General features: G+C 45.3%; 4 protein-coding genes across 5 annotated transcripts in view; 2 read left to right on the top strand and 2 right to left on the bottom strand.

The window, feature by feature from the left end:
* Positions 1–4,820, bottom strand: part of FAAP24 (FA core complex associated protein 24) — a 136,263-nt gene extending 131,443 nt beyond the window's left edge. Inside the window, exon 1 of the mRNA XM_077452659.1 lies at positions 4,694–4,820. The gene's annotated coding sequence lies outside the window, so the exon portion shown is untranslated. The remainder of the gene's footprint in view (positions 1–4,693) is intronic.
* Positions 1–4,834, bottom strand: part of LOC143928040 (E3 ubiquitin-protein ligase RNF182-like) — a 32,636-nt gene extending 27,802 nt beyond the window's left edge. Inside the window, exon 1 of the mRNA XM_077452637.1 lies at positions 4,694–4,834. The gene's annotated coding sequence lies outside the window, so the exon portion shown is untranslated. The remainder of the gene's footprint in view (positions 1–4,693) is intronic.
* CEP89 (centrosomal protein 89) overlaps positions 1–12,928 on the top strand; it is a 133,101-nt gene extending 120,173 nt beyond the window's left edge. For both annotated transcript variants that reach the window (XM_077452608.1, XM_077452617.1), the window contains 2 exons: positions 4,827–4,996; positions 12,684–12,928. In XM_077452608.1, the coding sequence (XP_077308734.1) occupies positions 4,827–4,996; positions 12,684–12,873 (360 nt within the window). In that variant the 3' untranslated portion in view covers positions 12,874–12,928. The remainder of the gene's footprint in view (positions 1–4,826; positions 4,997–12,683) is intronic.
* A 54,095-nt stretch (positions 12,929–67,023) lies between these two features.
* SLC7A9 (solute carrier family 7 member 9) lies at positions 67,024–143,194 on the top strand. Its single transcript, XM_077452595.1, has 13 exons — positions 67,024–67,211; positions 89,038–89,168; positions 104,849–104,996; positions 109,506–109,748; positions 111,598–111,723; positions 112,775–112,874; positions 116,178–116,222; positions 126,637–126,760; positions 129,475–129,578; positions 132,415–132,511; positions 134,020–134,169; positions 138,133–138,307; positions 142,636–143,194. The coding sequence occupies exons 2-13, from the start codon at positions 89,070–89,072 to the stop codon at positions 142,698–142,700; spliced, it is 1,476 nt and encodes a 491-aa protein (XP_077308721.1). The 5' UTR covers positions 67,024–67,211; positions 89,038–89,069; the 3' UTR covers positions 142,701–143,194.
* Positions 143,195–144,179: the final 985 nt, after the last annotated feature.

Below are 144,179 nucleotides of genomic sequence, written 5' to 3'. Positions count from 1 at the left end.
TGTCCGACCGTGTGTACAAGGGCTAAAGCTTCTATCTTTGCACCATCTTAATCCTGCACCTGCCTCCCTTTACCTCACAAGACTGTGTTGGATTGGATACTCACCCTCCTTGTTAAAATATACTGTCGAATGAGGATTTTATCAAAGCATTTGCAAGTGTATTTATCAATACTATATGTATATGCATATGGATAGTATGTTTTACTAAATGTTCCACTGCGACTCTGTTTTTATACTCATCCTCCATAGATGCAGTATTGTGGATGTTGTCACCCTAGAACAGGAAGTGTGTTCCTGGTTGGATCACCAGGTCCAAAAAAAAAAAAAAAGTGAAAACCTAATGCATTAACTACATCTGAGGACCATTCAGTTGCAATATATTATATTTTTGTGCTAGATACACTTTAAGTTGTTCACTTCCCCTTTACTGTTTTTATTTTTAAACAACATTCCAGTTCTCCATTAGAGTGTTTTTGGCCCTTAAACATGGGTGGATCATTTTCGCCGTCGATGAGCTCTCTTCAACTCTAAATTGCTTAATACATCATAGAAAACCTTTTAGTAATGTTCAATTCAATTAGTGAGGCCAAGGGGTGCAGCACATCGGATGAGGCGATGCAACGTTGCCTTAGAAACCAGTTTTTTTATATTTTTTTTTATCAATGAGAAGGATGTTCTGTCCAAGACCATCTCCCATGGACTGTAACACTTTCACAGATGGGGGGGGGGGTCACCATCTTGCCTTGCATTATGCCACCAATCCCCCGTGGCATCAGACGGGTTAAGCAGGCATGACTATTGCTGGTTGGGCTCCTGAGAAAGTACTGTCTCTCTTCTGGATTGCAGCCCGCTAGATCTACCGTCTTCCTATTATCTCCGCTATGGGTAAACCTTAAACGATGCAGTGGTTAATAAAAGCTAGATATGTACTCCAGCCAACTTAAAAGCAGATAGGTGTAGGGGTTTTTTGATGGGTTGAATTATTCAGGAGCCTGCTCTTCATTCTTCTTTTTTCTTTTCTTTTTTTTATATGGATTAGACAATTCATTATGTCTCATAATTAATGTACACATTCACATCCTTATTCCTTAAGTAACCGTTTAGCTTTATGACCTTGAGCCAAAAGCTTGACATTGATTATAGAGCTATTGCTATTCCTGGTCTGCCAGCAGTCTACGGGGGTTCTACCACTGCTAACATGCATGGTTGCAGGCATTAGACTATATTCTGGCAAAGGGGCTTTGATTGGGTTCCCATATGCTTCCAAATGACCACAGTTTTTACAGGTCACTCCATAATATGGCAATCTGACAAGGAAAAACTACACATTAGCCGTGGGTCCCGTCAAAGACAACCATGACTCACGCCATTGCTTTCAAAAGCCAAAGTGGCCATTGAGGACCCCTATATGATATAAAAGGCATCTAAGAACAAGTGACACAAACATGCAGTTGCTGCTCAGTTTGATTGGTTATTTTGTGCTACACCCCCATGCACATTGTACCAGCGGTTACCATTCCTGGTGGGTAACTTGTGTGATAGGGAAAATGCTTAGTATACTCCTCATCCTGGACCTGGGCCTCCTGGACACCAACAGGGCCCTAGGTTTTGTGGCTGATACGGCTCTGAGTGTTGCAGTTGCATGCAGAATTTTTTTTACTTTTGGGTGCAGACTGTGTCGGTTTAGACACCGGTCCTACAGAATTGGGCCCAGGTGGCTGCCTCAATCACTAATATGGTAATCCTCAATCGGTGAAGCCCCTTGGACACCTTTAGGGCTCTAGGTCCTGTTAGAGATGGGGCTCTGACTGGGGCAGTTGCAGTTGCATGCGGAATATACTTTTTTTTTGGTACAGACAGTGGCAGTTAGGCACAGGCCCTACAGAAGTGGGCCTGGGTGACTGCTTGAATCGCTGATACGGTAACCCTCCATTGGTCAAGCCCCCTGGACACCTGCAGGGCCCAGAGTCCTGTGATAGATACAGTTCTGACTGGTGCAGTTGCATGCAGAATATAATTTTATTTTTTGGTGCAGACTGTGGCAGTCAGACATGGGCTCTACAGAACTGGGCCCGGGTGTCTGCCTGAATCACTGATGTGGTAATCCTCAGGTCAAGCCCACTGTACAGCTGCAGTCCCCTAGGTCTTCTGGGTGATCTGGCTCTGGCTGGCACAGGATATTATTTTGTGGCAGCCATGGATCCCCACAGGAGGTCTGGGCCCTGGGCAGCCACCGGAGTTTGTCCATATGGTAATCTGCCACTGTGGGGCAGGGCCAACTGGTCAAAAGGCAGCAGGGTGCCCACTGATGCCCAGCATGACATTACAGCCAGCAACAGCTGTCTATAGACAGCCCCCTTCCCCCCCCCATCAAATGTGATTAAGAGTCCTCATGAAAGCGATGTATGTATAGTCTTCCTGTATCTTTTTATTTATTTATTTTGCCTACAGTAAAATTAATAACCTGTATAGCAACCCATAAATTGGGAGCTGTAGGGGTAACACTACACACCATGTAATCGGGGGCATCAATGCTCTATAATTAAATAGATGATTAGTTATAATGCCAGTTGTAAGACAGTTTCAACACTGCGTTGCAGGCTTTGGGCTCATTCTGTCATATATCTTTGTTACAAAAAATAAAGAAAAAAGGAATATTTAAAAAATGAATGTTTACCAGTGGTTTGTATTTTGGCCCACAGGTTGGCAGTCTACCATTATGGCTCATTTATGGTAGAGGTGCGGTTATATGGCCCTAACATGGCAGGAGGTTTGCTTTAGACTACACACAGTAAGACCCCATACACACTATTCGATTTTCTGCAGATTGTTGTCTTCAGATTTACCAAAACCTTGTAGTGCAAGGGCCTGCCTGATTGCATACAAATTGAAACTCTTATGCCGCGTACACACGACCGGACTTTCCGGCAGAAAAGGTCAGACGGGCTTTCGACGGAGCTACAACGCACTTCCGAGCGAACAGACTTGCCCACACACGAACGGACTAAAGTCTGTTTGAAAGTCCATTCGTTTTGAACGTGATGATGTACGACGGGACTAGAAAAGGAAGTTCAATAGCCAGTAGCCAATAGCTGCCCTTGCGTCGTATTTGGTCAGCATACAGACGAACGTTTTTCCCGAAAGGAATTGAGCCCGTCGGACAGATTTGAAACATGTTCTATTTCTAGGTCCGTCTGATTTTTTTAAGAAAAAAAGTCAGATGAAGCAAACACATGATCGTACTATCCAATGGAATGATTCCGTCTGACCTTTTCTACCATAAAGTCCGATCGTATGTACGCGGCATTAAGGTTCGACCTCATATTATATGGTTTTGGTAAATCCAAAGACGAAAATCTGCAGAAAATCTAATAGCGTGTATGGGGGCTTTACCTGTTAACTCTGCAGTGATTTATATATATAGCTCTATATCTGCAATGGCAGGCTGTTACTACTGATCACATTGGGGTCTATATTTATGTTTGCACTACAGACGCGTACAGACCTGCTTAGGTGCATCCTTTACAAACGTGTATGCATTAGTCGGCTCCTATCTGAGCAATAGAGTTGGCGCTTTTAGTGCGCCTTTGTTGCGTTCATCAATAAAAAAAACTTGTCATAGTAAACCAGCGACCTAAAGATCTGATCGGCCTGTATTTGCTCAATTCACTGGTAGTAAATTGTCTCCTGTATCAATAAACACTGGGCTGGAATACATAAATTGGACATATAATAAGGCTATCAGTCATTTCTATTACAACTTGGCGCCTATACGGGCAAATCTATTGTTATCAATAAACACTGGGCTGGAATATATGAATTGGGCATATAATAAGGCTATCAGTTATTTCTATTATTATTATTATTATTATTATCTATTATTATTATTTCTATTACAACTTGGAGCCTATGCGGGCAAATCTATTGTTATCAATAAACACTGGGCTGGAATATATGAATTGGGCATATAATAAGGCTATCAGTTATTTCTATTATTATTATTATCTATCTATTATTATTATTTCTATTATTTCTATTACAACTTGGCGCCTATGAGGGCAAATCTATTGTATGTGCATCAGACTTCCAGGTCTTCTAATTTCATAAGCCTGCAGAGGCATTACAGCTGACAGGCTGTAGATAGGGGGTCTGTAGCCTATAGCTCTCAAGAACTACAAGTCACATCATTCCCTACCAGATATAAGTGATTGCTGTAAAACAGGCTCATAAACCCCTGTGCTTGCGATTTTGAAAAGGAGCCGCAAGTCCCAGCATCTTTAGCCAGCGTGGGACTACAAGTCTTAGCATATTAGGGTGATTGACAAAGAATGCTGTGAAACAAAATGTATGATATTCAGCACTACTAGTCCCAGCATACCTAAACAGTTATTGCAGCTTTCCATACATGCATGGCTAGCCAGGAACATCTGCTGTCAGCTGAAACTTCCTGTTTTTATTGTGGGGGGGGGGGACTACAAGTCCCAAAAAAGCAACAGTAGCCTTAGAACTGCAACCTGTAGCCATCTAATAATTAAATAACTACAAATTCCAGCATTGCCCTAACAGGACATACTGGGGATTGCAGTCCCTTGACAGCTACAGGGCACTCCTGCAATAGGGGAAGAATGGGGGGAGAGGGTGAGGAGGATGGAAGCTGAATTAGGGGGTTGTAAAAAAGATTTGATAGACATACCTGACTTTTAAGGTGTCAGCGAGACATGCTCAAGCAGCAGCTGGCAGGTAGATTTGAGCGAACATCTGTGCGTTTCTGCAGTCATCCTGAGATCTGTCAGGCGTTTACCCATGTCACTCTTCCCTGCTTACAGGTGTACAAGAATAAAGCAGCCAGTACAGTGCGAGGAATCACTCACACGCTGAAGGAACAGGGGGAAGATTTTGCTGGGAAGGCGGCCCGCTACCAGCGGGAGATGAAGCACCTCCAGTGGCTCCTACAAGACAGGCAGGATGCGTTCGATGAAGTCTTGCAGCAGAAGAGGTAAGTCAAAGGCAAGACACAGCCAAGCAATTAGATGCCGTCGAAGAGAGAGAGAGAGAGGTGGAGGGGGGGGGATGCAGATGCACTGCTGGGGGGCACCGTCCCTTTCATCCCAGTCCCATCTGCCAGGGGGTGGTGGGGCTTTACAAGCTGTGCCTCTATTCACACGGAAAATGGAGGTCTCCTTCTCTCCCCCCCTCCCAGCTCCTTGAAGATGATCATCAACTACTGACTGCAGAGCCTGTGTCTTCCCATTCCCTGATTGTGTGGTCCTTTTCTTGTGATGATACTGCTCTATACACCCCGCTGCACGGAGGCTGTGTGTACATCTTACTTTGTCAATATCACTTATAAAGCCACAGAAGGGGAAGTGACTTCATTTGGTCTCGGGAGCAGATAATTGGCTCATTGATGGTAAGGCTGATAGAGGTGGAAACGGAGAGAAGGATCCTCCTGCCAGTAGAATTAAGGACAGGCTTTCTTCTTGTCATTAGACATCAGCGGAAAGGTGCGTCTGGTAAAAGTTGCACGGCGGCAAAACCTTACAGCCCTCGCCGCTGTTGTTGGCGAAATGCAGGCTTTGTTTGACCATTAGTCGTGCGTGTTCATCTGTGATGAGGGTAGTTCATCTGTGTAAAGGGTAGTTCCTACTAAAACTGCCATTTCTGTTACATGTCGGGTCTGGTGAATCACCCACTGGTTTCTTACATCCCCCCCAGTAGCTGTAACAGAGATCTCCCCTGGGGGGGGGGGGTTCTGAATATGCTTTGCCCCAATACACAGGTTTCTTCTGCCCAATGCCTCCCCAATAAACAATGTAACTAACAGGGAGCCCATTGGTAATTCCTGCAACAGGTGGGTGGAGGTAGGAATTCAGGAACAAAAGATTTGCCTTCCATATTAAAGTAGAACTATAGGCAAAACTTTTTTTTCATTTTGGATAGAGCAAGGGAGGGTTATAACCCCTCCTAATTTTTTTTGTTTTTTTGTTTTTGGCATATGTGTCCCAATACAGAGATTCCCCTTCACTTCCTGTCCCATAGACAAACAGGAAGTGAGAAGAAATCCCTGCAAATTAAAGTGGTTGTATACCCAAATTTTTAACTTTTACCTACAGGAAAGCCTATAATAAGGCTTACCTGTAGGTAAAAAAAATATCTCCTAAACCTGTACGGTTTAGGAGATATTCCCCTCGGTATGCGCCGCTGACTGCAGCGGCGCATGCGCACAAGGGGGTTCTTGCCATGAAAATCCGGCAGCGGCCGACCGGCCGGACTGAAATCTCCCGCGCGCATGCGCGGGAGAGACGATATCGCGGCTCCGCCCACTCACAGCGCCGGAGCCGCGATACCCGGAAGAAACGCCGAGGGAGCATGTCAGCTCCCTCGGCGTGGATCGGGCCAGATGTCGGGGCCTCGTTCTAAGGTAAGTATTTCATAATGAGCTAGTATGCGGTGCATACTAGCTCATTATGCCTTTTGCTTTGCAGGTTTAAAAAAAAAATGTGCGGGTTTACTACCGCTTTAAGGGAATTCCTTGGGGACCCCCCAGATCATCAGAACTAGTGTCCCCATTGGAAGATTTCCCCTCTATTGCTTTTCTAAGGACAACCAAAAATTTGGGATTTTCTTTTAATTTTACTTTCAGTGATAATGGTAAACAGGATAGGTGAATCTCCTTAAAGTTGTTGTAAACCCTTGTGTTTTTTTTCACCTTAATCCTTATAGGACAGTGATGGCGAACCTTGGCACTCCAGATGTTTTGGAACTACATTTCCCATGATGCTCAACTACACTGCAGAGTGCATAAGTATCATGGGAAATGTAGTTCCAAAACATCTGGAGTGCCAAGGTTCGCCATCATTGTTATAGGATATGCATTAAGGTGAAAAAACTACTGGCAGTGACAGCGCCCCCCCCCCCCCTCATTTTACTTATCTGAGCCCCGTATTTCCCTCGGTGGAGACACGCTGTCCCTGCACGGGGTTCTCAGCTCTTGATTGGATAGATTGATAGCAGCGCAGCCATTGGCTCACACTGCTGTCAATCAAATCCAATGACACCGGCGACGGGGGGGGGGGGGGGGGCCGAGTCCGGAATTTGTGTCTATGGACGCCGAATGCTGGTCTCAGGAGCACGCCCGCAAGGTAACCCCCCCCGGGAGAGCGCTTCTCCTAGGGGGTTATTTGATGCGAGGAGGAACCGGGACCCCAGAAGAACAGGTTCGGGGCCACTCTTTGCAAAACAAGCTGCACAGTGGAGGTAAGTATGATATGTTTGTTATTTTAAATTAAATAAAAAAAACAAAGGCTTACAATCACTTTAAAGTGGTTGTATACCCTTTTTTTTTTTATATATATTTTTACCTACAGGTAATCTTATAATAAGGCTTACCTGTAGGTAAAATTAATATCTCCTAAATCTGTACAGTTTAGGAGATATTCGCTTTGCATGCAGCCGCTGACGTCAGCGGCGCATGCGCCGTGAAGGTCCGGCAGACGCTGCCGGAAAGAAGTCTTCCTTGCACATGCATGGGAGTGACGACATCACGGCTCCGGCCACTCACCGCGCCGGAGCCACGAACCCGGAAGACACGTCAAGAGAAAATGTGAGCTTCCTTGGCGGTGACCGGGATCAGCTGCCAACGCCTAGTTCTAAGGTAAGTATTTCATAATGAACTAGTATGCGGTGCATACTAGCTCGTTTTGCCTTTTGCTTTACAGGTTTTCTTTTTTTAAATTTAGATTTGTGCGAGTATACAACCGCTTTAACCCGGGACAGCAATAACCCGGGACAGACAGCAATAAAAACTGACGGGGCTTCTAATCCTTCTCCACTCTATCCATAACTAAAAAAAAAAAGGTTTGCCTTTAGTTACACTTTAAAAGAGAAGTATGGGAATTTTTTTCCCCCCATAATTATACTTACCTAGGTGGATGCAGAATTGGTTTGATGCTGCATCTGTCCCCGCCGCCTCTGCACTGAGAACAGAGTGATTGAGCACGTTGCCGATGGCAACGTTCTCTCAGCTCTCTGAACAGAGAGCTGCTGCCTGTCAGTCAGCATCTCTCCGCTCTGACCTACCTCCCACCCCCCACGCGCTCACTGGAGCGCAGAGCTGTGGAGGGAGCGGGGAGCAGCCGTCTCAGGCTCTCAGTCCAGGCACCTGGTGGATCCAGACTTTATTGTCGGGATGACGTGGTGCCTGGACTGATCTTGGTGACGTCAGCAGAGAGCAGGACTTCAGACTGCTCTCTGCTGAAAATGGGTCACATTAGTACAGTGACAGTGAATATTTTTTTTAGCACTCATCACTAGAGCTGGGCTATTTTCTAAAAGAAAAAAAAAAAAATCAGCTATTTTTAAAATTCGATTCAAGTTTTTTTTCCATTTTTTTTTTCATGGACACCGCTCTGGACTAGGCCGAAGCCGAGGCCTCGCCTAAAAATTCCTGCCCGCAGCGCCTCAGGACTGGCGCGTTGTCTGAAATTTGCTGAAATTTTGAATTGATTTGACCTCTCAACTCAATTCAAGATTTAAATCGATTTTTTTTCCCCAGCCTTACTGATCACTGTAATAATGTCACTGGTCGCTCAAAAGTGTCCATTTAGGTGTCCAAGTTGTCCGCCGCAATATCGCAGTCCCGCTATCAGTCGCCGATCTCCTCCATTACTAGTTAAAATAAAAAAATATCCCATTGTTTGTAGAAGCTGTAACTTTTGCGCAAACCAATCAATATACGCTTATTGGGATTTTTTTTACCAAAAATATGTAGCAGAATACATATTGGTCTGATTATATGAAAAAAAAATAGATTTTTTTTTATTGGGTATGTTTTATAGCAGAAAGTAAAAAATATAGTTTTTTTTTTTTTTTTTTTCAAAATTGTTGCTCTTTTTTTGTTTTTAGCGCCAAAAATAAAAACCGTAGCGGTGATCAAATACCAGCAAAAGAAAGCTCTAAAAAAAAAAGGGGGCATTTATTTGGGTACAGCGTCACAACAACCGCACAAATTGTCAGTTAAATCGACGCAGTGCGGTATCGCAAAAAATGGCCCGGTCAGGAAGAAAAGAGGGGGGATAAATAGTTATGTTGGATGGCCGGGGGGGGTTGGGTCCACATACAGTACTTTTGGCCATATATTAGGTGTGATGGTCCACAGCCAGTTGGTCAGGTATTACAGAAGATCGGTGTATAGATAGTAAACATCCTCATCAGTAATGAGGATACAGAGAGAGATGAGCGCAAATCTGTTTGTTGTTGAAAAGTCCTAATCAGATTATTATTATTTTTTTTATAGCCATTTGCTGGCCAATTATATGGAAAGCCTTCGAGAACATTTATTGCTGTATATTAGCTGCGAGTCGCGTACTTTTCCCCCATCTTTCTAGAACGAGATTAGGAACATTATGGCTATTATCTGTGAGAGCCTGCAGAGGACCTGAGGAATTAAGTGTTATGGACGGAGATAAGAGAAATCCATCACCAAGGACGCAGGCAGAGGCAAACTCCGCATCGTCTCCCCGGCTCCAGCAGCCAATCTCAAGTTGTCAGGTCGGGGACCGGCTCATTTGCAAGCCAGATGAGATGCTCATAGACCGGGTACCTGCAGCGATGAAAGAGAATCATCCTCCTTGTTATTCTTACAGTTAAAGCTTAGTGACCCCATTGTTTTACATTTCCTTTAATATCTGTATAATTTAAACATCGGCGGGCTGGTAATATCTGCTGCCTGGGCTTGTTCACACTAAAAACCATGAACAATGCATGTGTTAGAGTAATATTAAATTCTTCCCCCAATTACCGGTCCAATAACTCCATCTTAGGCAGCGGGCATCGGGCAGGGGCGGACATCAAAGGGCGGCGTGGATCAGGGTATCGGCAGACATCAGGCTGCGGGGGCATTGGGGTAGCGGCTCCTGTGTCTTCTCCACCTTGCTTTTGAAAGTTTTGGAAAAAATATATATACCGTATTTATCGGCGTATAACTATAATAACTATTATAAGGGGGAGGTTTCAGGGAAAAAAAATTTTTTTTAAGTAAGATACTTTGAAGCAAAATGAGGGTCAGTACCCATCTGCAGCCTCACAAGTGCCATTAATGCAGCAGCCTCATCAGTCCACATCAATGCAGCCTCACCAGTGCCATCAATGCAGCAGCCTCACCAGTGCCATCAATGCAGCAGCCTCACCAGTGCCATCAATGCAGCAGCCTCGCCATTGCCATCAATGCAGCAACCTCGGCATTGCCATCCATGCAGCAGCCTCGGCATTGCCATTAGTGCAGCAGCCTCAGCATTGCCATCAATGCAGCAGCCTCGGCATTGCCATCAGTGCAGCAGCCTCAGCATTACCATCAATGCAGCAGCCTCGGCATTGCCATCAGTGCAGCAGCCTCGGCATTGCCATCAGTGCAGCAGCCTCGCCATTGCCATCAGTGCAGCAGCCTCGCCATTGCCATCAGTGCAGCAGCCTCGCCATTGCCATCAGTGCAGCAGCCTCGCCATTGCCATCAGTGCAGGAGCCTCGCCATTGCCATCAATGCAGCAGCCTCGCCATTGCCATCAATGCAGCAGCCTCGCCATTGCCATCAATGCAGCAGCCTCGCCATTGCCATCAATGCAGCAGCCTCGCCATTGCCATCCATGCAGCAGCCTCGCCATTGCCATCCATGCAGCAGCCTCGCCATTGCCATCCATGCAGCAGCCTCGCCATTGCCATCCATGCAGCAGCCTCGCCATTGCCATCAATGCAGCAGCCACACCACCAGTGCAGCCTGATCAATGCCCATCTGCAGGATAGAGGGGACGGGGGGGGACAAACGCCAACAGAATACATACAGTGAGAATCTCCTATGATAGACAGAACAGTGGTCCAGTGGCGGCCCAGGAGACGGAACTTCCTATTACAGAGGCCGCCAAGTAAACAGGAGAATCTCACAGTATGTAATCTGATGGGGCTCGTTCCAACCGCCTACCTGTCCCCTCCGAGGCAGCTAAAATTTAAGTATTGGCGTATAACATGCACACCCTATTTGCACCCGATTTTCAGGGTGAAAAAGTGTTATACGCCAATAAATGCAGTATATATTTTTTACTTTGCTACAAAACATATCCAATAAAAATTTTTAAAAAAGCTATAAATATAAATTTAGGCCAATGTGTACTCTGCTACATATTTTTGGTAAAAAAAACATCCCAATAAGCGTTTACGCAAATGTTATAGCTTCTACAAACTTTGGTATATATACTGGAATTTTTTATTTATTTACTAGTAATGGCGTCAATCAGTGATTTATACCATGAATTTGATATTGCGGTGGTCAATCGGACACTAACTGACACTTTTTGGGGACCAGTGACACTAAAACAGTGATCAGTGCTAAAAAATATACTTTGTCACTGTACTAATGACACTGGCTGGGAAGAGGTTAAACATCTAGAGCAATCAAAGGGTTAAATGTGTGCCTAGCCAGTGTTTTGGTGTACACAGTCTGCTGTTTTTTTTTCTAGGGGAAGAAATGGATTCTAGCCCCTGCTTTGCAGGAACACAGAATCCATGTCAGAACGGCGACCTGCCTTGTTTACATAGGCAGATAGCTGTTCTGTGTTCTTTACTGACGATCGGCGGGTGCCTGAGGACATTGAGTGCCCGGCACCCGCAAATTGGCTTGAATATTCACAGCATAAGTGGCACACGCACACACACTCCCTATAACTAGAGAAGCCAAATAACGTGTGTGTATGTGTATGTATGTATTATATACATATATCTCTATATATATATATATATATATATATGTGTGTGTGTGTGTGTGTGTGTGTGTGTGTGTGTGTGTGTGTGTGTGTATTATATACATATATCTCTATATGTATATATATATGTGTGTGTGTGTGTGTGTGTACATATATATACACACATACACACACACACACACACGTGATCTGGTGCACAGCTGCTGCCCAGTAGCGGCAAAACTGCTATGGGGCGGTCAGCAAGTGGGTAATACTCCCCTGTGACATCACCAAGCCAAATCTTGCAGGGGTAGCTCACTTTCTTTTCACATGGGCATGCCCCCAGAACTACATTTCCCAAGAGCCCTATTCCCAACACACAGTGTGCAGGCAGGCTGTTGGGAGCCTAGGTGCCAACACTGTATTGCTGGGAAATAAATCAATATATGTATGCAGAGAGGGGCACATATAGACAGAGTTCTTGGTCTTGTCCCCACCCCCTCCTATAGGGGCCTGCAGTGGGTGGGGCCTATTTGGCCCCTCCCACAGCTACGCTTTCTGCTCAGGCTATGTACAGCACAGTGATGATGTCACGGCTACTTTTACAAGGTAATATCTGACTTTGCAACGGCATTTGGTGCACACATAGTGGATTTATATCCTATGTGTATATTAAGGAATATATGTCAATGATATTTTTATGCCCGAAGTTCAGCTTTAAAAGTATCGAACGTTTTGTGCCGGGGAGAGAATTCACGCACACATCTATCGTGGCAGCCACTCAGCCCTTGGCAGATAAAAAAAAAATAAAAAATGTTTTTCTAAAATAACCTTCTTCTCAAAAGGCTAAAAATAAACCAAAGCGGAAGGAGCCGATTGTAATTTCAGACTCCTTCTTTTTTTCTTTTTTTTTTTTATCTCTGTGAAACAATTGAACGTCTTTTCTTCTTCCAGACAAGTGGAAGGTGAACTTGAAGTCATCTGGGAGTCGGCGTCCAATGAGAACAGACAACTGAAGACGCTCTTACATGACACCCCGAGGCAGAGCAAGCACAACGTTGGCGACTTCCAGCACAACTCCGCCATTGGCTTCAGTTACTGCGAAGTGAATTCCTTCTCTCACCAGGACGAGCCGGCCGGCTAGAGCCGAAGGCGAGCCGCTTATCTCCATAATAATAAATCTCATGTTACTTTTCTCATTTCCGTGAGTAGTGTGTGCCAGGGCCAGGATTATGCTCTTCTCAGTAGCTGGGCTTGGCGTTCTCATAGATGGCGGGCCAATCTTTTTCAATCAAAATGGTTGCCAATGGCTGAGCGGTTTTGATTGGCTTGTTCAGTTGTGATGCCGTTTTTTTTTTTTTTACTAGCTTTTCTCATTACAAAACTCCAATGGACACAAGGAGGAGTCTCTGCTTCCGAGTGACTCCAAAGCCCACAGCCTGCCCTCTGTGGGCGCAGGTGCCAAGCCAGATGGAGTTCAATATGTGCAATAAAGAGAAGGACCGGCCGAAACTTTATCTGTGTTTGATAAAAATGTATTGCTCTGGTCAAAACACAGAAGGTCCATCCAGACACTCCAAACTGACGCGTTTCACCTAGAAAGGGCCAAAAATGATCTACCAAGGCAATTTTTTACAATTTTCGCACACATTTTAAAATTTGCAGTTTTTTTTTTTTGCTTTGTTTTGTTTTAAATAACTTAACCTTTTTTGCTCCCGGAGCCGTTTTTGTATTTTTTGCACACACACATTTAAAAAATAATTTTAGCCCTAAAGATGATGTGAAACCCCCAAACGTTCTATATTTTCTGAAAGCAGACACCCTAGAGCAGGGTTAGGCCACCTCAGGCCTTCAGCTGTGGGGAAACTACAAATCCCATCATGCCTCTGGCTTTAGGAGTCATGCCTTTGATTGTCGGGGTCTTCCAATGTCTCATGGGACTTGTAGTTTCAAAACAGCTGGAGGGCCGAGGTTGCCTACCCCTGCCCTAGAGAATAAAATAGGGGTAGATCATAATTTTTTATGTCACGCGATATTACCGTAAAGGTCTAGGAAATGCAAAATTTCTGTAAAAAACACACTAAAGTGATCTTAAAGTGGAAGTAAACTCCCCTATCGTTTTCAGCCAAGGAAGCTGCCATCTTTGCCTCTGTCTAATCTTCAACTGCTATGGTGGTGCACATGTGATTCGTTATGACACCAGCCATTGGATGGTTTGATAGTTGGGCTGAGAGCACAGCCAATGTGCAGTTAGCATTGCCGGCATGCCTTTTTTTTTTAACTGTTTAAATCCATGGGATTACTTCCAGTTTAAGGGCAAACTAATGCAATAAACTACACATATTTTTTGGTAAAATTAGGTTGCGCCGAGTAATCAGATACCCAACATGTCAATCCTTAAAATGGCGACAAACTTCAGTACCCTATATTTTCTTTAGACAACGCTTCAAAAGTCCCCTATAGGTCATCAGTTTAGTGTTACGGAGGAAGTGTTAGAATTATTGCTCTCACTCCGGCGATAGGTAACGTGTATCGCAATCAAGGTTTTCACGTGTAGGCACCCATGACGCATTCGTTTACGTTCTTACGTTTGTATATATGAGAGTTGGGAGGTACTACATTTTTTGGGTGGGGATTTTATGTACTTAGATATAGCCTAATTTTTTTGTAAAAAAAAATACATTTTGTTTACTTTTTTTTCTCAACTTCTTGTCCCCTATGTGATGTTTTTTTAGATGACAGGTTCTCTTTAATGAGACATCTCCTAAGGGCTCCACTGAATGTTTTGCAATGCAGATCCTATTGCAATACATCCCTTTCCTGCTATACTAGCGGGGGAAAATGGCAGGGTGACCCGGAAATGACGTAATAGACGCCGCTTTGTGGATCACAGCAAAAAGGGGAGGAGAGCGGATGTGTGTCCGCTCTTCTCGCCCCCACCCCAACTGTCAGCACCCGCCATATCGGTCCTGTACCTAGATGGGCAAGCAAAGGCTGGAAAACATGGCGGGGGGCACTGTACTTTGTACGGACCTGGCAGCAAAAGGTAAGGAGGGCCTGGGTGGACCTTCTGAGTTCTATGTCCAGAACAATAAAGTTTTATCAAGTGCTGATGTCATGGGACTGCAGCTGTTGCTTGTTCCTCTTAGAAAATCGTGGTAAACGTTTTCTTCCTCCTCTAGCAGCACTTAGATAATAGTACATGCCCGCCATTTTGGTAAATATCATAGGTAAGTTCCCATTCTTGGGGAGGAGATTTTCAGATCTTTTGCTGACCAGCACCATTGGGAATTGCAGCTGGTTTCTTCCCATTCAGCCAGTACACAGATCTGACAGCATCGCATCGATCTTTCTTCTGCATGGTAAATTAAATGATTAACATGTACTGGAAAAGCTTTGTAGGCTAAGCAGTGGTTGCTGGTGCTCAATATTTTTTTTGGGGTGGGGGGAGGCAGCAAACAAACCTGCCCCCATCACTCACACCACCTTAACCACCCACCCCCCCTGCATTGGAGACAGACGGGAGGGCAGGGGTTTAGGGGCTTTACCATGAGGGGGAAGAGGACACAGATCCGGGGTAGGGCTGCTGCTCCTCACTCCAGGAGGATCCCGGTCGAACAGGAAGTGGGTCCTAAAACCCGATTGGCCAGAAGTCCTAAGATTCTCTGGCCAATCGGGTCTCAGGACCCGCTTCCTGATTGCCCGGGAGGAGAATCAGGAAGACAGTAGTGAATATTAACTAGCTATTGTCACACAACTGGGTGGTCTCAGGGCACAGTGCTCTGGGCCCCGAGCCCACCCTTTTTTGAAGCCAATTGGAGCCTCTGGCTCTAATCATGTGCTTAAAAAAAAAAAAAAAAAAACATTAAAACCCATGAGTCTGGCGCCCTGCTTGTAGATTAGGGGCCGCGTGGACCGCCACTGATGATAACACCCCTTCCCACCACCGGAGGCAGTTGTCATTATTACTTCAATGTGTGGCCCTATTGTCACAAGTGAAGCATCAGTGGTTTTATATCGGGTCTCTACAGCCAGGCTGATGGTGGCGACTCACATTTCAATATTATCATTCAATGCAACTAAACTGATCAAATTGAATTAGAGCCAAAAGCATTTGACCCAAGTCAGGGGATTGCTGCTTCCATCACAGCCTTTTCGCACAGTTTTTTTGTTTTGTTATAAATCTAATACGAACCACATTAATATTTCAAAGTGTGTGTAAAATGTAAACATTTAAAATGAAGTACGGTACAAATGTTTGGGGGTTGCTTTAGATAAATTGTAGAAATCTGATTTATTGTCACTGGCATCTTGTGGGGTCCCAGGGCTGCCTCCTAGTGGTAGGAAAGGTGACAACAAACAATTCTACTGATATTCCGTTCAGTACTCTCTGTATTGTCACCAGTGTTCTATGAGCTGCACTTGACATGTTCTCTCTAAAAAGGTACATTCTATTTTTATCAATGCATATCATTTATTTTCTTTTACTAAAGCCGCTCTATCTTTAGTAATTATAAAAAATAAAATAAAAACTTTAAGCTTTATATGTATTTTGTAATAATAATAAATGTGTGATCTGATATATTTTGTCTACATTTTTCTGCAGTCTAAAGTCAAAAATACTATTCAAATTGAGTGTATGTACAGTATATACTTGTATCTTTTTTTATTAGCTTTTTGATTTGGAAGGTTTAGATCATCTGCCAAGTTTTTATTTTATTTATTTTTTTCCTAATTTTTTTGTTTTTCTGCTCAACTATGTAAGAAGCTGTATGGGCATCACAGCAAGAGTCCAAACTGGTATTTTATTAGATAATCAGAATAAGAGAGCCAACGTGCTTCAGTGTTTTAACCCCTTCACGCCCAAGGGTAAAACAAATGTTAATGCCTAAGCACAATTTTGCAACTTTGACATGTGTTAGTAAAACTGTACATATCATCACAACTACTTTGTACATCCCAGGTGGATTATACCGTGTTTTTTTTTTTTTTTTTTCAGGACAAATTGGACTTTCATTTGGTGGTAAACGGTAACAGATATCTCCTGATTTAGTTTTTTTCTATTATCATAGGAAAACTGGCCCAAAATAGTAAAAAGTAAAAAATAAATCTTTTTTTTTTTTTTTTAAATGTAGCTGTATATTTCTTGTTACTACCATAACCTACCACCAAAGAACAACACAAAATAAATTGTCCTGCTCCAGGAGATCACAGCGATACCACATATATGTATGTTAGTTTGCTGTTTGTACCCATAGTACAGCCCAGAAACAATAGAGCACATTTTGCTTTTTTTTTTTTTTCTTATCCTAGTTTTTCTGACCACAAAAAACGCAAACCGCTGATAAACGTTGATAAACGCTCAAAAACGTGGCTCACCGGCGTTTAACGTTTTTGATCCATTGAGAAAAAAAAAAACGCTAGTAAACGCTATTGCAAAAACGTTTAAAAAAAAAAAAGTTGAAAGACTCACTGCAAAGCTACTGCCGTTTTTATAAAGTTATTTTAACGTCCAGTGTGCGTGGATGGACTTAATAAGATTTGTATTTATATAGTAAGATCCTGCCACCAGTAGATTGTGCAGTGTGGACTCTTCTGATGTCAGAATCTTCCTATATACAAATATTATACCAATTCATTCGATTCCAGCCATATCTGAGGTTACGTAATACTAAAGCCCTGATGAAGAGAGTCTGAACCCCAGAAATGTGTTGGCTTTCTCATTCTTTGGATTATCTAATAAGACCATCTTGGATTCTGCTGATTTGGTGCTGCACCCCCATACTGCTTCTTACATAGCTCAACTTTTCACAGGATCCCCCTTTCCTTTCGGGGGGGTGCTCTGATATATACAGTATATGTAATTCTCCTTGTTAAAGTGAGGAAGAGAGATTTTATATGATTTTTTTGCACAGCGGATATATTTTATAGTATTGTATCGCTTGTCAAATGTATTTTTGCAAGAATAAAAAAAGGCTTATTTAAAAAAAAAAAATGTCTTCTAATCTTTCTTGCATTTTGTTACTTGTGCTGACTGGGGAGAGTGGAAACAAAGAAAGAGACCAGGGGCAGGTCTTCAATTTGAGGGCAACTTTGTAGCCAATATTAGGATGAGAAGCTGCAATAGATCTGTGTCAAGCATTTGTGTAAACAGCCAATAACTGCAGTGGCACCAGGATGGGCATGATTGTGTCATCTCTGAGTCGGCATCTCAATCCAAGAAGTAGATGGATGACCCTGTGTGATGCCTGAACAAAGATGGCGTCATCCTTCCAGAGAAAAGCTAATGAAGGCATTGGCCAGGGGAGTTCTGTGATGAGAGGTTAGTGTTTTACTGACACATTGCTTAGCAATGCTGCACTTGATCTGATGATAGGTCCACCTTAGGAGTGCTTGGGCTCCTTGAGAACAGGGACTGATGTGAATGTACAATATATATGTAAAGCGCTGCATAAATTGATGGCACTATATACACTCACCGCCCACTTTATTAGGTACACCTCGTTAGTCCCGGGTTGGACCTCCTTTTGCCTTCATTCCTCATGTTATAGATTCAACAAGGTGTTGGAAACAGATTTTGCTACATAGTGATATAACATCACGCAGTTGCTGCAGATTTGTCAGCTGCACATCCATGATGTGAGTTTCCACCACATCCCAAAGGTGCTCTATAGGATTGAGATCTGGTCAGTGTGGAGCTCTATTAGATGAGATCTGGTGAGTGTGGAGCTCTATTGGATGAGATCTGGTGAGTGTGGAGCTCTATTGGATGAGATATGGTGAGTGTGGAGCTCTATTGGATGAGATCTGGTGAGTGTGGCGCTCTATTGGATGAGATCTGGTGAGTGTGGCACTCTATTGGATGAGATCTGGTGAGTGTGGAGCTCTATTAGATGAGATGTGGTGAGTGTGGAGGCCATTGGAGTGCAGTGACCTCATTGTCCAGTGGTGAGATGATTGGAGCTTTGTGACGTGGTGCATTCTCATGCTGGAAGGAGCCGTCCGTCAGCATCAAGATGGGGACACTGTAGTCATAAAGGGATGGACATGGTCAGCAACAATACTCAGGTAGGCTGTTGTGTTTAAACGATGCTCAATTGGTACTAAGGGGCCGAAAGTGTGCCAAGAAAATATCCCCCACACCATTTCACCACCAGCCTGAACCGTTGCTACAAGGCAGGATGGATCCATGCTTTCATGTTGTTTACACCAAATTCTGACCCGACCATCTGAATGTTGGAGCTGAAATCAACTCATCAGACCAGGCAACGTTTTTCCAATCTTCTATTGTCCAATTTTGGTGAGTCTGTTTGAATTCTAGTCTCAGTTTCCTGTTCTTAGCTGACAGGAGTGGCACCCAGTGTGGTCTTCTGCTGCTGTAGCCCACCTGCTTCAAGGTTCCATGTGTTGTGTGTTCAGAGATAGTATTCTGCATACTTTGGGTGTAATGAGTGGTTATTTGAGTTGGTTACACACTTCTAGTTCACGTTAACCATTGGTGCAATTTCCGCCTCTGTGGAAAACACACAATACAGCGGCGGACTCGGATGTTTTTACTGATGCCTGTTTTCTATGGAGTGTATCCTTTCTGTCATAAAGCAACCCCCTTGGAAGAGTTTTTGAGCAACCACCCTACATATCCCAGATCAATAGATCACAGCCTTTTTGACCCCAGACTGCAAAGCTGAGGTTCCATTTTTTATTTTATTTTTTTGCCCCTGCCTTTAACCGCTCTGTGCACCTCGTACAAGTGCTCAGCAAGCACGCCTAATCTGCATGGATGTCTTCAATCCAGGGGGTCAGCATGGCAGCCAGGCATCTGGCGTTTTCAGGAGGGGTCAGCGATGCCAGTCCGTGTTTCACCCGTTGTGCAGGTTTCCTTTAAGAGCGCCCAACAGGTTTTCTTTTTTTTTTTTGCAGGGAAATCTTTATAGCGGTGAGTCACACCGCCAAATTTGTTTTCTGCTGTCAGTTGTGCACAAGGCTGTCCTTTCCTTCACTGTACAGGAGATGAGCAGAGGCTTCTACTGCTGTGTCTGAGTCATCCCCTATCTCTCCCGTCCGCAATAACCCGTCCGCTACCTTGACGCAGGGAGATAAGTGTCAGGCGAGGACTCAGAGGACTATAAAATTGTATGCCGGTGTTCTGTCGAAGTGCCCCCCCCCCCCCATTGAGTAGTGCTCGCGCATGCGCAGGACGGATTTGCCGATCAGCTGGAGTGATGTGACCAGGGATCGTAGGAGGCATCTCTCAATGGGAGATACCATTTCATGGCCACAATTGAAACCTATACAAACAAGGGGGGGGGGGGACCATAGTTCTCACATTCCGCCTCGCTGTTGCGGGCGGCTTTACAGTGTGCTGATGCTCCGGTTTTGTCTGTGTTGCAGGGCGGGTTTGTTGTGTTGAACTGACATTTTTTCATGTGTGAATGGGCGGGTTGCAACACAGACAAAACCAGCTCTTCAACACGGCCACAAGCCGCCCTCCAGCAGCAGCGAGGCACAATCTGAGAACTACGGTTTCCCCCCCCCCCCCCCCCCGCTGTTTGTATAGGTTTAAATTGTGCCTGTGAAATGGTATCTCCCATCGAGAGAGATGCCTCCTACGATGTACGCATGCGCCCTGGTTATGTCAGACCATCTGATCGGCAAATCAGCTGTTGTGCCGTTCCATACGGCGCATGAACAGTACATACCGGCACTATTGGATGGGGACACTAACACTGGAAAACACCGGACTTTATTCCTCCAGCTGGACTTAGGTAATTAGGCAGTCGGGTCCCTGTCCCTATATAAGTCGCCGCGTACCGCGTCCCTGGCATTGCGGCCGGAGAGAGCGTCGAGTCAACATCTCCAGAAGAAGAACGGAAGGCGGCAGGGGCGATGGCGGCGACTGAAGACCGGGCCACCGCTAGTAAAAGAGCTGGAAGAAGAAGCGGTGGCCCGGCAAGAAGAACCGAAGAGGGGGGCAAGACCCCCGAAGTCGGAAGAAGAGGGCGGCGGCGAAGAAGAAAGCCGGGCTCCTCCCCTAGCAAAAGAGCTAGCAGAAGATAGCGGAGGACTCCGGCGAGAAGACCCCCGAAGACGGAAGACCCCCGGAGCTGTGCAATAAACTATTTTAACCCTGTGTTGTGTTTTATTTTTACTTTTTTCCACAGGTGAATGGGTAGAGGTACATTGTACCCCATACTCATTCACATAGGGTGGGGGGCCGGTATCCGGGGGCCCCCTTATTAAAGGGGGCTCCCGGATTCTGATAAGCCCCCCACCCGCAGAACCCGACAACCAACGGTCAGGGTTGTCGGGAAGAGGCCCTTGTCCTCATCAACATGGGGACAAGGTGCTTTGGGGTGGGGGGGCCACGTGACCCCCTCTTCCCCAAGGCACCCCCCATGTTGAGGGCACGCGGCCTGGTACGGCTCAGGAGGGGGGGGGGCGCTCGCTCGTCCCCACCCCCTTTCCTGGCCGGCCAGGTAGCGTGCTCGGATAAGGGTCTGGTATAGATCTGGGGGGGACCCCACGCCGTTTTTTCGGCGTAGGGGGTTCCCCTTAGAATCCATACCAGACCTAAGGGCCTGGTATGCTCTCGGAGGGGGAACCCAGGCCAAATTTTTTTCATAAATTTGGCGTGGAGTTCCCTCTTCAGAGCTGATAATTCTGTCAGAGTCGCCTCCGTATAGACAGAGATCTGACTTGGAGACGACCTCCATTGAAATCAATGGGTACCAGTCGCCTACAAGTCAGATTGAAGTAGTACAGGAACCTTTTCTGAAGTCCGAGCACCTTCAGTAGCGTGCATTAAGACGGCTCTCATTCACTTACATTGATTTTTAAATGTCCGACCTGAGGCGACTAGGGGCGACCTGAAGTCGGATCTGAGTCGCCCCTGTGTGAATCGGCTCTGAGGGCATTTTGCAGGCGCTATAGTGTTAGAAATAGCGCCTGCAATCTGCCCTCAAACTGCTGCACCATTGTCTCCAGTGTGAAAGCCCCGAGGGCTTTCCCGCCGGAGCGGTGCGCTGGCCGGACATCAGGAAAAGTCCTGACAGCAGCTTCTTTGGAGCGGTGTGTTTACCGCTCCTCCACTGCTGTTCCGCATTGAAATCAATGGGGCAGCACGTGACCCCCTCTTCCCCAAGGCACCCCCCATGTTGAGGGCACACGGCCTGGTACGGCTCAGGAGGGGGGGGGGGCGCTCGCTCGTCCCCACCCCCTTTCCTGGCCGGCCGGGTAGCGTGCTCGGATAAGGGTCTGGTATAGATCTGGGGGGGACCCCACGCCGTTTTTTCGGCGTAGGGGGTTCCCCTTAGAATCCATACCAGACCTAAGGGCCTGGTATGCTCTCGGAGGGGGAACCCAGGCCAAATTTTTTTCATAAATTTGGCGTGGAGTTCCCTCTTCAGAGCTGATAATTCTGTCAGAGTCGCCTCCGTATAGACAGAGATCCGACTTGGAGATGACCTCCATTGAAATCAATGGGTACCAGTCGCCTACAAGTCAGATTGAAGTAGTACAGGAACCTTTTCTGAAGTCCGAGCACCTTCAGTAGCGTGCATTAAGACGGCTCTCATTCACTTACATTGATTTTTAAATGTCCGACCTGAGGCGACTAGGGGCGACCTGAAGTCGGATCTGAGTCGCCCCTGTGTGAATCGGCTCTGAGGGCATTTTGCAGGCGCTATAGTGTTAGAAATAGCGCCTGCAATCTGCCCTCAAACTGCTGCACCATTGTCTCCAGTGTGAAAGCCCCGAGGGCTTTCCCGCCGGAGCGGTGCGCTGGCAGGACATCAGGAAAAGTCCTGACAGCAGCTTCTTTGGAGCGGTGTGTTTACCGCTCCTCCACTGCTGTTCCGCATTGAAATCAATGGGGCAGCACAGCAATACCGCCGCTATTGCAGCATATTGTGGGCGGTTTTAACCCTTTCTTGGCTGCTAGTGGGGAAGTAAAAGTGCCCCGCTAGTGGCCAAAATGCGCTGCAAATTCGATGGTAAAACGCCGCCAAAAATAGCAGCGTTTTACCGCCGACGCTATGGGCGGCGCAGTTGAAAGCCCTCTTAGTGTAATTTATGTCTTCACCAAAGATTTCATCAAACTGTATCAGCTCCTTGTAGTCACTTCTGTATCCACCTTTTATATAATCTGCAGGATGGAGCCCAGGTTATAGGATACAGTCATTTCCTCTTGGACTCGGATTATTCCTCTAACAGCGGGATCATTGTCTTCTCTTCCTGCATCAGTCTAATCATTGTCTCCGGGGACATTTATCTGTGGGAGAATTTCTGAGAGTCCGATTCCTGCTCTTGGTGAGCTTCTTTGTTGTATGTCTCGTAGGGGGAGATTTAATAAAACTGGTGTACACAGAATCTGGTGCAGCTGTGCATGGTAACCAGTCAGCTTGTTCAGTTAGAGCCCTTTCACACCGCGCCACCTAGGGCGTCAGCAGTAAAGCGGCGCTATTTTTAGCACTGTTTTAGTGGTGCTATTCGGCCACTAGAGGGGCGGTTTTAACCCCCCCTGTTAGCAGCCGAAAAGGGGTTAAATCTGCCCACAAAACGCCACGGTATCGCAGTGCTGCTCCATTGATTTCAATGGGGAGCAGCGCTCCAAAGAAGCTGCTGGCAGGACTTTTTCTGATGCCCTGCCAGCACACCGCTCCAGTGTGAAAGCCCCAGCTGTTTTAGGGCGTTTTGCAGGCGCTATTTTTAATGCTATAGCACCTGCATAATGCCCTCAGTGTAAAAGGGGTCTTAAAGCATAGTTCCACCCAAAAGTGGAAGCTCCTATTATCATCTGGCACCTTTCGGGGGGGGGGGTGAATTGGTACCTGTTTGTTTTTTGTTTTGTTTTTACAAGTACCCACCCCCACTCCTTGGAGACGACGCCGCCCATTTGGAAGTTTGGCCAGCCCTGCTCCTTCCTCCACCAGTGGGCCAGTGAGAAAGAGAGCAGCGCGCTCTTCGCGCATGTGCAGTAGGGAACCAGCTGTGAAGCCGAAAAAGGCTTCATTGCTGGTTTCCCCCACCACGAATGGCGGCGGCAGCAGCAACTGAGAGCTGATCTGAAAATCGGCTAGGGTGCCGACATCGCGGACTCCCTGGACAGGTAAGTGTTCTAATATTAAATTTTTTTAATTATTTTGTGGAGTGAGGGAGGGGGGCGGAACTCTGCTTTAACCACTTAAGCCCCCCGGAAGACTTGGCTGCTCAATGACCAGGCCATTTTTTGCAATTTGTCACTGTGTCGCTTTAACTGACAATTGCACCCAAGCAAAATTGACGTCCTCTTTCCCCACAAATAGAGCCTTCTTTTGGTGGTATTTGATCACCTCTGGGGTTTTTATTTTTTGTGCTATAAACAAAGAGCGACAATTTTGAAAGAAAAAGCAATATTTTTTTACTTTTTGCTATAATAAATATATAAAAACACAGTTTTTTCCTCAGTGTAGGCCGATATGTATTCTTCTACCTTTTTTTGGTAAAAAAAAATCGCAATAAGCCTATATTGATTGGTTTGTGCAAAAGTTATAGCGTCTACAAAATAGAGGGTAGTTCTTTATGGCATTTTTTTTTTATTATTAGTAATGGCAGCAAACTGCGATTTTTAATTTATCGTGACTGCTACATTATGGCGGACACATCAGACACTTTTGACACTATTTTGGGACCATTGTTATTTATACAGCAATCAGTGCTATAAAAATGCACTGCTTACTGTGTAAATGACACTGGCAGGGAAGGGGTTAACCACTAGGGGGCGATGAAGGCATTAAGTGTGTCCTATGGAGTGATTCTAACTGTGGGGGGGAGGGGCTACCTACGACATTACAGCGATGACTGCTCCCAATCAGGCACTAATAGAAGTCACAAGACTGCTATATACTGTTGAGCAAAAGTATTTAGCAGTTTATATTAATAATGGCATATCCATGTTCTGTGTACTGTGGGAGACCAAATATAGTGAATGCAGGCTCCTGGGTTTAGTAACACGTTAAGCTTTGAATATAAAATCTGGAAGCTGATTGGTTACTATGCAGAGCTGCACAAGTTTTTGGTAAATCATCCTCTAAAAGTAATAGTTACCATGGATCACGGGTGTAAAAAAAACTTTGACCCCTTTCTGCTAGTTCTTTCTGTAGCAGCTAGCCATGTCATGTCAATTGTGACAGTATAAGGTGTATTCATAGCAAATTGCCCAGGGAAAGCGTGTGATGTACATTTGTTCTGTGCAAATGAGGCAAAAAACAAAAAACAAATGTTGTTATAATCTGTGCTGAATGTATGTTTTTCATGAATTTAAAACAGAAAATATCATATTTGTCCACTAGATGGCAGTAAGTACTCTATGAATTCCTATGATCCTTATTGCCATCTAGTGGCAAAAGGAGGCATTTTCTGTTTTATAAAAAGGAAAAATAGGAACATCTTTAATTGATAGTCAGCACAGGAAGGTAACCACAAAGCCATTTCTGGGAGGATCAACAGGTATTTTTTGCACTTCTCGAACAGATCTAATGCAATGCATTCAATAGAATATTTAACAGACCAAAAAGGAGCAAATATGAAAAAAATGATTGCTGGGCTTTTAGAACCTCAGTAAGGTATTTATTGCAGTCTGTGCCCCCACTGGGTGGATTTACCCCTTTATATTGCAGTCTGTGCCCCCACTGGGTGGATTCACCCCTTTATATTGCAGTCTGTGCCCCCACTGGGTAGATTCGACCCTCTATATTGCAGTCTCGGCCCCCACTGGGTAGGTTCACCCCTCTATATTGTAGTCTGTGCCCCCACTGGGTAGGTTCACCCCTCTATATTGTAGTCTGTGCCCACGCTGGATAGATTCACCCCTCTATATTTCAGTCCATGCCCCCACTGGGTAGATCCGACCCTCTATATTGTAGTCTGTGCCTGCGCTGGGTAGATTCACCAATCTATCTAATCTAAACCTATTGAGTGGATCTCTGTTTCCTAATGTGATAACTGTGCTGGTGATATTAGTCTTTAATGTTTTTGGAGCTCACCTTCTCACTATTGGTTCCTGGTGCCAACACACTACATGTATACTGCCGTGGATTGGCGCCAGGAAAGGAAAATTACGCAACAAAGGGCAAGCTGAAAGGAGATTATTTTATGCCTTACACCGAAAACGCGGAAACAACCAGCTGAAGCAGGACCAGGTTGGCAAATACTGTGAAGGCGAAATACCCCGGTGTGGGGTGAATGGTTCCGGTGAGTGCATTTATTATGGGGCACCTCGAAGAAGCACAGAATACAGTTTTTGAAGAGCACCTGTCACTTTTATTATTTTATTAAAGTGGGGTGCCCCTTAAAAAAATAAAAATAAAAGTCAGCAGCTACAAATACTGCAGCTGCTGACTTTTAATAATCGGACTCTTACCTGTCCCAGGGTTCAGCGATGTGGGGGAACAAAGCTCTGCTCGTCCTCCCTTCCGCTCGGCGGAACCGGCATTCTTACTGTGGGCACCCGGCTGTGGCTTCACAGCCGGGCACCCACTGCGCATGCGTCATGATACGCCACGCAGTCATCTGGGGCCTGTCACGTGTTCCAGATGACTGTCTGCCCCGAGGGGAAGTGATGTCAGGTGCCCGGGCACTGAAGGAGGCAGACTACGAGGGACCCCCTAGCAACAGGCATTTAGAGGTGAGTTAAATTTTTTATTTTTTTCAAATTTTATTTTTTATTTTTTTTTGGAATTTTACTCATATTTTTTTTTGGGTGGGGGAAACAAAACTTTAACTTCATGATATATGGACTTTTAGCGCACTAGTACTTTCTCTAGTATCCACTAGAGGGCATCATGAGAGGATATCCGTGTTTTGTGTTTTGTTTATATAATGGCACTGTCCTTTATGCACGATAATTATATCTTTTAATATCACACCACACTGTTGCATTCGAATCGTGATTTTTTTTTTTGCATACAAGGATTGCACTAATTATTGGTTTGGCTGTTTGTACATCTGCATCCCAGCAGTGTTGCACTAGACTGTTGCAATAGTGCCCAGACCATTTGTATATTACCGCTTGCCGACCAGCTGCCGCAATTGTACTGCAGCAACATGGCTCGGCTGCGCGAATCGCCACCATGTTACGTTGGTTCATATTTTGTCCACTAGAGGTGCGCGTGCCCCCTGCCCGTCAACAGAGCCGATGTGAGTGCTCGGCGGTCGCAATCACCACAGGGCTCCCACGAACGCTTGGGGCACACGGAGAACCGGGATCTCTGTGTGTAAACACACAGTTTCCGGTTCTCAGAGGGGAGAAGTGACAGATCGTCTGTTCATACAGAGTATGAACAGCGATCTGTCATCTCCCCTACACTGTCCACTCCCCCCTTCAGTTAGAACACACACTAGGGAACACATTTAACCCCTTGATCGCCTAGTGTTAACCCCTTCACTGCCAGTGACATTTTTTACAGTAATCAGTGTATTTTCATAGCAATGATCGCTGTATTAATGCCAATGGTCCCAAAAATGTGTCAAAACCATCCAACGTGTCCGCCGTAATGTCGCAGTTATGATAAAAATCGCAGATCGCCGCCATTACTAGTAAAAAAAATATATATTTTGTAAAAGCTATAACTTTTGCGCAAACCAATCAATATACGCTTATTGCGATTTTGTTTTTTTTTTTGTTTTTTTTTTACCAAAAATATGTAGAAGAATACATATCCACCTAAAATGAGGAAAACATTTTTTTTTTATATTTTTAGGGCATATTTATTATAGCAAAAAGTAAAAAAAAAAATTTTTCAACACTGTCGCTCTTTTTTTGTTTATAGCACAAAAAAAACAAAAACCACAGAGGTGATCAAATACCACCAAAAGAAAGCTGTATTTGTGGGGGAAAAAAAAGGACGTCAATACTGTTTGGGTGCAACATCGCACGACCGCTCAATTGACGCAGTGCCGAATCGCAAAAAGTGCTCTGGTCAGGAAGGGGGTAAAATCTTCCAGGGCTGAAGCGGTTAAAGCAGAGGTCCACCCTAAAATGGACCTCCGCTCATCGGAATCCCCCCCCCCTCCGGCGCCACAATTGGCACCTTTCAGGGGGGAGGGGGGTGCAGTTACCTGGAAAAAAACAGGTAACTGCACCCACTTCCGGGATAGCTGTCTGCGGAAAGGGGCGTAGATTACGCCCCTTTCCGCAACTGCCCGCCCCTTTGCGCAAGTGCCCCGCTGCCTGCTGGGAAACACACAGTTCCCAGAGGCAGCGGGGACCGTCCAGATTGCGCCGCGCGGCTCGCGCATGCGCAGTAGGGAACCGGGAAATTAAGCCGAAAGGCTCCATTTCCTGAATCCCATACCCAAGATGGCGGCGGCAGCACCCGAGTGTCGATCTAGAGATCGGCTTCGGGTGCCGACATCGCGGGCGCGCTGGACAGGTAAGTGTCACCATTTTAAAAGTCAGCAGCTGCAGTATTTGTAGCTGCTGACTTTTAAAAAAAAAAAAAAAACGCGGACTCCCGGCGGACTCCCGCTTTAAGATTGCATATTTATTGGTTTGGATTTGAATCACTCTGATATCACCAGCACAGTTATCACTAAGGATGAGCTCCGGCGTGTTCGCATGCTCCACGTCCAGAGCCCGCCAGGAAGTTGGCGCAGAGGAAACCGAGATCTACTCAATAGGTTTATCTCAAGTTTAGGGACTCTTCACACGCCAGGGGTGTGAGACAATTCACCCTCACGTGTGGCTTGAACACCGTTTTATATATACGCAACTTGCCTATGCGTTCACTTTTTTGCGCGCGAGCATGGAGGGATGGGGCGCTTTAAATTTTTAGTTATTTATATTTTACACGGTCCCTTTATTTTTTGATCACTTTTATTCCTATTACAAGGGATGTAAACATCCCTTGTAATAGAAATAAGCATAACAGGTCCTTTTTATTGAAAGATCTGGGGTCAAAAAGACCCGAATCTCTCATTTACCTTTAAAAGCAAAATAAAATAAAAACATTTTTTGACACTTTGACTTTACAAAAAAATCTCTTTAAAGCGGAGTTCCGAAGATTTTTTTTTTTTTTTTAAAGTCAGTAGTTACAAATACTGCAGCTGCTGACTTTTAAAATAAGGACACTTACCTGTCCAGAGAGCCTGCGATGTCGGCACCAGAAGCCAATCTGTCCCTCAGCTCTAGGGTGCTGCTGCCGCCATCTTCGATAAGGGAATCAGGAAGTGAAGCTTTGCGGCTTCACTTCCTGTTTCCCTACTGCGCATGCGCGACTCACGCTGCATGATCCCACTAGTCCCCCCTGTCTTCTGGGACCTGTGTCTCCCAGAAAACAGTGGGGGGCGGAGAAGGTGCCGGAAGTGGCGTAGATACCCGCGGGTGGCTTGGGTATCTATGCCTGGAAGTGGGAGCAAAATACCTGTATTAGACAGGTAACATATCTCTTCAGAGAAGCCTACCCCACCCACACCTAACAATATTTTTTTTTTCATTTTCTCCATCAGCCCACCCCTCACAGTTATTACCTTTTGTTTCCACTTGACCCTCCCTTCTAGATGGTAAGCTCTAACGAGCCGGGTCCACTGCTCCCTCCTGTATTGAATTGTATTGTAAGTGTAATGTCTGCCCCATGTTGTAAAGCGCTGCGCAAACTGTTGGCGCTATATAAATCCTGTATAATAATATGCTCTCCCTCCCCCCCTGAAAGGTGCCAAATGTGACTTTGGGGGGGATTCCAAAAATTGGGAAAGTGAATTTTTTGGGTGGAACTCCACTTTAAGCCCGAGGACCGGAAGGGAGGCTGTTCCGGTCTTCCAAGGGCATAGAGGGGCCATTTTGCCCTCACTTGACATTTTGTCCATCCAGCCATCGGATGGCTTCTTAGTTTACCGACAACTGCAGTAAACCTGAAAACGTTGGGGGGGGGGGGGGGGCTTTCACCTCTTGCCACTTCCAAAAGTGGTGAATCCCTCACCGGGATCACTTTTATCTGACGCCGATTCACCCACAAAACCGCTATCTGCTGCCATAACCCCGGTATTAAACGTCAAAATAATTACAGAAATGTGCTGTGGAAATCGGCAGCGCTTAGTTTAACTTTAAAGCCCTGATGTCCAACCTGTGGCCCTTTGGAATATGATGTGTGGCCCTCAGACATCATCAGTTTGTAGTGGGGGCATTTTATTAGGGTAATAGAATTGAGCACTACATCTCATGTGTTCCCAGTTTTGTATTGTCTTCTACAGCCAGCAATGTATCCTGTCCTCACTCCCTGACCCTCATTTCCTCCATTAGGTAGCATTTTCTGACAGTCCTCTCAAGCATTATATATATATATATATATATATATATTCAACAATATGTGCAAGAGCACATCCACCGCTTTAAAGTGAGTGACAAGATTTTTTTTTTTCTTTTTTGGGAACAAGGTCGTTCCTATCTTTGCCACTGGGGGGAGCACTGCGACCTGTTCGTCCCTACAGGGCCAAGGCTGAAAATAGTTGGCCTGCTGTTTTTTTTTTTTTTTTTTTTCTTTTTCCTCTTTTAACCATTTCACAATCCTGGCATGTCTATAAAAAGCACATTCAAAGGTCAAGTTCATTTTCATTTGTCAGTTCAACATTTTTACTTACTGCCTTTCTTTTTTTTTTGCACGTCACTGTAACTCTTTTCCTAAAAAGTTGAAAAATGTGCCAAAATGTGGTCTTAAAGCGGACTTTCAGTCATTTTTTATCTTTCCATCGATTAAATCTTCTGCCCTTGTTGTTTTATCTTTGGATAGTAAAACATTTTTTTTTTCTGCCAGTAAATACCTTATACAGCACATTGAACCTGAGCTTATGATTCCAACCTCTATATCATTAAAGAGGGAGTTCCACCTTTTTTTTTTAAAAGTCAGCAGTTACAAACACTGCAGCTGCTGACTTTTAATATATATGGACACTCACCTGTCCAGCGCGCCCGCCATGTTGGCACCCGAAGCCGATCTGTCGCTCGGCTCTCAGGTGCTGCCGCCGCCATCATCGGTATGGGAATCAGGAAGTGGTTCCCTGGTTCCCTACTGCGCATGCACGAGTCGCGCTGCGCAATATGGACGGTCCCTGCTGTCTCTGGGACCCGTGCGTTTCCCAGCAGACAGCGGGGAAGGGATAGGAAGTGGCGTAAATAGCCGCAGATTCTGCTGCTATCCATGCCTGGAAGTGGGTGCAAATACCTGTATTATACAGGTATCTGCACCCTCCTCCCCCCTGAAAGGTGCCAATTGTGGCACCGGAAGGGGGGGAGGTTTTCCCGATCAGGGGAAGTTTCCACTTTAGGGTGGAGCTCCGCTTTAATAAACAAACTGAACAGCATTGGCTCCAAGAAAGAACCCTGGGGCCCACCAATCACAGCTTTAGACCATTTGGAGAATGAGTCCTTTATGTCTACTCTCTGGAAATAATGTAACCAGTTTCCTATCCATGTACATATAGTTTCATCATCCTCAACAGATCTTATTTTATAGATTAAACATTTGAGATACAGTATCAAATGCCTTCGATAAACTTTGTCTACTGGATTTCCACCACCGAAATTCTCACTTGCTTCCTCAAAGGGAAAGAACAAGCTGGTCTAACAAGATTGGTCCTTCATAATTCCATGCTGTGGTTGTCCCTTATGTTACCTTTTATCACAGACAAACGTCTGTATAGCGTTCTTTATTATTCCCCCAAATGCCTTACATACTATTGATGTTAGGCTGACTAGTTTGTAGTTTCCTAGTATACCATTGAATCATTTTCTGTAACTTGGTCTCACAATTGGTACCATTCCAGTCAGTGTCAAGGCGTCTTTAAAAATTACAAATAGAACCCTATGTAATGTATGAGACCTCATGTCCCTTCCCTTTTTTTTTTTTTTTTTTTTAACATGACTGTTGTTACAATTAGCAGCTTGGCTATAACTGAGCTAGGTTACCTAAAGACTTGCGGGTGTAAGCCACCTAGACAGGGTGATTTGTTTACATTTTGTTTCTCAGGTCTCTTTTTATACCGGGGTTTTCAGTTGACCACAGTGGTACATTGTAACTTGCTACATCAGTTTTTCTAAATGATAACATAACCAGTTAATGCAGTTTTCCAATCTCAGGTTATCAGTTCATCATGAAGCCATAATGCAAGGAAAATTACATTTATAGGATAGCCATAAAAATGTTTTTCTTATCTGGAATGAAGTCAGGGTCGGTGCGTAATAATTGAGTCAAGTTCAGAGGGGAAGAGCAGAAAATTTGTTACATAAAGTTTTAGTAAACCCAGGAGCCTGCATTCACTATATCTGGTCCCACACAGAACATGAAAATGCAATTATTTTAGTAAATATAAACTGCTAAATTGTCAGAAACCATGAAATCAGGCAGAGACAGAAGTACAGTTAAATCACACTTGTTTAATAATAAAAGTAAAAAGAACAAACGTAGTCAAAACATAGCCAAAGTTCAATAACCGGAACGGAGAGTCAGAGAAGCCAAACGTCAGGGATCAATGTAGTGGAACAGCAAGCAGGATCTGGAGCCACAAGGGATGTCTGCAAAGCAAGTCTTGAACAGGATCGCAGGAGAGAGTTTCTGTTTTGTTGACCAAGGCGAAGGCAGAGATCCTCTGGACTGGACGGCTTAAGTAGGCAGGGCTGACGAGCAGGATATCATCAACAGCTGAGTAACTGTGGAGAGAAATAGGAGCTGGCAATTAGCCGACAACTGAGCAGCCAGCTCAGAGAAGGAACGGCTGAGCCCAGCCCTGACATAAATACCTTTTCTCATCAGCAGTATATAGCAGTCTTGTGACTTCTATCAGTGTCTGGTTAAAGTTTTTGTAGAAGGAGTTTTCATTGTCCTCTGACTGTCCTTTTGAGGCTGCAGGACCCCTGACCCTCTGACTGGACAGTGCTGATTAGCCCTCTGCTAATCACATGCACTCTTCCAAGAAAAGAAAAAAAAAAAAAACTCTCTAGCAGTAGGTTCCACAGAGAGTATAACAAGCATGCGCCTGTGTGAATCTATATTCTCTGCAGCTATGGATATTTCTATTTACTTTGACAAACAGGAACTTTACACCCACGTACAGTGGAACCTTGGACCACGAGCATAATCTGTTTCAGGGGAATGCTTGTAATCCAAAGCACTCGCATATCAAAGCGAGTTTCCCTATAGAAGTCAATGGAAACTTCTAAACACCTAAAAAACACCTGTCAGTGACCGGCCCCCCATTCCTCCCCCCCCCCCCCAGTTTTACTTACCTGAACCCTCGAAACTTGTCCAATGGGGAAATGCTGTCTCTCTCTACCCGGGGGTTCTCGGCTCTTGATTGGATAGATTGATAGCATTGGCTACCGCTGCTGTCAATCAAATCCAATGATGCAGCCGCTGAGGGGGCAGGGCCGAGTCCTGCATTCAGTGTCTATGGACGCCAAATGCTGGACTCGGGAGCGCGCCCACAAGCTAACACCCCGGGACATCGCTTCTCCTAGGGGGTTATCTGATGTGGGGAGGAGCAGAGAGAGCCGCCGAGGGACCCCAGAAGACCAGGTTTGGGGCCACTCTGTGCAAAACGAGCTGCACAGTGGAGGTAAGTATGAGATGTTTGTTTTTGTTTTTTTGTTTTTTTAAATGAACCTTTTAGTGTCACTTTAGGCTGATCCACCGGCAGTGTTCTTAAACTGGCGGCCCTCCAGCAGGTGCAAAATGACAAGTTCCATCATGCCTCTGCCTGTGGGAGTCATGCTTGTAGCTGTCAGTCTTGCACCAGTTTGAGACCCCTGCGTGTACAGGCTACACAAAATGAGCTCCAACTCCCGACCCCCCCCCCCCCCCCGGAGTGCTGGAACCCCGGGAGAATTTACCCACATTTTCTGGCACTGCCCAGCTATTACAGGGTTCTGGGAAGAAGTACGGTATTATCATACATTCACTTAGTCAGTAGTATCCCGCTACAGCCTTCCATGTCAGTATGCCCATAGCTCCCAACTGTCCCTGTTAGGACTTGTTAAGCAGTCGATCCCCACTATGGCGGGGCGCACTATGGTGAGTCTACTATTGTTCTATGCCAGAAAAGCCATCACACTTCACTGGAGGAAACAGCCGGTGAATACGAGCCTACCCCTTTACAAGGACACATAAATCAACAGAGGCTTTCCTGAAAAGTACAAGAAAGTGTGGTCCAAATGGTTAGCAGAGCCGTCCACAGCGTAATTCGGGTTTTCTGTGGGTGAATGTGTAGTAAGTAGCCTTTTCCAAATGAACCCCTAATCAGACAATTACTTCCCACAATATACCCTGTTTCCCCCAAAATAAGACCTAGCGTGATTGTTAGTGATAGCTGCAATAAAAGCCCTACCCCCCAAATAAGCCCTACCCTTAAAATAAGACCTACAAGTTCTTTAACTAGGGCTTATTTAGAGGGTAGGGCTTATATTGCAGCCATCACCGACAATCACGCTTGGTCTTTTTTTCGGGGAAACAGGGTAACTCTCTAGGAGGGCTGTTTTCTTCCTTTTTTTTTATTTGTTTTCTACTTTTTTTTTGTTTTTTGTTTTTGTTTTTTTGTTTACAAGCTTTTTATTAGGTACAAATAGTGGTACAAAACATGATATCATATCGAGAGAAATAAAGAGAAAGGGAATCATCATTACAGTAAATTATGTTGATATATATATATATATATATATACATATACACAGTAGGTGATCAAATTATTTTAACCAAGTTACCTAGCTTACTGTCAGGTTGTTATTGCGATACATATCATTCAAATATTCCTGAGTGAGTTTTTGGCTATAAAAATTATTTATTCAGGGTTTAACCTCTCCTGGCGGTTTTCCAGAGTGTGGTTCGGGGGTTAAATTTCAGCACCATTAGCGGTAACCCCGAGCCACACTCGGGATTGCATTGCAGGATCCTGGTGCAGTGTACTTACTTTGTCCCCAGGATCCTGTGATGTACCCCCCCCCCCCTCTGTGTCCGCGGGCTCTGTCCTCCGCCTGATGCCTCTCTATGCCAGGCTCCATTCCCTGTGAGCGTCGCAACGCAGGGGGGCCGGAGCCCATGGCAAATTCAAAAAAGTGAAAAATCATAATACAGTACAGTGTAATCTTACAGATTACATTACTGTATAAAATTATTTCACATCCCTTTTGTCCCCAGCGCTTTGTCCAGTGCCCTGCATGTAGTTTTATATTCTATATATGCTGTTCTTTCTGCCTGGAAACTTGAGATTGTCCATAGCATCTAAAAAGTGTCCCTTTACGTCAAAAGTGGTTTTAGGCCAGCTAGAAAACAGCGATAGTAAATTAGAACACTTGCAGAATTGAGCGATAGGGAATCGTGGGGAAATTAATTGTATTATTATTATATTGTTAATTTTTATATTTATTTATTATATTATTTATTATTATTATTTATTATATATTTATTATTTATTATAATTTATGATTTTGTGTTTCAAACTTCATCATACCCGGGATATCTACTAGACTCTTGTTTGGACAGATTTAAGTGTGTTATTGCTAAGAATTACAGGCCTACAATATAAAACGCCAAATTTCTATGCAAAATAATTGTACCGCTTTGACACGTAAAAATCGGACATAATCATACCGCCAGGCAGGCTACGAGGTTTTCTGCATGAATAAACCAAGGGTCCCATCTTTTGTAAAAAGAAAAAAAAATAGATGTTTTGTATTGTTTAGGGTACCTTTTAACTCAATTAAAAACTAAAATTAACAATATCCTCATGGGAAAAAAAAAAAAAATATTTTTTTGATGGTTTTGTTATTTTATTTTGGCATCAGCCGTTTGGACTCATGTGGGAGGCAGGAATGATAGTAACTCCGCTGACATTCATGGCATTAACCAAGGGAACCTCACCTTCTTTATTCAAAGGTGACACGCACTTTAAGTTTGATTCCTTACCGACATAAACATATGTGACCTTTCTGCTGTCTGTATGTTATATGTCAATCACCTGTAGGTGTTTTCAACACCAATAAAAAAAGATTAAAAAAAAAGTAGTGAGTGTACAGCTTGTAGAACAGTGTAAATTTGCTGTCCCCTCAAAATAACTCAACACACAGCCGTTAATGTCTAAACCGCTGGCAACAAAAGTGAGTACACCCCTAAGTGAAAATGTCCAAATTGGGCCCAATTAGCCATTTTCCCTCCTCGGTGTCATGTGACTCATTAGTGTTACAAGGTCTCAGGTGTGAATGGGGAGCAGGTGTGTTAAATTTGGTGTTATTGCTCTCACTCTCTCATACTGGTCACTGGAAGTTCAACGTGGCAACTCATGGCAAAGAACGCTCTGAGAATCTGAAAAAAAGAATGGATCATTACACGTGTTCAGTGAGTGGTAAAACACAGATATTAATGTGTTATCTAAAGCATAGTATTTACAAGCAGTAACAGGAATACTTTGTGATCTGTGAGCTGGTTTATACATAAGCCAGTAATTTCGTCAAAGTCCTATGTATAAACCAGCTGATCACAAAGTATTCCTGTTACTGCTTGTTGAGGTTGCACTGATACCACTATCGGTGTCGGTGCCGATACCGAGTATTTGCACAAGTATCGGTATTCGTGCAAATGTACCAATACCCGAAACCGATACTTTCAGGCTTGGTTCCTTGAGCTGTCAGTGGGTCTCCCCTGTTGACAGCTGAAGTGTTAAAGACGTCCGGTAATTGGAGCTGACAAAAAACAAACAATAAAAAGGCACCTGGCAATGTTTATTACCAACATTGCTCAGCCACACTAAAATAAAAAGAAACATTTTTTCTTTTTGTATCTTTCTGTTTCTTCATCTGCAGATCAAAGGGATGAGCAAATGTTCCTCTCTTTAACCCCATTCATTTACTCCAATCAGCCTTAATTAACTCCCTATTCTGCTCAATATAATTATTATTTTCCTGCTTTTTTTTTTTATAAACGATAAACATGTAAAACTTTTTTTTATTTGCTATGTTAGTGAATATTTTTTAGACATATATATTAACATATATTTACACATTTACATAAAAAAAAAAGAAAATCAATTCATTTAATTTATAAATAATTTTTCAATGCTTTGTACCATTGCTGACAGCTGAAGTGAAAACAAAACAGTTGCAGTAACAATAACATACCGATAACAATTGGTATTGGCGAGTACTAAAAAAAAAAAGTATCGATACTCATACTTGTAAAAAAAAAAAAAAAAATGTTATCGGTGCGTCCCTACTGCTTGTAAATACTATACTTTAGATAAGACATTAATATCTGTAATGCCACATACACTCGATTGGAAATTCGGCCAGTAAAAGGCAGATGAGAGTTTTTCATCGGAAAATACGACCATGTGTACGCTCCATCGGACTTTTGCTGGCGGAGTTTCGGCCAGCAAAAGTTTGAGAGTAGGTTCTCAATTTTTTCGACTGAAAAAGTTTTGATCGGAAATTCCAATCGCCTGTAGCAATTCCGACATGCACAATTCCTACGCATGCTTGGAACCATTGAAGTTAATTTTCTCGGCTTGTCGTAGTGTTGTACGTCACCGCGTTCTTGACGGTCGGAATTTGGTGTGACCCATGTGTAGGCAACACAAGCTTGAGCAGAATCCAAGGCTTTTCCGACGAGAATTCCGATCGTGTGTACGCGGCATTAGTGTTTTACCACTCGCTGAACACGTGTAATGATCCATTACAGACTCAGGAAGGGGGATGGGAAAGGTTGGTGGTCACCAGCTTGAATATGTAAAAAAGGTGGTGAAAAAGGAAAGAATCAGTCACATCTGAGCTTACAACAGAATCAGCATATATACACTATATTACCAAAAGTATTGGGACGCCTGCCTTTACACGCACATGAACTTTAACGGCATCCCAGTCTTAGTCCGTAGGGTTCAATATTGAGTTGGCTCACCCTTTGCAGCTATAACAGCTTCAACTCTTCTGGGAAGGCCGTCCACAAGGTTTAGGAGTGTGTCTATGGGAATGTTTGACCATTCTTCCAGAAGAGCATTTGTGAGGTCAGGCACTGATGTTGGACGAGAAGACCTGGCATGCAGTCTAATTCATCTCAAAGGTGTTGTATCGGGTTGAAGTTAGCACTCTGTGCAGGCCAGTCAAGTTCCTCCACCCCAAACTCGCTCATCCATGTCTTTATGTACCTTGCTTTGCGCACTGGTCCAAATCATTTGGTGGAGGGGGATTATGGTGTGGGGTAGTTTTTAAGGGGTTGGACTTGGCCCCTTAAAACCGCAGTAAGGGAGCTGGACACTATGGTGTACGGGGTTACTCACGATACACTATATTACCAAAAGTATTGGGACACCTGCCTTTACACGCACATGAACTTTAATGGCATCCCAGTCTTAGTCATTAGGGTTCAATATTGAGTTGGCCCATCCTTTGCTTCAACTCTGCTGGGAAGACTGTCTACAAGGTTTAGGAGTGTATCTATAGGAATGTTTGACCATTCTTCCAGAAGCGCATTTATGCGGTCAGGCACTGATGTGGACGAGAGAGGCCTGGTTCACCGTCCCTGTTCTAATAAATCCCAGAGGTGTTGTATCGGGTTGAGGTCAGGACTCGACCAGTCAAGTTCCTCCACCCCAAACTCGCTCATCCATGTCTTTATGGACTTTGCTTTGTGCAGTGGTGCGCAGTCATGTTGGAATAGGAAGGGGCCATCCCCAAAACTGTTCCCACAAAGTTGGGAGCATGAAATTGTCCAAAATGTCTTGGTATGCTGATGCCCTTCAGATTTCCCTTCACTGAAACTAAGGGGCTAAACCCAACCCCTGAAAAACAACCCCCCACCATAATCCCCCTCCACCAAATGGTTTGGATCAGTGCACCAGTCCCCCCCACCCCCCGAGTCTGTAATGGATCATTACACGTGTTCAGCGAGTGGTAAAACAGATATTAATGTGTTATCTAAAGCATAGTATTTACAAGCAGTAACCGGAATACTTTGTGATCAGCTGGTTTATACATAAGCCAGTAATTTCCACTGCTAAAGTCCTATCTACAGAATGAGATTACCCGCATTCCCCATATCGGGCCGGCATACATTACCAGATATACTGTGTAAGCCAATACGTTTAATACCATTCCAGCAGCCTTTTATGGCTGCTATTTACAAATCGCTACATCTGTTTACATGATAATTCCTGCATAGGAAAGCGGGCATAAAAAGAGAAAAAAAAGCTTCCCATGGGTTGGCACGCCAGGAAAGCCGTAAAAGCAATTATTTTACCGGCTAATTCTGTCCATGAAAAAAAATGCCAATTTGCTAACATAAGAACTTCCTTTTCCATTATGTTCAGATTGTTCTCCCCCACCCCCGGAGCCCTCATCAGTGCTCTCCCCGACCAGGGTAACCTAGGACCAAGGAAGGAACCACGCAAAGCTCTTTTTCAACTTTAAAGGGGTTGTAAAGGTAAATGTTTTTTCACCTTAATGCATTCTATGCATTAAGGTGAAAAAACATCTGACAGTGCCTGCGCCCCCAGCCCCCCCCCCCCCCGTTTTACTTACCTGACCCCTCGAAAGTCCTGCACTCGTCCCCCGACGTCCTTTCCACCGCTCAGCCTGGCCGCTGATTGGCTGGAGTGGATGGATGGAAAGCAGCGCAGCCATTGGCTCGCGCTGCTGTCAATCACATCCACTGACGTGAAGGGGCGGGGCCGTGTGATACAGCGAGCGGCTATAGCCGCCGGCTGTATCACGGGAGCGTGCCCGCAGATGCTTCTCACCATGCGAGGGAGCTCGCATGAACGTGAGAAGCACCTGCGGGAGGAAGTCGAGACAGCCGCCGAGGGACCCCAGAAGAGCAGGTTTGGGGCCACTCTGTGCAAAACGAGCTGCACAGTGGAGGTAAGTATAACATGTTTGTTATTTAAAAAAAAAAAAAAAAAATTTAACAATCCCTTTAGGTTTTTAACCACCCTTGACATAATTAGAGGTGTATTTAAAAATATTGTACAGTAAAACCTTGGGTTGAGAGCGTTTTGCAAGACAAGCAAAATTTTTAAATAAATTTTGACTTGATATACAAGCGATGTCTTGATATACAAGTAGCGTCATGTCACAACTGGGTATAAAAGAGAAGAGAGGCGCCTCTAAGTGTAGCAATATGGTTACATTTAATGATGCAACATTTATCAACTCACATGGTTGATGATTAAAACAGGCACATCTAAGTATGCAGGCATCCGGGGTAGACCGCCCTCCACATCGTCATTGACGTCATCCCTTCCACTCTGCGCTCCACGAGCGGTACAAGCCTCGCTTTCAGATCGCTCTAATGCGGGGTAGTCTTCCCGGTCACGACTGCAGACTGACAGCAGTGAGAGTCTGCGGTGCGGGGGATAGTCTATATCAGTGTTGGCGAACCTTGGCACCCCAGATGTTTTGGAACTACATTTCCCATGATGCTCAACTACACTGCAGAGTGCAGGAGCATCATGGGAAATGTAGTTTCAAAACATCTGGGGTGCCAAGGTTCGCCATCACTGGTCTATATGGACAGCTTTACCCCAGATGCCTTCATACTTAGATGTGCTTCTTTTAACCAACAACCATGTTAGTTACTAAATGTTGTACCTTCATTAAATGTAACCATATTGCTACACTTAGAGGCGCCTCTCTTCTCTTTTATACTCTGGAGCTCCTGCTGGATTTTGCTTCTAATCCCCTTGTGGAGGCTTTCATTTGTGGATGGACATTTTATGGTCACACAACCTGGTCGCATTGCTATAATCTTTTTATATGGACTATAAACTGAAGGACTTATGAATAAATGATTGGGGAATGAATCATTTGAGTTTCCATTATTTCTTATGGGGAAATTCGCTTTGATATAAGAGTGCTTTGGATTACAAGCATGTTTCTGGAACTAATCAGGGTTGCCACCTGTACGGGAATGATGACCCAGACAGTTCGGGCTTTGACAGCTGTGCCCGGGTTTGTGCTCTCCCGACACCCGGACACATTAGCAATGCAGAAGCTCCACTCTCTAGACCAGTCCCAGGCTCCAGTGAGATCACCACCCCGTGTGTCAGTGTGTGAATAGATTTTCTCCCCTGCCCCCCCCCCCTCTCCAGAAGAAGAAGACCCCCCCCGCAGTGTAATCGGGCAGCTGCAGAACTCCTCTCTCTCCCTCCTGGCTTGTCTTCTACAGCCAGCAGCACGGCACCTGCACGGCCCCCCTTCTTCCCCACTCCAGTGGCCAATGTCCTGCAACAGCCGCCCGGGGCACACACTGCACTGACAGTGGCTCTGTGCCTGTGCTCTCTCTCCCACCCGCCGATGCCAGCCATAGACAATGAATGGAACTGTCTGGTCTCCTAGCAACCTGGGACGCGATGAGGGAGAGAGCATGGTGTTAGACTCTGCCCCCACTTCGCATACACATCTTTACAGCGGCTCCTGAAAGGTATGGGGGGGTTTTCTTGCTCTGTGGGGGGTGGAGGTAGGCACTGTATGATAGGATTTTAGAGCTAACAGGGTGGGGGGGGGGGGGAGGAGAAGGTCTGTAATGCTCAGTGGCTCAAAATTTTTGCTTGGGGGGGGGGTCGCAAAAAATGTGAAAAAAAATCATCAAAGACTACCACTGTGCCATCAAATGCTACCTTTGTGCCCATCAAACGCTGCCACTGTGCCATCAAACGCTGCCACTGTGCCATCAAACACTACCACTGTGCCCATCAAACGCTGCCACTGTGCCCATGAAACGCAGCCACTGTGCCCATGAAACGCTGCCACTGTGCCCACGAAATGCAGCCACTGTGCCATCAAATGCTGCCACTGTGCCCATCAAACACAGCCACTGTGCCATCAAATGCTGACATTGTGCCCATGAAACGCAGCCACAGTGCCCACAAAACGCAGCCACTGTGCCCATGAAACGCAGCCACTGTGCCATAAAACATTGCCACTGTGCCCATCAAACACTGCCACTGTGCCATCAATTGCAGCCACTGTGCCCATTAAACGCTGCCACTGTGCCATCAAACAGTGGCAGTGTGCCCATCAGTGTGACCCCCCCACCTACTCGCTGTCTGCCCCTTCTTGGTGGGGCAGCAGGTGACAGCGATGAGCAGGGTCCTGCGTGCGTCTCCTGCTGTCCTCATCTCCCGTCCTCTCCTCCTGATAGGCATCCAATAGCAGCGCCTGTAGTTTCAGGTGACAGGTAACAGACCTGAGCACCTGATTGGCGAAGAGGCAGTTTAGTGTTAGTAAAGCGAATATTCATTCACTTTTCTAACACAGCTGAGTTACCTGCGAGCGCCATGCTTTTTGTGACGCCTATCAGATCCTAAGGCTAGAACAATTGCTTCAAAAACACTCCCCCTGTCGCTGTGATTCAGGCGCCCTGTGCCCGAAAAGGGGCCGGGCATCTGAATAGGGGGTGGCAGCAGCGGCCATGCAATGCATGAATCTATCTATTGGTGATAGAAAGGTGGCGGCGCCCGTGCGCCATTATTGATGCACCGCTACTGATTATGAAGGGGGGGGAGGCAGGCACTGTCTGATATTTAAGGAACTCAGAGCTACAGTAGCAGGGTCTCTAAGGGGGGGGGGGGCTGTCACCAGGGGGAGGTCTATGCTTCTAATATAAAGAGGGGGTGAGTCTATGTTGCTAATATAAAGGGAGGGGGTGAGTCTATCCTGCTAATATAAAGGGACACTAATCTAATGTGGGTCACTCTGTAAGGAGGAGTGCTGATCAATGGCGTCATCACTACAGGGGGGCTCATTCACACTATAGTCGCCACTGGTTCTGATATAAGTTGACTCTAATAAGATGAACTAATGGGGTATGCTGACTGACCTCTACACTATTGTATTCTGCATTCTCGTCTGGCAAAATACGGTGGTTACTGCTAGTGGCTATAGCTGCTTGGCAGTAACTGTATGTAGAAAAATCTGACATGCTGGTTGTACCCAAGTTGATCGATAGGTCAACCTCAGTACAGTCAGCTTGACCTTACATCGATTGAAATTCGGACACAGATTTAATTACATTGCAGACATCCAGCGCTCCGTGGCAAAGATATTGAGCAACATTCTGAAAAGAATTCTGAATTGTCCTACAAGGGGACTACTTTGAACCTATGTTCACACTGGTGTGGTGCAGGAAACTGCGTGTGATTCAGAGGAATCGCGCCACATTCCTGTTCAAAACACATGCAATTCGTTGCAGTGCAATTTGAGCCCATTCATTTTGTATGGCTTAAATCACACCGCACCCACACAAAAAAGGTGCATGCAACTTTCTTTGATGCACTAGAATCAGATTGCGTGGATGTTCACGCCTATGCAATCTGATTCTGACAATTGCACTGCATTTTGTGAACTGTTTTTGGGGTGTTGTTAATATTGACAACCACAACAGTTCACATGGAAAGACTATGATTGTGACGCGGTGCAGAAAACGCACAGGAATCACTGCAAATCCCACCCACCCTGCATCAGTGTGAACCAGGGCTCCAGGTTACATTAGCTGCTTGTGTATAGGTAGGCAAACTTTTTTTCCCCCTACACTCACTAAACACTTTATTATGTACATATGTTCAATCAGCCTAATCTATCTATTTTAGGACTGTGGGAATAAACTTTATTCTAAAGTTTTTCCAGACTCTCAGATTGCCAGTGGGATGTGTTTTAGCAATTCCTGTAAGCAATGCATTTGTGTAGCCAGTCTTTAGCATTATGCAAAACCTTTGGAGTGATGAAATAAATCAGATGTCCCCCAATCTGGTGAATAGGGATGAGCCAAACACCCCCGGTTCGGTTCGCACCAGAACCTTCGAACGGACCAAAAATTCGTACAGACTTTAGAACCCTATTGAAGTCTATGGTACTCAAACGTTCAAAATCAAAAGTGCTAATTTTAAAGGCTAACTAATATGCAAGATATGCAACAGACAACAACAGCAATAAGGGGTATCTTCAGGTGTATACTGTGCTGGAGGCACACAACACCCACTAACTCCTGCAGATGCCTGTATTAGAGAACACCAGCAAAAAGTGTAGATACAGGTGTATACTGTGCTGGAGGCACACAACATCCACTTTTACTCCTGCAGATGCCTGAGAAAAGAAAACTGTCCCTGCCTATCTTTCTCTTTCCCTGCACGCCGCAACACACTATACAAGGCCGCCGCGCTGGCAGCCTTATATAGTGTGGGGCGTGTACTAATCCCCCTGAGCTATTATTGGCCACAGGCATCCTGCCTGTGGCCAATTACGGCTCTCCTCGCTGCCGGCGCTGTGATTGGCCAAACATGCAGGTCACAGTGCATGCTTGGCCAATCATGAGCCAGCAATGCACTGCAATGATGTAGTGCATTGTGGGCCCTTCGTACCACACGAATTTTGTGCGAATGGTCCACAAAGGTCTGAATTCGCCGAACAGAGGAACGGCCGATGTTCGAGTCAAACACCAAGCTCATCCCTACTGTTGAAAGCAGAAATCTGCATAAAATTCAACTTCAAAATGTCTTGTATGGAAATCTATGACTTTGTAGTAAATAACAAACCACTACTAAAAGCTGAAAAGTCTAATGCCGCGTACACACGGTCGGAGAATCTGTCGGAATGCGTCTTATCGGACCGTGTCGTCAGATAATCCGACTGTGGTATGCATCAGACTGATTCCGTCCGAATCTAAGTCCGACCCAATTTTCCAACATGTTGGAAATATTTCCCGACCAACTGGGCCGGTCGGACCTAATCCGATCATGTGTAGAGCATTTTGATCGGACCAAGTGCCACGCATGCTCACATTCAAATTCCGACACGGAAGCGCTCGTTCAGGTAAAACTACTGCTCGTAAGCGATATAGCACATTCGTCACGCTGCAATGTTAAAAAATCATTCATCAAGCGCATTCTCTTGATCTTTAACAATGCTGCAAGAACCAACTTCTTTTGATGCTCATAGTCACACACACTTCTCCCGAACGGATTTCATTACTCTTTTTTAACCATTTCAGCAATACAATTTTAGTTTGCGTCACATCTACACAATGTTTGATTTGTTTTTTTATTTTTTGGATGTTTTTTTGGGGGGGGGGGGGGGGGATTCCCTAAAAATCTCCTTTAAAGACACTTTGCTCATTTCTCCTTTTTTTTTTTTGGGTGTAAACTTACAACAACAACATTATTGTATTTTTTATATTTTCTTTCTTTTTTTTAATCTACAGGAGGTTGTTTAGTGTTGGTACCCCTTGTTCTTTAGTTCACTTTGTATTTTGGAAATGTACCTGCCTGCTCACAAATAAACTGTACTTTTTGAAGGAAAACACATTACACAAGTATTTCGTCAAACAAAAATTAAATTTATTTTGTTTGCTCGAAAATAAAACTAGGAACGCAGCACTGGAGAAACTTCTTAACTTTGGTGCAGCCTTTGGCCCCCAGGGCAGACATGACTAAATGAGATATTAAAAAATTGGTGGCCTGAGGAGTAGATATCTCAACTCAACCCAGGCCATCACTCTCTGGTCTTCCTTTGTGACTTCCCACCAGGCATCCTTCCAGGCTGTGGCTGGGCTCCTGTAGCTGGGGCAGGAGAAGGAGGGCGTTGGTGGACCTCCTGGCTGCCACTTGCCACAGCCTCCCCCCGACTGAGGTCTTCCTGTGTATGAAAAGGGGACATAGTTTTAGTTTTTTGATCATCAATCACATTTTGTGCTCCTGGCTAGTGATGGCCCGAACCTCCGACGGGACGTTTCGCGAAGGCGGACCGCGAACGAGGCCGACCGTTCGCGAAACCGAGCGTTCGCCGCGGGCCCCATTGACTTCAATGGGAGGTGAACGTTTCAAACCTTTAGGTCGAATTTGCAGCCACGAGGTAATTATTAGCAGGGAAAACATAGTCCCACCACCTGGCCAATGACATGATAGAGAGTACTGACATTAAAAGCGTGACATTAAGCACTGACATCAGCACAGTGATATACAGCACTGACAGCAGCACCGTGATAGAGAGTACTGACATCAGAAGCGTGACATAAAGCATTAACACCAGCACCGTGACATACAGCATTGACAGCAACACCGTGATATACAGCACTGACATCAGAAGCGTGACATTAAGCACTGACATCAGCACCGTGATATACAGCACTGACAGCAGCACCGTGATAGAGGGCACTGACATCAGAAGCGTGACATACAGCACTGACATCAGCACCGTGATAGAGGGCACTGACATCAGAAGCGTGACATACAGCACTGACATCAGCACCGTGATATACAGCACTGACAGCAGCACCATGATAGAGAGTACTGACATCAGAAGCGTGACATAAAGCATTAACACCAGCACAGTGATATACAGCACTGACAGCAGCACCGTGGTAGAGAGTACTGACATCAGAAGCGTGACATTAAGCACTGACATCAGCACCGTGATATACAGCACTGACAGCAGCACCGTGATAGAGGGCACTGACATCAGAAGCGTGACATACAGCACTGACATCAGCACCGTGATACACAGCACTGACAGCAGCACCGTGATAGAGAGTACTGACATCAGAAGCGTGACATAAAGCATTAACACCAGCACAGTGATATACAGCACTGACAGCAGCACCGTGGTAGAGAGTACTGACATCAGAAGCGTGACATTAAGCACTGACATCAGCACCGTGATATACAGCACTGACAGCAGCACCGTGATAGAGGGCACTGACATCAGAAGCGTGACATACAGCACTGACATCAGCACAGTGATATACAGCACTGACAGCAGCACCGTGACATTAAGCACTCACACCAGCACAGTGATATACAGCACTGACAGCAGCACCGTAAGCAGCCCCAGGAGTAAGTCAGCACAGCACAGGGATGGTGTGATCCCCTCATAATAAGAACCCCCAGGAGGAAGTCAGCACAGCACAGGGATGGTGTGATCCCCTCATAGTAAGCAGCCCCAGGAGTAAGTCAGCACAGCACAGGGATGGTGTGATCCCCTCATAATAAGAACCCCCAGGAGGAAGTCAGCACAGCACAGGGATGGTGTGATCCCCTCATAGTAAGCAGGCCCAGGAGAAACTCAGCACAGCACAGGGATGGTGTGATCCCCTCATAAGAAGAACCCCCAGGAGGAAGTCAGCACAGCACAGGGATGGTGTGATCCCCTCATAGTAAGCAGGCCCAGGAGAAACTCAGCACAGCACAGGGATGGTGTGATCCCCTCATAATAAGAACCCCCAGGAGGAAGTCAGCACAGCACAGGGTTATCATAAGCAGCCCCAGTAGAAATATGACACCGCTCAACCTCTACAAAGAGGAGGGTAGGGGCATATAGTACGGTGTGCTTTTTTGGGACAAGGAAGTGAGCCAAATGAAGAAAGAAGGTCTGTGTGCTTGATTAAAAAAATAGTTTATAGACATATACATGGTCTACTGGTCACATGTGTTGAATTCCTCCGAGATCCATGCCTCATTCATTTTTATAAATGTGAGGTAGTTAACACTGTCGTGAGCTAGGCGAGTACGCTTATAGGTCACGATCCCCCCTGCTGCGCTGAACGTCCTTTCGGACAGGACACTGGATGAGGGGCAAGCCAACAGTTCGATTGCAAATTGGGCAAGCTCTGGCCAGAGGTCAAGCCTGCCCACCCAGTAGTCCAGGGGTTCATCACTTCTCAGAGTGTCCACATCGGCCATTAACCCAATGTAGTTGGACACCTGATGGTCTAGGCGTTCCCTGATGCTGGATCCGGATGACACCTGTCGATGGGTCGGCTGAAAGAATGACCTCATATCCGAAGTCACCAACACATCTTCGAACCGGCCTCTTCTTGCAGGCGCTGTTGGATTGGTACCTGCAACTCCTTCTCTGGGAGTGGGAATTGCTCCTCTGCCAGCGCACGCAAAAGCAGAATGCAGCATTTCTCGAAGCAAGGCCTGGAAGTGCTGCATTCTGACAGCCCTCTGCGACGGCGGTAACATTTCCACCATTTTGTGTTTGTACCGGGAGTCTAAGTACATTGCCACCCAGTACTGTTCCTTGACCCTTATGCTTTTTATACGGGGGTCCCTATTAAAACACTGGAGCATGAAGGCCCCCATTTGCACTAAAGTGGAAGCGGTGTGGTGGCCTGGCTCCTGCTCATCATCCAGGATAATGTCGTCCTCTTCATTCTCCTCTCCCCATCCACGCACAACAGGGATCCCAGAAAGGTTTAAAGCATGCTCTTCTTGCTCCTCCTCATCCGCCCCGGCACCATCCTCCTCTGACTCCTCTTCAGACTCCTGTTGTTGACTTGTCTCAGATAGAGTAGCCCCCCCTGGGAATTCATCCAGCATTGCGACTTCCTCATCTTCCCGCTCCTGCTCCTCCACAGCCTGATCAATGACACGACGCAATGCACGCTCCATAAAGAAGGCATAAGGTACCATGTCACTGATGGCGCCATGGCTGCGACTGACCAGTTTGGTGATCTCCTAAAATGGCCGCAGAAGTCTGCATGCGTCGCGCATGAGCAGCCACTGGCACGGTGAAAAAAACCCCAGCTCCCCAGAACCGTTTCTGCCGCAGAGTTCATACAGGTAGACGTTAACTGCACGTTTCAGCTGGAGCAGCCTATCAAGCATATAGAAGGTTGAGTTCCATCGCGTCGGGCAATCGCAAATAAAACGTCTGACCGGCAGATGGTGTCGCCGCTAAATGTCAGCAAGGCGAGCCATGGCCGTGTAAGATCTTCTGAAATGGGCCAAGATTTTCCTTGCCTGCCGCAAGATGTCCTGGACCCCAGGGTATTTGACAAGGAATCGCTGCACGACCAAGTTTAAGACGTGTGCCATGCATGGCACGTGCGTGATTTTGCCCTGTTTCAATGCGCTAAGCAGATTGGCACCGTTGTCACACACCACTTTACCAACTGTCAAATTGAGCGGTGTTAGCCACTGATCTGCCTGTGAACGCAAAGCTGAAAGGAGTGCCGGGCCAGTGTGGCTCTTGGCTTCCAGGCACAACAGACACAGCACGGCATGGCAACGTCTCACCTGGCATGTGGAATAGGTTCTGGGGAGCTTGGGCAGGGCAGCGGAAGAGACGCTAGCAGCGGAAAAGGAGGAGGCAGCTGAGGAAGAGAGGGAGGAGGATGGAGTAGGAGGAGGAGGAGAAGAAGAGTCAGGCCTGCATGCAATCCGTGGCGGTAAAACCAAATCTACACGGGTGCCACGGGTTACATGCTTGACGGCCGTCAGAAGGTTCACCCAGTGGGCAGTAAAAGTGATATGCCTTCCCTGCCCGTGTTTGCTAGACCACGTGTCTGTGGTCAGATGTATCTTGGCACCGACACTGTGTGCCAGAGATACATTCACTTGCCGCTGAACATGGCCATATAGCTCTGGGATGCCCTTCTCTGAGAAATACTTCCTTCCTGGGACCTTCCATTGTGGTGTTCCAATGGCCACAAATTTGCGAAAGGCCTCCGAGTCCACCAGTTTATATGGCAGCAGTTGGCGGGCTATCAGTTCTGACAAGCCAGCCGTCAACCGTTGGGCAAGAGGGTTATCCGGCGTCATCATTTTTTTTACGCTCGAACATTAGGCCCACGGAAGCCTGCCTTTTTGCAGAAAAACGTGAGCTTGGCGTGATGGAAGGTGGAGTGGAGGACAATTGTGAGGAGAGAGGAGAAGGAGAAGTAGAAGACGAGGCTGGACGGTGAGAGCCTGCAGTGTGGCTTTGTGTGTTCCGTTGCTCCCACTGGGCTCGGTGATGGCTGCTCATGTGCCTTCTTAAGGCGGTCATCCCTAGGTGAGTGTTGGGCTTACCGCGACTAATGCGTTGACTGCAAAGATTGCAGATGGCAACGCTATTGTCAGCAGCGGACACGTTAAAAAAAGCCCACACTGCGGAGCCATGTGCCGGTGTCCTGGGAGCGCCAGATGTGACCGTACATGGTCGATGACTCGCTCCTGATACATTTGCAGTCTGCTTTGTCCCTCTTGTGCAATGTAAGTTATTCCTGCTTCTCCTCCCTATCTGCTGGTCCATATCTCCCTCTGAACTCCCCTCCTCTTCCTCTCTTGTGGGCACCTACGTGACATCACTAGACATGTCATCATCAACGTCACCTTCATCACCCCTATAAGTAGAGATCTCGGAGTAGGCAGCAACACCGGGGACCAACCTCCTCCTTGGGCTGATCTGGGTACTGTCATCAGACTGCCGAGTAGCGGTTGTTGCTACCTCCTCTTCCTGATCCAATACCAAGAGTGGCTGCGCATCAGAAATGTCCTCTTGATATGGATCGGAAAATAATTCCTGTGACTCAAGCGGAAGGTATGTGGTGGTGGTGGTGTTGTTGGTGGTAGTGGCTTTGGGGGTGCACATAGCAGAGAGTGAAGAAGAGGGTGCAGATCGAGAGGATGAGGAGGGTGCAGAAGAGTAAGGCTGAGTGAGCCACTCAACCAAGTCTGGTGCGTCCTTTAAAGTAATTGAACGCACCTTCTGCAACTTCCCACTTTGGCTCAAGGCTGTTGCTCCTGCCCTACCCCTACCACCCCTGCGGAAGGGCCTGCCTCTTCCTCTGCCTGTCATTTTTTAAATCACCCTGTGACAAAACTCCTAGTCCCTATACCAATGAAGGACTGCTGCAGTATAGGGCAGCAGTCAGCAGTAGTGCACCTCAACCCTATCTATTGTGGACCGATAGCGGTCCTTACAGAACAGCAGACTGTACCGCACTCAACCCTATGTACTGTAGCACCCTAGACCAAGTTACCAGTCCTTATAGGAACTTTTGTGGACCAAGCAGGTTGTGTGTTAGTGATTAGCAGACTGTACGTCAGTCCCTATACTGCTGAAGGACTGCTGCAGTATAGGGCAGCGATCAGCAGTGGTGCACCTCAACCCTATCTATTGTGGACCGATAGCGGTCCTTACAGAACAGCAGACTGTACCGCACTCAACCCTATGTACTGTAGCACCCTAGACCAAGTTACCAGTCCTTATAAGAACTTTTGTGGACCAAGCAGGTTGTGTGTTAGTGATTAGCAGACTGTACGTCAGTCCCTATACCAATGAAGGACTGCTGCAGTATAGGGCAGCAGTCAGCAGTAGTGCACCTCAACCCTATCTATTGTGGACCGATAGCGGTCCTTACAGAACAGCAGACTGTACCGCACTCAACCCTATGTACTGTAGCACCCTAGACCAAGTTACCAGTCCTTATAGGAACTTTTGTGGACCAAGCAGGTTGTGTGTTAGTGATTAGCAGACTGTACGTCAGTCCCTATACTGCTGAAGGACTGCTGCAGTATAGGGCAGCGGTCAGCAGTGGTGCACCTCAACCCTATCTATTGTAGACCGATAGCGGTCCTTACAGAACAGCAGACTGTACTGCACTCAACCCTATGTACTGTAGCACCCTACACAGACCAAGTTACCAGTCCTGATAAAGAGCTTTGTGGAACAAGTGAGTTGTGAATGATTAGCAGACTGCAGCAGAAGGGCAGCAGTCAAGTATAATATTCTTTCTATATTTGGAAGAAAGAATATTATACGTGTACAAGCCTATTACCGTACCACTGATACCAGTCCTGAAAAGAACCTTTGTGGAACTAAGAGTAACAGCAAGTCTTTAAACTGACCCTCACTGCCTGACAACACTGCTTCCTTCCTGTCCCTATACAAAGTGGCAAAAAAGAGTACACTGGAACAATTAGTGGTTACTGGAACAGCTCTTTTGTGGACCTGATAGTAACAGCTAATGATGATGATGATGATGATGATGAAAGACTAATCTGGCTGTCCCTGTAGCATACACCGTCCTTTCCCTTTCTCTAAACTGACAAAAGACACTCAGGCTGCTGCAAGAATCAGTAGCACAGCAAACCTATATACACCTAACACCTATACCAGTCCTGAAAAGAACTTTTGTGTACCAAATAGCTAGCGTTTTATCTGTCCCTACTCCACACAGCAACCTTTCCCTATAGTGACAGAAGAAAGAATGTAAAATGGCCACCGGATCGGGTGTATTTATAGGTTAGGGGGAATGTCCAAGTGTGCATGTGCTGTCATGTCTCAATTGGCTGTCCTGAACCCCATGATAGACGTGTCATCATAGGTCAAAGTTCTTTTACACATTAAACACGTAAGTCCGCCGGGGCGAACGACGGGAAAAGTCGAGCGAACGAGCGGACCGCGAACGACCGAAATTCGCCGCGAAACGACCGCCGGGCGAACCGTTCGGCCATCACTACTCCTGGCTTTTGCTAATTGAATGTTACCAAATAGAACAGACTATCATTCTGAGCCCAGCATTTTTCTTTCCCGTCCCAATCATTTTTGGTCACTACTGTCTATTGAGATGTAAACCACTTGGAGAAATCTCAACTTACTGATCAATAAGAACATCTAGTTAACATCATTAAATGTAACACAAGAAATATGTTCAACAATGCAATACCTGTCTCAAGCTGGGCCCCACCACATGGTGCTGCCTGGAAGGCCCAGGTTGTACATCAGAAGCCTCAGCTGGGGGTGAAGGATGCCTTGGAGGAAGCCTGGAGAGTGGTGGCCTGAATGGTGGCCTGGGTACCCCCTGGTCTACCAGAAAATGCAGCCTGTCAAAGTGCACCATCCTGGGGTAATAAACAGCATCTGGATCTTCTGCTCTCAAGGACTCCAGGTGCTTCTTTCTCTCCCTGAAATATGTAAGCTTCATGGCCACAATTTTGCGATTTAGATAGGTCATGTCTGCCGTGGGGACCCTGATCTGCACCAAAGCAAGCAGTTTCTCCAGTGCTGCGTTCCTCTTTGATCTGTCATTATAAAACTTGTTGTGGAACTGCCACAGGCAGGGCATCTCCATGTAGAGCTCGAGGAATAGCCCCATAAAGTTGGGATTGTTGAATGGGTCCATTTTGTCTGCAAGACACAACACAAGACAAACCCTCAAATACTAATAATGCAATTAAAATCCCTCCTAATCTTGTCCCAAAGTCGGCCTAGATACAAGCAGTCTAGTCTAGTGAAGCACAGTTAAAAATGTTACCTCCGTTTCCACGTTCGCCACGTCCGTGACTCACACTCTCCTCCCAGATCGTACGGACGATACACATGTGTGGCGTTTTATATACAGTGCGCATGCGTGAAACTCTGCCCGCCCCTGACATTCTTTCCAGACTATTCCCCACCCCTTCGCTTCCGCGCAGTGGGGAGAGCACATGGCGGAGAGAACGCAGGTGCGCACTAATAGTTCCACTAACGAGGAGGAGGGTGAGGAAAGCCCGAAGCCTGAAACGTCCCGATCCAGGAAGACAAGATTTAAGGCCTCAAATATGTCTTTTGGAGAGATGTTGGAGATGGTCGACATATTGAACAGGACCGACTATGATGGGAAGTATGGACCTTACCCAAACCCAAATATCAGAAAGGCCAAGATCATGAATAAAGTTGTGAAGAGTCTTCTGAAGAATTTTGGGGTACGCCGATCCAAGGATCAACTGAGAAAACGCTGGTCAGACCTGAAACTGAGGGAGCACGAGCAGTACCTAAGGATCAAGCGTGTTCTTAAAAAAAGTAAGTAGTTGTCGTGTGTTCATATGATTATTCTTGCTTGCATACATGCTCCATGTGCTTTGATTTCATGTTGTGCATTTTAAAATGGCCACTTTCAAGGTCATGGTTTTGTTCGTTCGTAGGAAACATCGTTCTGCAGGGAAGTATTCCAGCTTAACAAAGTGGCCCCAATAATGTTCTCACCTTGTAACTCGGCCCAAAAACACAATTGTACAACACTTCCAAGCAATGTTTCAGATTCCTATTTCTGCCCTCTGTGTGCTAATTAATCTTTGTTTACATTCTCATAGGGGAGAGAAGACTCGGCAAGTATGAGGACACCAGGGACCATGAGGACACCAGGGACCACACCCCTCCCAAAGAAGGGCAACTTCCAAAAGAAGAAACAGAGGAGCAGGAGCAGGAGGAGGAGGAGGAAGAAGGAGAGATCGTGGAGGTTGGCCAAATTGTCACCACAACAGGTGAGTGTCGGAGAACACAGCTTCCGGTAAGCTCATCAAGATATATCACCATATTTGGATTACATGGTGTGTTTTTTTTTCTAGGTGATGTGGAGGAAGATTCCCGTTTTACCAGTGAAAGTGCCCAGATCTTGATCAGGGAGATAATGGGGTGCAATAGGGATTTGGAAATTGTACAACAAAACATCAATGATGTTAAAAATAAAATGAAGAACATCATTGATGTTTTGGGGAGAGTGAAAACTAAAAAACTAGATAGGGTTTTATTTTTGCTTTTTAACATAAAAATTTTGTATTTTGCATAATTAAAAATTTGGAAGATGCACAGAGTGTGTAAACATGCGCTATCTCCCATCATGGGGGATCAATGTACGTGTTTTGTGGAAAGTGTCTGAGATGAAGGGGTTGCAGCCCCAAAGCATGTACATTGATCCCCCATGATGGGAGTTAGCACATGTTGGCACACTGTGTGCATCTTCTAAATTTGGATTTTTCAGGGGTCACACCCCATGTGATGAAGGCAATATCAGCCCAGTTTGTACATACTCATGTCTGATATTGTCTTCACTTTTCCAAGTTGAACTTTTTAAGTTCCTGTGTTCTGTATTTTACGCTTTGATACATGCCTGTTTACACAAAAAAACAAGTAAAAAATAAATATGATTAAACTCGGTTTTGGATACCAAAAATATCTTGGTTTGTTGTAAAAACCTTTACTAAACGCACATATGAATGTGTTGTATTAAAAAGTTGAATTCTCAACAATGTGTGGCTTCCTTTTTCGTTGGGCTTAAAATGTATTTGTAGTGAAATTTGAGTTTGTGCTGAGAAGGAGTGCAATTTACTAAAGGCAACTCCACTTTGCACTCCAAGTGCAGTTTCAGGTGTACTTTTGCAGTGCACTTGTAGTGCATAGTGGATGTGCCTTTAGTAAAAAGCACCCACAGTGATGTGTTAATTTGGACAATCATGCCATTTTCCTGCCATGGTGCTGAAAATGAGCATGATTTAGATCAGTAATGCACTACACATTAGTTAACAAAAAGATGGTGTGTGTGTAGCAGACCCACAACATAATAAGATTATCTGAAGAAGAGACTGTCCCCTCATCTCACTCTGAACTTGGGTTTGCACTGTTGGTGAAAAAGGCCCAACTTTAATAAAAATGGCAAAGTGGGAGGCCACAGTCTGCCATTCCTGTGGCGTTGAAGGACACTGTGTAGAGGCACAAGAAAAAACTATTAATTTGACAAATCAACAACAGTAACAGTTGGGGAGAGGGGGGTTCCTAATGAGTTTGGCACAACTCCAAAAAAACAAAAAAAGGTCACTTTGCATGAATTGAAGCACACACATCACATTTGTAGAGATTTTAGGGGGTGTTTAGGGGAAAGCAATACGATGGAGCTGCCAAAAGACATTGTTAAGTGACTAGACTATAGTTTTAGGGGCCAAGAAGAGCATGGTGGGGAAGTTAGTGAGGCAAATCTGCATGAGGACAAAGGGGCAGAGCATATGAATTAGAGCATATTACGATGATGGTAATTAGGGAATGAGGAAAGCAATGCAAGACATTAGCAATCATAAAATACATAGAATGTGATGTTTAAGGATAAAAATTAGCATAATATAGTCCTCCTGCAGGAGCTGAATGATGGCAGAACAGGTCTCTGGAATAATGGGCCCCAGAGCCTGGGGGGAGATGCCTGTAGAGAACTTGAGGTCCTGAAGGCTTCTCCCTGTCGCCAAGTAGCGCAACGTGGCGATGAGCCTCTGCTCCGGAGTGATGGCATGCCGCATGCAGGTATCCTGCCTGGTGATATAAGGGGTGAGCAAAGCCAGCAGACAGTGAAAAACGGGGTCCGTCATCCTGAGAATAATCCAGAAATGATCAGGATTATTCACGCGGATCTCACGTAGCAAAGGCATGTGGAAGAACTGGTGACGCTGGCGCAACCAATTCTTGGTCCACAAGCGCCTCCCCTCCCTGTTCATGGACTGGGCTTGTGTCAAAGTCAAAGTAATAACCCCTGCACAGCACAAAACTGTACGACGAGTACGTAGACGAAACATGTTTGGAAAACGGTCGGCTGGTCAGAACGGACATCAGAAAGCACCGATAAACAGCAAGGCCTGAAAGGACGACCTAAATAGCAGAAGCAAGCAGACAATAAAAAATGCCTTTCAAGGGTACTATACCAAGATAGAGTGCACAATGAGAAGCAAATACTTAATGACTGGACGCACTGATTATCAGATACGCAAAGACAAGCACAAACTGAAGAGCGGTAGCGATCTGAATCACTAATCTGAAAAGCGTGAATCGTCTCTCACCAAACTTCTACTAAAACACGAGATCAGCAGAAGGAGCCCAAAGGGTGCCGGACGTGGTGCTGAACTTCCTTTTTCTAGTCCCGCCTTACACGGCTTACGTCACCGCGTTCTTGGCAACCGCTAAATCAGACAACTTGGCCCGACCGTGTGTATGCAACAGTTTCGGACACACTCCGTCGGACTAAATCCGACAGGCAAAATCCGACAGATTTGGTTGCCAAAATCTCCGACCGTGTGTACGTGGGCTAATACAAAGTACATATGGAAAAAAAAATAACGTGTAGTTATTTTTAGTTTGATCTTGATGTGAAATTTGCATTGTTTGATGTACACTTTATTTTTTACTTGATCTAAAAAAAAAAATTTTTTAAAGCAATGTCGTATTTAGGTTTGGGTTCTAAAAATCTGTATTTTATTTATCAACATAGGATGGGTTGTCATTTGTTATTTATATTTGAAAAGCACTTTTTGGGGGGTTTATTTGTTAGGCCCCTTTCACACATGCGGATGATATGTCCGTATTTCATCCATCCGTTTGCGGATGAAATACGGGCATACATTCATCCCTATGGGATAGCGGGTGTCTGCGGATGAACATCCGCAGACACCCGATTTCCTCCGCCTCCACAGCAGTCTGATTCTGCAGGCGGAGGAAAATCCTATTTTTCTATCCGTCTGCAGAGCGGATCGGATGAACACGGACAGACGGTCCGTGCTCATCCGATCCCCATAGAGGAGAGCGGAGAGCTGACTGGGCGGTCCCTGCACAGTGTGCGGAGACCGCCATGTCCGCAGCCGGCTCAGCGGGGACAACGGAGCGATCCCCGCTGAGCGAGCGGATCATCACGGGGCGGGTCATTACTGATCCGCCCCGTGTGAAAGAGGCCTTATTACTACTGGATGTAGTACGTATTTTTGTATTGGTCATTGTTATGTATCAAGTGCACTTTGTTTCCTAAAAGTTAAAATATTTTATTTATGTAGCCAAGTTGGGTCATTGTTATGTTTATAATGTATAAGTTATGTTGTTGCATAACAAGGTTAAGAAATAAAATAAATATGTTACTAATTTGTTTTGTTTCTTTCTGTTACTATTTGACTAAACTACAGAAGATAACATTGTATGTAATTAGACTCTTTCCTTGTAAGGTGAAAAAGCTTACTGAATCTCTACTTTTTACAAGCAATATATTTGATTTCTTAGGCCTCTTTCACACGGGGCGGATCAGTAAAGATCCGCCCCGTGATGATCCGCTCGCTCAGCGGGGATCGCTCCGTTGTCCCCGCTGAGCCGGCTGCGGACAGGGCGGTCTCCGCACACTGTGCGGGGACCGCCCTGTCAGCTCTCCGCTCTCCTCTATGGGGATTGGACGAGCACGGACCGTGTGTCTGTGTTCATCCGATCCGCTCTGCAGACGGATAGAAAAATAGGATTTTCCTCCGTCTGCAGAATCGGACAATTGCGGAGGCGGACAATAGCGGGTGTCTGCGGATGCTCATCCGCAGACACCCGCTATCCCATAGGGATGAATGTATGGCCCGTATTTCATCCGCAAACGGATGGATGAAATACGGACATACCATCCGCATGTGTGAAAGGGGCCTTATAGGTAATAATATTTTTTATACACGGGTCGTCTTCCAATGCATAAATAGTGTTTATAAAGTTTATTTCATCACAAAATATATGTATAGTTTATACTACAAAAAAAATAAATAATGCTGTGTGCCGCTAAAGTGTTCTGGTTTGGCTTGAAGAAAAGGTGGCAACTCTACTCGTAATCCAAGATTTTGCTGTACAGTGGTGTGAAAAAGTGTTTGCCCCCTTCCTCATTTCCTGTTCCTTTGCATGTTTGTCACACTTAAGTGTTTCGGAACATCAAACCAATTTAAACAATAGTCAAGGACAACACAAGTAAACACAAAATGCAATTTGTAAATGAAGGTGTTTATTATTAAAGGTGAAAAAAAATCCAAACCATCATGGCCCTGTGTGAAAAAGTGATTGCCCCCCTTGTTAAAACATACTATAACTGTGGTTGTCCACACCTGAGTTCAATTTCTCTAGCCACACCCAGGCCTGATTATTGCCACACCTGTTCACAATCAAGGCATCACTTAAATAGGAGCTGCTTGACACAGTAAGGTCCACCAGAAGATCCTTAAAAGCTACACATCATGCCGAGACCCAAAGAAATTCAGGAACAATTGAGAAAGAAAGTAATTGAGATCTATCAGTCTGGAAAGGGTTATAAAGCCATTTCCAAAGCTTTGGGAATCCAGCGAACCACAGTGAGAGCCATTATCCACAAATGGCGAAGACATGGAACAGTGGTGAACCTTCCCAGGAGTGGCCGGCCGCCCAAAATTACCCCAAGAGCGCAGCGACGACTCATCCAAGAGGTCACAAAAGACCCCACAACAACGTCCAAGGAACTGCAGGCCTCACTTGCCTCAGTTAAGGTCAGCGTTCATGCCTCCACCATCAGGAAAAGACTGGGCAAAAATGGCATGCATGGCAGAGTTCCAAGGAGAAAACCACTGCTGAGCAAAAAGAACATCAAAGCTCGTCTCAATTTCTCCACAACACATCTTGATGATCCCAAGACTTTTGGGACAACATTCTGTGGACCGATGAGACAAAAGTGGAACTCTTTGGAAGGTGTGTGTCCAAGTATATCTGGCGTAGAAGGAACACTGCATTTCATAAAAAGAACATTATACCAACAGTAAAATATGGTGGTGGTAGTGTGATGGTCTGGGGCTGTTTTGCTGCTTCAGGACCTGGAAGACGTGCCGTGATAAAAGGAACTATGAATTCTGCTGTCTACCAAGAGATCCTGAAGGAGAATGTCCGACCATCTGTTCGTGTACTCAAGCTGAAACGAACTTGGGTTCTGCAGCAGGACAATGATCCTAAACACACCAGCAAGTTCACCACCGAATGGCTGAAGAAAAACAAAATGAAGACTTTGGAGTGGCCTAGCCAAAGTCCTGACCTGAATCCTATTGAGATGTTGTGGTATGACCTTAAAAAGGCCGTTCATGCTCGAAAACCCTCTAATGTAACTGAATTAGGACAATTCTGCAAAGATGAGTGGGCCAAAATTCCTCCAGGACGCTGTAAAAGCCTCATTGCACGTTATCGCAAACGCTTGGTTTCAGTTGTTGCTGCTAAGGGTGGCCCAACCAGTTATTAGGTTTAGGGGGCAATCACTTTTTCACACAGGGCCATGATGGTTTGGATTTTTTTTCACCTTTAATAATAAACACCTTCATTTACAAATTGCATTTTGTGTTTACTTGTGTTGTCCTTGACTATTGTTTAAATTGGTTTGATGTTCCGAAACACTTAAGTGTGACAAACATGCAAAGGAACAGGAAATGAGGAAGGGGGCAAACACTTTTTCACACCACTGTATAGCTGTTTGTCCATTAAAACTGCATGTAAATGTGTTCAGGGTCTCGGGAGGGGCACTGCCAAAAAATAAGGCTACTTTCACACTGGGGCGGACGGGCCTCGGCGGTAAAGCGGCGCTATTTTTAGCTCTGTTTTAGCAGCGCTATTCGGCCGCTAGCGGAGCGGTTTTAACCCCAGCTATCGGCTGAAAAAGGGTTAAAACCACCCGAATAGCGCCGCTGCAGCGGCGCAATGTTCATGGTTTGGCGGAGTTGTCCCATTGTTTTCAATGGGCACGGGCACTTAAGGAGCTTGTCTTTACAATCACGTAAAACAGGAGCTGCCTACCAGTGGCGGCGCGTCCATAAAGGGCGCAGGAGCGCTGCCCCCTCTCTCCTGGCACCGCTCTATCACCATAGATAGATTCACCTGTGACCCCCCTATTCAGGTGTCCGGTCCCTTTTCGGGCACCTGAATTACAGCACAGGGGGTGTTTTTTGGAAGCACCTGATTAGAGCCGCAGGCTCTAATAGGCGCCCAAAAAGTTGAACAGTGGGCCCGATGCTGTGCAATTCACTTTGCTAACACTGAACCGCCTCTCAGCCAATCAGGTGCTTGGGTCTGTTACCTGTCACCTGACTGGCTGAAACGTCAGGCGCTGTGATTAGATGCCTGATAGAGAGGACGGAAGAAGACATCGATGAGCGTGCAGGACACCACCGCTGACCCACTGCGAGACAGGTAAGTGCCAGGCAATGCACACTGGCAGCATTTGATGGGGCAAAGTAGTGGCAATTGATGGGCACACTAGCAGCATTTGATGGGGCACACTGGCGGCAATTGATGTCCACACTGGCAGCATTTGATGGGGCATACTGCTGGCAATTGATGGGCACAGTGGCTGCATTTGACGGGCACAGTGGCTGCATTTGATGGCACAGTGGCTCTGTCTGTTGGGCACAGTGGCTGCGTTTGATGGCACAGTGGCTCTGTCTGTTGGGCACATTGGCTGCGTTTGGTGGCACAGTGGCGGCAATTGATGTTTTTTTTTTCAGTTTGTTTGCATCCCCCAAAAATTTTGTGCACCAGCCGCCACTGCTGTCTACCATAGATTCATTCATTCAGGCACTGACAACTCTCCTGTGTGTAGGCTCCTTTTGGTTGGCAGTGAATGTAGACGCAAAGTTTGACATGAGGGCATGAGCGAGTGCACAAAACCGAACTCCCGTGGTCTGCGTTCGGATCTGTGTACACGCTCCTGCCCACATGTCAGATTTTCACACACAGCAATATCTGTACAGCCACTGCATCTGCATCCACCTCTATAGGCTGCCTGCACAGAGCCTGGGAGGATGAAGGTGAAATAACAAGGAGAGCCTGCATGCCAGACGGGTGTCAGCGCCCGTCTGAATAAACTCTTATGTGTAACATTGTTTGTTTGTTTTTTCTGCCACGGTGGAATGTTGCCATGTTAGAACCTTAAAGTGTATACTTAGGTGCATTCCAATTTTTATAGCCTCATTATTGCCCTGTTATATTTATGGTTTTCTCTTAGGCCGCGTACACACGCGGGGACTGTTCGCCCAACTTTGTCCGCTGAACAGTGTTTCAGCGGACAGTCCGCCCGTGTGTGGGCTTTCAGCGGACAGTTTCAGCGAACAGTTTGCTGAACAAGGTTTTTCGGAATTTCCGAAAAACTGTCCGCTGAAACTTGGTTTCAGCGAACAGTCCCCTCGTGTGTAGGCTTGTTCGTCAAACTAAGTTCCGCGCATGCTCAGAAAGGATTTACACGCCGAAAGTTGTAATGCAATGTATAGGACGTCGTATTTTGCGTCCCGTCGTACGTGCCGTTCACGTCATCGCGCACGGTTTCAGCAAACTGTTCGTTCGTCGTGTGTGGGCAAGTCCGTCCATGCTAATTTTGAGCGGACTGTTTGCTGAAACTGTTTGACGGACAAAGTTGAGCGAACAGTCCCCGCGTGTGTACGCGGCCTCAGTCATTATGTTCCCAGTTATTCTAACTCTAAAGAGATGTAATGTGTTTTCTTGTTTGCATAGACCAAAAGTCAGTATAGCTCGTTTACAATAAACCCATGTTATTCAAGATAATCTTCATTATAATAACAAAGGATGTAGAGATGTAACTAGATCTTTCAGGGCCCTGGGTGCAAGAAACCATGTGCCGTCCCAACGAGGCATAGAATTTATAAGACTGTTTTCTTTCTATTTTCTATGGACGTTTATATTTAGTTCACATGCTGCCAACTAGTGACCCTTTGTGGTAATGCACTTGTTTTCTCAAGTTTATTTTCCTTTATGTTATGACACACTTCCCTTATATGTAATGCTCCACCCTTCTTCCTGTGATTGTACTTCCTGTGTCATGTTTTTTTCTTTTAGGACCCCCGTTAGGGAGCTTTGGTGAAATATCAGGGGTCTAAACATGAACTTTAATGGCATCCCAGTTTTAGTCCGTAGGGTTCAATATTGAGTTGACCCACCCTTCGCTTCAACTCTTCTGGGAAGACTGTCCATAAGGTTTAGGAGTGCATAGTTGCCAAATGTCCCGAATTTCCCGGGACATTCCCGGGATTAGGACCCTTGTCCAGATTTAATTTTGTCCCGGGAAATGTCCCGGGAAATTCGGTTTGTCCCGGACAAAGTCTCCGCCGCCCGCCATTTTAAAGAAGACCAGAAGCTGGTCTACAATAGAGATACTGCGACGCCGCCCACCCCCGCTACCAGTGTCTATGAAAGGTGGGCAGCGCCGCAGTTCAAACTCTTTCCATGTGGCAACGACGGAGGATCTGTCGGGGGCCAGTCTCAGTCTGGAGGATCTGTCGGGGGCCAGTCTCAGTCTGGAGGATGTCAGAGGGGGCCAGTCTCAGTCTGGAGGATGTCAGAGGGGGCCAGTCTCAGTCTGGAGGATGTCAGAGGGGGCCAGTCTCAGTCTGGAGGATGTCAGAGGGGGCCAGTCTCAGTCTGGAGGATGTCAGAGGGGGCCAGTCTCAGTCTGGAGGATGTCAGAGGGGGCCAGTCTCAGTCTGGAGGATGTCAGTGGGGGCCAGTCTCAGTCTGGAGGATGTCAGTGGGGGCCAGTCTGGAGGATGCCAGAGGGGGCCAGTCTGGAGGATGTCAGTGGGGGCCAGTCTGGAGGATGTCAGAGGGGGCCAGTCTGGAGGATGTCAGAGGGGGCCAGTCTGGATGTCAGAGGGGCACCAGATAAGGAGGACTGATGGGGACACCAGATGTAAGGAGGACTGATGGGGACACCAGATGTAAGGAGGACTGATGGGGACACCAGATGTAAGGAGGGGCTCCGCTGATGGAGACACAGATGTGAGGAAGGCTGCTCTGATGGGGCACCTGATGTAAGGAGGGACTCTGCTGGGGGCACCTGATGGCATCTGATGGCAGGCAACGTGGCTAGTGATGCGCTCATGGCTCCCACTGATTCTGCATTATGGTGAGTTGAATGATTTCATTCTATATTACAATGTAATAATAGAAATAATGCGCTTCAATCATCCTGACACCATTACAATCATGGCGCCGGGATGATTGAAGCGCAAACTTAAGGTATTTGGAGTATCTTTATCTGCTGATTGTCAAACTCTGGAAAACACATATTGCTATTGTGGTGTAGGATAGGGGGCTGCTGTCTCTCCATCCCTCCTCCTTTCCCTCTCCATCCCGCATTCATCTCAGACTCTAACCACACCCCTTCGAGCCATACCCATGCAAGCCACACCCGCTATTTTACATAAACCACGCCCATATTTTCACCTTTCCCTATGTCACGCCTATATCTGCATTCCCCGCCCCCCTAATTATAATACAACTCCACCTACTGCCAAAAAAATTTCCCAAATTTTTTTTCTACAATGTTGGCAGCTATGGGAATGTTTGACCATTCCTCCAGAAGCACATTATTGGACAAGAAGGCCTGGCTCGCAGTCTCTGTTCTAATTCATCCCAGAGGTGTTGTATCGGGTTGAGGTCAGGACTCTGTGCAGATCAGTCAAGTTCCTCCACTCCAAACTCGCTCATCCATGTCTTTATGGACCTTGCTTTGTGCAATGGTCTAAATCATTTGGTGGAGGAGGGGATTAAGGTGTGGAGGTTGTTTTTCAGGGGGTTGGGCTTGGTCCCTTAGTTCCAGTGAAGGGAAATCTTAAGGCATCAGCATACCAAGACATTTTGGACAATTTCATGCTCCCAACTTTGTGGGAACAGTTTGGGGAAGGCCCTTTCCTGTTCCAACATGGACACGCACCAGTGTACAAAGAAAGGTCCATAAAGACATGGATGAGCGAGTTTGGGGTGGAGGAACTTGACTGGCCTGCACAGAGTTCTGACCTCAACCCTGTAGAATTCTTTGGGATGAATTTGAGCGGAGACTGCGAGCCAGGCCTTCTCGTCCATCAGTACCTGACCTCAAATGCTCTTCTGGAAGAATGGTCAAACAATCCTATAGACACACTCTTAAACCTTGTGGACGGCCTTCCCAGAAGAGTTGAAGTTGTACTAGCTGCAAAGGGTGGGCCAACTCAATATTGAACCCTACGGACTAAGGCTGGATTCACACCTATGCATTTTTAGTGCTTTTTGCATTTTGCAGATTTGGACTACAGTCCATTTACCATGGTTTCCTATGGAACACGTTCTGTAGTGCAAATCTGGAAAATGCAAAAAGCACTAAAAATGGCATAGGTGTGAATCCAGCCTAAGACTGGGATGCCATTAAAGTTTATGTGTGTGTAATGTATTTTGGACAATAAATTGAAGATACTGAAGTCTGTTTCCGTCGGTGAGTGTTTGGGTGTAGCTACAGGGCAGATTAATATTGAGAGTATCTTTTTGGAAAATTAATTTTTTTTTATAGAACCTTGAAACAATAGGAGGATGAAATTAAATCTACTCCATTGTAGAGTGGAAAGGTGAGGAAGAGGCCTGAGGCCGCGTACACACGCGGGGACTGTTCGGCCAACTTTGTCCGCTGAACAGTGTTTCGGCGGACAGTCCGCTCGTGTGTGGGCTTTCAGCGGACAGTTTCAGCGAACAGTTTGCTGAACAAGGTTTTTCGGAATTTCCGAAAAACTGTCCGCTGAAACTTGGTTTCAGCGAACAGTCCCCTCGTGTGTAGGCTTGTTCGTCAAACTAAGTTCCTACGCATGCTCAGAAAGGATTTACACGCCGAAAGTTGTAATGCAATGTATAGGACGTCGTATTTTGCGTCCCGTCGTACGTGCCGTTCACGTCATCGCGCACGGTTTCAGCAAACTGTTCGTTCGTCGTGTGTGGGCAAGTCCGTCCATGCTAATTTTGAGCGGACTGTTTGCTGAAACTGTTTGACGGACAAAGTTGAGCGAACAGTCCCCGCGTGTGTACGCGGCCTTACAGTTCCACACGAACATGATGGTTAGATGAGCAATTCTAATGCCCCGTACACACGATCGGACTTTGTGCCAACAAAACCGTGGAATTTTGTTTGAAGGGTGTTGGCTCAAACTTGTCTTGCATACACACGGTCACACAAATGTAGGCCAACAATTCCGAACATGAGAATGTGGTGACGTACAACACGTACGACAGGCCGATAAAAAGGAAGTTCAATAGTCATGTGATATCTCCATTACGAACGTGAGTTTTACAAGACCGAGCGCTTCCGGCTCGTACTATATTCTGAGCATGCGTGAACTTTTGTGCGTGGACTTGTGTACACATGATCGGACTTTTGAGAACCTGCTATCAAACATTTGTGGGTTGGAAAGTCCGACAGAAAATGTCTGTTGGAGCATACACACGGACTTTCCAACAACAAGTTCCCATCCAACATTTCCCGTTGGAAAATCAGAGCGTGTGTACGCGGCATAACACTTACACTAGGACAGGCCTACTAGACTTTGCTCTGAGATTTTACTTAACGTTGGTATTTTGGCATGCCTTTGAAGGCCTCATGCTACCCCACAATCGCAAACATATTGGCAAATTCTTGGCATGTAAGCACCCCTGTCCTTGTCATACGATTTGACAGTTCGAAATCGCTTAACAAGTCACACCCCATTGCTGGCAATGGAATGATTCATATCGCCATGTTGCAGTGATTATGAAAAAGGTTCCTGCACACACTTTTACCAGTTTCATTGCCACTTGCCTAGACTTCTGTTAAATGAAATCGTAAGCCACAATTAAATCAGCAGTGAAAATTACACTAATGTGCGGCTTTGAAATCACGCTGCAGTAGCACAATTTTAAAGCCGCGCCGGTTTGAACCAAGGGTGGGCTAAGACTTTAAAATCTGGCGCCCGGGACAGAGGAGCTCAGGCGTCCTCCAATCTCATCTCTAGCCAAACCCAAAACTTGCACTTTTTTTTTATTTTACTCAAACGAGCTCCAGCTCATGTAAACAAAGCTGCAAGCTGTGGGAATGACGCAACACGGCATGCGTTTTGGCATTCAGCTAGAGATGAGTTTGGAGAAGGCCAGAGTTTATCTCTACTCTTTTTTTTAGTAGTGGCACAGATGGCAATAAAAACCTGGCAGAGGTATTAATGCTGAAAGCGATTCTCCATACCTCCCAACATTTTGAGATGGGAATGAGGGACACCTACTTGCAAACGTATGTAGGCATAGGACACCCGCCCCCTCCCCCGACACACACCCTTAAAGGAGAATTAACCAAAAAAAGGTTTATTAAATCCACAAAGACTTTTTTTTTAACACTCCTATTCCTTTATATTGGCTTTTAAATTTACAAACGCAGCAAGAAAAATTGTATGAAAGGTTTAGCACTGGGAAAAAAATTTGAAAGATAAAAAGTGCATTTTAGATGAAACTATATAGATCAGACCAAAATGAGGGACAAATGAGGGGCAAAGAGGGACAGAGGGACATTGCTCCAAATCAGGGACAGTTGGGAGTTATGTGATTCTCTCTGGTGGTATATTTGCATTTATCGTATACAATCCCCTCATGATGAAGTTCGCTGCCGTCTCCCTGATTAATACAAAGTTATCAGGGTGGAGGCAGGGTCAGAAAATGGCCGCCTCATACAGCACATTAATGTTTACATCTGACGTTTAGGAATAATAATAGGCTGCTGTGTGGGTAGGACTTGTGTTGAGTGATGCAGAATCTATACTGGAAGGTTCAAATTTCTCCTGTTTGTGGGAATAGAAGTATCACATGAGGTATTCCCCCAGTTCTCCAGAAAAGTCCTGCTCTCCCTTCTGGGAAGTGGAAGCAGTCTCCTCCAGCTGGTCTCTTATCGTGATCAGCCTGTCAGCACTGTGTGTAGGTTCTGCAGAACAAGGAGACTTTGTATGGGCTGCCAGGCAGCCATTGTTGGGGCAGTGACTGGGCTGCTGTGTGACACAATGGTAGATATTAATCCAGGCGGAGTGTGAGAGGCAGCGTCTGTCTTCCTGCACTGTGATTAGGGGCAGGTTTAATTATTACTGACAATGACCTCTGCACTGCCATCCTCCTGGCTGCCTACAGGCTGATGGAAATACCTGCGCTCCATAAAACTCTTCGGGACTGCCAGCATCAGTCATAGAGATCACCACGGACTGTGAGAGACGCACATCAATACCCAGGTACCACTAAACTCTGATACTACCAGTACTCGGGTACCCCTGGCATTCAGATAATACCAGCATTCCAGTACCACCGACTGCTAAGTACTACCGACGTTCAGGTACCACCAACACCAAGGGACTACCTCTGATACGCAGGTAACACCGACATCCATATAATACTAGCACTTAGGTACCACCAACACCCAGGGACCACCAACAGACACTGGCCCAGAGACTGCCAACATTCAGGTACTACTGACATCGAGAGACTACCAACAGTCTGTTTCCCCCAATACCTAGAGACCAGCAACACTCAGATACCACTGACCCAGGGACTACCAACACTCTGATACCACCAACATCCAGGGACTACCAACAGTCAGGTACCACCAATAAGTAGAGACCATCAACCCTCAGATACCACTGACCCATAAACTACCAACATTTAGGAACCACTGACATGCAGAGACTACCACCACTCAGGTACTACTAACACCCAGGTATTACTGATAGCCACAGACTATTAATACTCAAGTAGCACTGACACCCAGAGACTACCAATATTCCATTACCACTGATACACAGGTGGCACCAACACTCTGGTACCACTGTCACCCAGGGACTGCCAACACTCGGGAACTACGACACCCAAGGACTAATAACATTCAGGTACTACCGACACCCAGGAACTACCAACACTTGGGTACCACCAACACCTAGGGACTACGATCACTGACAGCCCAGGACTACCATTATTAACTGGGATGCCACGACACCTGGTTGACTAGCAACACTGTGGTACAACCGACGCCCAGGGACTGTCAACACTTGGGTACCACGGCCATATACTACTGACATCCCATGAACATGATGTGGAGGGAAGGTTCTGTCCAGTAGTGGATAAAGTTCTGTATATTATTACGGCTGTCACATTTGTATTTACAATTTGTATGTTCAATAAGCAAATCCTTCCAAATATATTTGAAAAATAGTGGTGTCACACTCATATGTTTTTATTTTCAGTCAGTAGTCTTGTCATTGCTATAAGATATATATGTTAGATTTGAAAGGTTTGGAACTAGGACATTTAAGGTGACCATACACTATACCTCACCTCTGATTGTACAATCTTCTTTAGATCTACCATCAGCTATGTAGTGCAAGGGCTTACCTGATGGATAACAATGCAATAGATTGTATAGGTTTGCCCTCATATGTCCCCAGTAGGTGATTGTACAATCTGGTTGTATAGATTTTTGTTGCTGCAGTGACACCATAACAAAACATCTTTGGGAAATTTGGCCGCCATCTCCTATAATTGGAAAGTTTTTACACAATCTGACCCTGTGACATTCTCAACACTTTTGTTGCAAAACACAGAAGAAGTTCTGGATGTCAGCCCAAAAGACACGCTTCATGCTTCCCAGCTTAGGAAAAAAATGTTATTTATTTAAGCCTGCGTTTCAGAAACAAACAAGTGCAACAACCGATATTGCATCAATGTACACTTGGGTGGCTGGCTCTGAATTTGCACGGGGTGTACCTAATCTGGGACATTCTGCAGATAATAGATCTCTATTTTGTATGTGGGTGCAGCCTGTATTACCAGAACATTGCACAAGCTGCTTCAAAGACAAGTTAAAGAGTCACTCTACCTAGAAGTGATGTTGAGGCTCAGTGCCATAATTCCCAACTCTTTTCTTGTCCACTGGGAAGTTGTGTCAAGCTGTCAAATTGGAGCTCAGAGAAGGGAACAAAGAGAAGAAGCGCCACGTAAGTAAAGCTGTATAGTTTTAATAAACAAGATGCATTAAAACACTCACATGGAGGAGTAAGGACGCGGCATGCCTGAGCTCCGTCCGGTCCGCAGCAATAACAGCAGCTAAAGGGGTGAAGATTCCCCCGTTTCTCACCCAGGCAGGGGAGGGCTGGCAGCCTTAGGCCTGGGGGGCAAGTCCAGTCAAGTGGCCCATAGAACCGGTGGTGGCAAAATGGTGGATCGGGAAAACAGTCTCTAAGGTTTTTCATGATCGCAAAGGTGGGGGGTGCAGGGAGGACAATGTGGCCCTCCAGGGCCTGTGGGGGACTTGTACTACCATGGCCTCTAGGAACTAAACCGCAAGCAAGTCCCTGTATGAATCCCTCAGAGCTGAGGACCTGCCCCCCACCCGCAACTAGACAAACTACAAGTCCCAGCATTAACCCCTGAGATCTAAGGATGTGTCCCCTTAGATCCCACGGGTTCATGCTGTGCCCTGTAGTCCTTCACTTTTGGGGTGTTACATCCCAAAAAGTAAAGTACTACAAGTTCCAGCATGAACCCTGGCTGAGATTTAAGGATGTGATCTCCTCCTCTGCTGCTGGCTCATGCTTCCATGACACACGTATGTTCTAATTCATTCACTTCTCCCAACCTCACCTCAGGCAGCTTGACCATAGGGTCTAATATGCTTCAAAATAGGGTGGACTCAGAGCGCAGATCATTGTGCTCAGAGCCCACCCAGGCGTGTTAGAAAAGCAAATTAATATTTGCTTTTCTAACACTGAACTGCCTCTCTGCCAATCAGGAAGAGAGGGTCTGATATCCGTCACCTGATTGGCTGAAAGGACAGGCGCTCCTATTGGATGTCTAGCAGGAGGAAAAGCATGGCGTAAGCATAGAGAACACAGGAGCCGCTGCCTGTCCCACAGCTCCCAGCCATCACTCGCTGCCTGACCTGCCACCCAGATGAGGTAAGTGCCGGTCAGACAGCGGGCGAGGTGGGGTGCTGGTTAAATGCCGATGGGGGGTAACATTGGCTACATTTGATGGGGCACAGCGAGGCTGTATTTGATGGGGCATAGCGAGGCTGCATTTAATAGCAGAGTGAGGCTATTTTTCAGTATTTTTTAGTTTGCACCAGACAGAGAGAGACATCGCTCCAAATTGTCCGCACAGAGAGACCACTCCTCAAGAAAATTGCTTGATTCCTTTATCAACATAGTAAAGCCTTGTACACACCACTATTGTTTTTTTTCTCAATCCAGTGAGTTGAACAAAAAAAAAAAAAAGCTGACAGCTCTGGTTGGAGCTGCTGAGCATTAGCAAAAGTGACCTGGGCATTGATCACTTTTCAGTGGAGTGGCAGTGCCTGCTGCAAGTGTGTACAAGCCTTTCATCGCACACTGGTGTGCTGCAGTTTAGGCTGCAGTGCTTATGCACACAGTTTTCCTTAGCCGCAGTCCCATAGGCTTATTTTAGGTTGTGCGTTTTTGCTGCAGTTTTTTTATAGCACACCAAAGATGCAGCCGTTTTTGTGCACTTTCAGAAAATGCAGCAAAAATGTGCAAACTAATAGAAGTCTATGGGACATGCAGGAAGACCATGAGATGACCAACACTGCAGCAGACCAGTGTGAGCTCACATTATAGTACATAGGAGCAGGTACTGCACATGCTGCTGAAAGAAACCTTATCTGCAGAGAGAGAGGGGGAGAGGAATTAGGGAGAGGCCGGTCACTGCTCACTCACTTGGAAGGACTCAGCAGGCAGAAGGCTCGGTTATCAGCTTCCAGAGCTTCCCATACAGATCACCGAGGGATCTCAGTTTGAATGTTCCCGCCCACACGTCCGATTCAAAGACGCAGCACACAGGCTGCCCGGAGTGTGGGCGGGCACAGTGAGAGAGGGGGCTGGAGGAGGCGGAGCGGATCCACCCTCTTCTATTCGGCTGTGCTTAGTCTGAATGGAATGGACACAGACCGTCAGCTCAGAAGCAGGGAACAGCACTGTGACATGACAGATGTCCAATCACAGCGCTAACATTCCTGCATGCTTCTGGGCTGTTATCCAGCCCTGCCAGCCTCCCTCAGTAGTAACACTCTGCCAACTGCACATGCTCAGTTCTCAGCTGGCAGCACATCGGCTTTTTTACGGGGATTTAGAGAGCAGCCTGGGGGGAAAATGCATCCCTGCCCCCTGGCCCAGCCCGCCCCTGCACCCAGGGTACGCCACAACGCCGCCGTACATCCTTACAGCCCCGGAAAATGTCCCAGCACTGGCAGGTCTCTCTGGATTCGTTCCTTGCTGATACTCCCCGCCAGCAGAGAGGGAAATCCAAGATGGCGCCGGAACGAACGGCCTCGCAGCAGCAGCACGAGGCACAGCTCACACCGCCAACGCTGTCTCCTATTCCCTCTCCCAGGGAGGTAAGCAAATCCATCCCTCCTGCATCCCCTCACTCCATCTCCTCTCAGGATCAGGGTGCGGAGATAGCGGACCTGGCTAGGGATAGGGATATAAGGAAGCATTTGTGGTCCCTCCCCACTAAGGAAGACTTGGAACATTTTACCAGCAGGATTGAAAGGGCTTTCAAGCAGGACATTGAGCAGTTAAAGACAGACACCCCTGAGCTGGGACACAGGGTGGAGACCCTAGAGCAGAAATTTGATGACACTGTGCCCGCTATCGCTCAGCTCAGAGAGCAGTCCCTGACCCACGGCCATCAAATTGAAGCCCTTCTCTGCCAATTAGACGACATGGAAAACCGCAGCAGACGGGCGAACATTCGCATACGCGGCTTACCTGAGGCCATGGCGCCCAAAGACATTATACCAACGCTGCAGGGGGTGTTCAGAGAAATTCTAAGCCTTCCACCCTCAACACCGATTGAAATAGACAGGGCCCACAGTGCTCTTAAACCTCGATCTGAGGACCCAGGCAACCCCAGGGACATCATTTGCAAACTCCATAAATATACTCTGAAGGAGCGAATTATGCAAAATATGCGCAACAGACCGGTCTTTGACTTCGATGGAGCCCAGCTGTCCTTTTACCAGGACCTCTCCAGGCGCACTCTTATGCAACGGCGAGCTGTTCGCCCACTCCTGGCGGCAATTCAAGCAGCAGGCCTCACTTATCGCTGAGGCTTCCCGTTTAGCCTCCAGGCGTCCAAAAATGGCCGCTGGGCCATGCTGCGCACCAAGAATGACCTCCCCCGCTTCCTTCACATCTTGGAGCTTGGCCCTGTGGAATTCCCGGATTGGCGCAACATCCCAGATATCCCACTCCCACAGCTGCCGCGACCATGGATCCAGGCGGCAGGTGGACATTGCCCCCGGGGGCGCAAAAGGCAGATGGAGGGACCTTCCCCGGGCACCTCTGCCCTTGGAGACTGACTATAGTGTCACAGAACTCATGGGCGGCCTGTAGCCTTTTAAAAGGACCGAGCTTGCCTACTTTTTTCTAACGGTCACCTGAACCATGCGAAGGGGCCCAGAGGCACAAAGCTGTAAGCTTGGACTTATCTCAGGGTTGACATTGCATCTGACTACCTTTGTGTTCCTATCCAGCATTAAGTCGGGATTCCCGCCGAGCGTTGGACTGGAGGCCCACTTTGTCACCCACTGCTTGGATGCTGTTTCCCTTTGCCGCCACCCCCCCCCCCCCTTTTTATTCCTAGCCATCAGTTTTTTGCACTATTGGGGAGCACAAGTTATAGTACTCTGTTTTCACACCCTGTTCATTTGGACTCATGGACCGGACAGGGCGCTGGACCCTGTGTCCCCTTGGTGGTTGTCTACATTCCCCACTTAGGCCCCACCTAACTTGGTGTTTGTCCCGACTGGGACTTCTAGCTAACGCCCAGGAGGTGGATGCTCCCCCTCTCTCCCTGGGCGGGCTGTTTAGTTTATTTACTGTACCGTGTTCCAGGCCTGCTAGACAGGGTCTGGCCATTATCTACCCCCCCTGCCCCTTCTCTCTCCCCTTCCCCATTCCCCTTCCCCTCCTCTCCTTTCTCCTCACCCTCCATCCTGTCCCCCCTGCTTCCCCTACCTACATCAGTATCTCTTACACCGCTTCTGCCAACTAACGGTTTGACGCTTTGTTCTTCAGGTTACTTTTCTCACGTTCGAAAAAGTACAGGGGAACTTGGAGAGGAACAGACAGATTGATCATCAGCGACTTCAGGTATCTCGTCACTAAAAATACTGTCCTATAATGTTAGGGGGCTCTGCTCTCCACAAAAGCGCAACAAACTATGGCTCGAACTGAAACGTCTCGGGGCCCAGGTGGTGTTTTTGCTAGAGACTCACTTTAGACAGCTAGCACCTCCTAAGGTCCCCATGCATCTTTACAACCAGTGGTTCTTTAGCAACTCCCCGGTAGCGAAATCGCGAGACACTGCCATCGCATTCCACAAATCCTGCCCTTTCCTGGCCAATACAAAATTCACGTTTGCAACTCTCTACGCACCCAATACCCAGCAAATTTCCTTCATAGATGTGGTATTAGATAAACTGACGGAGTTTAGGGAGGGCCACCTAATACTTGGAGGCGACTTTAATGTTAGCCCGGACCCGCTACTAGATACATCTCATAGCCGGCCTACGCACTCCCAAGCCTTCCTCAGGCATTTTCGTAGATCATTACAAAATAGTTTCCTTATAGACACATGGAGGGCACTGCACGCATCAGACAGGGACTATAGCTACTACTCGGGGGTGCACGATGTATACACACGCATTGATCTCATGTGTGTAGATCATGGTACCCTGGAATTGTAGCAGTCAGCTGAAATAGGGAATATCACCATATCGGATCATGCCCCCATCCTGGCCGTGATCCGGGTCCCCGATGGGTTGCCGGTGGCCTGGTCCTGGCGTCTCAACGAAAATCTTCTGGACGATGCCTCAGTGGTGGCCAAGGTGTCCGAAACTATCACACACTACTTTGCGAAGAATGTATCTGAGGAAGTGGCAAAGGGAGCAGTGTGGGAGGGTCATAAGGCAGTACTTAGGGGGGAATTTATCTCACTGGGCTCTAGACTCAAAAGGGAAAGACAGATTGATTTTCAAAGGGTCCTGTCAGCTCTACAACAGGAAGAACTTAGACATAAACGCCAGGGGGATGTTGAGGCTCGTAAGCGACTAACAGAGCTGAGGGAATTATTCTCACGCCTCCTTGACCGCCGCGCCCCCCACAGACAACTACGTTACTTATCCCATAAATACTATGAGCATGGCAACAAGTGCGGCAGAATGCTGGCCAGGGCCCTTAGGCAGAGTAGATTAGCCTCCCATGTACACAAGCTTTGTTCCCCGGACGGTACGATCTCCCTACACTCTTCGAAGATTGCATCTATTTTTAGAGACTATTATGCAGACTTGTACCACCTGGACGGGGGCATTTCCCAGACGGCACAGACCGCTAAACAAAGACTCATTGGCGACTATCTTGCCTCGGCAGGGCTCCCCTCCCTGACGCTAGAGCAGCAGACGGAACTTGAATTACCCATTTCCCCGCAGGAGGTTATAGGGACGGTGAAGGCCTTGCCTAGTGGGAAGAGTCCTGGCCCAGATGGATACACTAAAGCGTATTATGCCAAATTTCTTCCTCTGCTACAGAATCACATGTGCAGGTACTTCAATTCCTTTGCTACAGGCCACACAATCCCACCTGAAGCCTTGTTGGCTCACATCACTGTGCTGCCCAAGGAAGGCAAGGACCTTACCCTCCCACAAAGCCACTGCCCTATATCGCTACTTAATGTAGATATAAAAATGTTCTCAAAAATTATGGCAAACCGACTTAAGTATATCATTCCCTCTATCATCCACCCCGATCAGACAGGGTTTATATCAGGTAGGGAGGCCAGAGATAATTCCATTCGGGCCGTACAACTCATTCACTGGGCACGTCTCCACAATGCCTCCACTCCCTACCTCATTCTGTCCACAGATGCCGAAAAGGCCTTTGACAGAATAGATTGGTCTTACCTAAAGGTGGTTCTAGAAGCCTTAGGACTGGGCACCCGTATGCTACACTGGATCATGGCCCTTTACACGTCCCCCAGCGCGCAAGTTAAGGTTAACGGCCATCTGTCTCCGGGATTCCCTATTTGGAACGGCACTAGGGAGGGGTGCCCGCTATCTCCCCTCCTGTTCGCTCTGGCTATGGAGCCCCTGCTCAGAACAGTGAGGGCGAGAAGGGATATCAACGGGGTGTGGGTGGGGTCCACGGAGCACAAACTCTCAGCGTATGCTGATGACGTGCTTTTCCACCTGACCAACCCCCTCATCTCGCTCCCTAACCTTATGAAGGAACTTGACATTTTTGGTCAAATATCCAACTTAAAGATTAACTATACTAAATCTGAAGTCCTACCCGTCACTATACCCGAGACGATGGGCGTTGGCTTACAGCAAGCTTTCCCATTCCAATGGGCCAAGGCATCCATTAAAGGAGAACACAGTGCTGTAAAGAGCTAGGAGGGTGCTGCTCACCCCAAGTAGATACAAATAGAACTAGTTCCCCCACAAAACCCCGTTTGTGGGGGAACTAGTTCTATAGGCATCCATTAAATACCTAGGGATCCAGCTCACAGACCAATTCGGTACACTATACTCCGCTAACTTCCTTTCCCTGTTGAGCACGGTGCGTAGAGACTTGCAGAATTGGAACAAAACCTCCTTCACATGGCTAGGCAAAGTAAATATACTTAAAATGAATATCCTCCCCAGAGTACCTTTCTTTTTGCAGATGTTACCTATTCCCCTCCCCAAAAGCTTTTTCTCGCAACTCCAAAGCCTCATGATCGGGTTCATATGGCATAACAAAAAACCTAGGCTCGCCATGTCCGTGCTGCAGAGATCTCTCTCCCTCGTCGCTACTACAGGGCCATTGCGCTTCAACATATACTAAACTGGCGCCACCACTCTGCCACCAAACTGTGGGCCCCCCTGGAAAAAAGCCTAGCTGGTCGCGACCTAGCATATGCCCCTTGGCTTCTGCGGGAACATAGGGGACTTTCGCAGACAACTTCCCCGCTGACCACCCATGCCCTCAGGGTATGGGATCGATCCAATGCTCTGTATGCCCTGGCGCCCCCGGGATCTCCATTGGCTCCTCTGGGAGGGTTCAGGTGGTCCCCCCCCCCCTAGCCTTTTTTGGGACATGGGCCACTGATGGTAACTATAGCTGTGGAAACTTTATAGATAAGGGTAAGCTGATATCCCTAGATACCTTGAGGGATGGATACGGACGCTTTCCAATGGACTGGTGGAGATACAAGCAGCTTCACCACTTCATTGCGAACCTAGGAGCTACTTTAAGAGACATAGAGTCTCTTACTTCGCTTGAAAAAGTGTTCATAGAAGAGGAACCCATTCCCCACTTAGTTTCTGAACTTTACCGGCTCCTAGGGGCAGTCTCTGGCACCCACGACCAGTCTTTATGAGGGAATGGGAACGTGATCTGGGGGTCGAATTCTCACCAAGCCAACGATCGCAAGTGTATCGACTGGCGCACTCCAGCTCCATTGATTCCCGGACACAGGAAACCAACTACAAACTTTTGACTCATTGGTATCGGGTGCCGGCAGCGCTGGCCCGCATCTACCCCTCGGTCACGAAGTGTGTACTCCTCCACCTTTTAAATGCCGCTAAGCATCTAGTACCTATCTACTGGAAACGCTTACAGATTCCTACCATTACTGAGTGGCTCAAGAAGGTGGAAGATATTAGGGAGGCGGAGGAGTGGGTGGCGCGGTGCAGGGACAGGAGTGACTGTTTCAGTAGGATCTGGGCCCAGTGGCGGCAGCATACTGCCGACACGGACCCTATGTCACCTAGCCTGGATGTTGCGCTGTTGGAGCTAGCAGAGCCCTCACTGAAGCTGAAGAGGCCAGTGAATGGTGACGTACATACCTGATCATGGCGTTTTGCCGACCTAATCGCAGTGAGATGACCTGTACCCTCCCTTCCTCTTTAAGATTCTCAGGGCCCTGGGGGAGGAATTACCCCTAGGGGCGGCACAGCCTTTGTAACCTGTCGCTGGGGCACACACCTTTGGCTGCTGTCTCCTGGGCGTTCTGATAGTTGACCGGTGCACTGGGGGGCTGTGGCTGGGTTCCGGAGGATACTTCCCCCCAGATGGAGTTATGCTGGAGGCTTTTGGCCCCACTCCGGGTACCGACAGCTGTTGGGGGGGCATGGGCCTTGTGCTAGGCCTCTGGAGGGGGTCTCCCCCCCGTCATGTAAACCGCGTCGGTAGGACCCTATTTCCCCTTCTCCCTCAAATGTTTTATCCAGTTGTATGGTTACTGTTTCTACCCTTTTGCCTTGATTTTACTTAGGTGTTCTGCACAATGTTAGATCTCCTTGACAAGGTCAATTGCTCAGGATAGTGATACATTGTCGACTGTATTGTGCACTGTATGTTTTGATATGTTTTACGAAACTAAAATAAAGATTATACAAAAAAAAAAACACTCACATGGAGGTATCTTTATAACGACATAATGAAGTCCGGTGGAACGTCAGTCTCCTGTACTAGCTGGCAACATCAGAATCTTCCTGTGGGGCTGTGGAAAGCAGAGCCGTTGTTCTGCCAAAAACTGTCCCCCCATCATATAGTGTCCGCCCGTACTGCGCAGGTGGACACTATATGATGGGGGGACAGTTTTTGGCAGAACTCCGGCTCTGCTTCAGAGAGGACAAGGAGACTCCGAAAGTCTCCAAAGATGAACGGCGCCTGCGCACTGAGACCAGGTTGAAGCCCCACCATCCAAGTGGACATATGGTAGCACTTAGTAAGAGGGCCCCTCGCAGGCTCGCTTCGCTTGGCTATTTTTTAACTTTTTCTAACTCTATGTCCACTTGGATGGTGGGGCTTGAACCTGGACTCAGTGCGCAGGCGCCGTTCATCTTCAGGCACTTTCTGCAAGCGCAGTACAGGGCGGACACTATCCAACGGGGCACAGTATTCGACACATCACTGGTGTCCTATTCACCAGGTTACTTCAATCTTTCAGGAGGGAACCAAAGCGAGGTCTGGAGAGCAGTCAGCAGGCCTAGGAAGAGGGCTGGAACGCAGCGTAGGACGGGATGACGATGTTTCAGAGTGATGAGATGGGACGACGCGTTTCAGAGCGTGCGCAGTGGTGAGATGGAAGCACTGCTCGCTCCTTTTTCGAGCTTCGCTGCGCACGCTCTGAAACGCATTGCATCACGTCCGTGCCGTCATCCCGCCGTACGCTGTGTTCCAGGCTCTTCATAGGCCTGCTGACTGCGCTCCAGACCTCGCTTTGGTTCCTGCCCAAAATACAGAAGTAACATGGTGAACAGGACGCCGGCTCTGCTTCAGGAAGATTCCGATGTTGCCAGCTAGTACAGGAGACTGACGTTCCACTGGACTTCATTATGCCGTTATAAAGATACCTCCATGTGAGTGTTTTAATGCATCTTGTTTATTAAAACTATACAGATTTACTTAAGTGGCGCGTGTTCTCTTTGTTCCCTTCTCTACATGTTTTGGCGTTTGCTTCAACTCTCTTTGCAAATTAGCCCTGAGTACAAAAGACTGTTTTCTCATACCAAAGCAATACAGCTCAAAGGACTCTGGTTTGACTTACATTTACATTGTATGCCACAGTTTTTGCCCCACTACCCCTTGTACATTGGAGCTCACACAGGGCTATGCACTCTAATCTGATCAGCTTTGAACTTTCTTAAATCTTTCTCTCCCCTCCTCTGGGAGAATAGAGAAGGGGGGACACAGCTTTATTTTCATGATTTTCAACATCATGGATCTCCTTAATAGTCTCCAATAGGGTCTCTGATGCTCTCTCTGTATGGCTCGGTCTCTGACACTTTCTTCTATGGCTTGGTCTTTCTCTGTATAGGTCAGTCTCTGTCTCTCTCTCTGTATGGCTCGGTCTCTGGCCCTCTCTCTCTCTGAATGGCCCGGTCTCTGTGTGTGTGTGTCTCTCTCTCTCTCTGTATAGCCCAGTCTCTGGCTTTCTCACTCTCTTTATGGCCCGGTCTCTGGCTCTCTCTCTGTATGGCCAGGTCTCTGGTTCTCTCTCTCTCTATGGCCTGGCCTCTTGCTCTCTCTCTCTGTATGGCTTGGTCTCTGGTACTCTCTCTGTATGGCTTGGTCTCTGGCGCTCTCTCTCTGTATGGCCCAGTCTCTGTCTCTCTCTCTCTGTATGGCCCGGCCTCTGGCTCTCTCTCTCTGTATGGCTTGGTCTCTGGCTTACTCTCTCTGTATGGCTCAGTCTCTGTCTCTCTCTCTCTGTATGGCTCAGTCTCTGTCTCTCTCTCTCTATGGCTTGGTCTCTGGCTCTCTCTATATATGGCTTGGTCTCTGTCGTTCTCTCTGTATGGCTTGGTCTCTGGCTCTCTCTCTGTATGGCTCGGTCTCTGGCTCTCTCTCTGTATGGCTCGGTCTCTGGCTCTCTCTCTGTATGGCTCGGTCTCTGGCTCTCTCTCTGTATGGCTCGGTCTCTGGCTCTCTCTCTGTATGGCTCGGTCTCTGGCTCTCTCTCTGTATGGCTCGGTCTCTGGCTCTCTCTCTGTATGGCTCGGTCTCTGGCGCTCTCTCTCTGTATGGCTCGGTCTCTGGCTCTCTCTCTGTATGGCTCGGTCTCTGGCTCTCTCTCTGTATGGCTCGGTCTCTGGCTCTCTCTCTGTATGGCTCGGTCTCTGGCTCTCTCTCTGTATGGCTCGGTCTCTGGCTCTCTCTGTGTATGGCTCGGTCTCTGGTTCTCTCTCTGTATGGCTCGGTCTCTGGCTCTCTCTGTGTATGGCTCGGTCTCTGGCTCTCTCTCTGTATGGCTCGGTCTCTGGTTCTTTCTCTGTATGGCTCGGTCTCTGGCTCTCTCTCTGTATGGCTCGGTCTCTGGCTCTCTCTCTGTATGGCTCGGTCTCTGGCTCTCTCTCTGTATGGCTCGGTCTCTGGCTCTCTCTGTGTATGGCTCGGTCTCTGGCTCTCTCTCTGTATGGCTCGGTCTCTGGCTCTCTCTCTGTATGGCTCGGTCTCTGGCTCTCTCTCTGTATGGCTCGGTCTCTGGCTCTCTCTCTGTATGGCTCGGTCTCTGGCTCTCTCTCTGTATGGCTCGGTCTCTGGCTCTCTCTCTGTATGGCTCGGTCTCTGGCTCTCTCTCTCTGTATGGCTCGGTCTCTGGCGCTCTCTCTCTGTATGGCTCGGTCTCTGGCGCTCTCTCTCTGTATGGCTCGGTCTCTGGCTCTCTCTCTGTATGGCTCGGTCTCTGGCTCTCTCTCTGTATGGCTCGGTCTCTGGCTCTCTCTCTGTATGGCTCGGTCTCTGGCTCTCTCTGTGTATGGCTCGGTCTCTGGTTCTCTCTCTGTATGGCTCGGTCTCTGGTTCTTTCTCTGTATGGCTCGGTCTCTGGTTCTCTCTCTGTATGGCTCGGTCTCTGGCACTTTCTCTGTATGGCTCGGTCTCTGGCTCTCTCTCTGTATGGCTCGGTCTCTGGCTCTCTCTGTGTATGGCTCGGTCTCTGGCTCTCTCTGTGTATGGCTTGGTCTCTGGCACTCTCTCTGTATGGCTCATTTTGCTAAAGTTTTTTTTGGCATGAAGATGTTTCAAAATAACAACGCACCACTATACTTACCTGTGTAATCTTTTAGCATAATTACCAGTGTTATGTAATTGTGGACATGAGCGTCTACAATTATTGAGCAAGCGCTCTGGAGCACTGGCAGGGAATAATCTCTTTAACCAAGCCTGCCCCCTCAGATCCGTTCAGTGGTGTGTGTGTTGTGAATGATGAATAGCCCTGAGTAGCAGGATATCAAATTGCACTGGCTATTCACAGCATAGTCGTAAACCACTGTGCTGCCTCACACCCCCTGCTGTGCCTTTGTCCTGAACATAATTAGGAAACTATTTAGGAAAATATCAAACATTCGTCATAACCCTCAATAAATGATAAGAGAGAGAATAACTTAGGCCATCTCCAGTAATGTTAATTTCAACATGAACGTTGCCCCTCCCATGCAGAAAGTTCTTTGTGACTAAACCGATTGGAACCCCGATTAGGTGCTTCCGCCAAACAGTGCCTCATGCCCTCCAAACCCTTCCGAGTAGACAGAGAGCTAATACCAGCCCTTTTTACCCCAAAGATCGTACACAGACAAGATGTGAGGTACAATCCAAAAGAATGACTTTTTTGAAACTCATACACATACTTTATACCCCTCAGGAGGACATTCCCCTCCTGATCACATTTTTCCTAACAATACAAAGTGTAAAAAGGAATATAATTGCCATAGCTACACAACAGCCTACATATACGATAATGATTAAAGCGGGAGTCCACCGGGACTCCGCGTTTTTTTTTTTTTTTTTAAAAGCCAGCAGCTACAAATACTGCAGCTGCTGACTTTTAAATAGTGACACTTACCTGTCCAGCGCGCCCGCGATGTCGGCACCCGAAGCCGATCGCTCGCTCGGCTGCCGGGTCCCGCCGCCATCTTGGGTATGGGAATCAGGAAATGGAGCCTTTCGGCTTCATTACCCGGTTCCCTACTGCGCATGCGCGAGCCGCGCGGCGCAATCCGGACGGTCCCCGCTGCCTCTGGGAGCTGTGTGTTTCCCAGCAGGCAGCGGGGCACTTGCTGAAGGGGGCGGGCGCTTGCGGAACGGGGGCGTAACGTACGCCCCGTTCCGCAGAGAGCTAGCCCGGAAGTGGGTGCAGTTACCTGGATTATCCAGGTAACTGCACCCCCCTCCCCCCTGAAAGGTGCCGATTGTGGCGCCGGAGGGGGGGGGGATTCCGATGAGCGGAGGTCCATTTTAGGGTGGACCTCCGCTTTAAGTTAATTTAACACCTAGCCACTCAGACAATGTTGTTATTAATCAGAGATCTCACTCCAGGTTAGACTGCCCGACCCCAAGGTAACAACAAAGTACATTATACATTATCATAAGTATAAACAATAGGTGGGTTAATTAGCACAATTAACAGTGGGTGAAAGACACTTAGGAGGCACACTATGGGACAGACCTACTTACAATAAACACATTTTAGCAGGAGACTCCAGACAGGTGGCTTGAACTGAAGATTCTAAAGTGAAGTTCCATCCAAAAGTGGAATTTGGCACCTTTTCGGGGGAAGGAGGGGGGGCGGGTACCTGTTTTTGACAGGTACCTTGTCCCCACTTCCATCGGACCTTGCCGCTGCAAGGTATGTCAGAAGTTTGGGCCCCCCTCCTGCTCCTTCCCCTGCTGCCGGGCCAGCTTTCCACAGTAGGGACTCGCCTGTGAAGCCAAATGGCTTCACTCAAGCGGTTCCCGTGCCGGCAATGATGGCGGCAGCACCTGACAGCCAATGGTAACATCGGCTGAGGTGTCGATATTGCTGGATTCCAGGAGAGGTAAGTCTCCTAATAATAAAAGTCAGTAGCTACAGTATGTGTAGCTGCTGACTTTACATTTTTGGAGGGGTGGGCGGAACTCCACTTTAACATCTGCTATGAGTCACAGTGTGAAGCAATAATTCTTGGTAATGGGGCATCTAGGCCATAAACATGGATCCCGGGCCTAGATTCCAAGGGTCTGTGTGTTTTGGGAAGACATGGACTTGAATCCAAAGGAATATTATTCCAAGGGTCCCCTAGGCACACACCTCCCAAGGAGCAGTGCTCCCTTTAAAGCCAGGGCTCACAGTCAGTACGCATGAGTCTAGCCTACAGACCCCTCCAAAAACCTCTGTCCTGGGTGAGTCTGCTTTAGTCTTATATTCCTGAAGGATGTTCTTCTGTGTTCTACTGATCAATTTTCCAAGATTGATTGGAGCCAGTATCCACCTGTAGACTGCATAGAGCATCATCAGTAAAATGGAATCCTATACCTGTGGGGATGTGCTCACTCTAGGTTAGTAGTTTTGTACTACTTATTACTAATGTCCAGATAAAGGAACACCTGGGTAGCAGTGATCATAACATGATTTCCTTTGATGTTAGCGCTAAACAAGAAATACATACGGGTAAGATAAAAACACTTAACTTCAAGAGAGCAAATTTTCCAAGGATGAGGGCTGCTCTCCAGGTCTTAGACTGGGAGAGAATATTTGCTTCAATGGGCACAGAACAGAAATGTGAATTCTTCAAAAAGACTGTTTGGGACCTCACTGCAAAGTATATTCCCATGGGCAATAAGTTTAAAAGGCTAAAAACAAAACCTATGTGGCTCACAGCCAAAGTTAAAAAAGCTATAAACTATAAGAGAAGAGCTTTTAAAAAATATAAAAATGAAGGATCACTAGTGTCATTTAAATGTTACAAAGAATTTAACAGAATATGTAAAAAGGAAATCAAGGATGCAAAAATTCAAAACGAACGATAGATTGCAAAAGATAGTAGGACAAACCCCAAAAAATTCTTCAAATATATTAATAGTAAAAAGGTCAATTCTGAGCATGTAGGCCCTTTACAAAATAATCTAGAGTGGGTGACTGGGGACAAAGAGAAGGCTAATTTATTAAATACTTTCTTCAGCTCTGTGTACACAAAAGAGAATGGGGGAGCGCATGTCCATAATGGGGGTGATAGTGACACAGCCCCAAATCCACAATGGCTCAAAAGTGATATGGTCCAGAAATATTTGGACAGAATAAAGGTGGTGAAAGCACCTGGCCCTGATGGCATCCACCCACGGATCCTAAAAGAATTGAGCTCTGTAATTTCAGAGCCATTGTATCTAATTTTTAGGGACTCATTAATGACGGGAATAGTCCCACTGGATTGGCGCAGGGCGAACGTGGTGCCTATATTTAAAAAGGGATCAAAGTCTTTACCAAGTAACTATAGACCTGTTAGCTTAACTTCTATAGCTGGGAAGATACTGGAGCATTTAATAAAAGACCACATCGACGAGTTCTTGCTGAACAAAAACACTTTAAGCAACAGACAACATGGATTCATGAAAGACAGAAGTTGTCAGACAAATCTGATTTCTTTTTATGAGGAGGTAAGTAAAACCTTGGACAGAGGGGTGGCAGTGGACGTGGTATACTTGGATTTTGCAAAAGCGTTCGATACAGTTCCCCACACACGGCTCATGTGTAAGGTAAAGTCTACAGGTTTGGAAATATCAGTTTGTAAATGGATAGAAAATTGGCTAAAAGACAGAATTCAGAGAGTCGTGGTTAATGATTCTTACTCTGAATGGTCTAAGGTTGGGTGTACCCCAAGGTTCAGTGCTGGACCCTTACTTTTTAACATCTTTATAAATGATATTGGGTCTGGGATCAAAAGTAACATTTCTGTCTTTGCAGATGACACCAAAATATGCAGTGGAATAACGTCCTTACAGGATGTCTCCAATTTACAAGCCGACCTCAATACACTGTCTAATTGGGCGACTATGTGGCAGATGAGGTTTAATGTTGATAAATGTAAAGTTATGCACTTGGGGGCTAAGAATATGCATGCATCATACATGCTAGGGGATGTACAACTGGGGGGATCCATAGTGGAGAAGGATCTGGGGGTTTTGGTAGATCATAAGCTCAATAATAGCATGCAATGCCAAGCTGCTGTTTCCAAAGCCAGCAAAGTCCTTTCTTGTATTAAGAGAGGTATGGACTCCAGAGAGAGAGATATCATTTTGCCCCTGTTCAAATCATTAGTAAGACCTCACCTGGAATATGCAGTTCAGTTTTGGGCACCAGTTCTCAAAAAGGATATCAGGGAACTGGAGAAAGTGCAGAGAAGGGCAACTAAACTGATAAGAGGCATGAAGGAACTCAGCTATGAGGAAAGATTAGAGGAACTGAATTTATTCAGTCTTGAGAAGAGGAGAATAAGGGGGGATATGATCAACATGTTCAAATATATTAGGGGTCCATATAGTGAACTTGGTGTTGAGTTGTTCTCTGTACGGTCAACCCAGAGGACAAGGGGGCACTCTTTACGTCTAGAGGAAAAGAGATTTCATCTTCAAGTACGGAAAGGTTTCTTCACAGTTAGAGCTGTGAAAATGTGAATAGACTCCCGCCAGAGGTGGTTCTGGCCAGCTCAGTAGATTGCTTTAAGAAAGGCCTGGATACTTTCCTGAATGTACATAATATAACTGGGTACTAACATAGGTAAAGTTGATCCAGGGAAAATCCGATTGCCTCTTGGGGGATCAGGAAGGAATTTTTTTTCCCTGCTGTAGCAAATTGGAGCATGCTCTGCTGGGGTTTTTTTTTTGCCTTCCTCTGGATCAATTGTGGGCAGAAAATTGGGTATTTGGATTGTACAATTATTTTTTATTTTATTTATTTGTTTTTAAGGTTGAACTGGATGGACTTGCGTCTTTTTTCAACCTGACTAACTATGTAACTATGTATATTGGGTAGGTTAAAGTCAGGGTTTAGGTTGCGTTATGTGCAAAAAAATGAAAAATATAGAAGGGTTCAACTGCAGTGAAAATAGTATGTCAATGATTGGTAGAACCAGAGATACTATACAGGCAGCTGAAGTTGTATACAAATTCTGACAATTCATGTAAAAGTCAAGTTTGGTTCTGCCCCTCCGGAGCCTTCCCAATGGTTAGTGAGGTTGCCAGGGTTGGTCCTGACCCTCCGAAGCCTTCACAGTCTTAAGTGAGGCTGTCCTTTCTATTAAAGTGAATTTAAGGTGACCAGATTTCCAAATGAAATCTAAGGGGCCACTACTGACCATGCCTGCTTTTATTGGGGGGGGGGGGGGGGATAATAAGGCTTGCAAAGCACGCCCCAATATTTGGTGTGGCTGAAGTGAATGTGAGGGGCTTAAATGGATTTGGTGTAATAACAGCCTGAGCCTGCTTTTGTCTGGGTCAAGACAAGGTAGCAAATAATCCATATATTTACCTCCTGCAATAACATATGCAAAAGCTGAGGGGGGGAGGGGACTGGGAGGGGAAGACCACATAATATCAGCATCTGACATAATTAGTAACCCTGAACGCAGCTCGGAGTAGGCTACTAGGAAAATTTAGTTGGCATCTCTGTAAACAGTGGAGTAGGGGTTGATTGGTTAGGGCTGTTCAGTGTTTCACAGGCTGCTGTCCTGCTCCCCCCCTGTCTTCTAAAAGTAGGGATAGCAAGACAGGCAGTCTGAATATTTATGGAACTCTAACCAATCACTGGGGAGGTGTGCCCAGAAGATGGAGGTATAGCCCATAAGTAGTCTGAGGCCTAGGAGCAGAGAGCAGAGTCAGACCACTAGTCTGCCAACTGGCAGTGGCAAAGGGGCACCGTTTGTCCCATTGACACCAACTACGAGGCACTATTATTCCCAATGATACCAAAGATAGGGCACTATTCCTCCACCTAATACCAAATTTGATGTTTACTCCCGATGGCCACAGTCTGGTGCCCCTAAAGTCTGAAAGACAAAAAAACTGGCCCTCTGTTTAGAAAGTTTGGAGACCCCTGCCCTAGACTGATCTTTGGAGCCAGATGAAGAGTGCCAAAAATGATGTGTGCCTGGCTGTGTTTGCTTTGAGAGGGGGAAAATAGGACCAAACTACCAGCGGATCCTGAGAGGGTAGCGCTACACATTTATATATTATTTTTTATGTATATAGTGCTGTCATATTAAGTAGCACTGTACAGAGCACGTAAGGATATATTCGAGCCAGCCTGAATACCGAGCTCAGATAACATTGTATTCCAAAGGCTCCACTTGACACAAGTAGGTATTTGCTGGAGGACAGTATGTCACTAATTAGGGAACCCCATAATCCCATTATGAATAGAGCTTTGTCCCCTACGGTTTATTTTTGGCAAATATTTTTGGCAAACTCCATCTTGGACGTGCTGTAGCTGTAGGCATGAGTGTACTAATTACTACCTAGGTACTTAAGGCTATATTGGATTATCAATGTTTTATTTTTAAGATTACTGGACCCTTATGCATTGTCCATCAGCTATGTAATTATAGATAATAGTCCTCAACGGACAGCATGCTAATGGCGCACCAATTCAAGACTGGCTTCACGTGTGCCTGTCACTCTGCAGCTATTTTGTTCCCTGGTCTAGCACTCGGCCATAGCCGTAGCACTTTTAGATATTAACACAGCCTAACCAGTCTAGTTAAAGCCCAGCTCCTGACAAAACTTTTGAAATGAAATAGAAAATGCACCACATTTACATTTTTGTTGTGTTTTTTGAGTTACATGTCCATTTCTCACAGGTGCAGGCAACCAGAAAAGCACCTAAATGCGGCAAAAAAAGTACATGTGCTTTAACCTTGATTTTGCTACTGATTTTGCCCCTTCATTTTCTTGCACGGGTGTCACCAGGACAGGAAGTCAAGTAATACTAATTCAATCAAAGAGTTGCTTCTCTTAATATGATTCTCTAACCATCTAGTTTAGGAGTATGCCTGGATTGGGATATTCTTTAAATAGGGGTAGGTTCCATCATCATCCATGTTATTGTATAGAAAAGGAGAGCCTGGAGCTGCCCCAAGCATGCCCCTGGCAGAAAAATTGAAGAATTTTGGACTATCTCGGTACCCAAGGATTTGAGCAAGAATATAATTAAAATAAAAATTATTAGTAGAAAAACATGGTTAAAAACAAAGTGAATTACATATTCCCAAATAAACTTGTATGCAATCAATAGTTACAGCCATGCATAATGTATGGAAGTTGCAGAAGAGTGAACCCTGATATTATTATGGGGTACCAGATATAGTGAGTCTTAGCAACAGTCCTCTACATGTTTTGCAGCGTAGGCCGCTTCTTCAGGAGGAGCCAGTCATTTTTATCTGGAAAAACCACGGCAGCGGAGCAGCACAACATATGCACCCGAAGGTAATTCCCCCTATGGCAGATACGGGAGACACTAAGGAATGCTGGGTTCTAGTGTGTCTAGGTATCCACTATAGCACCCCAGGGATCAGGGATATGAGGCTCAGGATGCATTCATCTGCTTGGCATTAGGGCAGCACAACAGATGCATTTGAAGGAAATTCCCCCCCATGGCGGACACGGGAGACACTAAGGAACGCTGGGTTCTATTGTGTCTAGGTATCCAGTATAGCACCCCAGGAATCAGGGATATGAGGCTAAGGATGGGTTCATCTGTTTGGTATTAGGGAATACATTCTCAAGATGTTGCTTGCTGGTAAAGGTTGTAATATAAGTATTTCCACAAGGTCTATCTCGACAGGATCAGAACCTCATATGCTGCCTCAAAGCTCATGTATCCCTGATCTCTGGGGTGCTGTACTGGATACCTAGACACACTAGAACCCAGCGTTCCTTAGTGCCTCTGTTGTGCTGCTCCGCTGCCATAGTTTTTCTGTATAATAATGACTGGCTCCTCCTGAAAAAGCGGCCTACTCTGCGAAACATGTAGAGGACCGTTTCCAAGACTCACTATATCCAGTACACCATATTAATATCGGGGTTCACTAACATATCTTCTGCAACTTTCAAACATTATGCACGGCATATAAGTTTATTTGTGAATATGTCATTCACTTTATTGTTTTTAACCATGTTTTTCTACTAATATATTTTATTTTAATTATATTCTTGCTCAAATCTTTGGGAGAGAGGGTACAGAGAGAGTCCAAAATTCTTCAATTTTTCTGCCAGAGGTATGCTTGGGGCAGCCCCAGGCTCTCCTTTTCTATTTTCTAACCATCTAGTCAGAATACAGACATGGCTTCCTTTTTCAGTGTTTAATTTTCAGCCCAACCCTGTTTCCTTTCCAGGAGGAAATAAAGACCTGCCCCTTTCCCAATATATGCAAATCAATGTTTTTTTTTTGCTTTAATTTAAATTAAATCTAGCAACACCACTGTAATACGAGCACTGAACACATCATCTGGGTCACTGTGTCGTATGGAAACAGATTCTGTGAATATGCCATGTTAGAGGTTCTTTATTGTCGGCCATACTGGTATAAAAGTTGTCACAACTCACGGTTGCCTGTTTAATGTTTGTCAAACAGGCACCCATGAGGTGCAGGCTATAAATCACTGTGCACGTGTCTTAATATTTACTACACGAAAGCTCCATGCGAGCCATAAAATAATACATTGCTCAATAAATTGATCAGATCACCTATCTCCACATCTCTAGGCTGTGCCAAGTGACGGCAATTAAAGACAGATTGGTGTTTCATCAGTGCACTCCCTTGTGGGTGGGTTGTCGATTCACTGTAGCTGCACTATTAGAACATAATGATGTTTGTTTTGTGTAATAAAAGGCCCAGAAGCTGGCAAGAGGACCAATCGCACGATGGGTGAGGCCAGGAAGCGAAAAGAGGTCAAGGATGATGGAGTTGATAGCCAATCAGTGAAGAGCGTGGAGTCGGACACTTTGCAGCTGAAGAAACGGGCAAGTATATGTTTTGTCATTTGCATGCTTATTAGTGGATGAACAAGTTTTATTCTGAGTGATGTCACTGATCACTGCTGTGACTATTGAGTGATATCACTGGTCTGTAGAGAATGGATAGGCTACATTCTTAGTGATGTCACCAGTCTCTAGTGAATGGATAGGCTACATTCTCAGTGATGTCACCAGTCTCTAGTGAATGGATAGGCTGCATCCTCAGTGATGTTCCAGGTCTCTAGTGAATGTATAGGCTGCATCCTCAGTGATGTCATCAGGCTCTAATGTATAGATAGTGTGTAGCGTTCACCCTTGATGGAAATAACCCAGGTCTCCCTCAACGTTTCAGGGGCTGCCTGCACAGGTACCAGCTCCAGAGCACACTGACAAAAATTCAGGCTCAGTCTAGGGGTGTATTTTTGAAGATCTGTTTCAGTACTTGAACACAGGAAGTAGAGGGACGAGGATACAGGAAAAAGTTCTGAAATTATTTACCTTCGTAATTTTTTTTACATAACAGAAACCTGACAACATTTGAACAGGGGTGTGTAGACTTTTTATATCCACTGGGTGGATTGGGTGAACTGGGTGAACGAAACCATCTAAATTAATTTGAAGTGTAAGAGGCGAGCTTCAGCTTTAACCACTTCCCGACCAGCGCGCGACGATGTACGTCGACAGCATGGCACGGGCAGGCATATTGGCGTACATGTACGTCCAATATTCGTTGCCGCCGTGCCATCGGGAGCGCGCCGCCGGCGGCGCGCTCCCGCGCTGGTCGGGACCCCCGTGAGTCCGGTCGCGGGACCCGCGGACTCGATCGCCGCGGGCATCCCCGCGATCGTCTCACGGAGCGGCCGAATGGAGGAAATGCTGTATAAACAACATTTTTCCATTCTGCCTAGCAACTAGTGACGCTGATCTCTGCTCCATGTGATTGGAGCAGAGATCAGTGTACACTAAATGAAAGCCCAACCCCCCCACAGTTAGTAACACACCCCTAGGAACACTTAACCCCTACACTGCCACCCACTGGTTAACCCTTTCACTGCCAGTGTCATTTACACAGGAATCACTGCATTTATATAGCAGTGATTACTGTATAAATGACAATGGTCCCAAAAATGTGTCAAAAATGTCCGATGGGTCCCCGACAATGTCGCAGTCACAATAAAAATCGCAGATCGCCGCCATTACTAGTAAAAAAAATAATAATAAAAAATTATTAATAAAAATGCTATAAAACTATCCCTATTTTGTAAACGCTATAACTTTTGCGCAAACCAATCAATAATCGCTTATTGAGATTTTTTTTACCAAAAATATGTAGAAGAATACGTATCGGCCTAAATTGAGGGAAAAAAATGTTTTTTTATATATTTTTGGGGGATATTTATTATAACAAAAAGTAAAAAATAATGCGTTTTTTTCAAAATTGTCGCTCTATTTTTGTTTATAGCGCAAAAAATAAAAACCGCAGGGGTGATCAAATACCACCAAAAGAAAGCTCTATTTGTGGGAAAAAAAGGACGTCAATTTTGTTTGGGAGCCACGTCGCTCGACCGCGCAATTGTCAGTTAAAGCGACGCAGTGCCGAATCGCAAAAAGTGGTCTGGTCTTTGACCAGCAAATTGGTCCGGTCTGAAAGTGGTTAATTCAAGGGGTTGAACATAAATATCAAGTAAAAATTGTAGGAACTGCAACCATTTTTATACACAGTCCCCCCATTTTCATGGGCTCAAATGTAATTGGACAAATGAATATAATCATAAATAAAATGCTCATTTAAAATATTTTGTAGAGAATCCTTTACTGGAAATGGCTGCTTGAAGTCGGGAACCCATGAACATTACCAACGACTGGGTTTCCTCCTTTCTGATGCTTTTCCAGGCTTTAACTGCAGCTCTCTTCAGTTGTTCTTTGTGGGTCTTTCTGCCTTTAGTTTTGCCTTCAGAAAGTGAAAATGCATTGTCAGTTGGGTTGAAATCAGGTGATTGACTCAGCCATTGCAGAATATTCCACTTCTTTTCCTTCAAAAGCTCCTGGGTTTCCTTCAAAAGCTCAAGTGTGTTTTGGATCATTGTCCATCTGCACTGTAAAGCACTGTTCAATCAACTTTGCTGCATTTGGTTGAATCCGGGCTGACAGTATATCTCTAAACACTGCAGAATTCATCCGGCTGCGTCTGTCTTCTGTCACATCATCAATAAACACCAATGACTCAGTGCCACTGGAAGCCATGCATGCCCATGCCATCACACTGCCTCCACCATGTTTTACAGATAACGTTCTGTGCTGTGGATCATGAGCTGTTCCAAACCTTCTCCACAGTTTCTTCTTTCCATCATTCTGGTACAGATTAATCTTAGTTTCATCTGTCCAAAGGATGCTTTTCCAGAACTGGTCTGACTTTTTTTTAGATGTTTTTTGGCAAAGTCTAATCTAGCTGTTCTATTCCTCAGGCTTATGAATGATTTGCATCCTGTGGTGAACCTCCTGGAGAGTGTCCTACACTTGTCTGGATGTTGTGAATGGGTTTTTCTTTACCACAGAGAGGATCCTGCCAGTATCTACCACTGTTGTCTTCTGTGGACGCCCAGGCCTTTTTACGTTTCTGAGCTCACCAGTGCGTTCTTCTTTCCTCAGAATGTACCAAATTGTTGATTTGGCCACTCCTAATGTTGCTACTATCTCTCTGATGGATTTGTTTAGTTTTTTAAGCATTACAATGGCCTGTTTCACTTGCATGAACAGTAGGATGTAGGTGCACATCAATATATTCCAAATGCAAGTACCACACTTAGAATCAAGCCCACACCTGGCCATGAAACATCTTTTGATTCAATTGTCCAATTACTTTTGGCCCCTTGAAAAGGGAGGGACGGGGGTGGCTATCACAGAGACAGAGGAGGGAGCTCTGAGCAGGCCCTCTCACATACCTTCCAACTTTTTGAGATGGGAATGAGGGATACCTATTAGTAAGCAAAAGTATATAGGCATAGGACACACCCCCTTAAATGAGAGTTATACAAAAAAATATTAGTTAAACCCAGTATCACTACTATTCCTTTATATTGGCTTTTCAAATTTACAAATGCAGCAATTTAGAAATTGGATGAAAGGTTTAGCACTGGGAAACACTTTCTGAGAGATAAATTGTGCTTTTTATATACAGATCAGACCAAAATGAGGGACAAATTAGGAGGAAAGAGAAACAGAGGGAGTTTGTTCCAAATCAGGGACAGTCCCCTGAAATCAGGGACAGTTGGGAGCTATGCTCTCAAACATTTATCTTCTCCCCTACTTTTAAGTATAAACGGTGTAAGTACCTGAATCTGCTTTGGCCTCTTGCAGCCCCTGTACAGCAGGGCTGGAGTATGAGAGAAAGAAGCAGCTCAAGTAGCCAAAAAGTTAATGTGTGGTCATGAAGCATGCTGATAAGAGGGGAGCATGGTTTTAGCATTTTTAGCTTTGTAGTTTGGCTGGAGTTCTGCCTAAAGAGTCAACTTGGACATAAGTTGCTATTTGCATGTAGCTGTTTCATTTGCCCCTGGCTCCATTTAAAGTTTGTATTAGGAAGGAGATGGCATTGGTAACCATAAACTGTATTACTGCAGGTGAGAATTCCCTAGTGCGTGGCTGTAATTGGCCAACTATGACTGTAAAGAGTTTACCAACTCCCCAAAAGGTACTTTGACGCTTTCTTAGGAAAGGGACACAGAAGCTGTCTAATTACTGCTACAAAACACCTGTAACAGTTTACGTAAATACTGCAATAAAACTAAAGGTCAATTTTGCAGAAGTGTTATACCATGGAGCAAAGCCCTGGGATCTTAAGACGAAAATCAACCCTGCTTTGTAGTTGGGTCCCTCACTTTTCCCTTGGGTAATGAGGGTGACTCTAATCAGGACGTACCTGATCAGTGGAACCCCCGCACCCAAACCTTCAGGGATGTCTAACGGGCCGGACTGGGAATAAAAAAACAGCCCTGGAAATAGAAAAACAAATAAATAAATATAAATATAAATATATATATATATATATATATATATATATATATATATATATATATATATATATATATATATATATATACCGTATAGAGGAAGAGGAGAGCAAATAACAGGAGGTGGTCGGAGGCTGTGGAGGGGTCCGTTCTTACCGGGCCATGATGAGAGGCGCGTGCTACTGCCAAGACCTCACAGAGACAAGTGCCACTGCTGCATTACATTTAAAAATGGTGCCATCCAGCACCATTATGTCACTGCACATGCGCCCCCACCTGGCCAAAAATGGCTGAAGAGTGTACAGGCTTTCCCATGCAGCGGAGACGCATGCGCAGTTGACATGTAGGCCCGGGCCCGCAAGCTTATTTTTTACAGATGCGCCTGCCCTCAAAGCAGCCCCACGGCAGGTGGCCTTGCCGGCCTACCTGGAATTTTCCCTGTACCCCTGTAGGCCAGTCTGGCCCTGGGTGTCTAGCACAGGGTCACTGGCTCCACAATATGATGGCAGCTCATTTAGAAAAGGCAGTCCAGATGGCTAAGAATGGGCTGAGCTCAGCATTCCTTGCATATGGGGCCAGGTGTAACCACTTATAGAGCTCTGATTGCCACCGCCAACCGCACGTGAAGTGTTGGCACCAATTGGGTGCAAGAATTGGCTTCTGTGCTCAGAGAAGTTTCTCCTGGGCCAGCTTCATACTTAGTTGCATAAGGCCTCCTCTACATTGCTACTTCGACCCCCTTAGCATCAAATCCATGTATTTGTGGGTGCCTTGGAGGCACAAGTGCAGCATTTAGCCCCCCTGAAAACAGCCTGTCAAAATCTGGACGAGTACCGAGCCTCTCTAATATTTAATATTTAGGCCCTATTCACATTTGCAAATGGGACCAATAGCGATTCCATGTAGGAGACTCGGCAAGGGTTCCCGGCGAATAGTTGAGGATGGCAGTCCCATTGAAATCTCCTGGAGAGATTAGCTGTGAACAAATGGTCCTGGAAACAAACACCTGCATCCAGGGCCAATCACTCACAGATAATTGGAGCGATTACATGTGAGTGGCCATGATTAGTTGCTTGAGCTGTCAGACTCCTGTTACTTTCAATGACGCTGCCTTTCGCAGCTAATCTATGGGAACCCCTGTTGTGTTTTTGGCAAGTAGTCGCTAATGGTCCCATTCGCAAGTGTGACTGGGGCCCTAGAGCCGCATGCATTCGTTGACGTATTCCCCGAAAGCAGGTAGGTGGGGTGGGCTTTAAGAGATGTGAATAATGAAGGTAACATACAGATTAAGGTGATATCATCTCATAGGGGAGGAGGAGGCTGGGGGGGTGCAGCATGTAGGCGTCCAGGAATAGACTAATAACTCAACCCATAGACAGTTCATATTGATCAGCCTTCTGTGCTTTAAATATAGCTGACTCCGATCTGTGCGAAGACGGGATATTTCCATCCGATGACTCAGTCTCCAGCTGCTATATATCAACCAATATCTTCCATTGCATCCTGTGGGGAAACAAAACACTCAATTCACAAAGCTAACACACCAGGAAATGTGTCTTTGTTTTTAAAAGAGTAACAGCTGTTTTCAGCAGATTTCAATGGCGGTCAGTAAGGAGCCCTTTTATTGGTGGTCAGTAGTAGAAGTGCCCCCTTAGAATGGTGGTCAGCAAGATTGGTACATTGATAGAATGCCTCCCAACTTTTTGAAATGGGAATGAGGGACACCTATCAGCAAAAGTATACGGGATAGGCCACACCCCTGGCCACACCCCCTTAAAGAAGAATTGTACAAAAAAAACAAGATTGGTTAAACCCACTAGTGCTTTTTTTACCACCACTATTCCTCTATATTGGCTTTTGAAGTTTACAAATGCAGCAATTTAGAAATCAGATGAAAGGTTTAGCGCTGGAAAACACTTTTGGATAGATAAAAAGTGCATTTTATATACAGCTATATAGATCAGACCGAAATGAGGGACAAATGAGATGGAATGAGGGACAGAGGGACATTGCTCCCTTATAATGGTAGTCAATAAGATAGGTACTCCCTTACATTTGTGGTCAGTTGGGGGCACAGTTATAGATGTGCCCCCTTATACTGCTGGTCAGTGGTAAATGTGCCCTCTTATAATGGTCAGTAAGATAGGTGCTCCCTTACATTGGTGGTCAGTTATAGATGTGTCCCCTTATACTGATGGTCGGTGTTTAATGTGCTTCCTTATAACGGTGGTCAGTAAGATAGGTGCTCCCTTACATTGGTGGTCAATTGTAGATGTGCCCCCTATACATTGATGTTCAATAGTAAGTGTGCCCTCCTACACGGCTTGTCAGTGGGAGATGTGCCCCCCTACATTGATTGACAGTGGAAGGAATGCCCTATTACATTGCCTAGCCCTAGCAATCTCTGAAGGAAAACCCAGGGTTCAATGGAACAATTGTTGAGAGAAACTGCTCTAGGGGGCATTTTTTCAGGTTCAGGGGCTACAACTTTTTCAGAGAAGGTCAACCCCAAAATGATCTGTCCCAGCTGAAGTTTAGTAAGCTTATTAATCCACTGGAAATTTTGTCCACCTTGGGGTATTTCCACTCTCCCTGCTACATTTCTACATATCATATACAATAGCGGGACGTCTTTGTAATAGCCACAGCATCTGATATCTAATCTGCCCATTTCTTGAGAGATATAGTAATTATGCACCGAGGTCCCAAATTCAGCTCTCACCAGGGATATACAATCTTTTTAGTGTGTGTACACTCTGTTCCCAGATGTTTATGGATATCTGACGGTGACACCTACCCATATAGCTGAAAGTTTGTGGACCTCTTCAAAATAATTGAACTAATGGTGCTGATACTACAACATTGTGCAATGATATGACAAGCAATTGTGCTCTTCCAACCTCGTGGTAACAGATTGGGGAAGACCCCTTTCTGTTCCAGTACGATGTAGCACCAAGCACAGCTCCATAAAGACAGGGTTTGAGCAGTTTGGAATGGTCTGGCCAGGGCCCTGACCTCAAAACCTTTGGGATAAATTCAATGTCTAGGATCCAGGTCTTCTCATCCAATATCAGTACTAGACTTCACAGATGGGCACAAATCCCCACAGACACCCTCCAACATCAAGTGGAAAGTAGGGCTGCTACTGATTAAAATGTTTGTGTTCGATTAATCAATTTTTTTTAAATCGATTAATCGTCTAATTTCAATTAATTATTAGTGATGGACGAACTTCCGACGGGACGTTTCGCGAAAGCGAAATGCGAACGGACCCAAACGTTCGCGAAACCGAACGTTCGCCGCGGGCCCCATTGACTTCAATGGGAGGCGAACTTTGCAAACCTTCATGTCGAATTTGCGGCCACGTGGTAATTATTAGGGGGTAAAACGTAGTCCCACCATCTGGACAATGACATAATACATGTATGAGGTGAATTTGGGATCGATAACTACAAGCATTTTTATTTTATTTGGGAAATTGTTCTAACAATTCAGGACTATGGAGCTAATGAAGGCAATGGAGGAGAGGGAAGGTCAGGGACCAGGGTAGGCAAAGAAGAGGGTGCAGGAGATGATCACCAGCAGCGTGACATACCGGAATGACACATGCACCGTGATAGAGGCATCTGACAGCAGCACCGTAATACAGAGCACTGACAGCAGCACCGTGACATACAGCGCTGACAGCAGCACCGTGACATACAGCGCTGACAGCAGCACCGTGACATACAGCGCTGACAGCAGCACCGTGACATACAGCGCTGACAGCAGCACCGTGACATACAGCGCTGACAGCAGCACCGTGACATACAGCGCTGACAGCAGCACCGTGACATACAGCGCTGACAGCAGCACCGTGACATACAGCACTGACAGCAGCACCGTAAGCAGCCCCAGGAGGAAGTCAGCACAGCACAGGGATGGTGTGATCCCCTCATAATAAGAACCCCCAGGAGGAAGTCAGCACAGCACAGGGATAGTGTGATCCCTTCATAATAAGAACCCCCAGGAGGAAGTCAGCACAGCACAGGGATATCATAAGCAGCCCCAGTAGAAATATGACACCGCTCAACCTCTTCAAAGAGGAGGGTAGGGGCATATAGTACGGTGTGCTTTTTTGGGTCAAGGAAGTGAGCAGACTGTACGTCAGTCCCTATACCGCTGAAGGACTGCTGCAGTATAGGGCAGCGGTCAGCAGTGGTGCACGTCAACCCTATCTATTGTGGACCTATAGCGGTCCTTACAGAACAGCAGACTGTACCGCACTCAAGCCTATGTACCGTAGCACCCTATACCAAGTTACCAGTCCTTATAAGAACTTTTGTGGACCAAGCAGGTTGTGTATTAGTGTTTAGCAGACTGTACGTCAGTCCCTATACCGCTGAAGGACTGCTGCAGTATAGGGCAGCGGTCAGCAGTGGTGCACGTCAACCCTATCTATTGTGGACCGATAGCGGTCCTTACAGAACAGCAGACTGTACCGCACTCAAGCCTATGTACCGTAGCACCCTATACCAAGTTACCAGTCCTTATAAGAACTTTTGTGGACCAAGCAGGTTGTGTATTAGTGTTTAGCAGACTGTACGTCAGTCCCTATACCGCTGAAGGACTGCTGCAGTATAGGGCAGCGGTCAGCAGTGGTGCACGTCAACCCTATCTATTGTGGACCGATAGCGGTCCTTACAGAACAGCAGACTGTACCGCACTCAAGCCTATGTACCGTAGCACCCTATACCAAGTTACCAGTCCTTATAAGAACTTTTGTGGACCAAGCAGGTTGTGTATTAGTGTTTAGCAGACTGTACGTCAGTCCCTATACCGCTGAAGGACTGCTGCAGTATAGGGCAGCGGTCAGCAGTGGTGCACGTCAACCCTATCTATTGTGGACCGATAGCGGTCCTTACAGAACAGCAGACTGTACCGCACTCAAGCCTATGTACCGTAGCACCCTATACCAAGTTACCAGTCCTTATAAGAACTTTTGTGGACCAAGCAGGTTGTGTATTAGTGTTTAGCAGACTGTACGTCAGTCCCTATACCGCTGAAGGACTGCTGCAGTATAGGGCAGCGGTCAGCAGTGGTGCACGTCAACCCTATCTATTGTGGACCGATAGCGGTCCTTACAGAACAGCAGACTGTACCGCACTCAAGCCTATGTACCGTAGCACCCTATACCAAGTTACCAGTCCTTATAAGAACTTTTGTGGAACAAGCAGGTTGTGTGTTAGTGATTAGCAGACTGTACGTCAGTCCCTATACCGCTGAAGGACTGCTGCAGTATAGGGCAGCGGTCAGCAGTGGTGCACGTCAACCCTATCTATTGTGGACCGATAGCGGTCCTTACAGAACAGCAGACTGTACCGCACTCAAGCCTATGTACCGTAGCACCCTATACCAAGTTACCAGTCCTTATAAGAACTTTTGTGGAACAAGTGAGTTGTGAATGTTTAGCAGACTGCAGCAGAAGGGCAGCAGTCAAGTATAATATCCTTTCTATATTTGGAAGAAAGAATATTATACATGTACAAGCCTATTACTGTACCACTGATACCAGTCCTGAAAAGAACCTTTGTGGAACTAATAATAACAGCAAGTCTTTAAAATTACCCTCACTGCCTGACAACACTGCTTCCTTCCTGTCCCTATACAAATTGGCAAAAAAAGAGAACGATTAGTGGTTACTGGAACAGCTCTTTTGTGGACCTTGATAGTAACAGCTAATGATGATGATGATGATGATGATGATGAAAGACTAATCTGGCTGTCCCTGTAGCATACACCGTCCTTTCCCTTTCTCTAAACTAACAAAAGACACTCAGGCTGCTGCAAGAATCAGCAGCACAGCAAACCTATCAACACCTAACACCTATACCAGTCCTGAAAAGAACTTTTGTGTACCAAATAGCTAGTGGTTTATCTCTCCCTACTCCACACAGGAACCTGTCCCTATCGTAACAGAAGAAAGAATGTAAAATGGCCACCGGATCGGGTGTATTTATAGGTTAGGGGGAATGTCCAAGTGTCCATGTGCTGTCATGTCTCAATTGGCTGTCCTGTATCACATGATAAACGTGTCACCAAAGGTTAAAGTTCTTGTATACATTAAACACGTAAGTCCGCCGCGGCGAACGACGGAAAAAGGCGTTCGAACGTGCGGACCGCGAATGTCGGAAATTCGCCGCGAAACGACCGCCGGGCGAAACGTTCGTCCATCACTATTAATTATAAGGCACATACAGATCCAACTAATTTTAGCTGATCTCCTTGCATTGCAGCTCTGCATTAGTCAGTGGTAAATGTGGTATACACTATATACAATCACCTGACACTCGTTAATTTCCACAATCCATGACTTAACTACACAGTTCACACAAATACGTTTTAAATTCAAACTGTAGCACTGACGTAAGTCATTTTTTTTTCCATAGTAGCGTGACAATCCCTCCACCTCCGGTCTAACTATTCACTCTCACCTTATGGCATGGCAGGTGGTCATGCAAGCGGGTATCAAAAGGGTGAACACGGACCATAAACTTCTCTCACGTCTCCTTAGAGCTCAGCAAGCACGGCAGGTCATGGGTAGAAAAAAAAAGATCTAAGTGCTCACCGCTTAAGTATAAGACTTAATTTTTGTGTTCAAACACAAACTACTCACATAAAGATGATAAAAACACAGCATGTAAAGCCGACAATCCTGTTAGTTCCGTAGGGCAGCAGTGGGTGACGTCATGCGTAGCTCCTCCCCCCATATGCGTTACGTTAAATCAGAACTTCAATGTCACTGGACTCCTCCCCCCTTCCCTTCGTTAGCAGACGGAGGTACTTGGGGAAGGGGGGAGGAGTCTGGTGACGTTGATGTCCGTGACGTCACCGAATCCGACGGAACTCCCTGAAGACTCGGAAGCCGGTGGAGAGGTGAGTACCGATCAAGAGAATTTTGATCGTTTAAAAAAAATGAATCGAGGAATTAATCTTTAATTTCCACAGCCCTAGTGGAAAGCCTTCTTGGAAGAGTGGAGGATGTTGTAGCCACGAGGGGGGGGGGGGGGCACTCTATATTAACGGCCATGGTTTTGGAATGGGATGTCCAACTAGTTTATGTAGGTGTGATGGTGAGTTACACACAAACCTTTGTCCTTCGTGTGTATGATCCGTGTTTGTACAGAGTACATAGAACCACAGCCCTACACACAGGCCGCTTTGAATATAAGCCACTTAACCTACCAGTTTGTGTTTGGAGGAGAAAACTGGAGCACCCAGAAAAGTCCTAGTGTAGCGCCAGGCAGATAGTGTCTCCGGTGGAATCTGAACCCAGAGCTCCAGATCTGCTAAACCACAGTCAGTGCTGCTCCTGCTTCACACCTGAAGTGCATGCTCTACAAATTCAGAGTTGTAATTTACTCCGTTGTAGCTTCGTTCAGCACAAATTGTACAGGTTAATGTATACTCTGTGCAGTTAATATCTCTGAGGTTCTTGCTATTTATCTCCATTGCGCTGTCATGAAAAAGTGGTTGAATTCAGATAAAGATAAAGTAATTATCCACATCTTGTCAGTTATCTCACTGCACTGTCAGGAAAATAAGACAACATTTAGATTTAGATAAGATAACAGTGTGTAATGTCAACATGCTGCTTTATTTTTGTCACTTGGCTAAAAAAAAGTGTCACCTTTTCAACTGGTTACCAGAAAAAATAACATGCACTAATGGAAGGGGCATCAGACCAAAGTATAAAAGTTCAAATGCATTTAGTATGTTATAAAAACAAAACGGCCAACGCATTTTGAGGGTCAGAAAACACCCCCTTTTATCAGGGCTTCAGATGAAATGAGAATCTTTCTTCTGGAACTCCTTCCATTAGTGCTTTCTTATTTATGGTACCCTTCTGGGGGGTAGTCCTTTTCTTCTGTGACCAGCCTAACCTGAGCCAATGAAAAAAACAATGTAGGATGCACTAAAACTGGCATCATTATAAAACCATTGTCTTGTCTTACTGATACTTCATCAAAAGGATAGAGCCCAGTGCAGCTGCCAACTCCTGAAGGGAAGTAAATAGCAAATGGACAAACATGCAGCGCTCGATGGGTGCCAGCAATAAAGGATTGTTGTAGATAATGTCAACAATCAAGTTCATTTATTGGATGCACATCAAAATTAAAATTCAATTTTTATTATTTTTATTTTTTATTTTTATTTTATTTATTTTTTTTTTTACTTTTTTAATTTACATTTTTAAATTTTCAATTAAAATTACATTTTTATTATTTTTATTTTTTATTTTTATTTTTTACTTTTTATATTTTGATGTGCATCCAATAAATTAACTTGATTGTTTACATTATCTACAACAATCCTTTATTGCTGGCACCCATTGAGCGCTGCATATTTGTCCATTAACCTGTGCCAATGAGCTCTCAGATTATTTCTGCCCTCTCGTTAATATGTATAAACTTACATCAAAGCCCCAGCTCCTCTTAGATGTTTTTAACTTCAAATTGGTGGCTTTGCCATTGTGTAAGCTACAAGATGCAAAACTTGGCCAGCGTAGGTGTGGGCATGGGGTGTACCTGGGCACACCTTAATCTAGGGGTTGGCAACTCATCGATCGCGGTACCGATCACTCACTGTATTTATTCAGAATTGAAGCAAAGTAAACTATGTTTACTATGCTTCCATTTGCGAATGAACAGGAAGCCGCTCAGCACAGAACACCTTCCATTTAGTCGCTGTCCAGTGCTGAGGCTGCAGAGAAAGAGACTGGGGAATCAATCAGTCCTCAATCCTTTTCTCTGTCTCAAAAGTGAGACATTGGGGGCGGATTAGACCCCTGATATCTTACCAATGCCCCCAACAGGGCTTCTAAAAAAAATAAAAAAAATAATATATATATATATATATATATATATATATATATATATATATATATATATATATATATATATATATATATATATATATAAATTAATATAAAAATACAATAATAAAAACAAAAAGACTACTGATGCTGTCCTCTGCCCTACTGACTGACACCATCTACTGTCCTGCTGACGCCAACCTCTGCCCTACTGACTGACACATCCACTGCCCTACTGACACACAGGGCTGCTGATGAGGCAGTACAGCCAGTCCTCATGTACTGGGCCTGGGCCCCATCAGTTCAAAAGGGGAGCTCGGGCAGGAGGTCTGGCTGTACTGTCTTATTGCAGACACTGATCCCCTTCTGCCTCCCCCTTTAGTGCTGCCAGCTTCTTCATCTCTTCTTGTCCCCTCCGGCTGCACTTTAGGGGTATTGGTTCTAGCACACGCGGCCCTTCCATCTGCTGTCCATGCCCCCCTGTGTGCCCCTTTCCTCTGCAGAACTACCAGCTTCCCTCCTCTCCTCTCCCACTGGAAGCTGCTGTGGGCACATAGGAGGATGTTTCAGGATGGAGAGCAGGAAAAGAGGTCAGTAAATATGTCATTTATGGGCCCTTCCTTTCCCGAATGAACACAATGAGAGATCAGTACAAATCAATCCTGTGTCCATTCATCACTGAAGCATAGTAAACTATGTTTACTATGCTTCAGTTTGTGGATGAGCACGAAGCCTCAGAGTACTTCCTATTCATTCAACTGTGCAGCTGAGGATACAGAGAAAGGGACTGATAAATGTACGTCCTCATTTACTCTCGGGTGAGGAAAGGTGGCCCTGTGCAGTAGGCTGTATGGCAGTGGCCATCAACCCTGTATTCGGGGCCCACTAACAGGCCAGATTTTATGTTTTAGCATGGGGAGATGCAGACTAGAATACTGCAATCACTGCGCAGCAAATGATATCACCTTTGATGTATTTCAGTTATCTTGCAAACCTGGCCTGTTAGTGGGTCCTGAGGACAGGGTTGATCACCACTGCTGTATTGGGCCTCGTGATTTCTAATAGCAGCCCTACTAATACCATCCACTGTTTTACTGACACCATGTGGTTGAGCTTTGAGGTGCACACCCTAATAGAACAGACTGCACACACCTATGTTGGCCGGTAGATTTTATGTATTTGCACAATCATTGAGCTTTTTTAAAAGGAAAATCCAGTCATTTTGGTGATTTTTGGATAAATTTTACCAAACTGTGTGAAAAAAACATATTTCATAAAGTAGAGAACGGTAAAAAAAAACAAATGGCTTTAAAGTTTTGTCTGGAGTCCCACTTTAAATAGCTCTGTATGTTTTGACTGCTCTTTTGTTTTAATCCTTTAAATTTTATAATTAATCAAAGTTCTATCCTGTGAATTTTTATATTCCCTGGAGGATTAGACGGAAAAATGTCTGGCATCTTGTTATGTATTCTTATGACGTAAAAGCCTTTAAATGGCATTGAGTGTCCACGTGGAACACTATGGGACTGAGCTTTAACCTCTTTATCAAGGTATGCTGTACCTTGATGTATGATGCAACATGATGTAGGTATGATGTAACAAATGGGGAGATATAAACTCCGCTGAGGTCACAGTGTTAACATTTTATTATGCATGATAAATTACAGGAATTTCTTATGATGGGTCATAAAAGGGATTTCAAAATTGGGCAACTGATGAAACAGAGTCATTTATTGTTGGGTGCAAAGTCTATGAGGCGAACTGAGAATCGGTTTCTAAGAATTTTACGACATGCCGGCTTGGTAATGATGCAGAGAGCCAGAGAGGGGGTTTTAACTCAACCATATCATATACACCATACAAAGATTGTCTATGCAGTCTTAACAGGGAAAGCCCAGCAAGGTAGGGACTCGGAGTATGTAAATGCCAAGCCTCTCCAATTTAGTTAACCAATGGCTGGCCTATGAATCTATGCAGATCGCTGACATGGCTGTTTCTATGGAAGTCTTAGACCGGGACAAATTGCACCTTTGAGGGTATCCAACATTTTCGCTTTTTTTTTTTCAAATTGTCAAGATGTTGTATAGAGGCAAAATTCTGTGCACTCTGTAAAGTGTTGCCTATAAGTCCCATATTGTATAACCATCATGATAATTAGGCTTTATGCTCCTCATGGGCAGGGCTTAATACAACATTAGCCCTAATTGTCTAGTCCTGGTAAAGATAGTAAGCTTTAAGCTCATCATGGGTGGGGCTAAATGTAAAGTGCTGCACACTATATCAGCCCTAAAGCTAGCCATCGAATCTCAGCTGGTTCAGTAGGAACAAACCAAGATTCGAACCATGTATGGGCAGGCTAAATGTACCCAAGTTGATAGATTGATCGGCTTTGGTACAACCAGCCTGTTGGATTTTACATGCGATTATTGCTTGTGGCTGTTATAGCCACTAGCAATAATCACTGTGTTCTCCTGGTGGTTACGACTTCCCCCGCGCGCCCCGCCAGGAGAACACAATGGCTCAGCGGGAGGGATTCTCCCATCAACACGCATTCCCCCATCAACACTTTTTTTCCTGCGACCCGTAATTGCAGGAAAGAAAATCACTCCATCTATGGCTGGCCTAAATCTGTAATGCTGTGGTAGAGTTATTAGGCTGTAGGCTCCCCAGGGGCATAGAATAATTAAATAGTTATATGAACTCTACAAAGTGCATCTCTCTATCAATATATTGAAAAAATAATCATGTTACCTCTAACAATCCCTTCACCTTATTAAATAACTTTAATGATGAATTGGACTTTTTCTGTCTCCTATCTGCAGGTCGGTCTCTTTAGTGGAATCAGTCTTATTGTCGGAACAATCATCGGATCGGGCATCTTTATTTCCCCCAAATCTGTCCTCCGTTACACAGGCGCTGTGGGACCATGTCTCGTTGTCTGGGCCGGCTGTGGAGTAATTGGCATTTTAGGTAAATTATTACGGGGCTTAAAGAACATGATTGAAAGAGCCTATGAGCACTTGGCTACTTCCTGTCCTATCAGGCTGCTTTGCAAAAAAGTTACGCAATGGCATACACTACAGACCCGTGCTTGTAGATCAGCAGGAGGGTCGCACTTTTGATATCGCCTAGAAAAGATAATTTAGATTAACAACGAGCAGATAGAAACCAGACATAGATTCTAGATTCTGTGTTGTCTTTCTTGTTCAAACAATGAAGAGACCACCAAAGATAATGGAGCGCAATGTTTTCATATGAGGATAAAACAGTCAATGCGTTTCAGAGCTCAGGTACTCCCTTCGTCAGGGCTTTAGAACTGTGCAGGATTTAAATAGTAGGACTCGATTGAAGGATAATAGGGGTTCTGGTGTATCTGGCCAGAACATCAGCTCAGCAGTTGGTGGCACCCTCTTTTAGAGTGCCTTATTTCGATAAGAGTCAGAGCCAGTGAGCTCTAAAATCTCAAGTATCTCTCTACCATACAGGACTTAAATATCTCCGAGATCTAAGCCCTCACATATCTTCTTCTTTTTTTTGTGTCCCATTGCTTTTGCTTCCTGTCCCAGAGACACAACAGGAAATAAGAGGAAATCACTCTATAGTGACATGAATTGGAAGATTTCCCTTCATTGACTGCTTTGGTGATAATGGTCACCAGGACAAATAGAGAGGGTGATATTCCCCCACAGGGTCACAACTAGCCTAGTTCTACCTTTTAGTTCTACTTTTGACTTAAGATGCACTTGAACCAATAACAAGTAAAATTTAATTTTGTTTTAAGCTAAGCTGGTGGAAATGTTTGTGATGGACATTTTAGGTTAAAAAAAACGATGGTCTTGAGATACTATGAGGTTGATTCACTAAAACTGGAAAGTGCAAAATCTGGTGCAGCTCTGAAACCCAATCAGCTTCCAGTTTTTTTTGCGAAAGCTTAATTAAACAAGCTGAAGTTAAGTTTCCATCTTGCCCTTCATAGGCATCTGTAGCCTGGGAGGCATTCTTTTACAACCGAGATGGTATATTGGCAAATTGTTGGATATTTACTGCAAACCATGCTATGGGATTTTACACGTGACAACCCTGTACAGTTATTTGTCTATTTTTCCCTTCTTCTTTGTTTTTGCTGAAGTTAGAAGCCAATTGACTACCATGTACAGCTGTACCAGATTTAGCACTGTCCAATTGGCCCCCATATGTCCTCCCTTCCCATCTTAGAAGTTGGCCTTGGCGGTGATGGACAATCCATTCCTCCCAACTTTCTGAGATGGTGAAGAGGGCATCTTCTGGCACAAAGTATGAAGTTATAGTACAAACAGCTACACCTCCCATGTACACAGACCATAAAGAATGACCAATATACCCACTGTATCTTTTGACCACCATGTTTTTAGTGTTTGAAATTAGTAAATGCATCTACAGTGGATATAAAAAGTCTACACACCTCTGTTAACATGTCAGGTTTATGTGATGTAAAAAATGAGACAAAGGCCTCGTACACACGGGCGGACTGTTCGCCCAACTTTGTCCGCTGAACAGTGTTTCAGCGGACAGTCCGCTCGTGTGTGGGCTTCAGCGGACAGTTTCAGCGGACAGTCTGACGAACAAAGTTTTTCGGAATTTCCGTAAAACTGTCCGCTGAAACTTGGTTTGAGCGGACAGTCCGCTCGTGTGTAGGCTTGTTCGTCAAACTAAGTTCTGCGCATGCTCAGAAAGGATTTACACGCCGAAGGTTGCATTGCAGTGTATAGGACGTCGTTTTCTAGTCCCGTCGTACGTGCCGTTCACGTCATCGCGCACGGTTTCAGCGGACTGTTCGTTCGTCGTGTGTGGTCAAGTCCGTTCATGCAAATTTTGAGCGGACTGTTTGTCGGATTGTTTGACGAACAAAGTTGGGCGAACAGTCCGCCCGTGTGTACGTGGCCAAAGATAAATAATTTCAGAAGTTTTTCCCTTTAATGTGACCTATAAACTGTACAACTCAGTTGAACAACAAACTGAAATCTTTTAGGTGGAGGGAAGAAAAACAAAAAATGAAAATATGGTTGCATAAGTGTGCACACCCTTAAACTAGTTAAAGTACCTTTTGATTTTATTACCTTGTTAAAGTACCTTTTGATTTTATTCCAGCACTCAGTCATTTTGGATATGAGTCTATCAGCATGGCAGATCTTGACTTGGCAATATCTGCCCACTCTTCTTTGCAAAAACACTCCAAATCCGTCAGATTGTGAGGGCATCTCCTGTGCACAGTCCTCTTCAGATCACTCCACAGATTTTCAATCAGATTCAAGTCTGGGCTCAGACTGGGCCGTTCCAAAACTTAAATCTTCTTCTGGTGAAGCCGTTCCTTTGTTGATTTGGATGTAAGCTTTGGGTCGTTCCTCTTTATGTTCAGCTTTCTAGCAGAAGCTTGGAGGTTTTGTGCCAATATTGACTGGTATTTGGAACTGTTTATAATTCCCTCTACCTTGACTAAGGCCCCTGTTCCAGCTGAAGAAAAACAGCCCCAAAGCATGATGCTGCCACCACCATGCTTCACGGTGGATATGGTGTTCTTTTGGTGATGTGCAGGGTTGTTTATGCGCCAAACATATCTTTTGAAATTATGGCCAAATAGTTCAACATTAGTTTCCTCAGACCAGAACACATTTTCCTACATGCTTTTGGGAGACTTCAGATGTATTTTTGCAAAATTTATTCGGGCTTGGAATTTTATCTTGGTAAGAAAAGGCTTCTGTCTTGTCACTCTACCCCATAGCCCAGATATATGAAGAATACGGGAGATTGTTGTCACATGTACCACACAGCCAGTACTTGCCAGATATTCCTGCAGCACCTTTATTATTGCTGTAGGCCTTTTGACAGCCTCCCTGACCAGGTTCTTCTCGTCTTTTCATCAATTTTGGAGGGACGCCCAGTTCTTGGTAATGTCACTGCTGTGCCATATTTTCTCCACTTGATGATGACTGTCTTCACCGTGTTCCATGATATATCTAATGCCTTGGATATTCTTTTGTACCCTTCTTCTGACTGAAACCTTTTAACAATGAGATCCCTCTGATTCATTGGAAGTTCTCTGCAGACCATGGCCTTTGCTGTAGAATGCGACTAAGAAAATGTCAGGAAAGACCTACTAGAGCAGCTGAACTTTATTTGGGGTTAATCAGAGGCACTCTAAATGATGGCAGGTGTGTACTGACTCCTATTTAACATGAGTTTGAATGTGATTGCTTAATTCCGAACACGGCTACATCCCCAGTTATAAGAGGGTGTGTACACTTATGCAACCACATTATTTTAGTTTTAGTTTTTTATTTTTCCTTCCCTCCACCTAAAAGATTTTAGTTTGTTTTTCAATTGAGCTGTACAGTTTATAGGTCACATTAAAGGTAGGTCCTTAAATGATTTATCTTACCGTATATACTCGAGTATAGGCCGACCCGAATATAAGCCGAAGCCCCCAATTTACCACAAAAAAACTGGGAAACGTATTGACTCGTGTATAAGCCAAGGGTGAGACATCCCTGTGTCCATCCCTGTGTCCCGTCAATCCCTGTGTCCATTCCTGTGTCCCGTCCATCCCTGTGTCCATCCCTGTGTCCCGTCCGTCCCTGTGTCCATCCCTGTGTCCCGTCCGTCCCTGTGTCCATCCCTGTGTCCCGTCCGTCCCTGTGTCCCGTCCGTCTCGGTGTCCCGTCCGTCTCGGTGTCCCGTCCGTTGCTGTGTCCCGTCCGTTGCTGTGTCCCGTCCGTCGCTGTGTCCCGTCCATCCCCGCCTACCTGTGCCGATTTGCAGCCTCTGTGTGCCATGCTCTCCTCGTCCTCGGCGGCCATTCCTCTGTTTAAAAGCCGCGCCTCCCTGTCTGTGATAGGCGGAACACTCAATTTCCCAGCAGTCAGTGTTCCGCCTATCACGGACATCCGCTCATTCTCATACTACGGACGAGGATGAGAGGATGTCCGTGATAGGCGGAACACTGACTGCTGGGAAATTGAGTGTTCCGCCTATCACAGACAGGGAGGCGCGGCTTTTGAATAGTAGAATGGCCGCCGTCTGTCTGCTCGACGCGCTGATCGGGCAGGCAGACGGCGATGACTCGAGTATAAGCCGAGGGGGGCACTTTCAGCCTCAAAAAAGAGGCTGAAAATCTCGGCTTATACTCGAGTATATACGGTAGTTTCATTTTTTTACTTCACAAAAACCTGACATTTTAACCGGGGTATGTAGACCATTTATATCCACTGTATTTAGAGATTGAGTGATAAGTTTGACAATATAAGGCTTTTGAAAGTTACACTGTACATTTATTTATGAGGGTTTATATTTTAGGCCACAAAAGGGGTACAGTTCAAGACTAGTACCAGTACAAAGGGATTTGACTCTAAAAGAGGGACCATCCCTCCAGAGGAGATACATTTTGGATCCATTTTGGAAATTACAGTTGAAGTAACACTGTCTGCGGTTTTGTGTTTTACGCAGGTGCTCTGTGCTTTGCAGAACTGGGTACGATGATCACAAAATCTGGTGGGGAGTACCCCTACCTCATGGAGGCTTTTGGTCCCATCCCAGCGTTCCTCTTCTCCTGGGCCAGTGTCATCGTCACTAAACCCTCGTCATTTGCCATCATCTGCTTGAGCTTTGCTGAATACGCATCTGCACCATTTTATCCTGGCTGTGAGCCCCCGCAAGTGGTCATCAAATGTCTGGCAGCAGCAGCCATAAGTACGTATATTTTGTGTGTCCAAAAGCAGGCGATTGGGTTCCGCCTTCTACGATTCGGAGATCTGACCAAATAAGGACTTGTAAAGATGAATTTATTGTCTAAATGTGTTTTTTTTTTTTGTTCATAAATTGTTTTCTAAATTTGAAAAACATTTTTTAATTTTTTATTTTTTTTTAATTTGTAAATTCTTTTTATTTAAAACTTGAAAGTGCATTAAACACAGTTGCTGTAACACAACCAATGCCATCTAGCAAAAGGCCATGCAGGACCAACACAATACTTACATTTAACACCATGTGAAGGTGACTATGCCTCCAACTAAACCACGGAAATCATATAAACAAGAGGGGGATTTGGGACTTTAAATGAAGCACATCATGGTGCTTCCATCCCAGTAATAAAATTAAAAGATAAAGGATAGTTGGGACTTTAAATGAAGCAATTGTATAGTGGAGATAAGTTGTAAATAAATAATATTTAATTAATGACATTATTCTAAAAACATAAAAAGTATTCATTTAATTCATATATATACATAATGCACATGAGGCATAAACATGATGAGATATAATCATATCGGCACATGATCAAAAGAAATAGAATAAATAAATAACTATAAGGAATTAATATAATTGCCATAGCACATAAATGCCCCAACAGCACACCAAACACACTCACCATCCCAGATAGCGCATGCAGTGCATGGTGACCAGCGCAGGGTAGGCCACGGATATAGACCCCACCGCGGGAGGTGCAACATCAGGTAAGCAGGAGATGTATAAAGTGTAGACAGACAATTTCCATATAACCAAAATTGATGATAAGTGATCAGTGGAGCATGAATATCTGGGAACAAAATATTATATTAAGAGTGTGTATGGTTCATAACAAAGGTATATTATAAATAAATGAATTTGAATAGTGAACTCAGTGTAGCTTCACAGAAGGTAATTACCGTGATATATAAACAGAAATCAACTATTCTTAAAAAAAATAAAAGACACCACCCCCCCGAACCCTCTCTTCAGCTCTACTCCCTAACCCCTAGGGTCACCTGAAGACAGGATAACTGAGTGTACCTACAATAAAGTGTCATTGTGTATCATGATTACCTAGTATTGATAGAAGTACTGTAGTACTATAAAGAAACTGAGAGGCATGTACAGTTTACCTGGCACAGGAAAAAAACAAATATAATATGGCCTCAACTAGAAAGAAAGGCTAGTTCTAGATATAGGCAATCCGATTCCCAACCACCAAAGCCCTTAAAAGCACATCAGCAACAGCATAGGTCTACTAAATCATTGTTACCAAGGGGCCTTCCTAGTTATTTCATCACATAGTGGAGGACGAGGCCAACAAGTCTTGCCACACTTTTTTGGAACAACCCGAGAGAGATATGTGGCTCTATGACAGTGATGGCGAACCTTGGCACCCCAGATGTTTTGGAACTACATTTCCCATGATGTTCATGCACTCTGCAGTATAGTTGAGCATCATGGAAAATGTAGTTCTAAAACATCTGGGGTGCCAAGGTTCGCCAATACTGCTCTATGATATGGGATCATAGAATTCAACAGACCTTTCCAGAAGGACCCTGTCGGGGCATTAAACTTTTTCCAGTGCAAAAGAATAGTCTTATGAGCGTAGAATAGCAGGATATTAGGTAAAGTTCTATGTCTGTTACCCTGTGCTTTCCTATGAGGCCTAAGGTGGGAAAATGTCCATGCCTCCTCCTTCATATTATAGGAGAATGGAGGGAAGGCTCTTAATGTTGCTGCTACGAGTGACAGAGACACTTTATTTTGTACACAAATTCAACAACTTCTATTACTATCTCTCTGGCAGTGGCGATCACAGTGGTGAACTGTCTGAGTGTGAAGTGGGCCAGCTACCTCCAGAACTTTCTCACGGTGGCCAAAATGATCATTGTCATCATCATCATCGTTAGCGGCATTGTGCTGCTGATTCAAGGTGGGTACCACACAAAAAAGTTTCATCACCACCATGGCTCCAAGTATGTGAATGCCCTGGTGCCATGGGGTCAGGTTCCCACAAGGTACCTTCACTCACCAAAGCTATTTTGTCTCTCTTGACTGTTATCTTAGAATGGCTGCAGCTACGGCATCATTGCCATTATTTACTGTGGCATTATCAGAAACCAGTTGACCCAACCATGTACCTTAGCCAGCTATATTGAACCTGTCAAGAAAAAGACGTATCCTTCTAATGAGTAGTAGACCCCATGTACAGTGCCTTGAAAAAGTATTCACACCCCTTGACATTTTTCACACTTTGTCACATTACAACCAAAAATGTAAAGGTATTTTATGTGATATCCAACACAAAGTGGCACATAATTGTGAAGTGGAAGGAAAATGATAAATGGTTTTCAAAACAAAATAAAAAATCTGAAAAGTGTTGTGTGCATTTGTATTCAGCCCCCTTTACTCCGATACCCCTAACTAAAATCTAGTGGAACCAACTGCCTTCAGAAGTCACCTATATAGTAAATAGAGCCCACCTGTATGTAATTTAATCTCTGTATAAATACAGCTGTTATTTGAACCCCTCAGAGGTGTGTTAGTGAACCTTTGTGAACAAACATCACCACAAAGGCCAAGGAACACACCAGACAGGTCAGGGATAAGTTGTGGAGAAGTTTAAAGCAGGGTTAGGATATAAAAAAATATCACAAGCTTTAAACATCGACTGGAGCACTGTTCAATCCATCATCCGAAAATGTAGAGAGTATGGCACAACTGCAAACCTACCAAGACAAGGCCATCCACCTAAACTGACCAGCCGGGCAAGGAGAGCATTCATCAGAGAAGCGGCCAAAAGGCCTATGGGAACTCTGGAGGAGCTGATGTTGTATCACTTTGTTGGGTCCTTACCAATAGTACAACTGCATGGTCCATATGCCCACCCTTTCTTCCTGCCCAATGCCATTATATTTAGGTTAGACAGGACGTAACAGACAGAAAATGATAAGCGCAAACTGACAAAGTTTCTGCTCCTCCAGGAAACACACAGAACTTTGAGAACAGCTTTGAAGGTTCTTCCATCACAGCAGGAGGCATCGGCCTGGCACTGTACAATGGTCTGTGGGCATACGATGGATGGTAGGTAGACAATTAAATAGACAGTTGTCCACATTACCAAACACTTTTATTGTGAATGCAAAAAAATAAGTACTTTTCTCATGCTGTAAAAATGATGTCACACCATAGGTAAAGGTGACACCATCCTTGGTTACAGGTGCACTGTAGTGCTTGACATCTATATCTATCTATCTGTCTATCTATCTATCTATCTGTCTATCTATCTGTCTGTCTGTCTGTCTGTCTGTCTGTCTATCTGTCTATTAAAACAAAAGTATATTTCAGGTTTTTAAACCAGTAAGGTAATATTCACACTGTGGCTGGTCTTTTTCATGTGTATATTTAAAACATTGTAGGTTATGGTAGAAACATAAGAGTTAAGAACAAATTTACCTTCAGAACAAAGGCAACCCCCATGTTGTGGGTTCACCAAAGAGTTTTTAAGAGTGGGATGCCTGCTTTGTACTTAAAACTGGGTTCAGATTAAACCAGCAGGGCTCTCTACAGGCGTGCCCTGGAGGTGGCATCATGGTCCTTCTATACCTTCCAATGGCATCATAAACCTTTTATACCTTCCAAAGGCTCCATGCTTCAAATGACATATACATTGTAGCAAAATCCCGGGCCCCTTAAGGCCTAATGGTGACCTCAAGCATCAGGGACAGCTGACATCCTTCTGTATAGAGTGGGATACAGGGCATGGGGAGTGTAATACAAGATGAAAAGTGTGGGCGTCGGACACTTTTTGATTGCAAACAGATTTATTGTCTCCTAAACGGAACTGTGAGAAAGAGGGTTAGGGCCAGGACGCCTTTAGGCAGATGCAAGGTTAATTGGCAGACTACGAGACTTCTATAGACAGACAGCCATACAGGTGAAGGCCTCCAGCCGGACACCACTTCTGTATAGGTAGGACGCTGTCTCATATGGCAACAATCTTTAGAAGTTACTAACTGTAATTGTCTCCAACTATTTGCAACACGAACAGTTCTTGGCTTACTCCACAATCACTCACTATGGGTCTTCAATCAATGAGCTTCCAGTCTCTCTCACTAGACTTCAGATCCAATAGCCACTGGATCCCCTGAGCTCTTCCACTTTTAGCACTCCTCAAGCATCACCCCCGCTTCCCTGCTGGGTCCCTGGCTTGGCACTCACAGATACACTTCAAGTGTCACCCCCGCTGACCCGCTAGGTCCCTGGCTTGGCACTCACTGATGCTCCACAAGCGTTAACTCTGATATCCCGCTGGGTCCCTGACTTGGCACGTGCTATGGTTTTCCCAGTTCTTCACCATTGCCGGCTGGTGAGAATACTGCTCTGGTACTGGCCTCAGCTTACTCACAGTGGTCTACAGTAACAAGGTGGATGGTCCCTTAGTGGCGAAAGCTTCCCCTGTACCTACACAACTGGTTCCCTGGCCGGCGGAACCATTGCTTCTGGTTGGACAACAAGCGCACAGTCCCAACCCTATGCTGCTCTCCTGCTGCTGGCCCTCAGACAGCATAGCAGCCAGATGTCCCCAGAAAAGGCCTCAGACTTACAGACTAGCAGCCTGGGGCAGCATGACACACGTCCACCCAAACAGCCATCCAGGTGGCACAGAACCCAGATCACCTGACTCCACCCAAATAAATAGGCTCTCCCAGCAGGCCAAGGGACCCAATAAAATCCCTGCCCATTGGCTGAGACACCCCATTCATTCCTAATCTGCCCTTGCTATATGCCCTTGTCTTATCCAAGGTCACCAGCTACGGTGCCACCTAGTGACAGAAGAGAGAAGTGCAGCAAGTATATAAATAGGGGGAAATCAATTGATCTCCTAACAATTGGCCAATACAACTATCGCCTGGCAACTAAATTTAATAGCAGCCCCGCTTAAACATCAGGGTGCTACAACAGCATAGTAACAGATCGATGAATGGAAGTCTTTGTAAAGAGCTGTGTTGAATTCTTCTTCTATTTCCCATCAACTTTATTTACTTAAAGAGAATCCATAGTCCTCTTAATGGTTTTCAGATATACATGTGAATGAGATAAGTCACATATAAATATACTTATTGATGTGAAATAATGCATTATAAATATTTCTTCTAGGTATCTAGCTATGTTGCTGATCATTTTCATATATATATTTAAAAATCAATAAAAGATTGTGGATCCTTTTAAAGTGATCATGATAGAAACGTGAGAGCTGCCATTGTTGGTGCCAGGCCCCAGGCCTATCCATCTTATTCTGGCTTCTCTTATTTAATTAGCCTCTGTCCCTGGCTGCCTGCTTTTTCTGGATCAGTGATCACATCCCCAAAGTCTGAATTTTTACCATTACTGGTACTTGCAGGTATGGGGGGGAGAGCATGTGACCTCCCACCTGACAATGCTAGTTTCTAGCAGCTGCCAGTAACTTCTCAGCACCCCTCAGTGAGTCATCGTGGCTCTTTCCAATCACAGCGCCAGGTCTGCGATACCCAGAAGGAAGATGGACGTTTTGTGGAAGAGGGGATAGCGGTGACTTCGCTGGCTCCTGTGTCAGGTAAGTGACACATAATGGGCTACTATGCAATTCATAGTAGCCCATTATGCTTTACCTTTGCAGGGAAACAAAGAGGAAGTAAAACCCTTCAGGGTTTACTTCCTCTTTAAGTCTCTTGAGGAAGCTCACCTGGGTGAAACATGTAGAGCAGAAGTGGCTGCACTGTTGTATGAATTGCATGTTGATATTGAATAAAATAATACGTATCATGTCATTACATTGTAAACTCATTTTTTGGGTCCTGATCTTTGTATACCTATATTTGTAACCATGTAAAAATTGCCATAGCTGTAATTCAGCAAAATCATTTTGGATAGGGAGGAAAAGTGATGCAAGGCAGAAGTGCTAACTACTAAGCCGCTGTGCTAAGATCCCCCCTAGCTGCAGCGAATGAAGTAGAGACACCACATAAAAATGAAAAAAAAACTTCTTATCTCTACTTTATCCAAATCTAAAAGAAAAAGTTTTGGTTTTAGATTTATTTTTTATTTTAGGAGGAAATTGAGTTCTTCAAAGGTGTAAGAGAGGTCCTTCCCACCAGATTCCCCAACAATATAAAAAATGACGGGTGACACCCATTGTGTTGGCCTAATTTACCAACAAATAAAAGAAAACATTTTTTTTAAATCTTTATTACATCCTTTTCTAACTTATTGTGCCTCTAAATATAATTAATTTTCCATCGCTGGTGTCCAGGTCCCACACTTCCTGAACAGTCAATCTGCACCGCTCTGATAATTTGCTCACAATGGGATCAATTTGTCATGTGTGAATTATTTTCCTCCCTTTAGGAACCAGCTCAATTATATTACAGAGGAGCTTAAAAATCCATACAGGTAAGACGTGTGCGCACTAAACGCCATTGATTTATTACTTGTAATTTGTAGAAGTACAGAATAGATTTAGAATTCGACCCACGGGAATATATCAGGGCGTTTAACTCCTCGTCTGCCAGCTGTGGGAAATTTAATGTTGAGGCCATATTGGAGGGCACAAACTGGGTTTTTGTGGCGAGGACAGGGCCGTCTTTAAGGCAGGGCAAAAGGGGCAGCTGCCCATGGCCCTGTCATTGTTGTGGGGCCCAAAGCAGCTGCCTCATACTTGCCAACTATCCCAGTTTACATTCCCTTGTCCCTTGAAGTTTTAGTCCTGTGCTGCTACTAATGTTGCCCAGCTCTGCCCTACTGTTGTGTACAGATGACTCACCTGCAGACCTGTGTTTACATGTAAATACTGGCATTCATATGTAAATAGCAGTCACATGCATATGTAAATAGCTAAGGCCAACGGCATTGATATGTAAATAAAGGCAGCATTCATAGGTATATCAATATTACTGTACAGTAATCTCTAGCAGCCAATCAACAAGCAGAAATGTGCTGTAACCTCTAGCAACTAATCAGTGAGCCTTAAGGAGTGCTGTAACCTCTAGCAACCAGTCAGTAAGCAGTAATGATATGCTGTAACCTCTGGCAACCAATCGCAATCGCTGCCTGATCTGATACAGTAAACTGATTTTAAGTCTAGCTGCTATTTATTGTATGTCTCAGAGAAGGCTGAGAGCGAAATTGCACAGGGGGGGGTCTAAGAAAATTTTTGCCCAGGGTCCAATCAATATTAAAGATGGCCCTGGGCGAGGATGTCGTGTTGACCCTGGTTAATGGTGAGAGCAATATCAGGGGTTCTAGACATTGATTTGGCCATAAATATCAGGCTCACTTGGCTTCAGCTGCATTGTGATAAGAACTTAACAGACTGCTAGCACTGTAGGCCATAGTATGCACACTGGGGTCTACTAGCCTCCGGGGCTGCTCATGGGAGGAGACAGCAACATCCATTAGGAGGTGGGCAAAATGATCAGGCCAGCCCTGGAAGTGCTTTAAATTTGGAATTTCTTCTGGAGCTTGAGTAGGGCTACAGAACTGGAAGTGTCCAAACGATGACCGGAGCATCTCTTGTGTCTCTAAGCAGCCGGTGAGACTCTCCCTTCCTTAGGTTTATCACACTTCCCATGTCTCCTGCCAAATTAAATACCTATTGATTCACAGTGGCCTGTTTGGTTACAGTGTATAATTACCACTCACTGACTAGTTGCTAGAGGTTACAGCACACATTACATCTCACTGATTAGTTGCTAGAGGTTACAGCACATGATTTCTGCTTGTTGAGATTACTGTACAGTAATACTGCTCACTAATTCGTTGCTAGAGGTTACAGCACATCATCTCCTCACTCCAGGGGTCATGCTATACGTATGGATCCTGCCTTTATTTACATATCTATGCATCTATTTACATATGAATGCTGCTTCTATTTACATATGAATGCTGGTTATTTACACAGGGTCTGCAGGTGAGTCATCTGTACACAACAATAGGGCAGAGCTGGGCAGCATTAGTAGCAGCACTTCACACTGAAATATCAGGACACAGCATGAGACAAGGAAATTTAAACTGGGATAGTTGGCAAGTATGAGGCAGCTGCTTTGGGCCCCACAACAATGACAGTGCCCAGGGCAGCTGCCCCTTTTGCCCTGCCTTAAAAACGGCCCTGTCAGTAACAAAAAAAGCTACCCCAGAGGAAGAAATGGAATGTTCAGCCTGATAATACTACAGGCCCTAAATGTCGCCTCTGATGGCTTTCAGAAAAGGCTCAGAGCAGCTCCTCCTAAAATAATGACCAAACCGTGAACTGGTTGGGGCTCTTATAGGCGATCGCAAGGTAAAGTATGGAAAACGGAGATGAATCTTTAATTGCAACTTTTAGTGCTTTGCATAGTGTAGGAAGTGTTAGACCTTGTATTTATTGTTGTCATTTAGGCTACTTTGACACTGAGGCGCTTTACCGGCGATATAGTGCTAAAAATAGCGGCTACAAAGCGCCTCTCCTCTCATTCCAGTGTGAAAGCCCAAGGGAGCGGTGCGCCTGCAGGATGCTTAAAGTCCTGCAAGCAGCATCTTTGAGCAGCTTTAGGAGTGGTGTATACACTGCTCCTAATGTGCCCCTGCCAATGGGCAATGGGCAGTGGCGCCAAAGCAGCTGCTCTTTGCGGGCGCTTTTAAACATTTTTCGCCCGCTAGTGGGGGTTAAAAGTCCAGCTAGAATGACGGTAAATGACGGTAAAGCACCACCTCAGTGTGAAAGTGCCCTTAAGCTAGAAAAAATGTGGCTGGAGTTATGTTTTATTTCAGACACACTGTTACCTGTTATAAGCTGTGCTGTACTCAGAAGTTGCAGTGGTATATCACAAACCTATACCATAAAGGTGTACAGTTTAAGAAGCTGTACCAACACAGTATTGAACAATTGAGAGGGAGAGGAAAGGGGTAATTGGAGTTGCACCCTGCAAAACTGAATGTATTCTTTGAAGCAGCGGTCACCAGCCAGTGGCCTGTGGACCACTGATGGTCCACGCAAACATTTTGATGATCCCCCGGGGTTCTGCCATAAATCAACTTTGTGGTGGCTGTATACCACCCAATGTTGTTTCCAGCGTTGCTCTCAATGCTCGCTGACAGTCAATACTGTCAGCACACATTGATACCCAATCCCCCCTCTGTAGTTACGACTCCTGTGAACTCAGAGGGAGGCACCGAGCGTAGCGCAGAGAGTGGAAGGTAAAAAAGAAAGGGACTTCCAATGGCAGCGCTGATCACAGACTGTGGGAGGGAGCACGGAGCTTGAGCACATGGCTGGATAAGGAGGTGAGATGCAATGATGGGTCTGTGTAAAGCAGCAGTGTGATTGGGAGAATTTGGCAGATGACCAGAGCAATGTGTGCATAAGGCAGCAGTGTGATGCAAAGTGCTGGGGGGGGGGGGGGGGGGAGCAGAGAGCCGGAGCATTGTGTCTGTATAAGCAGCAGTGTGATTGGGGGAGGGGGGGGAGCTGGGGTGGCCCATCCATTAAGAGCGCACAGGGTCTGGCCCCTTTCAGGACACTCCCACATGGATTCCAATGCGGAGGGGCTGTTTTTTTGATGCACCGATTAGACCAAGAGGCTCTAATAGGCTTCAATATAGGGTTTTCTCACGTCACAGAGAGTGCTCTCCAAGCCCACCCAGCTGTGTTACAACACCAAATCAATATTTGCTGTGGTAACACTGGTCCTCCTCCTGTCCAATCAGAAAGTGGGTTTTGACACCAGTCACCCGATTGGCTGAAAGGACAGGTGATCCTACTGGACGCCTAGGAGGAGGAGGGGAGCTGAGCCGCTGCACCACGCTGCCTGCCACCCGCCACGATGGGGTAAGTGCAGGAACGACCGTCAAACAGCGTGGTGGGTGATGCTGGGGGGGCAGAGAACCAGAGCCACTGGTTGGCAGAGAACCAGAGCAATGTGTGTATAAGGCAGCAGTGTGATGCAGAGTGTGGGGGGGGAGCAGAGAGCTGGATTATTGTGTGTGTATAAGGCAGCAGTGTGATGCAGAGTGTGGGGGGGCGGGGGAGCAGAGAGCTGGATTATTGTGTGTGTATAAGGCAGCAGTGTGATCCAGGGGGAGGGGGCAGAGAGCCAGAGCATTGTGTATGTATGAGGCATTTAAAACTCATGTTAGTGCCCCGCGGGACTCAAAATTGGGAGTTTAGTGGTCCATGAGGTCTGAAGGGTTGAGGACCACTGCTTTAAAGCATACCCTGTTTCCCCGAAAATAAGACCTTGCATGATTGTCGGTGATGGCTGAAATATAAGCCCTACCCCCCAAATAAGCCTTAGTTAAAGTCATTGTAGGTCTTCTTTTCAGGGTAGGGCTTATTTTTGGGGAAAGAGGGTAGGGCTTATTTGGGGAGAAGGGCTTATATTGCAGCCATCACCGACAATCACGCTAGGTCTTATTTTCAGGGAAACAGGGTATGTATAGCCACAACTTGTCTTTTTTTATTTTATTTTATTTTTTTACATTGAGATAGTTTGGAAGGGAAAAGCCCCATACACACTATCAGTTTTTCTGCTGAGTTTTTCCTTCAGATTTACCAAAACCATATAATATGAGGCCGAACCTTAGGCGTTTCAATTTGCATGCAATGCCTCAGTGCTTTAGAACACTTTTAATCCTCAATTGGCACCATGAAATGATTTGAGAAACATCTCCCAGAGACAGAATACCAAATGTTCAGAAAGTACACAAGGTCCTGGATAGCAGTCATCTAATATATAATAGATTCTGGATAGTAGATTGTCTAGTCTAGTAGCACTTGTGTGATTTATTGCACCCAAAAAAGTGTTTGTTCCTGCAGATATTCACTCCAAATGACCAAAAAAAATAAAAAATCGTGCAAAATACATACAGTGCCTTGAAAAAGTATTCATACCTCTTGACATTTTCCACATTTTGTCATGTTACAACTAAAAACGTAAATGTATTTTATTGGGATTTTATGTGATCGACCAACATAAAGTGGTGCATAATTGTGAAGTGGAATAAAAATGATAAATGGTTTTCTAATATATATGAGAAAAGTGTGGGGTACATTTGTATTCAGCTCCCTTTACTCTGATACCCCTAACTAAAATCTAGTGGAACCAATTGCCTTCATAAATAACCCTAATTTGTAAATAGAGTCCACCTGTTTGTAATTTAATCTCGGTATAAAAACAGCTGTTCTGTGAAGCCCTCGGAGGTTTGTTAGAGAACCTTAGTGAACAAACAGCATCATGAAGGCCAAAGAACACATCAGGAGTGACAGGTCAGGGGTAAAGTTGTGGAGAAGTATAAAGCAGGGTTAGGTTATAAAAAAAATATCCCAAGCTTTGAACATCTCACGGAGCTCTGTTCAATCCATCATCTGAAAATGGAAAGAGTATGGCACAACCGCAAACCTACCAAGACATGGCCGTCCACCTAAACTGACCGGCCGGGCAAGGAGAGCATTCATCAGAGAAGCAGCCGAGAGGCCCATGGGAACTCTGGAGGAGCTGCAGAGATCCACAGCTCAGGTGGGAGAATCTGTCCACAGGACAACTATTAGTCGTCTCTCCACAAATCTGGCCTTTATAGAAGAGTGACAAGAAGAAAGACATTGGTGAAAGAAAGTCATAAGAAGTCCTGATTGCAGTTTGCGAGAAGCCATGTGGGGGACACAGCAAATGTGTGGTAGAAGGTGGTCTGGTCAGATGAGACCAAAATTAAATGTTTTGTCCTAAATGAAAAACACTATGTGTGGCGGAAAACCAACACTGCCCATCACCCTGAACACACCATCCCCACCGTGAAACATGGTGGTGGCAGCTTCATGTTGTGGGGATACTTTTCTTCAGCAGGGACAGGGAAGCTGGTCAGAGTTGATGGGAAGATGGATGGAGCCAAATAAAGGGAAATCTTAGAAGAAAACCTGTTATGCCCTGTACACACGTTCGGAATTCTTGTCGGAAAAAGCTCTGATGGTTTTCTCGAAGGAATTCTGCTCAAGCTGTCTTGCCTACACACAGTCACACCAAATTCCGATCGTTTAGAACGCGGTGACGTACAACACGTACAATGGAAATAGAAAACGGAAGTTCAATAGCCAGTAGCCAATAGCTTCCGTCCCGTAGTTGAATCTGAGCATGTGTGATTTTTGTCGTGTCGGAATTGCATACACACGATCGATAAAAAGTTTTTCCGTTGGGAAAATTGAGAACATGCTATAAATTTTTGGCTGGCAGAAATTCAGACAGATAAATTCCGATGGAGCGTACACACGGTCCCATTTTCTGATTAAAAGCTCTCATCGGTCTTTTTCTGGCCGGAATTCCGGTCGTGTGTACGCGGCGTTAGAGTCTGCAAAAGACTTGAGACTGGGGCGGAGGTTCACCTTCCAGCAGGACAACGACCCGAAACATCCAGCCAGAGCTACAATGGAATGGTTTACATCAAAGCATATTCATGTGTTAGAATGGCCCAGTCAAAGTCCAGACCTAAATCCAATTGAGAATCTGTGGCAAGACTTGAAAATTGCTGATCACAGACGCTCTCCATCCAATCTGACAGAGCTTGAGATATTTTGCAAAGAAAAATGGGCAAAAATGTCCCTCTCTAGATGTGCAAAGCTGGTAGAGACATCCCCAAAAAGACTTGCAGCTGTAATTGCAGAGAAAGGCGGTTCTACAAAGTATTGACTGCGGGGGGCGCCATACAAATGCCCCCCCCCACACTTTTCACATATTTATTTGGAAAACAATTTATCATTTTCCTTCCACTTCACAATTATGTGCCACTTTGTGTTGGTCTATCACATAAAATCCCAATAAAATACATTTACGTTTTTGGTTGTAACATGACAAAATGTGAAAAACCCCCATTTAAGAGCGCAGCGTTCTGTGTTTGCAACTCCTTAGATGAATGCGGCAAACTGTAATTTGTTTAAAGTACGTTTTAAACCCTTTCTTCGGCCGCTAATGGGGGTTAAAAGCACCCCGCTAGTGGCCGAAAAGCACCACTAAAACTCAGGGCGCTTTACTACTGTGATAACGGCACTTTTTTGGCCACTTGTGGGGCACTTTTAACCCGCCATCGGCTGAATAAAGGGTTAAAAGTGTCCTTTTCTTTCTCCTGTCCTGCAAGTGCACCGTCCCAGTGTGAGAGCACTCAGGTGGCTTGAGAGGCGCTTTTCAGGCGCTATTTTTATTGCTAAAACTCCTCAAAAGTGCCCCCCCCAGTGTGAAAGGGGTCTTATAAATGTTTAGCAGGTCATGCAGTGCACAGTACAGGTGGGGTGTGAATGTGCTGCCACCTAGTGGTAATTTATTATTACATTCTTGTAAAGCTGCAGTGTAATGAGCCTTAGGTCACAAAAATCAGTGTCTGCTCTTTGCTCAGCCTAAACCTGAATGGGGCCACTGTTCCGGCCACACCTATCAGTAATTGGGGTTAATTGGTGTTGGTGATTAGAGGTTTAAAGTCCCTAGCCATAGGTGGATAAGTCGTTTTTAGATTGATTTGGAAATCAAAGACCAATCAATTAAAGCCCAACTCCAGCTATACCCTTGTAAGCAGTTATAGCAACAGTTACTGCTTTCATTCCCAACCCCTAACCCTCTTTCGTTGCGCCAGAAAGCAAGAAGTGCAGCACTAATCGACACTACATTATGCAGATAATAGTAAAACCTTTTCCCCGTTTTTGTAAGAGGGGGGAGGACCAAAAAAAAAGGATGCTGAAATGCGTAAGTTTCCACTTTAAGGCCTCTGTTGCTGTAACTGCTTAACTCATTTACACCTAAGGCCGCGTACACACGGGCGGACTGTTCGCCCAACTTTGTCCGCTGAACAGTGTTTCAGCGGACAGTCCGCTCGTGTGTGGGCTTCAGCGGACAGTTTCAGCGGACAGTCTGACGAACAAAGTTTTTCGGAATTTCCGTAAGACAGTCCGCTGAAACTTGGTTTTGTCCGTCCAAACTTGGTTTCAGCGGACAGTCCGCTCGTGTGTAGGCAAGTTGGACGGACTAAGTATGGCGCATGCTCAGAAAGGGTTTACACGGCCGAAGGTTGCATTGCAGTGTATAGGACGTCGTTTTTCTAGTCCCGTCGTACGTGCCGTTCACGTCATCGCGCACGCTTTCAGCGGACTGTTCGTTCATCGTGTGTGGTCAAGTCCGTTCATGCAAATTTTGAGCGGACTGTTCGCCCAACTTTGTTCGTCAAACAATCCGACAAACAGTCCGCCCGTGTGTACGCGGCCTTACTCCAGCTATCACTTCTTGTCTTTAAAGCAGTAATAAACTGCAAAAAATTAATTAAAAAATTAATAAATCTTCTCCCTGAAAATGAATGTCATAATGTGCTAGTATGCACCGCATACTAGCACATTATTGAAGACTTACCTGAAAACGAACCCCTTCAGCGGCACGCTGTCACTGCTGACATCTTCACCCGCTCTTCCTTACAGAAAGCCGCCCTTTGACTGGCGGAGCCACGATGACCTTACTCCTGCATGCGGGAGTCATGGCCGCGGCACAACTCTCTCTGTAGACGGCCATCCATTGAGAGCGCAGTGTGCATGAGTCAGTGACATCACCGGCCCTGCTAAAGTAAATATCTCCTAAAACGTGCAAGTTTAGGAGAGATTTACTGTACCTACATAGGCTTACCTGTAGGTATGAATCAAAGAAATCCTTTACCACCACTTCAACCCCTCGGCGCCGGCCGTACCAAAAATATGGGGCCTCTTGGCACCTGGTCCTTAATGTGAGGGAGGAATCAGATAAGCGGAAGTTCCACTTTTGGGTGGAACTCTGCTTTAAATTCCACGTCCATCTAAGACTCTCCTGTCCACAGTTACAAATGCCGCGTTATGCATTGACATTACCCACTAATGCCGCGTACACACGGTCGGACTTCCCGACTAAAAATGTGCGATCGGAGCTTGTTGTCGGAAATTCCAACCGTCTGTAGGCTCCATCGGACAGTTTCCATCAGAATCAGATTCGGTTCTCAAATTTTCCGACAACAAAATTAGTTTGCATAAATTTTGATCACGTGTACACAATTCTGATGCACAAAGTTCCTCGGAATCAAGCGGTAGAGCCGCACTGGCTATTGAACTTCATTTTTCTCGGCTCGTCGTACGTGTTGTGCATCACCGCGTTCTTGGCGTTCGGAAATTCCGACAACTTTGTGCGACCGTGCGTATGCAAGACAAATTTGAGCCAACATCCGTCGGAAAAAAATCTCATGGATTTTGTTTTCGGAATGTGGGATTGCGTGTACGCGGCATTAGACCAAGTCTGTTCAGATAGTGTGGGTCCCCTGCTGACTTGGCACCATCCACAGGCAGCTGTACTCATTAGTAAGGGCTCCTTTACACGGACGGGTCTGTGTACGGAGCCCGCTCTGCTCAGCGGGGGATCGCTCCGTCGATCCCCACTGAGCAGGAGGATGACGGACCTGTCAGAGCGCCACTCTCCCCTATGGGGGATTGGATGAGGACGGACCGTAGAGTCTGTCGCCACCCAATCTGATCCACAGATGGATGGAAAAATAGGTTTTTCCTCCGTCACACTTTTTCGGATCGGAGTGGGTCGGATGTCAGCAGACATGTCACCGTTGACATCCGTCCCTCCATAGACCTCTATGGAATGTCCATTCAGGTCCGCCTAAAAAACTGACAGGCCGACCTGAATGGATCGTCCGTGTGAAAGACTCAGAAGCTGAATGCAACTTTTACTTCAGATAATTGCACTACAGAGAATGTTTTTTCCTGTCTTTTGAAGTGAAGACAATGACTTTCCTGGGTCCTATCTCTGCAAAGTACTAAAATTGACTGAAGGAACATGGAAGAAACAGAGAGGTTCTAGCCAGAACTGAACTAACAAGCACAACACAGCAGGGGGGAGACAGAGTTAGAAACAAGATGCAGTGGTTTAAAATGGGCACTAGATGTCAGCGTACATCAAACAAAGGCAACCCGATACAGTTCAATACAACACAGAAATACATATAAATGGGATAGAACATCCACAGGGTGACAATGCTGCACTTTCAGGATGGGTGTTGTCACCTTGTTACAGGATGTGGAAAAATTCTGGTAGGATCAACTACCAATATTATGGGGGTAGAGCAACCTGATCCAGTCCAACTTAAATACTGAAATGAAAATCTACTGTCTTCATTGTGTTATTATCCAAAAACAAATAAAAAAATAAATAATATATATTTTACGCTATATATAACAATATAACATGGAGAGGACAGATGGTGGGACTCCAGCTTCTATGGTAGGGTTTAGGATGGGTATTGGGTCTCCAGCTTCTATGGTAGGGTTTAGGATGGGATTGGGACTCCAGCTTCTATGGTAGGGTTTAGGATGGGATTGGGACTCCAGCTTCTATGGTAGGGTTTAGGATGGGATTGGGACTCCAGCTTCTATGGTAGGGTTTAGGATGGGATTGGGACTCCAGCTTCTATGGTAGGGTTTAGGATGGGATTGGGACTCCAGCTTCTATGGTAGGGTTTAGGATGGGATTGGGACTCCAGCTTCTATGGTAGGGTTTAGGATGGGATTGGGACTCCAGCTTCTATGGTAGGGTTTAGGATGGGATTGGGACTCCAGCTTCTATGGTAGGGTTTAGGATGGGATTGGGACTCCAGCTTCTATGGTAGGGTTTAGGATGGGATTGGGACTCCAGCTTCTATGGTAGGGTTTAGGATGGGATTGGGACTCCAGCTTCTATGGTAGGGTTTAGGATGGGATTGGGACTCCAGCTTCTATGGTAGGGTTTAGGATGGGATTGGGACTCGGGAGTTGCGGTTGTGCCAATCTGTGTCTTTGTTCCAGAAACCTCCCCTTGGCCATCATACTTGGGATCCCCTTGGTCATGGCCTGTTACCTGCTGATCAACATTGCCTATTTCACTGTGATGACCCCAACAGAGCTCCTTCAGTCCCCGGCTGTGGCTGTGGTGAGTTTTCTCTCTTTTCATTATGTTGAGCTGCTCAGACATTTCCACGTTGTGGATGTGGGTGTGGGGTTTGCTGGAAATCTGATTGTTACTCATATTTTGTAATGCCAAGCATTTATGCTCATCTGACCACCTATAATACAGTGGTCCATTTTCTCTGGTAAGGGGCGTGGTGTGTTGGTGTTCGGTGGCGGATACTTTTGGCTCACCCTAATTCTGTCCTGTATGCACCATAGGTGGTTCCAGTCTCCTCTGAATAACGGACTCTTTATGTTATAATACAGTGGACTCTTCGTTTCGTGCATTTTTTCATGTTTTTCGCGCTGCTTCCCATTATTTTTTTAATATTATAATGTTACCAACTATTTATGCTAGCTGCTTTTCAATCATCATAGCGCAGATTAATTTTTATTTATTGATCTATGAAAAACAATACTTTTTTTTTTTTTTTTTTTTTACCTTTCTGCATCTTCCTTCTCATATCCTTTTTTAAAAAAACATTTTAAATGACCCTTTAAGGCTGGATTCACACCTATGCAGTTTTTGTGCTTTTTGCATATTTGCTCTACAGAACATGTTCCATAGGAAACCATGTTAAATGGACTGTAGTGAAAATCTACAAAATGCAAAAAGCACTAAAAATGCATAGGTGTGAATCAAGCCATAAAGCCTGGTTCACACCTATGCATTTTTTTGTGCGTTTTCAGTTTTTCAGAAACACACTACAGTCCCTTTAACATGGTTTTCGATTTGTTATGTTCACATCTGTGCATTGTATGGAAAAGGGCCAGGGACTTTTTTCTGGTTTTTGGTTCCATAGACTTCAATGGCTCAAAAGCGTGTATTGGAATATGCAAACTGTAACCTGCATAGGTGTGAACTAGGCCTTAAGCTAAAGTTTAATTATGTATTAAAAGTCACTGGGAGAATTTGCCAAAAACTGGACCAGTCACTAGAAGACGTGTGCATGGCAACCAATCAGTTTCTCTTTTCAGCTTGTTCAAAACAAAAGATCAAAGCGCATTAGTAGGCGTGCACAGGTCCTTCAGTTTTGATAAATGAATCTCATCTTTGTAACTTGCATAAGTTCTTGAATTAGCTTTGGTATCAGTTTCCTGTCATACCCTACATAGACGCAGTCAGAGTGGATGGGGCATCTATAGAAGCCAATCAGGACCCTCCTGCATTAGACTTGTCTTCCTTCTTGAATTTGCTTATGGAACGTTAAACAGGAGGGATAACCTTATCAGTATGCTGCTGATCCTTACTGCCCTATCAGCATGGTGATTGGTGGTCTGTAATGCTTAGCGGTCATATGCAAAGAAACAGCGGTCCCCAATCTGGCCGAACTGTCTGGTGGGGGGGAGGGGAGTCTGAACTGAATTACAGAAATTCTGGAAGGTAAGAGAGCTCTCATAGTTGTATTTCAACTACAAATTTGGTTATTTACCTGCATCAGTTTTAATCAAACACAGGCTGCAGTATTCCTTTTTTGCAGTGTTTACTTTTTTTTTCTTTTATAAAATCTTTTTTATTGAGTTTTTCATTGGCATACAGACTGCTCCATGTGAGTGTTTACTTTTTTTAACTTAAAAGTTACAAACAACACTGCATTGAACTTTATGCATGACATCGCATTCTACCACATTGGGTTTTGCAAAAACAGCAAGTCTGCATTTTTATGTATTACATCACATCAACCTACCAATAGAGCACATAGAGATTAGAGAACAGTTGGAGACTCTGCCGCCAGCAGCACCTTGCCAGTGGTAGAATCACCAATAGGAAACAGCCATCCCAATGGTTGTAGCTCAAATGTTGTACTACAAAAGCAAGAGGGTGCCCCAACCTAGCACATTACTTTTAATAAACCATTTATTGATAAAAAAAAATAGGTGTATACTCACAAACAACTGTGAACCGCAAGCTCATCAAAATCATCAAAGACAATATTGCTTGATCAACTACAACTACGTGCTCCTTGGCTTGGGAAGACACCACTAGGATCTATTCAGTTTACGCGTTTGGATGGGCATCCTCTCTTCACCAGTGCCAAAAGATTCCAGAACACTGCCAAACTTCACTCATTAGAGAGGGCTGAGTGACATTATGACACCTTACTCATTCAGCCAGTAAGAGTACGACACCAAAACAAGAGGAAATTGGTCTCTTAGTGATCCTGTTGGTGGTGTCTCTCCAAAAACAGCAGTGGACCATGGTCCTACTGTTCCATGCCAGTCTGCCAAACTTTGCTCCCCTGGCGCACAGTGGTTGAATTCATCACTGTTGCAGGTCACTTTATTATGATAGTGATGGTTACGGTAATGTTATAGCAAAAAGTTACCTAAAAGTGACAGCTGTCCAGAACATTAAACACCTTGGTTGACAAACCTGAACTATTTCAGAAAGACTTGTTTCCCACTGAAATGGTTGTCTATATTTCAAAAACAGCACCGGGTAAGACTGACCCTGAGGAAGCGCCGACTTACAGCATGAAATAGGTTACAGCTTTACTTATTTTTTGGGGGAAATAAATGGCAAGATTTTTTTTCGGGTATAGTTGTATGGAAAGTCTGGGAATGAACCTGTCCTATCACCTGTATTATGATCAATTGGCTGGTAAGGTGTGGACCAACCTGGAGCAGGTGGTAAATGACATATGTTGTAGAAAACCTGGTGTCCGTCCTAAAAGCTGTTTACCCGTCTCATTTCAGACCTTCGGGGATCGTGTTCTGCATCCAGCGGCCTGGTTAGTACCTCTGTTTGTGGCCTTTTCAACCATCGGATCAGCCAACGGATCCTGCTTTACTGCTGGCAGGTTAGTTCATAGCCTGACTTTGACCCAGAGCCAATCCTATCCTTCCTTATTGAGCTGACAAGCTTTTATTAAATCTATGTACAGTGCAAAGCAAATTGTTAAAGAAGAATTCCAGGTATTGTTACATAATGGTCCAGTTGGAGCCAATGTAATTATGTATATACCATACCTGTGGGATCTCTTTAGAACAAGGGTGCTCAACCTTTCGAAGAGCGAGGGCCACTTAAGTGATTTGGTAACCAGCCACGGGCCAGAATGAAATATGGGGTATTACCGCCAGCTCCCCCCAGGTGTAGTGCACACTCTTTGAAAGTGCACCAAACCTGCAAGACATAATAGAAGTGTATAGCTATATCATATCCGCGGATCGATGTGAAAGCAGCCTAATAACCCTTTTTTGTGGTAATATGCCCACTGAAAAAGTGCAGTTTATGTGGTGTTTAATACACTGAGGTCTACCAGCTTCTGCTGTCATCGCTCTCCAGGCTGCTAGAAAGGTCCCAGATGAAGAGCATCGGCTTACGCGGGTCCTGCTTCCTCTACTACCAGTGCCAATTCCAATGCTCTGGGATGGAGGGTCTGCAACCCATTGATCGCAATCTGGGCTTGCTGACCCCACCACTCCTGAGCATGGACATGCACGTCCCTAGTTTGAGGTTATGGGCCACATCAGAGGGCTCCGCTGGCCACAGATTGAGCACCCCTGCTCAAAAATCTGGAAATCACTATATAATCACCAGTACTCCAGTCATCTCCACTAGCTTCTGGCACTTGGGCCACGCAGCTGCCTTGCTTTAAGTCTCAACTCAGGAGTTTGGCCACTTAGCAATGGTGGCATTCAGAGGCGGCTTTGCATTTTCTCCACCTTGTCCATAAAATGCTTTGTAGTCATTGGGAAAATTCAAAGTGTTTGCTGGATGGTGCCACACCCACCGTCCAACCTACTGTGTTCAGAATTCAGCAGAGCAGGCAATGAGTAAGGGACCTGGAAGCAATTGATCACTGTATTATTGGTGCCTACTACAGTGATTTCCAGCTTCCACAAGTATGGTATATGCATTGGACCCAATCGGGATCAATGTAACTATGTAAATCTGTTCTTACCTGGAATTCTTAATTAAAAATGAAAATATTTAAAGTTCCATTTAATCTTTTTAAAATTTTTCATTAGAATGTGGAAGAGCCATAACTGCTGGGACTTTGGAATATTTCAGTTTCTGGCTATTAGGGAGATTTAATCTCACTTCCTGTCTGACACTCAGCGAATAGGAACACAGTAACAATTTTTCTAGCAGAGTTTGGAAGGATTGCCTTTGTTTCCTGCCCAAGTGATGGGTGTGAGGAAAGAACAGGAAGAAAGGGAAAGAGCATTTATTAAAACATGACATGAGTTTCCTACCCTTCCTCACGCCATACCATAAAAAATTTTTTCGGAATGTTTTAAATAAAAAAAAAAAAAGGAACAAATGATTAGATCTAAAGTCGTTCTAAATGCAGGACATGTTTTGCCTTAATGCATATATCCCAGTTTTTGCCTTGTCCCCTCACCTCCCTAAATACTCACCTGAGTCCTAAATTAAAGGGGTTGTAAAATTTTGAGGTTTTTCACCTTAATGCATTAAGGTGAAAAATCATCTTCTGTGCCCCCCCCCTAGAGCCCCTCTTTTACTTACCTGAACCCTATGGTTCCAGCGACGAGAATGAGCCCAGCAGCTCCAGCCGCTATCTCGGATCCCCATTGGATAGATTGATAGCAGCGGGAGCCATTGACTTGGAAGCAGCAGCAGCAGGATTCGGGAGTGCTCCTGCATGAGTGCCCCTATGGAAAGTGGCTCTCTGTAGGGGCGATGCAGGGGCGATGCGGAGGAGGAGCCAGGAGCGTCGCCGGGGGACCCCAGAAAAGGAGGATCGGGGGGTTCTCTGTGCAAAACCCATGTACAGAACAGGTAAGTATAATATGTTTGTTATTTGAAAAAAAAAAAAAAAAACCTTTACAATCACATTAATCCAGTGCTGTGCTCAAGTGTAGGGCCACGCCGCACTGTGTGTGTCTATAGAAAAATAAATTCCATAAAAATATCCCATAATTTGTAGACGCTATAACTTTTGCACAAACCAATCAATATACGCTTATTGGCATTTTTTTTTACCAAAAATATGTAGCAGAATGAATCTTGGTCTAATTTTTTTAAGAAATGTGACTTCTTTACATTTTTTTTTTATTAGATATGTTTCTAAAGCAGAAAGTAAAAAATATATATATTTTTTTTTTTTAATTGTCAGCTTTTTTTTTTTTTTTGAGAGGTTATCAAATACCACCCAAAAAAAGGCTCTGTTTGTGGGGGAAAAAAAGGACATAAATTTTATTTGGGTACAGCGTTGCACAAAGGCGCAGTTGTCAGTTAAAGTAACGCAGTGCCGTATCACAAAAAATGGCCTGGTCATTAAGGGGGAGGGGGTAAATCTTCTAGAGCTGAAGTGGTTAAACATGCCAGCTAATAGAAAAAAACAATACACTTACCTTACCTGTGGCCCTTGTTTTAAAATGCTGCTGCACATATTTCATTAGTTGGACAGTCCGAATGTGCCTGCTGTTGGTTCCTGTAACGTATGAGCCAGCAACAGGAAGACAGCAGGTACTCTGCACACACCAAAAATGTGGAATACTTGCAGGGGATGGGGATCAGTGGAGCAGTGGTGCTTCAAAACTCTGGCTTTTCTTATAGAAAGGACCCTCTGGTATAAATTTGCATTTCAGTTATCCCTGCATCATTGAACAAAATTTTTGAATTACACTTAGTTGTATCATAAACATGATTTTTTTTTTCCTCCACAGGCTTACATATGTCGCCGGCCGTGAAGGTCACATGTTGAAGTTTTTATCTTACATCAGTGTCAAGCGCCTGACCCCGCTACCGGCCATTGTGTCTTATGTACGTTCACACCTCCCGTGCCTGGTGATTGATCAGAATGCTGCACCGCAGATCTGTGCTGAGGTCCCACTCAAATTGCGGCAACACGCCTGCTGTTTATGGTGCATTGCAGCGCTATTCATTGCTAATGGTGTCCCAAAGCGCACTGTACAGTAATGGGTAATGCCCCACAATGAGTATACTACTGTCATAGCTCCCAACTGTCCCTGATTTCGGGGGACTGTCCCTGATTTGGAGCAATGTCCCTCATCTTGGTCTGATCTATATAGTTGTATATAAAATGCACTTTTTATCTATCAAAAGGTGTTTTCCAGAGCTAAACCTTTCATCTGATTTCTAAATTGCTGCATTTGAAAAATTCCAAAAGCCAATATAAAGGAATAGTAGTGGTAAAAAAAGCACTTGTGGGTTTAACCAATCTTGTTTTTTGTGCAATTCCCCTTTAAGGGGGCATGGCAATGGGTGTGTCAAATGTCTATATACTTTTGCTGATAGGTGTCCCTCATTCCCATCTCAAAAATTTTGGGAGGTATGTCCTGTGCATGGTGGTGTGTTGTTTAAAAAAAAAAAGATAATGAGTGTTTTTTGGTCTGTTGTGATTAGGGTTGCCCTTTTTTCTTCAAGCCAAACCCAAACACATCAGCGGCGCACAGTAAATCATTTTTTTTAAGTTTACACCAGGGGTTTTCAAACTTTCTAAGCAAGAGGCTGGTTTACAGTCCTTCAGAGGGGCCGGAGTGTGGCCATTGGGAGTAGAACATGCCTCAGCATCAGTAAACCATCATTGGTTTTAATAGGAGGAATATGGCCCCATTGATGGTGTGAGTAGGAGGAATGAATACAGGTGCGTAAGCACTTCCACCTTCTTACATCCCAGTAGGGGGAATGGTGCCCCATCAATGGTGTCAGTTGGTGGAATAGTGCCCCAAGGGCCAGATAAAGGCAAGTGAATGGCCACAGTTTGGAGACCACTGGTAGGCAACCTGGGGCCCTCCAGCTATTGTGGAACTACATTTCCCATGAGGCATTGCAAGGCTAACAGTTACAATTACTCACAGAGACATGAGGGGACTTCTGCAACAGCTGGAGGGCTCCCAGGTTGCCTACCCCTTGTAACAGATCCGCGACACCTCTGGGCACTCCAAATAAAATAGTAACACATAATGCTCCTTCACCCTGCCAAGCCCTGTTCCAAGCCACATTCCTTTTTGAATAATGGGTCCAGGTTTCAGGTAGACTGAAACCCAGACACATGATTCAAAATCCGGACTGTCTGGGTAAATCCCAGAACAGGTGACAACCCTAGTTGTGATGCAGTGGTCTGAATCCAGCCTAAAACATCATTTGACTGGAATACAGCTTTACCCCCAGTTTTGCTGAACGTGGTTGCATCCAATGCACCAAGATTATTGAAGAAAAGGTCTAGGCTGGAGTTCCACTTCTGATGGTAACATGGAAGTTCAGGGTATGTAGAGTGTTCATTATCATCACTCTTCCTTTCTCTCCAGGGTATCATCGGAATGATATATATCATCCCAGCGGATATCAACACCCTCATCAACTACTTCAGCTTTGCCGTCTGGATATTTTATGGTCTAACTATCGCTGGCCTTATCGTAATGAGATTCACCAAGAAAGACATGAAAAGGCCAATCAAGGTAAATTTTCTGGCAGTGGTGCACAAACTGGCAGGTTTTCTGAACACAGTCCTAGGCGTTGACCTATACCAACCACAAGGGAGTGACTGGATGTAACAGACCATGTGATTGCTAGGGTCCCCAGTGCCCTATGGATATATAGTAATAAGGCTACCACCTTTTACAATAACTGGCCCATGCAGACGAAGGGTCCCAGTAATTTAAAATCCACTGTGCCGTTTGTAAAAATATTGTTTAATACAAAAACCGTACCTGGTAGGCATTTTCTGTAGAAATACTCCCAAATCTTTACATTTCTACATCCTGGATCATTTCCAGGACATGGCAGTCATTGAGCACTCACCCTCAGCATTGCAGGAACAAGTGTGCTCCATGATTTTAAAGGTGTGCGTGCGCAATGCACTCTTACCTGTGTCAGCTAAGACTACCAGTTGCCCGTCCCCACCAGGATTTTCATACTGCTGTAGTCCTTTTCCATCTCATACATTGGGCTACAACAAAATGACCACCAGGCCTCTTTCTTTGAGAACTAAAGAGATTATCACTTTAGTTGTCCTCAAAGATATCGGCCCAGTGGCCATTTTGTTGTAGCTCATGTCCTGGAAATAAGCCAGGACATAGGGAGGTAAACATTGGCAGTATTTCTGTCAGACTTCATGGATGATAGAAAAGGCCTAAAGGTATGGCATTTGCAGTAAATGGTACTTTTACAAATGGCGGTGTATTTTTAACCCATGAGGCCCCTTGTCTGCATGGGCCAGTTTATGTAAAAGATGATCTTGGCCTAATTGATGGATCTCCCCCATCCCTTTACCAGTTTTCAACCCCCATTTAGTGTCATCTATCCCAGTTGGCTCAATTGACCAGAGTAAGCTTATGAAGATTGTTGTAATGACACCAAATCAGTCCAGTCTGTAGATGTGGGATGCTATGGTGCACACTAAACTCACTGTAATTAAATAATTATAGCTCTTTTATCTGTTGTGCATTTTAAAGTCTTAATGATCTCTGTTAATTTCCAAATCCCCCCCCCCCTTTTTTTTTTCCTTTGGTTTTTGACCCCATGATTCACACAGCCCTACACATGCAGAGCCTGCATACTGACCTTCCTGGGACCCGTCGCCGCCGCCCATTAGAGGAGGCAACTGTACACAGCCGTGTGTCCGGGGTTGTGTAAAGCAGTGGTTTTCATACCTGTCCTCAAGTACCCCCAACAGGTTGTGTTTTTCCAGGTTTTCCTTTATCTTGCACAGGTGCACTCAGAGTCAATGGCTTGGTATTTTGGACAGCTAATTTATCGAAGAGAAATTCCCAAAACATGGCCTGCTGGGGGCACTTGAGGAGAGGGTTGAGAACCACTGGTGTAAAGCACCCGTATGTGCACTGACGAATGCTCTGAATGCAGATTGCGTGATAGATTAAGCATTGATGGTGAACCTTGGCACCCCAGATGTTTTGGAACTACATTTCCCATGATGCTCAACTACACTGCAGAGTGCATGAGCATCATGGGAAATGTAGTTCCAAAACATCTGGGGTGCCAAGGTTCGCCATCACTGGATTAGAGTATACATTAATGCGCATGCTGGTGCTTCACGCAAAATCCAGAGCATGACCAGGTATGTGGTGGCAGGAACGTCAGTATGAAGGCTGTACAGCTCTGTGCATTAAAGCGGTAGTAAACCCGCAATTTATTTTTATTTTTTTTAAAACCTGCAAAGCAAAAGGCATAATGAGCTAGTATGCACCGCATACTAGCTCATTATGAAATACTTACCTTAGAACGAGGCCCCGACATCTCGCCCGATCCACGCCGAGGGAGCCGACATGCTCCCTTGGCGTCTCTTCCGGGTATCGCGGCTCCGGCGCTGAGTGGCCGGAGCCGCGATATCGTCACTCCCGCGCATGCGCGCGGGAGATTTAAATCCGGCCGGACGAGCGCTGCCGGATTTTCACGGAGAGAACCCCCTTGTGCGCATGCGCCGCTGCAGTCAGCGGCGCATACCGAGGGGAATATCTCCTAAACCGTAGAGGTTTAGGAGATATTTTTTTTACCTACAGGTAAGCCTTATTATAGGCTTTCCTGTAGGTAAAAGTTAAAAAAGTGGGTATACAACCACTTTAAGCCTTTTCCTTGTCTGAAAATGCTAATTGGTAATCAACAAGCAATTTTGACTGGCAAGTGCTGGATCTCTAAGCGTACCAGCTAAAAATTGCTATCTTGAATTAGGTTCAGCCCGTGAGCATAGAACAGTGATGGCGAACCTTGGCACCCCAGATGTTTTGGAACTACATTTCCCATGATGCTCAACTACACTGCAGAGCGCATGAGCATCATGGGAAATGTAGTTCCAAAACGTCTGGGGTGCCAAGGTTCGCCATCACTGGCATAGAAGAACACAGAGGGCCCATAGGCCTAGCGCATTATACTCAATACATGTTTTTATTTAATAAAATAGAGGTGAATATACTCACAAACCAGTACTTGTGTCATAGCATTATCATAAAATCATCCGCTTAAATCATTATGCGAAAATTCATAACACTTGTAGACACATCGGTTAACGCATTTCAAGGTTTCCATCTTCTTCAGAGCCTACAGAACATGTCCATTTCACATACTTATATATGGTGTACTGACTCAAATGGTAGTAACCCCTTTATGGGTCAATCTCATCATTTCATAATGCCCAGTGCGATCAAATGGTAGGTAGATAGGTTAAGTGAAATAAAATAACATAACATACAGTTAGGTCCATATACATATATATGGACACAGGCACCACTTTAGTTTTTTTTTTCAGGTATTTACCAAAACATATTCAAGCTATAGTTATAAAATGGATATGGACTGCAAGTGCACACACTCGGGTTTAATTTAAGGGTATGCACATCAGAATTGGAGGAATGGTTTAGGAATTACAGCTCTTAAGGTGAGTCACCCCATCTTTTTCAAGAGGGAGCAAACGTAACAATTGAATTAAAAGCTGTTTCGTGGCCAGATATGGGCTAATCCTTCGTTATTTCTTCATCAATTAAGCAGGTAAAAGGTTTGGAGTTGATTTTAAATGTTGTAGATTCACAGAAATAGATTCCAAATGCAAATACATCATGGGTTCAAAGGAGCTCTGGTTTGTACTGGTTTGTGAGTATATTCACCTCCTACAGCCAAAAACATGTATTGAAGATAATGCGCTAGACCTATGGGCCCTATGGGCTAGACCTATGGGCCCTCTGTGTTCTTCTATGCTTTTAGTTCATTTGGACTTGCCCAGTCTTTGGAAGGCAGCGAGGTGTGCATTATCCACATATACTAACATGTCAAGATAAGAGTCGGATAACACGTCGGGACTTACCGCATAGTGCAGGAGAGTGAACATTTTGATATGCTCTGAAGGTTCAGCCGTGACCCTGGGGAACCCACCTTTGACCCTCGATTCCTCCTTCCTTTTTTTTCTGAAATTTGTTTTACGTTGTGCAACGTTACATGGATCTAAAAGCACTGTATATTTATGTAATGTATGTATGCACTGTGATGGGCTCACACCCAGTTCTAGGCCTGCTAACATTGATGTGTTTTACTATTTGAAAATAAATCCCTCGGACTCTAGTAGTGCTGTTCTGGACCTATTACTCAATGAACTGCGAGGGTGCTGATGAGCGCTCGCTCTCGTAGCTCATTGACTCTTTCTGCAATTCAATAACTGACTGCCTGCAGGAGCCTGACATTGCACCTGCAACCTGCTGTTCTGGACCTATCACCTCTCTCATCTGTGAATTAGATTTTGCAGTTAGCCAAGGCTGAGGTGTAAGTGGCATGCCAAGGGTGGATGCGGGATGTTCCCCCTGATGGCAGCTTAGAGTCTAAATCCTCCAAATCAAAACAGTAATGGCATCTCCATGTTTCTGCCTTCATATTTGCCCTTTTTAATGTGACTGTAACTCATTGCTCTTCCCTTTCAGGTTCCAATTGTGATCCCCATTTTGATGGTTCTGGTCTCTGCCTATCTGGTAATAGCACCCATTGTGGATGAGCCAGAATGGGCCTATTTATACTGCGTTATCTTCATCCTCAGTGGACTCCTAATCTACTTCCCATTTGTGCACTACAAGGTCCAATGGGCACAGAAGATAACAAGTGAGTATAGCCATCAAATGATCTGAGACTGAACCAATTTTGAATGCTGTTTTATATCCTTTTAGTATACACGTGTATGCAGCCAAAATCTCTGAACAATGGCCGACTGCAAAAAAAAAAAAAAATTCAGACTAGCCTTAACCACCCTCAGAGTGAACCTGTCACAAACCTGGGCAATTTACAACGAGCATATGATGGAAAATTATATAAGCAAAGAGTCACCTTCAGTGAAGACTATGAATGATAAAATCTACATGTACAGCCAGCTGAAGCCTCCAAACTTGACTCTGCTCTCTGCCAGCTCCTGCACCTCCTTATTGGTCATTGAATGTTATGAGCATCTTCACTGACCAATAGGGGGGTACTGGGCCTTTTACAGTAATCAAAACTGGAAAGGACAATTGTGGGAGGGGGGCAGTGTTAATGACGCTTGCTCAGTTCTTTGTTGGTCTTCTGTGAGCAGAACGCCGGTGGTCTGTCTTTTACCGGCTCTCTGCTCTGCCCCTCTAGTGCTCATTGGAGTAATGGGCTGTGAAGGAAGTGGGAAATGGTTCCCTCAGGCTCTCAGCAGCAAGCTGAGAGGCTGAGCCAGCTGGCGGCCAGGGATCAAGGTGAATCCCGCCATTAACCGCTTGCCGACCGTATACATACGGGTCGACAGCTCTCCTGCGCAGGATCACGTACCTAGTATGTGATCCTGCATTTCCGGGTCTGGGGCACACATACACACCGCCGTCGACCCACTCCCACAGCAGGAACTGATCTGCGAGTACCGCGGATTCCATAACCGCCGGCACCTGCCGATCATAGGGCAGAGAGCCAGAATATCAGTAGGGAAGGTATTGATCCTGTAGGAACATGGATCAATGCCATCCCATAGTAAAATAACCTCCCTCACTGAGAAAACACATTGTTAGGCACACAGTTAACCCTTTGATTGCTCCGGATGTTAACCCCTTCCCAGCCAGTGTCATTAGTACAGTGACAGTATAAATATATTTTTCTTTTAAGCACTGACCCCTGTACTAGTGCCACTGGCCCCCAAAGTGTCAGTGTCCGATTTGTCTGCCACAATAGCGCTGATCACCTCCATTACTAGTTAAAAAAAAAAAAAAAAGATATATATATCTATATATATATAGATATATAGATATAGATATAGATATATAGATATATAGATATATATATATATATATATATATATATATAGTGAAAGGTCTATAATTTTTATCATAGGTGTATTTTAAACGATAGAGACAGAATATCAACCAAAAATCCAGAAAAAACACATATTACAAATGTTATAATTTGATTTGCAGTTCAGTGAGTAAATTAAATATTTGATCCCCAAGCAAAACATGACTTAGTACTTGGTGGAGAAACCCTTGTTGGCAATCACATAAGTAAGACGTTTCTTGTAGTTGGTGATCAGGTTTGCACACATCTCAGAAGGGATTTTGGTCCACTCTTCTACAGATCTTCTCTAAATCCTTAAGGTTTCTTGGCAACTAGAAGTTTCAGCTTCCTCCATAAATATTCTATAGGATTAAGGTCTGGAGACTGGCTGCATGACCTTAATGTGCTTCTTCTTGAGCCACTCCTTTGTTGCCTTGGTGGTATGTTTTGGGTCATCATGCTGGAAGACCCATCCATGACCCACCTTCAGTGTTCTGGCTGAGGGAAGAAGGTTCTCATCCAAGATTTTACAATACATGGCCCTGTTCATTGGCCCCTCGATGGGGCAAAGTCAGTCTGAACCTTTAGCAGAGAAAAAGCCCCAAAGCATGTTTCCACCTCCGTACTTGAGTGTAGGGATGGTGTTCTTAAGGTCATAGTCAGCATTTTTCTTCCTCCAAACACAGTTTGGTCATGCCCATGAACATCTAAATGATTCAGAGAAGAATTGTGAGAAAGTTCTTAGGTCAGAGGAGACCAAAATTGGGCTCTTTGGCATTAACTTGACTCACCATGTTTGGAGGAAGAAAAATGCTGACTATGACCCTAAGAACACCATCGCTACAGTCAAGCATGGAGGTGGAAACCTGATGCGGCGGTGGCAGCAGGTGGATCCTGGCTTTCCACATTTAGGTTTTAATAATTCATATTTCCATTAAAGTAACATTAAACCTTCATACATTTAAAAAAAAATAACAAGCATGTTATACTTGCCCGCTTTATGCAACGGATTTGAACAGAGCAGCCCTGATCCTCCTTTTCTGGTGTCCCTCGCTGGTGCTCTAGGCCCCTCCTCTTCAAACCCATAGTGTTTCTTTGTGTGCCGCTCTGGCTCAGCTGATGTCGGATATACATGTGGATTCTTATGCATCTGCAGCTGGGAGTGCTGTCAGGGGATGGAGCCCAATCCGGCTCCTAACTGTAGCTCAAGGAAGAGAAAGGAGTGATCCAGAATGTCGCACATCCGTGTGATCCTATGGTGGTGATAAGAGTGTTTCACTTTGTCCCCCAGCGCTTAATCGTGGGGATGGAGATCCCATGCGGGTGGGGAGTATTTAAGCATCATCGGTAGTCACTCAAAATGACAGGTGTGTATAATTGCTAGTTCTAGCCGTTTGATTTAGAAAACATTAAATGAAAGAATGGAGTGCTGAGGGGAAAAGAAGGAAGTCAAGTTGACCACCATAGGATCACACGGATGTGCGGCCTTGGGGATCACCTTCTTTCTCTTCCCTCCTCTTCGGAGCTGCTTTCCATGGCGGCTTGCTCCCCGTCACATCATTTGATTGATAGCAGTGGGAGCCAGTCTGCCCAATGAGGAGGGAGATGGCGGCAAGTGCCTCTGCTCTTGTGCATGTTGCTGGATCGGATAAGGTTCCGGTAAGAATAAGAGGGGGGGGGGGGGCGCAGCTGGGGGGATCCTACAGCAAAGAAAGGTGTTTTGTTTTTTTAGCTTAATGCATAGAATGCATTAAGGTAAAAAACCTTGAGGCTTTGGAACCACTTTTGCCCAAAATTCCTATATTACAATGCCCTGAGCTGCTGCCTCTCAATCCCAGCCGTCAGTGACAGCTTAGGCATCAAGAATTAGGATTTTTTAAACATAACTGTCAACTTATAATAAATACGTTTTTATTAAAAGTGCACCAAATAAATGTCTTATGTCCTTAAAAAAAAATTTGAATTACAAATTTGTCCTAAATCATCGTAAATAACAGATACTAATTTGATCTGATAATGATTTTGCTTAGGCATCAAAGACCTCTAGTTATAAAATTGTTAAATAGAATTGAATTATTTGCCTGGAGTTCGGCCGATATGGATCACTGCCTCTATTTTTGTTATTAAAAGGCACTTAAGGAAATGATTAAAGAGTTTTGGAATCTGAAGATAAGCCAACTATTGAACCTGTTCCTGCCATCTGTATAACCTGTATGTGGCAGATGGACTTTAACAGAGAACGGCCACATTTGTGTCAATGGGGATTGGCTTTTCTGTGCTGAGTGCATGCTCCCAGCACAGTAATTATGATGGCATGGGCAGCTCCCAATGCATACTTGTGATCAGGAGCTTCTGATCATGTGACAGCCTATCCCAGCAGTCACAATGGAAGATCATCTCCCAGCATTTATATCCTCTTAAAGGACGGGGGCAGCATTAAGCTAGGCGTGACTTCTCATGCAAGGTTCCTCACTTTAGGTCACTAGCAAAAAAAAAAACGGAGGACCTACGGAGTGGGGTAGGGTTATAAGCATTAGGGGCACACAGGTCCTGCATCCTGCCCCCTGATCTACATACAGGGGCGCAGGACTATGGATTACAATGGGGAGGAAGAGGGAGTGTTTTTTTTGAAGCACGTGATTAGAGCCAGAGGCTCTAATACACTTCAAAAAAAGGGTGGGCTCTGCGCCCCGATCCCACCCAGTTGTGTGACGATAGCGAATGAATATTCTCTATTTTCACACTAAATTTCCTCCCCACCAATCAGGAAGCGTGTCATTTCCCAACTGGCCAAAATGTCAGGCGCTCCTATTGGACGCCTAGCTATTAGGAGGAAGAGAGTGAAGACGCATCGAGGGGCGGAAACTGGAGCCGCTGCCCGCACCCCATCACCTAGATGGGGTCCGCCCGCAGTGCTGGAGGACACAAGAGCCGTTGCCTGCAGCTCACCATCTAGATGGGGTAAGTGCTGGGGGTGGGTGTCTCCCCCAAAATAAAACACACCAGTTGCCACTGGGTATAAGGGAGGTGTCCTCAAAAACGTTGCCAGTTTTAGCTCACCTGAAGGTTTGAGCCCGTTACCCCAGGGTTCACGAATACTTTTCCTGTTTTCTAAACTGTCCAATTAAACTAGATCTGTATCTTTATTTCAGAGCCAATCACTATGTACGTACAGATGCTCATGGAGGTGGTGCCAGCGGAAGAATCCAAAAAATAAAAGGACACTGTGAAGCGGCAGCGCTGACACTCTGGACACTTCTGTACATATTGTAAATTAAACTTTCGAGAAGCAAACGCATCAAAATATTCTGTTTTCCATGGCGGTGGACCTGGAATCAGCGTGTCCCAGGCAGGGATGTCTGCAGTGACCAAGAATGAAAAGCTGGATAATTCAGCTAAGATGGGAACTCACTAATTAGCAGTGGGCCTATGGACAAGGATGTTTTTGTTTTTTTAAGAATGTCAGAATTTGGTTTTGTAAAAAATTCAACACTCCTAAAAATCAATGAGTAGCTGTGTGACATATTCTCCCTCAATCAGCACATACTTCAATCACAGCACAACCCAGCTCTTCAAACCCCCTCCCTCTATGCACATAATCCTTGGACATTTCAATCTTTTTTTGTTTATCTAATCACAATGTAAATAATGTGTTATTAAAACAATCCTGGTGTTTATGTACAGTTTACAATAAAATTTGTACATGGGTCAGTTATATTTTCTCATTACATAGGAAGGAACTACTTCCTACTTAGTACTGTGCAGTGAAGGTATTTTATTGATACAGATATCTGGTGTGTAGTGGAAGACCATCATCAGACTGATGCAAAACAATAGCAACACTTTTCCACCATCCAAATAATGGGCTGTACACCAAAGATGGATGTCCCCATGATTAAAGTGGTAGTAAAGTCATTTTTTTCAAAACTTGTACCTACAGGTAAGCCTATAATGAGGCTCAACTGTACATACTTGAATATCTCCTAAATATGCACTGTATTAGATATTCACACTGGATACAGCTGGTGACATCACCGGCATATGCGCTCTAAAGGTCCGGCATGACAGCTTTGTGGCCCTAGCCACTCGTACAGCTGGAGCCCGGAAGGAAGACCAGGTGAAGATGGAAGCCTTGGCAGTGGTGACAGCGCACCACTGGAGGGCTTCGTTCTAAAGTATGCATTTCATGATGTGCTAGTATGCACTTTAAAGTGGTAGTAAACGCTCTTCTGAAAACACTAGAGTTCCCTTCTGTCATAAGTGTCCCCTGTGACGGTCAGCAGGTAACACCTGCCCTGGCCATTCAAGCGGCTGAAGATTCAGAACCTTGAAGGAAGACCAGGTTAAGATGGAAGCACCGGGGACCAGGGAAAGCCGTGACAGCCCAGCACTGGAGAGCTCCATTTGTAGGCAAGTTTCTCATAATGTACTAGTATGCAGTTCATACTCGTACGTTATGATGTTTAACCTCCGGGGGGGGGGGGGGGGGCATTTTTTTCCTAAGACAACTTTACTACCGCTTTAAGCTCTGCTATGGTTGAGAAAATAAAAAAGGGACTAACTCACCACCCCTAGGATCCCACTGCACACATCTCCTCCCCTAATAATTTTCTGCTGGCCGTGCTAGTCTGGGCATTTGAAATTCACGTTTCTCAATCCTTTTTTTTTTTTGTTTGGTATGGCTCAAAATGATTCT

The sequence above is a fragment of the Lithobates pipiens genome, unplaced genomic scaffold, assembly GCF_037356315.1.
Source record: "Lithobates pipiens isolate NorthernLeopardFrog02 unplaced genomic scaffold, aLitPip1_a1.2 Scaffold_10, whole genome shotgun sequence".
Lineage (NCBI taxonomy): Eukaryota > Metazoa > Chordata > Amphibia > Anura > Ranidae > Lithobates > Lithobates pipiens.
Note: the sequence above shows the minus strand (reverse complement) of the source record. Positions and strands in the feature narration are given on the sequence as shown.

Coding starts and splice junctions, on each gene's coding strand:
- SLC7A9 (XM_077452595.1), top strand. CDS start 89,070: ATGGGTGAGGCCAGGAAGCGAAAAGAGGTCAAGGATGATGGAGTTGAT. Junction 104,997..109,505: donor TGGAGTAATTGGCATTTTAG/GTAAATTATTAC, acceptor TGTTTTACGCAG/GTGCTCTGTGCTTTGCAGAA. Junction 134,170..138,132: donor ACATGAAAAGGCCAATCAAG/GTAAATTTTCTG, acceptor CTTCCCTTTCAG/GTTCCAATTGTGATCCCCAT.